The 120,507-nt window shown below is 39.7% G+C and overlaps 2 protein-coding genes across 2 annotated transcripts; one reads left to right on the top strand and one right to left on the bottom strand.

The window, feature by feature from the left end:
- Nucleotides 1-15,370: 15,370 nt before the first annotated feature.
- LOC116507338 (xanthine dehydrogenase/oxidase-like) lies at nt 15,371-70,431 on the top strand. The gene is made up of 36 exons (XM_032215409.1): nt 15,371-15,553; nt 21,956-22,013; nt 24,165-24,258; nt 25,969-26,077; nt 26,320-26,446; nt 26,783-26,844; nt 29,070-29,138; nt 31,055-31,141; nt 31,582-31,720; nt 32,591-32,683; nt 34,115-34,266; nt 35,867-35,960; nt 37,408-37,517; nt 45,191-45,375; nt 45,986-46,160; nt 46,366-46,455; nt 46,808-46,977; nt 47,555-47,678; nt 48,911-49,030; nt 50,078-50,174; nt 51,208-51,332; nt 53,381-53,514; nt 54,185-54,272; nt 54,779-54,865; nt 55,767-55,958; nt 56,647-56,792; nt 58,416-58,497; nt 59,454-59,549; nt 59,855-59,983; nt 60,695-60,769; nt 61,907-61,959; nt 62,830-62,944; nt 63,605-63,670; nt 65,914-66,102; nt 68,394-68,561; nt 69,278-70,431. The coding sequence occupies exons 1-36, from the start codon at nt 15,506-15,508 to the stop codon at nt 69,326-69,328; spliced, it is 3,999 nt and encodes a 1,332-aa protein (XP_032071300.1). The 5' UTR covers nt 15,371-15,505; the 3' UTR covers nt 69,329-70,431.
- A 10,907-nt stretch (nt 70,432-81,338) lies between these two features.
- On the bottom strand, nt 81,339-84,640 carry LOC116508322 (carbohydrate sulfotransferase 9-like). The gene is made up of 2 exons (XM_032216892.1): nt 84,446-84,640; nt 81,339-83,416 (listed from the first exon to the last, which is right to left on the bottom strand). The coding sequence occupies exons 1-2, from the start codon at nt 84,537-84,539 to the stop codon at nt 82,605-82,607; spliced, it is 906 nt and encodes a 301-aa protein (XP_032072783.1). The 5' UTR covers nt 84,540-84,640; the 3' UTR covers nt 81,339-82,604.
- Between the last annotated feature and the right edge of the window lie 35,867 nt (nt 84,641-120,507).

The following is a 120,507-nucleotide window of genomic DNA, read 5'->3' as shown; positions in this document are numbered from 1 at the left end:
TTTATGTTTATTTATGTTTATTTTACTTTATTTTTATTTTATTTTTCTGCTGTTTAATGATTAAGGCAGCTTATATCAGTTAAAAAATAGAAACTAACTAAAATTTGAAATGTCCAACAATACTATTACAATTAAAATTCAGATATAAATCAAATTTCACATTCTAATCACTTCCTAAAATTGTCTTTTAATCGTCTCAAACCTTTCAGAAACCTTAGAACAAACAAGTTTGAAAATAAGTTATCTTCATCTCTGAACAGCAACAACAAAAAATAAGTTTAAGAACTAAAAGAATTTGAAATAAATAACAAAAAGTTAAATAAGATTTTGATCTAATGATGTTATAAATTTGGAGTATTTTTTAGTATAATATTTTGGAATTAACTATAAAAAACAAACAGTTTCTTATGGGAAACAAGATTTATTTTGCCTATCCTTTCTGCTGCAAATCATAACAAAGAAAAGTGATGAATTTAAAGAATGGACGCTAAAGGGGACTAAAGATTCTAAGCAGAAGGGAAAAAAATACAAGGCGCTTCTTGATGTCAATTGATACTGAGACTAACATAATGACACAAGTCATTGGAAATATTAGAATCAGCAGTGTGCTGCAGTTGCAAAAAAAAAAAAAAAGCCAGCAGAGTCCTGAGTTGCATCAAGATCAAAGGAAGTGATACCACTGCTCTGTACTACACTGGTGAAAACTGACAGTGAGAGCTATTAAGCAGTGGAATAATTTGTTTCCGGAGGTGGTATTCAGCCAGTTCTGACAGGTTCTGGAGAACCGGTAGTGGAAAATTTGAGAATGGGGAGGGAATGGGGATTTTGCAGTATCCTTCCCCTACCATGCCCACAAAGCCACACACCCACAGAACTGGCGGTCATTTCCTGCAGTTGTGTATGCTCCCACACCAGAAGTTTTAAGGAAAAGATTGAAAAAAGATTTGTCTGAGATGATATGAAGACTCCTGTCTTGGGTTGTGACTATAGGACCTCCAATGTCCCTTCCAACCCTATGATTCTATGATCATTCAGAGAGTAATGCAGAACGAAGAAGTTCATCAATGTTCTGTATCTTCAGTTTATTCATCTTGCTTTTGATGCTAGAGAGTGAACATTATTTAACAGCCTGGCAACAGTTTGACAAACTTGCCCCAGTGTTCTAGTTGCATCTTTTCTGTCTTTGAAAGAAGAGTAGGTTTTACAATGGCAATGCTAGGAGTCCTGACCTTGCTTAGAAGCAGATGAATTTCCTATTTTGAACCTATATAATAATGCAGGGACATGCAGTCAGGGGAGGCAGGGCCTCACCACTGTCATCATGAAAAAGAAAAACAAATTTAAAAGGAAAAAGGCCGAGGTATTTGCTGCCAGAGTCACAGTGGATGTCTCTGCTTAGTGCTTAACTGCAGGAGGAGGCGAGAGAACCCCGTGCCTCCTTTAGACTATCTTTATGATCACTTGAGCACAGTTAAGCAAGGGTTAAAAGGCGAAAAATTCCTTATGCAAAGGAGACACGTGGTTCTCTCGCCTCCTGTAGAGGGCATTTTTAGAGACTTTTTAGAATTCTCTGGGAGCAACTAGCTCAGTCTGACCTCAGAGCTCTTGCCTTTCTCCTTTTACATTTTTTTTCTTTTCATGATGGCAGGCAAGAATAGAGTTGAAATCCTCTCTGAAACAGCTGGAAAAGATGCGTGTGTGGGAAGGGGGGAAGAATTCAAAAAGTTTGATTGCATGCAGAGCCACGTTGTCTTTTCAAACACACACACCACACACCACACACACATACACACACACAGCTGGATAAAAGTATATAAGCCCAGCTTGACTGATTATAAGTTTGAAAAGGCAACGTGGCTCCACCTGCAATCAAAGGCTCGGATCAGAAGGCAGGGGGGGTATGGCAGAGGAGCTGTGTGTGTGTGTGTGTGTGTTTGAAAAGGCAACGTGGCCTTTTCAAACACACACACGCATGCAGAGGAAAATACATCCAATCCAACTTCTGTGTTTGTGTTTGTTTGAGAGTGAGTGAGTGAGAGAGGGTTCCAACTTCTCTGTGTGCATGTGTCTATTTGAGAGAGGGGGAGGGAGGGAGAGAGGGAGGAAGTAAGGGGAGGGAGAAGAAAAAGAATGAAGGAAAACTTATTTTGCAAGGGGGAAAATGCTGTTGCTTTAAATCGGAACTGAGCATGCCTGGCTGTGGAATTCTGGGAGTTAAAGTCCACAAGTCTAAAATTTTTTGAAACCCCTGTGTCAGTGCCTCACCAGCTATAAAGCTCACCGCACGTCACTGTAATAATGGCAGTCTACTTGTTTTGAGCTATGATGATGTTGTCCATTCAGTGGTGTTCAATTCTGGGAGATTCTATGGGGCAGGTCTCTTCACATCTTCTGATCTTGCATTACTTCTTTGAGTTCTTCTATGCTCTGGTTGATGTCAGCTTTGTTGGTGGTTTTGAACAATGCTAATGGTTATTGCTGTCTGCACCCTTTGCTCTGCATTATTTTCACAACGTGCAAAAACAGGATTAAGGACAGAAGAAGGATATTATCTTTACGACCAGATTTTGTTCCTCCCTTCCCAACTTTTTGTGGCCCGTCATTTTCATAAGAGGCGTGCATCTTACGGTAGGCACTTTGATGTATTTTATTTTATGTGTTGATCTGAAAGGTCTTAGTGCCCAACCCAAATATAACCATTCTTATTATTAGATAAACACAGAGATATAAAGTAAACAGGTTTAGTCATGTTTGGCCTTTTCTTTCTTGTCTTTATACCAATAAATTGAGCCTTTTGTAGCCTGTGAAAAAACAGTTACACTCTAGCTCAGAGTGTAAGACAGGTGTGCCTTTGAGGGCCGCATCAGGGTTGTGTTTGACCTCAGGGGGCTAGGGTGGACATGGCAAGAATGGGCATGGCCAACTCAATGTCATTTGTGCCAGGGGCACCTGTAGTGATTTGAATGCTCTGCCAGAGAAAATGGGCTTCCAAGCTGCATTTTGGCTGTGAAAGCCTACTGCAACTCTCTGCCGGCTAAAACAGAGCTCAGGAGGGCTGTCTGCAGCCCTCGTGAGCTCTATTTTCAGCAGTGACCACTTCATGCAACCGTCTGCCAGCACAAACAGGGTTCAGGAAAGTTAGGCTAGTGAACATTTTGAAGACTACTTAAATGCCAAAGAGCGATGAAAGCTCAAATCCTGCAATGCCACAGAAATGATCTAAAAATGAACTATAAAGTTGGACTATTTAACCAGGGATAAACTATTTGGCTGGCTACAGCACAGAAACCGCTTTGGTCGCATTGACCGATGATCTCTGGAGAGCCAGGGATGGAGGCCACGCCTCCATCCTGGTACTCCTTGACCTCTCTGAGGCTTTCGATACCATCGACCATGGTATCCTTCTGCGACAACTGCGGGAGGTGGGGGTGGGAGGCACTGTTTTACGGTGGTTCTCCTCTTACCTCTCGGACAGGTCGCCGTCGGTGTTAGTCGGAGGGCAGAGATCGACCCCCAGGCCCCTAACATATGGGGTGCCGCAGGGTTTGGTCCTGTCCCCCCTTCTTTTTAATATCTACATGAAACCGCTGGGCGAGATCATTCGACAGCACGGGATAAAATACCACCAGTATGCGGACGATACACAGTTGTATCTGTCCACCCCGTGCCAACTCAATGAAACGATGGACGTGATGAGCCAGGGCCTTGAAGCAGTTAGAGACTGGATGGGGGTTAACAAGCTTGTACTCAATCCAGATAAAACCGAGTGGCTGTTGTGCTTCCCTCCCACTAATTGGCCAAGTGTTCCATCTCTCAGGCTGGGGGGTCAAATACTATGCCCCTCAGATAGGGTCCGCAACTTGGGAGTCCTCTTGGATCCACAGCTGACCTTTGAACACCATTTGTCAGCTGTGACCAGGGGGGCATTTGCCCAGGTTTGCCTGGTGCACCAGTTGCGTCCCTACCTGAACTGGGAGGCTCTCACAACAGTCACTCTTGTGACCTCTAGGCTGGAATACTGCAATGTGCTCTACATGGGGCTGCCCTTGAAGAGTATTCAGCGACTTCAGCTGGTCCAGAATGCAGCCGCGCGAGCGATCGTGGGTGCACCTCGTTTCACCCACGTAACATCTATCCTCCGCGAGCTGCACTGGCTGCCTGTTGATCTCCTGGTGTGCTTCAAGGTGCTACTTGTCACCTACAAAGCCCTGCATGGTATTGGATCTGGGTACTTGAGAGACCGCCTACTGCCAATTACCTCCACTAGGCCAATAAGATCCCATAGATTAGGCCTCCTCCGAATTCCATCAGCCGGCCAATGTCGGCTGGCAACTACCCGGAGGAGAGCCTTCTCGGTGGCTGCTCCGACCCTCTGGAACGAACTCCCCATGGAGATTCGTACCCTCACCACCCTCCAGACCTTCCACATAGCCCTTAAGTCCTGGCTGTCCCGACAGGCCTGGGGCTAAAGATTTCAACCCCACTCGAATAGTATGACTGTTGTGCTCTTTTAATGATGTATTGTTTTCGTGTTTGTACCTTGTTTGTCCTCCCTCCCCCTGAATTGTGAGCCGCCCTGAGTCCCCTCAGGGAAAAGGGTGGCATACAAATAAAGTATCTATCTATCTATCTATCTATCTATCTATCTATCTATCTATCTATCTATCTATCTATCTATCTATCTATCATCTATCTATCTATCATCTATCTATCTATCTATCAATTTGTTTGATAGTTCTGCTTAATCTTAATGATTTTTTTTGCTGAAAAGATTATGATTTCTCAATTTCGTAAAAAGAAAAATTAGGCTATAGGGATTTTTTTTTCATTTGTGTCAAGTCCTCGGAGTTACAACCGGCATCAGGCAGAAAGGTCTGGGTCTGTTCTGATTGGCTGCAACGCACCTGTTTGCAAGCACAGAAATTGCAGCCCCCGGATTGGCTGCCCGCTTGACAGCAGTTATATAAATAGCTGTCAGGTGTTCCCTGTCAGTTGTTGTTGTTACCTGTGTTTGCCTAGTTAATAAAGCGTTCTACTGAATCTACCAGCGTCTGTCTTACCTCATTTACCAGAACTAAGCAATTTGTAACTTTAGAAGGGGATGGAAATTTACTATATTAGCATATAAATATTTAGGTTGAAGATTTAGACATGGACTAAGGAATGGAATGAAGTATTTGGTTGTGTTTTAGGAGATAGTAATAAGTTGTTAACGCTGACTGTATTTTCTTCTTCTTTTTTTCATTTTGTGTCTGTGACTTGACCTTTAGATCATTTCTGTGGAATTGCAGGAGTTGAGCTTTCAACATTCTTTGGCAATTAAGCAGTCTTCAAAATGTTCACTAGCCTAACTTTGTAAAGAGCCGAGGTGGCGCAGTGGTTAGGGTGCAGTACTGCAGGCCATTTCAGCTGACTGTTATCTGCAGTTCAGCGGTTCTAATCTCACCGGCTCAAGGTTGACTCAGCCTTCCATCCTTCCGAGGTGGGTGAAATGAGGACCCAGACTGTGGGGGTGATATGCTGACTCTATAAACCGCTTAGAGAGGGCTGAAAGCCCTATGAAGCGGTATATAAGTCTAACTGCTATTGCTATTGCTAAATCCCATAAAAATGCATCATCCCGAATTAATTGTTGTAGCTGTTCTATGTCCAATTGTCTTCTTGACTTATCTTTTGTATTTCCATTTTAGTAGTCTCAATTTTGTTGTCTTCTATGCTTTCAAACTCTAGAACATTTATGTCAGGTAAAGGTTGTTTTAAAAGATTTTGTCATCATGTTCTAAAGATTTATCCACTGCAATCAGAATACTTACTAAGATATTAGTTATCAATATCGCAATCCACATTTTAAAAAAACTAAGATAAGATGTAAGATAAGAAAAAGTTAGAGCGGACATTGCCATTTAAACTCTTTTCTGCCTGTATCTTTAGTTTTCTTCAGTGTCCGTTTTGCAACCTTCATCTAGATTCCTAATACAGATTTATTTCCCTTTCATTAATTTAAACAAATTACATAAATTATTTAATTATATTTGTTTTTCAAAACTTACAGTAAAATTAATCAACATTCCAAACCTCTCTCATCTCCCAATCCATTTAAAATGTTCTTAAATCAAAATCCATTATTTTTACTTTTTGTGAATTGTATTTTTACTTTTTGTGAATTGTATTTTTACTTTTTGTGAATTGTATTTTTACTTTTTGTGAATTGTATTTTAAACTCTTAAGTCTCTGTTTAAAATTTCTTAAATCCAAAGAAGGTAAACTCACCAAGGGTCAAATTAAGCCCACTGTTTTAAAGGTCTGTAACATCCATTAAGTGATTACATTAAACATTTCTGAAGGTGTTTCTGACAGTGTCTTTAAAAAAGGCCCCCCTACTGCTGAGACTGAAGGTGTTGTGGTTTATGGATTTTAAATCTGGAGGAGACTGCTGTTTTATGGTCTTCTTGTGGGAAGCTGTCATTCAGAGCATTCATGAAAGACATGAGAGATGTCATTTTCTCTTTTTCTCCAGAGAGAAGGCTGTCATCTCTACTCATTTGAAAGATGTCTTTGGCTAGCCCTGAACCAATGACATTGCTTTTGTTTGCTGCACTTATTTGGATACATCTGGATAATGAGCAGAGGACTACCACAACCCTGAATGCACTTTCCCTTTCTGTATATAATCAAGTTCAAAACCAAGCTGGGTGTACATCACTGCAATATAATGTGTTAGGGTGGACAAAGTACATCAGTATCAAGATTTAAATTAAGATAGTATTAATAATCTATTGGCCACTGTGCTGCTATTTTTAATGACCTTTTATTTTCTTTTGCTGTGTTTAAACAGGTATATAATAAGCATATTGTTTGGGTATTCTGATTGTCCAAATAGGATATTTCTGCTTTTTGAATTAAATACATTTATTTGAAAACCTACATATGAAAATCCTGGAATACAGCTAAAATCTTTCTCAAGGTTTTTCATTGTAGAGATAGAGCAGTATCTATATATCTATATATTTCTGTAAATTGTTTTCAGGCATTCAACTATACATTAGCCAAAATACTGGTCTACAGTCTCACTTACTTCACACATCTATTTTCACATCTGTCTTATCTTGATTAAACGTACAAGTTCAAAGTTTAAACCAAGTTTGATGAATGCCTTATCTTTCTAATTACTTCTGCTACTTCACTTTCGGTATTTCTGAAATCCTTGTTTGGACCCTCAGTCTTCATCTAAGTGCCAACTAGGCCGGACTCTGCTTAACTTCCAAACTCAGTCAGATGCTGGCAACTACTGAGACAAATAAAGAAATTTAAACAACTTATCCTGTTGTCGCACCTTCTATATTAAGGATCAGACTTATTCTACTGGTTTTTCATTTTCACAACAGCAGTCATTATCTCTGCTCATTTGTGGAGATGTTTTCATCCAGCCATTCCTCATACCAGAAGCCAAGCTTTAGCCTTTTTTCTATCCCTTCTTCGCAGTTTTGTGTCATCTGCAGATTTGATAGACATCCCTTCTATCTCCTTGCCTAAGTAATTCTAAAGTGCTGAAGATGAGTGAGCAGAGAACAAAACCAGAGGTGGGCTGCAGACCAGTTCGCCCATACCTGTAGTTCTGACCACTGGCTGGGCCTGCCCCCCCTGCCCCGCCCCAGTGCTATACTGTCCTATAGATCTCACTCTCTGGATCACTTGCCCCACCCATGCAGCCCAGCTAATTTCTATGCCTTGTCCACTCTACTCACCGAGGCTGCCCATGAAGGTCTGCTGGAAGGTGCACGCATGAAATTGCTGTGTGTTTGAAGCCGCACGCTCACATTATAAGACCAAGTGGCTGGTGTGTTTCTCTCCTACTAATTGACCAAGTTTTCCATCTCTCAGGCTGGGGGGTCAAACAGTACGCCCCTCAGACAGGGTTCGCAATTTGGGAGTCCTCCTGGATCCACAGCTGACTTTCGAACACCACTTGTCAGCTGTGACCAGGGGGGCATTTTCCCAGGTTTGCCTGGTGCACCAGTTGCGTCCCTACCTGAACTGGGAGGCCCTCACAACAGTCACTCGTGCCCTTGTGACCTCTAGACTGGACTACTGCAATGTGCTCTACATGGGGCAGCCCTTGAAGAGCATTCGGAGACTTCAGCTTGTCCAGAATGCAGCCGCGCGAGCGATCGTGGGTGCACCTCGGTTCACCCACGTAACACCTATCCTCCGCGAGCTGCACTGGCTACCTATTGGTATTCGGATACGCTTCAAGGCGCTAGTCGTCACTTATAAAGCCCTTCATGGTATTGGACCTGGGTACTTGAGAGACCGCCTGCTGCCAATTACCTCCAATAGACCGATTAGATCCCACAGATTGGGCCTCCTCCGAATTCCATCCGCCGGCCAATGCCGACTGGCGACTACCCGGAGGAGAGCCTTCTCTGTGGCTGCTCCGACCCTGTGGAACGAACTCCCCATGGAGATTCGAACCCTCACCACCCTCCAGCAAAGCCCTTAAAACCTGGCTATTCCGACAGGCTTGGGGCTAAAGAGCTGTTGCCCCCGTCTCAAATGGTATGACTGTTGTGTGTTTTAAATTATGTATTGTTATGTTTCGTCTTTTTATTTTCTGTCTGTACCCCCCTTCCCTGATTTGAATTGTGAGCCGCCCTGAGTCTCCTTGGGGAAAAGGGCGGCATATAAATGAAATGAAATCAAATCAAATCAAATCAAATTTTCAGTTCTGCACTAGGCGAATCAGTTGTTAAACCATAAGCTACCCTTTTTCTGTGCAGGCACAGGCCTATTTATCGTATTGCACATTTGGTGTGTGGCTCAGTCAAATGCAAATCCATCTGATAGTTGGGTTATCCATCCTCCACTGTTTCATTTCATCAAGAAGGAGGTTCTGGCCTTACTGAAGGTCATATTGGCAGTATTCTCTTGGTGGAATAGTTTAGTCTCTTTGATGCCGCCCCTCCCACCCCAACCCCCAATATTTTTCTGGCATGAATTATTTTTAACACAACTATGCTGGCTTGTAGTGATTAACTTGCTGCCTGGTTTTTTTTCCTAGGATTTTTCCAGGTATACAGTAAATGTCAAGTTGATTTGTATCTATCCTCTCCCCCTCCCCTCCTTTCCCTCTCAAAATTGGTAAAAGGCTACCTTTTGTCTATTCTTTTCCACTATTTCAGAAATTTTCAAAGATGATAATAAATAGTTCTCTGATCACATCTTCCAGTAACTGTAGCACCTGGGGAATGGGGATGTTATCCATCCAGTCTCAGCGACTTGAATATATTCAAAGCAAACAAGTTCTTTCTTACCACTTTCATGACTATTTTGACTTGCATTTCTCTTCAGTCCCCTGTTGTAGATATTCTGACAGATTGGAACACATTTTTCCTTTGCAAAAAGTCAGAACTAAAATAGGAATTAAGCAGTTCAACCTTCTTCCTGTTTTCTGTCACCATCTAGTTATCTTCTCCAGTCAGCAAATTGACCACCACATTGACGTTTTTCTTGTTCTACATCTATCTTAAAATACTATGGAATTTAGGGTTGGGGTTTTTTTGTATTCATTGCAAGCCTCAGTTCATTCTAAAAGCCTTAATTTTTTTCATTGCAAGCCTCAGTTCATTCTAAAAGCCTTAATTTTTTTCATTGCAAGCCTCAGTTCATTCTAAAAGCCTTAATTTTTTTTTTAAAAAAAAAATCCAAAGTCTTCTCAAATGGGCATGGACTGGTTTATTTGCTAAGCATGAGGTCCAATGTCTAATTTGATTCCTAGTTTTATGAGTTTACCTCATTTTAGGGAATATTATTAAATCATTAGCAAACCTAAACCAATTCTCAATTTGTATGCTTTCTCTACAATATATAGAGTCTTATTTTTTTTTAACAGTAGTAATTGGCCTTACAGACATATCTCAGTTTTAGTCTTCATTTCTTACACACAAAATGACTAGCAGGCTTTAAGTGACTTTGGAGCTCTTATCTGGCCAGGCAAGAAGGAAAAGTTTTAAAAATATTAAACTATCATCTAATAAGTCTATTCATTAATCCATCATGCCTAGTGGTTGGTCTGTGTCTCCATGTTTGAACATCTTCCTGTTCTTTTTCTTCTTCAGTCTGAGATGCATAGATTGAAAATAGACCAAGGATAAAACTGAAATATTTGGCTTGTAGAACATGTACTTTGTACTTGAATTTATATTGTTTGGGATCATTAAAAAGGCAGGGATAAATAATGTAGAGGCCATTTGGCTACAGTGATCTTGGGCAACCCAGTGGGTTAGTAGGAAGTTCAGATGAGAAAATGTTCTACTTTCCCTTTCATCATTAAGTAGAGCGAGTAAATGTTTAAGTATTTTTAATCTCTCTAGCTTTCTTCCACCAATCTCAACATTGCCAACAGGCGATGTTCAGGCAATTCATCATTCAGGTAGTAAACATACCCAAGTCTGATAAATTTGAGATTGCTGCACTGTGTGCTTTTAAAGACATGACCTAAAATATGGTTGAAATCTAATTAAAGTTTGTGTGACATTACAAATATTTCAGGGTTTATATTTTGCTGAGCTACACAGTACTGTATCAAAAATACTAAGAAGTATGATATTTGAAACTCAACCAGCTTGTTATGAACATGGATAATATCAACTTCCAACTTGCTTAATCAATTATTTGAGAATTATTTATGCAAATACATGCAGAGTATTTGGATATATTTGAGTTTTGGAATACTGCTTCATCAAATATATGGAAAAGGATTTTGAAATGCATCTGTGATAATGAAAGTCTAATTCGTCATATACATAAACATTAATTTAAATACAGTATGTGTTAAATGCATGTAGATGCATGTTTCAAATCACTCTACTAAAAGCTGAGGAATGTAGCTATGTGTTACATGATACTCCTTTTAAAAATGAAGCCTACTAATTATTATTAGCAACATTAAGAATTGCAGTGGGATTATCATAAGGGTCTCAGGAAGTGTTGTACTGATCATCAATTTAAACAGGATTTTTCTTACCGGTATACTTATATTTTACTTAGAAAGAAGATGAGAACACAAATAAATTATAATCAGGTCATGCTTGATTTGATGCTGACTACTTAATGCTAATCTCTTCAAAATTAAGTGACAGATGCTAAAGCTGTTTTTTGAGAGCTATGAAAGAAAAGCATTTTTAAGCTGAATAAACCCTTTGTAAATTGATTGAAGAATTATTTTTTCACAAGAGAACTACTGGACAGTAGTGCCTACCACAGTTAAGACTCATCCAATAGAAGCATAATTCTTCTGCTTGAGTGAAATTCCCTGAGGATGGGTTCTAGTGTGAGTCCAAAAGCTCTGAAGACTAAACCTCTGGTTATTCAAGACTGGGAAAGGACGTAATTGACCGACTCAGATTGTATCCTGCAAAAGCATAATTGGCAATATGGATGCATTCATTTATTTAACGAACATTGTACTTACGAGGATTTGAGAATTACAAAATCAATTGGATCAGTAGTGGGTTGCCATTTTTTTACTACTGGTTTGGGCACGTGTGCAACGCTTCTGCACATGCGCAGAAGCGTCTGGGCGGGTGGGTGGAACTTCCCACCACCATTATTACTGGTTCACCCAAATCCGGGCCGAACTGGGAGCAACCCACCTCTGAATGGGATGAATATATCTAAATTGTGTTTTAAGTTACGTTGGTACAGTCTTAACTTAAATGCAAATCCTTTTGCAAATATAAACTTAAACTAATGATATAATTTATAAGCACAGATTTCTCAGGTTCGAGCAGCTTTTTAAAAGTGAAAGTTGAGAGAACTAACAAAGTTATTGTTAGTTTTGGTGATATGACACATTTGTTCTAAACTTGCATTTATTACCCCAATGGATAATCTGAGCATTTCAAATGAAGCAATTTGCAATTGGCTCTTTGTGTGTCAAGAATCCAGTCTGTAAATAAAAAAAACTTAAAAATCTTTTACATTATGCTCAGCCTCCCATCATTCTTAAAGTTTAAACAGTGTGAATCATTCCATTTATATTTTGTCATCGTCCCTTACTTCTTAAAAATCTTTTGCATTATGCTCAGCCTCCCATCATTCTTAAAATTTAATCAGTGTGAATCATTCCATTTTTATTTTGTCTTCGTCCCTTACTTCTTTGATATTTACCCCCATCTTCCTGTAAATTCTCCAAAAAAACCCTTTCTTAACCTTATATTCAAATATTAGTTTATACAAAAATCAATTTATCTTCAAATACAGAGCAATCTAGTCATACTTTCGCTACTCATCTTCCTACCCTTCATTTCACATCTCCATTCCACCCAAACCGAAATTACATATGATTAGGATCTCGCTCTTCACTTTAAAATCCTAAGCTTTTTATGTTATACTTCAAGCATGTAAATCCGTAAAATGTGTACCCAAAATCCATACCAGTTCATTCAATCCCAAGATCCCTTCATCAATATCCCATTCCACCTTCCTTTCTGCCACACTCTTCCCCCCTCCATTCCTCCCAAGCCACAATTCATGCGCAGTTTGGATTAAGATTCAAGTAAATCTTATAAAAGTCCCGTATAATGTCTGTCTGGAATAAGCAATAAGCGATTCCTCATCAATGCACAGCTTTACCATTTACCAAACAGAAATAATCAGTCCAAAAGCTTAGAAGGTATTTTAAGAACATCGCTGGGTCTATGTTCCTTACTCTTCTGCCCTTCGGAAAGAGAAGGCTACCCTCTCCCTTGTAACCACATGTCCCACTGCTTTGAAAATATGACTGAATCCTCAGTTTCCGCTCTTCTGTCTCTCCAATAGGGGGAGAACACCTCCCTCCTTCTTGTAACCAAGTAACTTGCTGCTTGTCTTTCCTTCACCTTGTCCTTCCGCGTTTCCGAATGAGTCAGGAAGCCCCGCCTTCAGAGTTTTATAATAAAAATCCCAGGCTTCCGAAACAGAATTGATGCGAAATCTTTGATTTTCAAATGTAACTGTGATTCCAACTGGGGCCTCCCACCTATACTTTATTTGACGATTTCTGAGTTCTTGGGTTAAAAAAGTGTAGCCTTTCCTTGCTTGCAGCATCCGGAGCGGAATTTCTTTAAAGACGAACAAATCATGGCCATCGATTCGAAGCCTGCTATTATGAAACTTTTGTGAGATCGCATCTCTGGATTCTTTTGTGAAAAAGTATATAATTATGTCTCTTGGAAGCTGTCGTTGCTCTGCTATATGCGAATTTTGGCGATAGATTTTTCGAATATTCCAATCAAAATTGAGTCCCGGACCTCCCACCGCTTGGCTGAAAGCTTCTACAAAAGTCTGTTTCAGGTTTTCTCCTTTCTTTTCAGGCAGTCCTCTGACTCTTATTGCAGACGCCTTTCTATTATAATTTATCATTGTAAGTTGTGTTTGAGTGTCCATAATCTCTTGTTGTAAGGCTTGGATATTAGAAGTCAATTTAAAATTAGCCCCCTCCAAAGTTTCCAATTTAGTCTCCATTTCTTCAATATAATCTGTCAAAATAGACGTGGTTTCAAACATATCCGCATTTATTTGGGCAATTTTGGTCTGTATTTTATCGCATAAATCCAGCACAAATTCTTTGATCTCTTTCTTAAAGTCATTAATTATTTGAAAAAAAAGCTCCTGTGTCAAAGAATCTCCAGTAGGTGGCGTAGGAGACAAAGGCAACGATTTACTAACAAGTTCTTTAAGCACAATCGGGGAGGATTTTTTTGCCTGTTTAGACCTGGGAGACATTATAGATAAAATCTGAGAATAGACAGATAAACAGTGTCTTCAGCTGGTCAGTTCTCACTAAATTATTTGTAGATTTTGCTTGTTAATGAGTAGCAGTCTCCGGGGAAATAAAGCCAGTTAATTACGTCATCAATCACCAACACAGTAAAAACGCCATTTTGTATCCCAATTGCGCAGAGACGTTCAAAGAAAAAACAAGGCTGGTGTTTAGATAGTTATAAAAAAAAACCTCACAGGAGTAAGACCCGCTCGTATTATCTTAAAAACAATTTATCATTGTCCTGAGTGAGGGAGTCGGCTGTCTAGGGCTGCAAAAAGGCAGCTGCGAAGAACTGGCTGGAGATAAGAGCTCAGTTACGCTAGAACTCTTCTTCATTCACAGCCCAAAAAAAAGGAAAAAGGGCTGTGAACTACGAATAAATCCTAACACCTGAGCTTCTGCCTGTCCCTTTCTGCCAGAAAGGGATGATATCTATTGATCTTAATTAGATATACAGACCAGAACTCTAAGAGGGGCTTCGTTGAGCTCCTCGGCGACAGGCTCCTCCCACAGTTTTTAAGTTTTTTTTATTTACTTACTTTTTCGTTGTTTTTTTTTTTTCTTTTTCTTTTTTTCTTTTTCGGAGTGTTCTTTTTATTTTATTTTCATTATTATTGTTAATAAGATATTTTGAAGGTGAAGGGTACTGAACTGTGCCGGGTGTGGGACCTGGGAAGTCGGAGGGGGTTAGGGAGGGGGGTTCATTGGGGGTGGGTGGGTGGGTGAAGATATAGTTTCAATACATAGAACAAGAAGAATACACTTGTATACTGTTGATTTTTATATTTTCTTTTTATTTTTCTCTTTTTTTTTTCTTTTTGCTTTTTTCCTTTCTTTTTTCTTTTTAGCGTAACTGAATAGATTAAGGAATAGAATACACCATAGTGAGAAGTAGAGGAAAGGAAGAGGGAGAAGTAAGGAGGGAGGAAGAGGGGAATGTAAGGAGGATGAGAGGGGAAGGAGGCGAGAAAGGAAGATAGGAGGGGAAAGGGAAGTAGGAGGGGTGATTGTTGGAGGGAGAAAGGAAAGTTGGAGGGGGAGAAGAAGGGGTGTATGAAAGCGATAGGTCGGGTTTATGAGTTGTGTTTAGGTTGGGGTTTTTCTTTTCTTACTATTATATTTTTCAATATCCAGTATATAAGTGAATGTACAAAATTGAAAATGAAAATGAATAAAACATTTAAAGTAAAAAAAAAAAAAAAAAGAAGAATCCAGTCTGGGCTGCAGCTAGTGAAATAATAGAGTCTGGGCTCTTTTTAATGGAGGTAAGTACATTATTCGAGACTGGGAAAGGAAGTAATTGGGTCAAATAGTTTAAGAACCGTTACTCTAGAATAAGTTATGGCAAAGAACATAAAAGAGCATACATTAATTTTGAGCGATCTTGTACTGCCAAAGTTTGGCTGCCTGATCTATAGAAGACTGCATGGAATTTCATAACATTGAAAGGGGTGGAGACTACTTTTTTCCCTGTTATTCCTTTACTAACTTAATGAAGTCCTAGCCAAATGTAGCTGACACGCCTCTGGGTGGTTCTTTTATAACGTGAGCTCTTCTAATGCTGCAATATAAGATCAAAGATCCCTAAGAACTTCTCATACTGTCTGATTCCTCTGGAACTAAGGCTGTAGCTGTATTGGGCAACTTTAGAAAGTGTGATCCAGGAACTTATCCCTATTTTCCATTCAGAAGAAGTGCAAAATGATCCCAGAAAAGAATGAATTGGTCTTCTTTGTAAATGGCAAGAAGGTAGGACAAAACCTGTGTTTCTTATAACATTTCTTCTTGCATCTTAGTACAATACAATATAATATCAGAGTTGGAAGGGATCTTGGAGGTCTTCTAGTCCAACCCCCTGCCTAGGCAGGAAATTCCAGACAAATGGCTATCCAACATTTCTTAAAGACCTCCAGTGTTGGGGCATTCACAACTTCTGGAAGCAAGCTGTTCCACTGATTAATTGTTCTAACTGTCAGGAAATTTCTCCTCAGTTCTAAGTTGCTTTTTTCCTTGATTAGTTTCCACCCATTGCTTCTTGTTCTCCCCTCAGGTGTCTTGGAGAATAGTTTGACTCCCTCTTCTTTGTGGCAACCCCTGAGAGATTGGAACTCTGCTATTATGTCTCCCCTAGTCCTTCTTTTCATTAAACTAGACATACCCAGTTCCTGCAACTGTTCTTCATATGTTTTGTTTCTCCAGTCCTCTAATCATCTTTGTTGCTCTTTTCTGCACTCTTTCTAGAGTCTCCACATCTTTTCTACCTCGTGGCGACCAAAAGTGAATGCAGTATTCCAAATGTGGCCTTACCAAGGCATTATAAATTGGTATTAACACTTCACTTGATCTTGATTCTATCTCTATGTTTATGTAGCCTAGAACTGTGTTGGCTTTTTTGGTAGCTGCTGCAGAATGCTGGTTCATATTTAAATGGTTGTCCACTAGGTCAATGGTTGTCCAAGATCCCTCTCACAGTTACTACTATTGAGGAAGGTACCACCTATACTGTACCTGTGCATTTCATTTTTCTTGCCTAAATGTAGAACCTTACTCTTTTTACCATTGAATTTCATTTTATTAGATAGTGCCCAATGTTCAAGTTTGTTAAGATCCTTCTGTATCTTAAGCCTGTATTCTGGAGTGTTGGCTATTCCTGCCAGCTTGGTTTATTCCCTCATCCAAATCATTGATAAAGATGTTGAAGAGTACTGGGCCTAAAACAGAGCCTTGGGGTACTCCACTACATACTTCCCTCCATGAGATACAGTTCCATTGAGGACTAATGTTGAGTGTGGTTGGTCAGCCAGTTACGAATCCATCTGGTGGTGATGCTGTCTAACCCACATTCTTTTACTTTATCTAGTAATAGGTTCTGGTCTACCTTATCAAATGCCTTACTGAAGTCCAAGTAAACTGTATCGATGGCATTCCTTTGGTCCACTAATTTTGTCACTTTGTCAAAGAATGCAATAAGATTAGTCTGGGATGATCTGTTTTTGACAAACCCATGTTGGCTTTTGGCTATTACTTTGTTTGCGTCTAGGTGTTCGGTAATTCGTTGCTTGATTATCTTTTCCAGAATCTTTCCTGGCATTGAGGTCAGGCTGATAGGTCTATAGTTTCCTGGATCTATTTTTTTCCCCTTTTTGAAGATGGGAACCACGTCAGCTCTTTTCCAGTCCTCTGGCAGTTCCCTGGTGCTCCAGGATCTCTGAAAGATATAGTTCAGTGGTTCTGAGATCTCATCTGCCAGTTCCTTCAGAACCCTGGTGTGTAATCTGTCCAGTCCTGGTGATTTGAATTTATCTAGGGTAGACAGGTGCTCACTTACCATTTTCTTACCTATTTCAATTTGTGTTCCTAATCTGATTTTTGTGGTGCTGTTTTTGATAGGTTGGACGGTTTTATCCCTTTGTGTAAAGACAGATGCAAAAAATGAGTTAAATAGTTCTGCTTTCTCCCTGTTGCTTGTCACCTTCTTGCCACTTTCTCCCAGCAATGGACCAATTGTTTCCTTAACCTTTTTCTTGTTTTTAACATGTTGGAAGAAGCTTTTTCTTAGTTCATGGATTATTCCCACGACCCCTTTCTCTCTTTAGCAGATGGCAAAAGCATTTCTCAAAGAAGCAGCACTGGATTTAAGATATTTCTTTAAGATATTTACTGACTTCAATAAATGATAGAGGAATGAAGAAACGTGGATAGCTGATGAATAGCTGTCATTATGACCATTGGGGTGGTTGTTTTAGAAAACAAATCAAACTTTTTAATGGATTCAATGTTTCTTTTAATAAAAAAGGAGGAAGAAGCATAACACTTTTCTCTCTGTTTCTGTTCCATTTTTGCATTAATAAAGATTTTACTTAAGCCAGGGAACATCACTTTTATAAAAATGTCATTCATAAGTTAGTGCCGAGCAAATACTCAATAAACTAATAGAGCTGAATTAAAGAAAACTGTAGAAAACCACCAAAGTAAGACAATTAATGCAATCTCATCTGCTATGTGGTAAAGTATGTAATCAAATAGATAACATATATATTTCTTGGTTGCCTGTAGCTTTTCCTGATCCTGTCTTTGGTTGCTTTCTATTTAGCTTGTTAACATCCAAGATGAACTGAATTACAAAAGTATATCCCCTCCCAAAGCCCTATGTTTCTGTTTGACAGTGAGATTTAAAATTAGTAATTACCAATAACAAATGGGTTCCATGTTGTAGCTGGACGAACAGGTAGTTTATTCCATTCCTGATGAATTTTAGAGAAAAATGTACTGTGTATTGCAATGTCCTGGTTTGCTCCAGAAAATTTTACCCCCAGACTCTGCATACAATTTGCTCTGGCTGCCAGGATGTAGTTCATGAATTGAAAGTTAAAACCTCCCTTTTAACTCCATTATAAATAGCTTAGAATTAGATTAATCTCATTGAGCGTGGTCAAATTCTGCTTTTATGGCTGAGCATCTGACTGATGCTTGCCTTAAAAAAAGATACCCTCAGCAATCAATCTATCATAGGGCTGTGGAGGTGACGAATGGGTCACAGCCCAGGTTGAGATTATGTAACCTCATCAAGGAATACAAAGTCATTATTTTTACTTCCTTAAAAACACTGCGTTTTAAATCTCTGTAGCAACAGAGGTCTTTTCTTTTCCCTTGTCTTTTTCTAACTACGAGCTTCCTTGAAATAAAGAGAAAAGTGAAGTCCTGTTCCTACATCGTTTTGTTCTATCCCAATAGATCATTGCTCAGAAGACTGTATGCTTTGTGTATAGAAAAAACCAGCTCAGCCCATAGATCTTTAACTAAAAAAGCTTACCGGACATCTGGAAAAGATCCCCCCCCTTTTGAATTCTTCAACAACTGCTACCAGATCAAACAGAATAGGCAATATATTGATAGTTACAAGCATGCAACTCATCTAGATGCTTCTGGACACCTTCCTCTTCATGTAAACAATTCTGGCAGCATTCACAATGTACCTCTTTAGAATGTGCCCCATTGAAAATCACATTGAGTCTGGGGTGGAGGTGGACAGACTCCAAATCCCTATTAAGAATATACTTGATGATAGGTTAACAATTCATGGTACAAAATGTGCAAAAGTGTTTCTTCCAGACTTTTACGGATCTAAACATTAACTGAAACCCTTGCAAATCCTCTCCTTCCCCCCTCCCCCACATAGTAAGTTTTACCTCAGTCGTGTCTCTTCCATGAGTCAAAAATCCTCTGAAACGGTGCCAGTATTGATTTAGCAATCAACCTTGGGAAAAGGTTGGCAGATAATTTGGATTACTTGTTACATAAAATGAGTCTACCCTGTAAATAAAAGATGCCTGAGTTCTGTGATAGTCACCTTGACGTAAATGGGCTTTGTGGCGCAAGTTTGTCCAGATCCTTCAAAACCCACTGCAGCATGGAAAGATGATGAAATGCTACCAGAAGAAGAGATGGAGCATTTCAGCAAACTATGAGAATGAATTGATCGTGAGCTTGGGATAGAATGCAATATATGGGAGTTGATGAGAAAGGTTACCTTGTCTCTAGTTTTGGCAGCCTGATATGGTAAATAACTGGTATAGTTTTCTGCATGTGACTTCAAGGCTACCATGATGAGTGATTAGAGGGTTTGATAAGATGTAAAAAAACAGGCCAAAAATAATACAGGCAGTCCTCACACTTACAACAGTTCATTTAGTGACTGTACAGAATTATGACAGCACTGAAAAAAGTGACATGACTGTTTTTCAAACTTATGACCCTTGCGACATCCCCAAAGTTACATGATCAAGATTCAGACATTTGACAACTTCTTCATATTTATGACAGTTGCAGTGTTCTGAGGTCATGTGATCACCTTTTGTAACCCTCTGACAAGGAAAGTCAATGGAAAAAGCCAGATTCACTTAGCAATTGTTTTACTAACTTAACAAGTGCAGTGATTCAATTAACAACTGTGGTAAGAAAAAATGCAAAATTCATTTGCAACTATCTTGCTTAACAACAGAATTTTTGGGCTCAATTGTTGTCATAAGTCGAGGACTACCTATATTTAGTAATCTGGCTATCATTTGAAATTCATTAAGCATCTAATGTCTCAAATAGTCAAAATCATAGTATTTTTTCATTTCATTATAGCATGACTGTGTCATTTGTATTTGACTGAAATTTTTTGATTAGTATTGATTTTGTAAGAAGGTGATATAAAAAGAAAAAATAGCTACTTCAATCAAAGGAAGACCATGTGCATTTATTTTACCACTCCTTATACACTTAATGTCCCAATGATGTATTAGATGAGTGGCTTGACTTGACTTTATTTGAGTACATATGCATTAAATCAGCTTTCCCAAAACAGGTGGTCTATAGATGGTGGCTAGAAATTATGGGAGTTGCAGGCCCTACATATGTGGAAGGAACTAGGCTGGGAAAATTGAGGGGTTGGGGGCAAACCTTTTCCCTTCCACCTGATAGTCTTGGTGAAAAACTGATTTCCCATTAAATCAATGGCAGTAGCAACAAGTTTTTCCCCCTTAGATATGTAGCTTAGTCCTGATTCAGTTCTTACATGACAAGTAGTTCCTGTAAAATGATAACAAATTTACATGCAGGAGGAAATGGACTTTGAAATTATGATCTTGTTGTGTAACATGTATTATACTGAGTCTTGCTGGATCATCCCAAAGACTTATGCAATCTAGCGTACTGCTTCCACAGCAATTATTATTGAGTAGCACACTGCTACAAAAGATTATGGTTCTGTAAAGTCAGTATCAATTTCCTCAAACTCCTTTAAATAAGCTTCCTTAACTAATTGCCACATTTTATGGCAGTAAACCAAATCACGCCAAGAAATGTGCATTTACCTATCCTAAAATTCTTGCACGTCCAGGCAAAATGAATGTTAACGAACACTTAGTTTATATTTACAGCACCACCACCACAAATTAAAGCACACAGTAACCTTCTACACAAATGTAAGAAATGTGCTGAGATAATCTGTTAATTCAGATTAGTTCAGTACCTTGTCAGGAAGAGAAACAAGCACAGGTTTTTGGTTTTTTGACCTGGAATCAAAGTTTTCAACTGAAAAGCAGTTTTATAATTGATTCTAATCTGAAAAGCTAGCAATAAACTTTATTGTTAATAATTAAAACTAAGTTAGCTAGAGTTCAGAAGATTAAAATTTTCTCTTGCTCAAGATATCATCCCCTAGATATCACTTAAAGTAACTAAGGTAGAAAAACTGCATGTTTAGTGAGAAGCAATAGGGATCCAGCACCTTGAAACTGCTCAAATGGTCCAATTGTTGCAATTACTGCAATTAGGAAGGGAAGTATGTTAATATTGGCAGAACAGATAGTGCCATCCAAATCTTAGTACACTCTGCATGCTTGTGACTGAAAACTTATGCTTTAGTGCATAGAGCACCTAGTACGCTATGTTGGACCAGGGAGACAAAGTAATTTGTGATTTCTAGAGATACTTCTAGCCCTCAGTACATGACAGGAGATGCTTAGTACAAGTTTTTTTTGTCAAACTTAGCAGATTGAGTCTACAATTTCATTAAGAATATTGCCCATTTATTTAAGATGAAATTATTCTTTCTACTAAACAGTAAGACTATTAACACTTAAATCAAAACAAGGAAACATATAAGGAACCTGTTTAAAAATGAATAATTAAAGGCACCAAAATCTGTTTGAAAACCATGGGAAAAGAGCTTACGGTTATTCCTTGTGACAGCATAAACATATCCATATCCAAAATGTTAGCTTGGCAACAATGCAAATTGGTTTATTGTTTTCATCTTACACAATTTGTTTGACTTTCTATTGTCTTGCAACATATTGGTGTCTCCTATACAATATTGATCAGGTCTAAATCTGATTACCTCCAAAAGTAATTGTCATCTGCAATTTTATATTGTAAATGCTATGTAAGATATCAAGGACAGGAGTATTTCCTTTAAGAAATGGCACTTTGTCAAAGAGGCTGGATGGTTTGTGCAATTCATTCACAAATAGTAGAATGTGCTGACTTCTACAATGTAATCAGATCTTATCAGTTTGTTTGTTTCTGAAATTATCTGCAGCATACATATACATTTATAGTCACATGTATTTTAAGAAACTATTTTTTCTTTTTTCTTTTTAGATAGTGGAGAAGAATGTGGATCCAGAAACTACGTTGCTAACCTACCTTAGAAGGAAACGTATCTGAGCTCAAGAAATGTGCACTGTATGGAATTTAAAAGAGTCCATATATTTCCAGGTGGTCTAAGGATTCAGGAACAGACTAGAATACAGTAGAATAAGTTTTAAGATTTCTGAGGATTCCGTTCCTGCTAATTCTGTTATTTCCAATATTTCTAGTGTTGCCAGAATTAAACTGAATGGAAGCACATTCACAACTAATAGTACAATCTCTGTGTGAGAAGATGGATAACTTTCGTCTTTTGTCTTGCATTGGATTAGTACGAAAGAAGCTGAGCTACTTGATTCCTACGTTGGAAAATTAATGCCTAACCTGGAAAATAGCATGGCTTATTTCTAATCAAATCTGATTTCAAGATGAACAAGCAATGCCACATCAACCCCTCAACTTCTCTTATCTCCCACTTATCTGTTGATCCTTATTATTAAGTCCTAAGTTCTTCTAAATAGCCTCAGTTATCACCAGCTGAAATTACTGTTATGTCATGGTTACAGCTGGCCATTACTGGAGGATATGAAGGACCACTGCTCTCCCTCCAATATCTGTTGCCTGACAACAATAGCTTTCCTAAGGACTGGCATACTCTTTGCTAAAATACATTTCCCAGATAATGTAAGAAGGCTTCAATAAACTGCCAAACAAAGTGCCAGGTGTTACAAATATGTCTTTACCTTCCCTTTTCTCATTAATTAAATCCAGTTGTGGTCACATGACGCTCAAACACAAACTAACAACCACATTTAAATTGCACAAATCTATCTTAGGCAATAAATGTGGTTTTGGAGCTCAGAAATCTAGACTGAGTGAACCTAAATGAACCATTGGCACTTATGTTTAAAGAATGTATGTGGCCATTGCTGGGATCTGTCTTCTGTTGTAGGTAATGATTCAGTGCTTCTTTCCTGCAGTAACTGAACCAGGGAGTTCAGTTCGGATATCAGACGTTCAGGAGATGGAAAGGGTTAGGCTATTTAATTTAAGGGGAATAATTCACTGGTTTGGGTTAAATCTAAGCCTTCTCTCTTGTTTAAAATAAGTAGCATATTAATGCTTACATCATAGTTAATCTTAGATGCTGAAAGAGGGGCCAGGAAAGAAGAGCAGACAAATAGGGAAAGTTCATCCATTAGGGTCCAGTATATTTGTTCTTCATAAAAAGTTGAAGAGTTGCCATGGAAAAATAATTGCATAGTACTAATTACATTAAGAATGTTACCAAGTGGAACATCATATATTTTACTAGAAATATTTTACTTGAATTCTGTGCTAGAGAATTAATGCCTAATCTGTTTTTTTCTCAGTCATATGTGTAGAACAAATAAATATATCTAGTGCATGTAAATCAATTATTCCCTTTTTGCCAGCTGATCCTCTTCAGCAATTAAAAAAGGTAAAACTGTATTTATTTAAGGATCTATGCACAGTTGAAGTTGGACATATTAATCACAAACTATAAAAGAGGCATATTATGAGTTCCAGCTTTGTATGCAGTTTTATATACAACCCATTAAATTAACATAATTTCTCAAAGAACCATCAACCAAAAACATCGATTAGCAAAAAGCAGCTGAGAATTGATTGATATAAAGGTTTGCTTGAAGAACTGAAATGAGAAAACCATGTGCCATTATTGGCTGTGCTTCTTGACATACAAACCAAATAAGATAATAATTGGAGGCTGTACTCACATCACTTGCAAAAAAAACACCAGCCAAGGTTCCTCTGTGAGGGAGATGAATGGTTCCTAATATGACAATAAATACATTAAAATACGTGATTTATTTTAATCTTCATTATCTTTTGTGCCTTCATCATTTTGGTTAGTTTATGATTTGATATTCTATGAATCCAGTAATCAAGTTAAGCATGTTGTGTGAACATGGTTCAGGAGTCAATAGTCCAGTCTTGTTCAATAATTGTGTGATTTTTTAAAAATCATTTGATTAAACCCTATACTTAAAAATCAGTTTTCCCATCAGGGAATACATATGAATAAACCAAAATAGCTTTAAAAAAAAAGGCAGATTTTTTTAGCCTGTTCTTATGAACAGCAATGCAAGCTTGTTACCAGGACCACAGACTTTCAATGATAAAGAACTGTATGCGATTAGCCATGTTGGTACATTTTCCTTAAGCTCTACCCTCTTAGTGGGCTTGTGTGGAACCAAGCTCGGCTGTGGAGAAGGAGGCTGTGGTGCTTGCACAGTCATGATTTCCAAGCTTGACAACTCTCGAAACATCATGTATCCTTTGTACCCCATTCACTAAGATGGAAGAGGTCTTGAATTGCGGGACTGCAGAATTTCTGATAGACAGGACAGGTGCTGGATATCTGGAAACATGTGTTTGTCAAAATCAATCTGTCTCTCCTGAAACTCCTTTGCAGGTTGAGAAAAGATTGCATGCAAGAAATAACAAATATATCACAAAATCTTTGCTTACTGTCCCTTATACAGATATGTGTTAGAGCTATGTGAAAATACTGTTGTCCTGTGCAATAATTGTATGGATTATTAGTAGGAGTCTATGGAGATTTTCAGTCATCCAGGTCATAAACCTCCAAGTGGCCTCAATGGTTCTCTAAAAGAATGCAAATGATCAGCTGTTTGCAAGGAATATAAATCTTTCAATTCCCCACCATCCTGTCAGAGCTGAAGAAGCTTCTTGGATAAGAAGTGAAACATCTTCAAAGAAAAACAAGAAAGTCCAGTTGCCTCCTGAAAAAAGCACCTTTGGGGTGATTATTAGAAGAACTGACTTTCCCCAACATTTCTAATCAGCTACATTTCAGCTTGGATTAGAAGACTTCCAAGGTCCCGTCCAGCCTTTTGGTTTTGAAATCCTGAAGTTCAATTGGATTTAAAGTTTCAACATTCAAATTTTGTCTAACAATTTTACTAATATTTTAGTACTACAGAAGAATTGGATTGGATAGCATTTATTAAAATCACTGCACTTTTTCAGCTCTGGTCTCTTAGATTAATACTTGGCAGATTTCAGTGAATGACAGTGAATTATGATCATCTGAAGGAATGATAATATTATTGCCTTAATGCTAGTTTATTCGCTTACCCATTTACCTTCCACATCTTTATTTAATAATGGTGCTGGTAATCAGAAGCTACATCTTTTGGCCAATGTTTGCCTAGGATTTCAACTTTCATAGGTCCAATCAGCATAACCAATGGGGAGGCATCATCTTCCAAAACATTGGGATGATGCCCATGAATCTACCTCTGTTCCAGTTTCAATATGAGACAGTCTAATCCCGAACATGGGGCTGCCCTTGAAGAGCATCCGGCGACTTCAGCTAGTGCAGAACGCAGCCGCGCGAGTGATTGCGGGTGCACCCCGATTCACCCGCATTACACCTATCCTCCGCGAGCTGCGCTGGCTACCTGTCGATCTCCGGATGCGCTTCAAGGTGCTATTGACCACCCATAAAGCCCTACATGGCAGTGGATCGGGATACTTGAGAGACCGCCTTCTGCCAATTACCTCCCTACGGCCTATAAGATCTCATAGGTTAGGCCTCCTCCGCATCCCATCGGCCAGCCAATGTCGGCTGGCAACCACAAGGAGGAGGGCCTTCTCAGTAGCGGCCCCGACCCTTTGGAACGAGCTCCCCGTAGAGATTCGTACCCTCTCCACCGTCCAGGCCTTCCGCACAGCCTTGAAGAACTGGCTCGCCCGTCAGGCCTGGGGATAAGGACCATTACCCCGCCCGAATGTTGTATGCATGTTGTGTATCATTTTTATTATGTGTTGTTGTCTTAGTACTGTATTGTATTGTATTCCCCTCTCCCTGGTTTCTGTGAGCCGCCCTGAGTCCCCTCAGGGAAAAGGGCGGCCTACAAATAAAATCAATTCTAATTCTAATTCTAATTTATTGTACTTCTATAGAAAAATGAAGATTTTGTAAAACAAGCAATTTCCTTAATTCATTTCTCCAGACATTATTCTGCAAATGCATGTTTATTCCCTATCTGCGCTCTCCACCATGTAGCTGTAACCACTGTTGAAGGCATTGGAAGCACAAAGACAAGGTTGCACCCTGTACAGGTAAACTGGAGCGATGTGACTATGTGTTAACAAATGTTTAGGTTCACAAATTGAATTAAGCTATATGTAGGAACAATTGGCAGTTCATATACGTAATACACAAAACCCGAAGACCTATTATTTATATGTAATGTGATGTGTGAATCAGATCAGACATCATTGTGTTCACACCTGTCACTAAAAGCAAGTTGATTAGTTGATTTGTCATGGCATATTGTACGAACCAATTCTTCTTCTTCTAGGAGAGAATAGCCAAAAGCCATGGATCACAGTGTGGTTTCTGCACTCCTGGGATTGTCATGTCCATGTACACATTGCTTCGTAATCATCCTCAGCCTAGAATGGAAGAGATTGAAGATGCCTTTCAAGGTAAGATTGCCAGACACAATAGACCACAACTCCCATCCTTATTGGCACAATTACTTTTCATCATGGAATAAAGCAAGAAATCCATTTGAAAATGATTAGGTTGATCTCTCATGACTTGGTGAATTTGTTGTCATGTCTTTTGACGCTGGAATCTTGCCTTCTAAAGTTTTCAAAGCCCCAGAGACATTTATTTTTTTTCTCTATGGGCAGTTTCCTTTCTTGGAAATAAAAAAAAATGAATTTCTTCATGGTTGACAAAAGCAAAAACTAAAACAACCTTTTTCCTTTTATGTTCTACATGCCTGTTAATTTTTTCAACTTGATTTGGCAACGTAGGAAATCTCTGCCGCTGTACAGGATACAGACCGATCCTGGAGGGGTACAGAACATTTGCAAAGGTAAGGAACTAAAGATAAAATGTCTTGGTGATGGAATCAGGCTGACTTTTCCAAGTACCGTAAATGTGAAGATGAAATCTGCTTTGACTTCAGCTGAAGTAATGAATACTTCATAGCCATATCTATGTAGCTTACTTGACAATAGTACTGAACTAAATTATCTCCTACTGGGTTGGTTTTCAATTTCAATGTTGTCTCCATAGAACAGAGGTGGGTTTGTTATCATTATTAATCATTTATTTGACTATAGCTATTATTACTTCTATATATAGCACTCAAAATTTAACTATATTTAAATTTTGCTACTGTTGCTACTGGTTCGTACTGGTTCGGGCGAACCGGTAGTGGAAATTGTGACTGGGTCACCAAACTGGTAGAGTCAGAAGGCTTGTGACACCCTCGAACTGGTTCCTCGGTTGCCGTGGCATGTTTTTTGGGGGGCATTTTTAATCTTCTGCATATGTGCAGACCTATTTACAAGCAACTAGGCATGTGCACAGAGCAAATTGTGTGTGCACCGAACCAACAGCAATGCCAGCAGCAACCCACCTAGCCATAGAATCACTGGGATAATTGAGTTTTATAGGCCAATGATACACAATTTTGGTTTCATTATCATCCAATTCCAATAAAAGATTCTGGAACATTACTGAGGGTTTGGAAAATGGGCTCAAAGAGGGAATATGCTAAAATTATACTCAGGCAAGACAGAAACGCTGTTATCAAAAAACAAACAAACTGCATTTGGGGGTTGCAATAAAGCCTGTGGTTGCAATCTCCTTTAGGGAATGGTTTTTGTCATTCATTTGTGACTAGATTTGCAGGTGGTAAATTTGTGGTGAGGCGCATGGTTGCACCACTATAGATAGTACATCAACTGCAAGTCTTTCTGCAATATGGTGATAGTTATTCACATCTTGGTTCCAACTTATTGTGGCTACTGCTTTGCACTCTATGAGGGGTTACTTCTCAAGAATGTTCAGAAATCACAACTGCGGCAAAAATAAGTAGGAAGACTGCTAACTGATGAAAGGTATGGGGAACACCTGCCCATGTGGAATAATTTACAGTAATTGTCATTTGCCTGAGGGGCACAAGTTAAATATCGTTTAGGGCTTGATGATTTGAGGAACTACCTTCCCAAGTATCAACCTGTCAGGAGAGACGTTTTTGAAGATGCCCTGGCTGCTGATACATGGTGGAGGGGAGGGGTGAAATTCAGCAGGTTCTGACAGGTTCTGGTAATAGAAATTTTGAGTAGTTTTGAGTAGTTCAGAGAACTGGTAAATGCCACCTCTGGCTGGCCACAGGAATGGGGAGGGAATGGGGATTTTGCTGTATCCTTGCTCGGCCATTCCACCAAGCCACCCCCACAGAACCGGTAGTAAAAAAATCTTTGAATTTCACCACTGTTGGAGGGTCTTCTGTGTGGCTTTCAACCTATGAAATGCTTTTTTTGAGGAGATGAATTTGGTCATTGGTTTTCTCTTCCATTTAGAAAAATAAGGAACAGATATTAATTATCTGTTGTTTACTATATTAATTTTAATTTAGATTTAATATTTATTTACATCCTGCTTTTATTATTTTTATAAATAACTCAACGTGGTAAACATTCCTTATACTACTTCATCCTCCTATATTCCCCACAAGAATAAGCCTGTGAGGTGAATTTGGGGTGAGAGAGAGTGATTGCCCCAAAGTCACTCATCTGGCTTTCATGTCTAAAATGGGTCTGTCTCCTGGTTTCTAGGCCAACACCTTATCCACTAGACAAACTGACCCACAATTTTAATTTTTCATATTTTAATTGTATTGGTTTTATATTGCTTTTATAATTGTAAGCTGATTTGATTTCTTGTATAATAAAAAACAGGGTACAAAATAAACCAGTAACTGTCCAGCATGGGAAATGATAGTTCATTTATTGTTATTGTTGTTATTGCCAGTATAGCCTACCTTTTCTCTGAGAACTGAGAGTAACTAACAGTGGTATTCTCCTGATTTAATTCTTACCTTGAAAGTGGATTAGGGTGAAAGCAATAATTGGCTCAAAGTCATTTTATAGTTGAATGGGAACTTAAAGTTCAGTGTCTTCAGCTCAAACCCTATCTTTTATCCATGACATTTGAACATTTAAACACTCTTTAAATGTTTGCATGTTCTTTCATATGTGCTCCATAGTTTATTTGGAACTATTTCTATATCTTCCTATTTCTATCTAGGAAGGGGGATGCTGTGGAAAACTAGTAAAAGGAAAAGGTTGCTGTATGGCTGGAAAAGAAAGAAATGAGGTAAGTGGCATAAATCAGTTGGAAAAGAATACTAAGTATAGAAAAGAAAAAAAATGAAAAAGTGTCCTCCAACTTGCATTAATTTGTATATACCGGTAGCAGATTTCACTTCTAAGATTAATTATTTAATATTAAAATCTCTATTGTATTGTACTTGCTGTACAGATGTGTGTGAGAGAGAAAGAGCAAGAATGCAAGGAAAAAATAAGTAAATTTGTTTTAACATAGATTAAAATACCAAAAAAGAAAAAAAGAGAAAAAAAGAAGATTTAAAAAAAGAATTATTATTTTTCCGATTGCTGTCTTTTTAATATGTCTACTAATTTGCTATTTACTTTATCATGTCTTATATTTTTTTAAAGGTTCAGGGGTGCGATGATAAACAAGCCAATGGAAATAAACAGTTGGAGAAATTATCCCCAGTAGGATGTTTTATAAATGGATTAGGGTTACAGCTCCCAGAATTCATAAGTACAACTGTCACAGTATAATTACTAGTTTGTTTGCTTAGGAATTTTGAAAGTTGTAGGTTTAATAAATTAAGAACTATTGGATAGTAGGAAACTGACTTAAGAATTACTTGGTCATGTAGTACCTGAACAATTATTGTTACTTCTTGAAGGTTCTTACTGTTCCTAATTTTTTTTACAAATTCAGAAATTAAAAACATGAAAATAGTCTTTAATAGTATAATAGTAGAAAACCAAAAAAGAAAAGAAAAGACATCCATATACTATATTGTTTAATTTTGTACTACTAAAACTCTTTAGAACATAGAATAATAGTGTTGGAAGGGATCTTGGAGGTCTTCTAGTCCAACTGCCTGCTGAAGCAGGAGACCTTATACCATTTCTGACAATGGCTATCCTGCCTTTTCTTAAAAACCTCCAGTGATGGAGCATCCACAACTTCAGAAGGCAAGGCATTCCACAGGTTAATTGTACTCACCATTAAGAAATTTCTCCTTAGTTCTAGTATTCTTCTCTCTTTCTCTCCTTTTCTCTCTTGTGTCTGTAATGTTTAAGGAGGTGAATCAATGCATCATAGGGCAGCAAATTTTGAATCAAGGTGTCAGCCTCTGTTTTGCTGCTTGCTTTCGGCTGCCATTGAAATGGGGAGGGGGGGCATGGTATTTGGGTAGGGAAGTGTTCAGTGCAGGAGTGACTGTAAAAAGAGAGTTGTTCTCACCATCTACTGCGCATGTTGCAGATAGAGGATTTGCCGCCAAGGCCAACTGTCCGGCACACCAACCTGATGATGCTTTTTGAAGATGTCTCCCACAGGACACCTGTGGGATGTACGGATTGGGCTATGGGATGGGGTTACCAAGGGGAGGAGGTTGGGTCACATATTGATATCTATGATTATGCACGCTTTTGCCTCAGATCTTGCTTTGCCTACCTGCTATCTACTCATGACCAGTAAAAGTACTCTTAATTCTGCAAAATGGAGTTGAGTGGTTTCTTTCTTGGTTATTGAGGGAGGCCGCCATGACACAAGGTACATCAAGTGACCTAATTTATGGAATGTGTCCAAAATCTGGGACCCATGATGCCAGTGGAATTGAAATTTGGCAAATGTGTTGCCACAAATTTATATTCTACTTCTGCCCCCCCCTCCAATTTGGTAGACCGGTCTCAGCCAAGACTTCTGGAGGCTAGGTAGATTGATTCATCTTTTCAGCCACTGGAGATCAGGTAGAGCAGTCTCATCCTAGCTCTCTAGAAACCAGTAGACTGTGCCACCATTGACTGCTGTAGGTTAAGCTGGCAGGAAGTCAAAAGTCACTTCTACTCCCACTGCTTTTTTACCCCGATCATACTGTTTCTCTGTTTAGGTAAGGAAATATCTCTGAAAAAACGATCCACTGGATCTTGGGGTTATCTAATAATATATACATTGCCTTTCTTCTGCAGGGACTGATTACCACAACTCTGTTCAATACATCTGAGTTCCAGCCTTTAGACCCTACCCAGGAGCCTATATTCCCACCTGAGTTATTGGTGAGTTTTCTTTACCTCGCCAAGCGAATGGAATTTCCTTATGAAAGTTTTTGGTATTTTTCTTGATTTGCACACATGAACTAGGACATAAACAAGGCTTTGGTGCAGCCTTGCCAGACACTAGGGGGAAAGGATTTTGATAAACAAAAGCTAGTATTTCTCAAGCTGCGCTGCCTCAAGCTTTGTTGCAGATAGATCTTGGAGACCTCCTGCCCCCCCCTTACAAATACCCAGCTGAATAATGAGAGAGGATGTATTAACTTCATAGAATGGCTCCTGTGCTGCTCCTTGTTGCAAAGAATCCTGAAGCCTGTCACTCACTCGAAATAGTAGCTGTAGCTATAATGCAACCCTTCTCTTCTCCCTCATACCAAAATGAGATTGCTTGCTTTGTGATGCCATGTTATTACATGAAGTTAAATCTGGCCTTTTTTCTATAGATACAGAAAAAACCTGTTGAACAACTGTGTTTCAAAGGCGAGCGAGTGACGTGGTTGCAACCATCAACTCTCAAGGAACTTGTTTCTCTGAAAGCTCAGCATCCCGATGCCAAGCTTGTAGTAGGGAACACAGAAGTGGGTAAGAGGACCAACTCTGTTTCCTGTTGAACAATTGCACACAAACATAAACATAGCAGTATATAATTGACTGACCAGTCAAGATTTTACTTCTTTCTTCGTAATGCCAGATAAAGTCCCTTGCATCACCATTAATAATTAAGACCGCAATTTTATACACATTTAAAACAGAAATTCTGTTTTAAAGATAATTAATAACATTTATAATGAATTAATACTAGTGTCCCTGCTCCCCACAATTTGGGTTAACATGTATATTAGATCATAATGTGGTTATCAATACGAACCCAACCACTATCATTTGTAACAGTTAACTTATAACAGTTAACAAGTTGTATGAACTCAGCTAACATGCAGTTCATTTAGTAAATATGACTATTGTATGATGGCTATGCTTTACATCTAATTTAGGGGAAATTTTATATTGAATACTGGGCGTAAGGGCACTAAATGCCCTCTCATAATCCAGCAGGCTTCTTATGTCTGATCCCATAGCTGGAACCATTTATTTCCTCTGTAAAAATGCCTCAAAGCAATATATATATTCAAAATAGATTTTCAAGCACTTTTTGCCCCCATTAACAATTTTCTCCCTACTCCCTTGGAGACCCAATATTTGGGAATGTGTAAAGCAGAAGGGGAAATTCTTGGCTTTATACATTCATTACAAGTCAGTGCAAGTGTCTTCCCGTTTAGGCATGCAGGAATGGCTCTGGAGATTGCTTTAGGAAGGGAGTACTATCACCACTGAGATGAGAGCCACTGTTCTGGCAGTCTTTTATACGAGAGCTTCGTTGCTTCATTGGTAGATTTACTACTTCTGGTTGGCTGCCATGTCTGCACTGACCTCATTATATTTTGTTTTCTTCAGGTATTGAAATGAGATTAAAGAACATGCTGTATCCTGTGATTATAGCCCCAACTTGGATCCCAGAAATGAACTCTGTTCAGCACACAGAAGAGGGTAAGCAGTCTGCCTGTTGCCTCAAGGGATTGGCAAGAGGTGCTTGAAATGCACAAGGAAATATTTACAAGCCATGACAAAAAACAACAACAACAAACCCCTGGGTGGCAGATCTACTCCCCTTGCACTTATAACCTCTGTTCCTGGTATACTGATTCCTGGAAAAGGTTCTAACCAAATTGAGATTCAATTGACACTTTTGCAAGCCACAATTTCTGAACACATTTAGCTTCTGAAACAATAAGATTGGCTGGTAGAGTAATCTATCAAAAAATGCTGAGGAGGTACTAAGAATTGTACTGTTCAACAAGCAACAAAAGCCTGGATGGGCAGGGAATAGCACTATCAAGGGCATTTTTCTAGGACCTTCTGGGAAAATTGCAAGTACAGCACATGGCCAAATCAGATACAGCAAGTAGAGTCCAACCCAGCCCAAGACCACACTGAGGCAAGCCAGTTGCCTTAGAGCAATATTTTCCAATCATATTGCCTGGGAATTCCAGGGGCTACAATTCTAATGCAAATTACAGTGTGTCTGGTTGGGACAAGCTATCCCAGAGCAGATGGCCAAATTTCTGAATGAAGACTTGGGATCAGGTGGCACGTGGGACATTTGTCCAGAAGCCTCTGTTTTAGGTAAACAAACTGATTTGTTCTTCAGAAATTGATTGAAGACTTACATACACGTACACTCATCACACTCCAAATGATTTCTTTAGAAAAGGGAGGATATATTTGCATTGAACTAATAAAACATATATATTCACTTATTACAAAGTTTTATTACAAATGTAATAAAACTTTTTTAAAAGGGTGATTTGCTGCATAACCACGGGCTTATTCACTTTCTTGTAATGGTAGAACTGGTATGTATCATCTAAAATCTGGTAACTGCTGGAAAACCAACATCTTGGCATGCTGAGAATGCTTGCAACCTTTTTAACAGCAGTAATTTTGGATCTCTAACTTCTCCTGAAAGGAGTCAACCTGTAATCTCTACCCCCCTCCCACCCCACCCCACTTTTCAGAGTTGCTTTCAGGTTTGCTACTATGATTGCTGAAAGCCAGTGCCCCAATTTTTCCTGCTTTCAGGGGAGAAATACAACAAATCTGTAATGTACATTGGAAAATAAGCATGTCACAGTTTAAAAAGAATCCCCCAAACTGGATTTTCTATCCCAAAAACCAGCTGTCCCCACATGTATGTGATATACATAGCTCCATCTACCATGACCCTCAGATTCCTTCCTTGCTAAGTCAAGTATACATCCTTATAAGATATGCAGGAAACAAAACCTTTCCTGATTCTTAAAAAATAAACCACAGTAAAGGGAGGAGACTAAAGATTTAAAAATTCTTCAGTTCAGCTCCTGAGAACAATACCTTATGAAGGTTCATTTGGTCAAATAGCTCTTGTTTCTGGTTTTACAGGAATCAGATTTGGTGCCTCCTGCAGCCTGAGCTGTGTGGAAGAGGAACTCAGGGAGGCAGTGGCCCATCTTCCTTCTTACAAAGTAGAGGTCTTCCAAGCTGTCCTAGAACAACTGAGATGGTTTGCAGGGCCTCAGATCCGCAATGTTGCAGTAAGTGCTTGCAAATAGCTTGCAATAAAGGAAGGAGACAAGAAAAGCAGGTGGAATATACTGTTCCTTTTAAATCCCAAAGGTGCTTTGTGTGAGATGCTTGAATGAGAAGTTTAATGTCTTCAAAGAAAAAACAAGGAAGACCAGTTGCCTCCTGAAAAAGCACCTTTGGAACAACCATGACCTGGATAACAGAATCTTACAGTTCCTTTAAAATGTATCTCCCTTTGCACTTCTATATCCCAATTTATTTTATTATCCTTCACACAATACTTCCCCTAATACTGATGGCCAAGCTAGTCTACTGACTTTAATTTCAAAGTTACACAACGTCATCTGCTTCTGAATGTAAGTGTTTCTTAACCTTGACAACTTTTAAGTTGTGGAGTTGAGGTTGTTAAGATTGAGAAACACTGGCTGTGAAAATAGTTTGCACAGTCAGAATACCTACATGCATAAGTTGCTAGACATGCTGATGTTCCACAAGGTTCATGGTGGGCAACAATGAATGATCTCAGGGAGGTGTGTAGCAAATGATCCTGTAATCACCCTTTGTTGCAAAAGTATTTCCACTTCCTCTTCCAATTTTATGTCAAGTAGTGTGAGAATTAATAGCTGGATCCAAGCCATCCTGAGAATTTGTATGGCTAATTGTACACTAGAAATCAGATATTTTTGTTCCTAATAGAATAATTCCTGTACCGTGCATAAAGAGAACAAGCCTACAAGGCAATAGGATTTCTCATTATTTGGTAAATTCAAACTGATCAGTGAATCTGCTCTTGCATGGCTTAGTTTGAACAAATCTTCAGAGGAAATGTCAGCTTAGGAAAAGCATATCTTTTAATTTATACCAACCTTCAGGCCAGAGAGATATATTTTAGAGTGAAAATGAGTAATAGTGTTTGAACTGACAAATCAGATTTGCCTATATATTTTCTTTGCTAGGACATGTTAAATGCCCAGAAGTTTTACAGAAACAGTGAAATTAAATAATTTATCTAAATGTCTTTATATTCACCAACTCAAGTACAATTTAGAATAATGAATCAAAATGTAAATCATTTAAATCCACGAGTTGTTAATTTCATGAATTTTTTTTTTGCATGTTTAGATTTAGATATTTAGATACTTTATTTGTATGCCGCCCTTTTCCCTGAGGGGACTCAGGGTGGCTCACAATTCAGGGGGAGGGAGGACAAACAAGTTACAAACACGAAAACAATACATCATTAAAAGAGCACAACAGTCATACTATTCGAGTGGGGTTGAAATCTTTAGCCCCAGGCCTGTCGGGACAGCCAGGACTTAAGGGCTACGCGGAAGGTCTGGAGGGTGGTGAGGGTACGAATCTCCACGGGGAGTTCCATTCGTTCCATTTGTTCCATGTTGTGAAAACATGCACAGTAAATGATGAATTAACTCAAGTATTGCTTCCTTAACCTATTCTTGTTCTATTTGAGGACAAGAAAATCCCATTTTAATTTTAATGGCATAAAGTTAAAATATTCAGGATTTTCCTCACTTACTTTGATGAGTGATTTTAACAATGTCTGTTGACCTAATTTCTAAGATATGTCTGTGCTACATTTTCTTTCAGGCTATTGGTGGAAATATAATGACTGCAAGTCCAATATCTGACCTAAATCCAGTGTTGATGGCTAGTGGGAGCAAACTGAATTTGGTGTCAAATGGTAAGCAGTTTCTCAATTTTCCTTGTTGCAGATAAAAATTCTGTTATAGGGGTGAATGGAACAGTTCCCATGCCTCATTTTTCTTTCTGGGGCTAGTCAGGAAAAGTGTAGCCTATTATTTTTAAGAGCCACATTAAAGAATGCTGAGTATTTTCTTTGGTTATTCTTTCTTTTGCTTTTTAAAAGCTAATGCTGAATATTCCCCATAGCCCCACCTGCTTAGATAGTTTCAACATGGATTATTTAACTTTGATTTGGTTTTAATAATCTATGGAGATTCTCAGTCATCCAGGTCGTGATGGTTCCAAAGGTGCTTTTTCAGGAGGTAACTGGACTTTCTGGTTTTTTCTTTGAAGACATTTTGTTTGTCATCCAAGAAGCTTCTTCAGCTCTGACTGGATGGTGGGGAATGAAAGGATTTATATTCCTTGCAGATAGCTGGTCATCTGCACCCTTTTAGAGAGTCATTGAGACACTTGGAGGTTTATCTTTTTTTTTTTTTTTTTTGCAATTTTGGAGAAATCCATTCCAAATGGGTTTCCAAAAAAATTGCAGTCTATAGGAACCATTTGCACTACTCATGTGACCCTGAGGACACAGACAAACATCTGAGTGCCTCAACAACTCTCTAAAAGAATGCAAATGACAGCTGTCTGCAAGGAATATAAATCCTTCCATTCCCCACCATCCAGTTAGAACACAAGAAGCTTCTTGAATGTGAAACATCTTTAAGGAAAAAACAAGAAAGTCCAGTTGCCTCCTGAAAAAGGGAAGGTTTAGCTTTAATATTTCATAACTGAATATTGATAAGCTGTAGTATTTGATAGCTGTGTGATAGTGTACCACACCTTGGTGACATCTGTGGTTTTCAAATCTGTTAGAATGTTGAGCATTAAAGAGAATTTTTGGAAATGTTTTAGATGCCCTTTAATTTCTATTGGAGATAGAAGTGGATAAATACACTTTTCTGCTCAAGATATATGGTGAAACAAATGCCTATGTACAGAGAATGACTAGCAAAGACTAATAAATTGTTCTTTATCTGTAGGTTATAGCTAAGAAATTCAGAGTTCCCAGAAGGGTGGTCTAAACACCACAGATATAGATTTGGGCAACTTTTGATGGTTGATTCCACCCTGTCTGTTACTTGATAACATAGAACTTCAAAGACATGTTGATTTCATGTTGCCTGTGATTCTAATGTGATATGTGGGAGGTGACACAAAATACATATATGAAGGCCTAGATGTCTAGGGAGCACCAGGCTGGAACAGATAGCTAGGATATATTATTTCATTAGTGTAGTAATAATAATGTACATCAGAATCTTTCCTTGTGGAATTAATGACTAGATACCCTTCCAACAATAAATAGTTGCCAAGTTGTATTGAGAACCCACATGCCTACCCAACTCATGCTCTGTGTGATGTATCTTGCTTTCTTACAGAGGGCAGCCGGACAATAAGGATGGATGAACATTTTTTCACTGGGTATAGAAAAACTATACTGAAGCCTCAAGAAATACTGCTTTCAGTTGAGATTCCCTTCAGTAGGGAGGTGAGGTGATCTGAATATTTATTGTCATAGAAAAAAAGGCTGTGTAGTTTTATAAGGCATATGTAACACCTTAGAAAATAGGCTCAAGATGCAGAAGGGCCCTGACAGACTGGAACACTGGGCCCTATACAACAAAATGCTATTCAGTTGTGAGAAAAATAAGGTTTTGCACTTAGGCAAGAAAAACCAAATACATAGGGGTAGAATAGATGGTACCTAGCATAATATGAAAGAGATCTAGGAGTGAGTCTGCTGCAGCTGCCAAAAAGGCCAATGCAACCCAGGACTGCATCAACAGAGGGATAGTATTAAGAACATGTGAGGTGCCAGTGCTGATTTATATGCTCTTGTGAGATCAGCTTGTAATATTGCATCCAGGTTTTTTTATAAGGATTTTTTAAATTTTTTGAATAAACACAAACAGGCAAAACGCCCCCTCCCAAACCATCTTCCATTACAAATTGTAGAAATTGTGTCAATTGGTTAAAAAAACTTCCGTGCATCCCTTCCATAGTCATCACCTACAATTCATATCACATCATATATTTTAAATCAAATATATTTATATATATTATTATCATCATACCTCAACCTTCATTTGACTATAATTGTTTTTACGTCTTTTTATATAAAATATTCCAGATTTAAAGCAAAACCACAAAATGGCATTTCATTAGTTCTTTCTAATATCACCCAGTAACATTACATCTTTATAACATGTTCTAAATAAAAATTGGTTAATAAAAGAGTTTCTAAACCTCCTTTCGTAGTCACCATTTGCAATTTATATCAAATTTCCTCTTATCAAACGAATACATATATATGCATTATTATCATTATCAATCAATTATTTAACTGTATCCATTATCACTTCATTTTATACATACTGCTCTAAATTTAACTAAATTTGACTTACTTTTTTATTACAAGCTTTCATTACATCAACCTGTGTCTTTCCAGGAATAGTGCAGTCTTATGTCTCTTGCCATTTGTGGCATTAGTATTCTGGTTATTTCCTTAGTAAGTTTCGTATGGACTTCTCTTCGCAACTTATTGCTTACTGCATATCTTGTATAAGCTCAAAACCCTCCATCTGCTTCTTCGATCAGCTTTTCTATGGTTATCACTAGTGCTTCTGACAAAATTTCTCTCCTTAGTTCCATCAATTCTTCTCTCTTTCTTCTTCTATACTTTGAAATCTGGGGTAAAGCTCCAGTCCATCTATCTCCCCTTTCTATATTCCACTCTTTCCATTTCCAACCATGCTCAGTTCACTGTCAGTATCAACAATTTTCTTGTCTCTTTGTTTATTTTTTCCTTTAGTTTTAGAACTCTGACCTCCACTTTCTTCATTTGATGAACATCCTCAATTTTTCCATCAAATTGTACTGTTCTATGATCTTTGTTCTCCAATCTCTTCTCAATTTTCACTGTTACTTCTAATAATTTTTGAATTTCAAACAATCTTTTGCAATGTTAAGATTTCTTTTTCATGTTGCGCCATTCTTCCAACTTGTAAACACTGCCACTCTGGCATTCAAAACTTTTTATTAGATTTAAAGCAAGTTCATTTATAATCTTTCAACACAAGACTTTGTTTTCACTCCACTCTAGCTGCCAATAAAGTTCCCGAAGAGCACCTGTATAAACAACCCATGCTCTTCTCACTATCAATCTCTGTTAAAGCAAGCTGAGGAACCTTGAAATGTAAAGTCAAATGATCAAAGAGAAAAAAGAAAAGACCATATTTCCAAGCCTTCCAAGCCTCCATCCTCCAAGTGGCAGTGTTACTTCCTTTCCCCCTGTTATTACAGCCCTCTTTGTATTTCTTTTATATCTTCTTTATATTCCAGGCTTAAAGAAAACAAAATTCTTAAATGGAGCAAAAAAAACCCCCAAAACCGTACAATCCAGCATTATAAAAATAAGAAAAAAATATTTTAATCCATAGGTATAAAAAAGAATATAAAAAGTAGAAGAAGAAAAACTAATCCGTTCAATTTAAAGAATAGGAAACATTTGCAAAAGTTCCATCCGTAAAAGAAATTTTTTAAAAAAGGATAACACACTGTCTAATGTAGCTTAATTTCACTGCTTGTTCTCTTCTGCTTTCAAATTTAATTTAGCTTTAATTTTTTTGGGGGGGTAGTCTCTTTTATAATAATAAGATTTTCTCACCAGATGGACACACTTTCTCTTTCCGTTTTCCTCCCATTCCAGAGCTGTCCCAACTTCAGCAGCTTCAATAGCTGTGCTTCTGTTGCCGGCAAAAAGAGATTCTCAGGGATTTTGCGGTGTCCCTGAGATCAGCAGGACATACTCTTTCCTGTCACTGTCTCTTCCGGATAGTTTAGGTACAAAAGGACAGTCCAGCGACAAAAGTATCTACTGCAATCACATGTTGTGTCGTTGTGACATCAGCTCCTCCTCCTTGCACCCAGTTTTGATCACCATAAAAGAAAAATGATGTTGAGACCATAGAAAAAGTGCAGAGAAGAACAACAAAGATGATTAGGGGACTGGAGGCTAAAATATATGAAGAATAATTGTAAGAACTGGGAATGTCTAGTCCAGTAATGGCTAATCTTTTTGTTGAGGCATGCCAAAATCAGAGGGTGAAAAACTGCCCAACGTGCAAACCAGAATTTTGGGAATGGACTTGGGTCATTTTTCTCCCTCCGGAGACTTTAGGAGGCTTCAAAACAGTCCAATGCACAAACCAGAAGTCTGTTCCCGAAATTCTGGTTTGCACATTGGGCCATTTTTCGCCCTCTGGAGGCTTCAAAACAGCCCAACACGCAAAAAGGAAGCTCGTTCCTGAAAAAATGACTGAAAATCAAGGTTGAAAATCAGCTTGCCAGTGTGCACATGTGCACTGGAGCTGACAGGGCAATGCCTCACGTGCCCTCAGAAATGGCTCTGCATGCCACATGTGTACGCTTGCCATAGGTTTGCCATCATGGGTCTAGTCTAATAAAGAAAAGGACTGGGGTGACATGATAGTAATCTTCAATATTTAAGGGGCTATCACAAAGAAGAGGGGGTCAACCAATTCACCTGAAGTACCTGAAGGCAGGACAAGAAGTAACAGATGGAAACTTATTAAAGAGAGATCCAACTTAAAACTAAGGAGAAATTTCCTGACAGTGAAAATATCGGTGGAATGGCTTACCTTTAGAAATTGTGGGTGTTCCATCACTGAGGATTTCAAAGAAGAGTTTAGACAACCATTTGTTTGGAATGGTATTGAGTCTCCTGCTTGAGCAAGGGGTTGGAGTAAAAGACTTGTTCTGTAAGTTTACATGGCCATATTAATCAATAATGCAGATGCAATGCTCAAAGCCATGTTAAGTACGCTATGCGTCTTCTGAAACATAGAAAGTACTGGTAGTTTAGATACAGCAATCATCTCTCTCTCTCTCTCTCTCTCTCTCTCTCTCTCTCTCTCTCTCTCTCTCTCTCTCTCTCTCTCTCCCCTGTCCCCTCCCCTCCCCTCCCCTCCCCCTACCTCTCCCTCAATCTCTCTTCTGCTGAAAAATATCTAGTCCCTATGGCTGCCCATATGTGAATAAAAGTAAACTATGTTTCCTAAAATCGTATGAAGTAGAGCATTGTGTTTAAAAAGATTTCCACCTTGGGCACAACCTTAGTGCCATACAAAAACGTTTGCTACTTCCCATACCTAGCAAAATCGATTACATTATTATCAGTATAGTTTTTTACTACCACCTAAAAACTGAAATAAAAGTAGAAGTGAAATCATAAGAACAAAAAATATTCTAGCCAAAATTATTCAAAATCAGAGAAATTATACTAAGCTTAATTGTCCTTTGCATAGGGTAAAATGTTGACCTTGTTCTGTTCATACAAATCACTTATTGAATCATGCAAACGTATTTGTGCATGTAGACTCCTTAAACCAGAAAAATGATCTGCTTAATCTATATAAAACAAGTTAGTTTTTTTTCCTCACAAAGGGAATAAATTATTCAGGTTTAAATTAATTCTCCTTGTGTTGCACAAACTAGCTACAGTATCAGGTAGTTGATTCTGTTTTTACAGAATTTTTTAGCCAAAACATCCCTCCCATTGATTTATACTTATTTCATTTTGTATAAAATTTTAACTAGGAGTAAGGTGATAAAAATATAACATCTTTAAATATGTTTGTTGCATAGATGTTGAATTTAGGAATGAATATACTAGAAGAAAAAAATAAATAAAAGTTAAGAAGACAGGGAGTGGGAAAGGAAGCTACAATTTCTTAGCATGTTTGCTATGGCTAGGGAGAGCTACAAAAAGAAATCGCATGACCAGCATAGCCATTGTGGCTTTGTGCGTGTACTGCGCAAGAAACCAAGAAGGAGTTAATTCTAGCATAAAGTACTTCTTAGATAAAATGTAGAAAATTTAGTTTGGTCATGGAAGGTACAAAATGTTTCAATAAAGAAGAATATTTTTAGCTCAGGGTTGAAACGAGGGTATCTTGGTGCTCTCTGAGCTTGGTTGTTTTCATGAAGATGCTTCATTATGCAAACTCAGTAACATCATCACTGCTAGTAAGGAGTGGGCTTTGCACTAAATTTATATTCCAGTGGATTGCCCTGTCAGTGTTAATAGGAATGGTCTTGGTGTTTTTTTGGGTTGGATAGTTTACTATATTCGATTGTTTGGCTTGATTAGTATGAGTGGGTTTTTTTTGTTTGTTAACTTATGTTTCTAGTTTGCTACCAAACAACCTATACATACTGTGCAAAAGAGACAATCAACAAACCCAAAAGGGAAAATAAAACCAAAATACCTCCCTACCAGCAATCAGCACCCAGATGTATATAGATCAACAGAAAATTAACACCATGCTAACAATCAAGAAGTGAACAACATGTGAAATCAGTTTTGTAAGTTACCAGGCTAGAAGTTAGAAGACTGTGAGTTCTAGTCCCACCTTAGCCATGAAAATCAGCTGGGTGAGCTTGGGCCAGTCACTCACTCACAGTCCCACCCTCATTACAGGGTTGTTGTTGTAGGGACAATAAGAGGAGGAAAATGTGTTGGATACATTTCCTACTTTGAGTTTTGTAAAAAATAACAAGAGTGGGAAACAAGCAAAATAAACAAATAAATAAATACCGTATTTTTCAGAGTATAAGAGGATCTAGAGTATAAGAGGCTCTAGAGTATAAGAAACACATTAGTATTTGGGGAAGAAAGCAAGAAAAAAAATTCTGCCTCTGCCTCCTAGCATCCATCAGTATTCATCTGGCTAGCAGCCTTTCAGCAACAGCCTGGTCAGCTTCAGCATAATCGCAGACTGATTTAGCACGAACAACTGATTGGTGGTCGGTTCGGCCTCCCAGAATACCACCAATCAGACCAATGCAACCGCCAATCAGCTGTTCATGCTAAAAGGACAAGACTTCGGCAACATTTGCTGTATAAGACGCACTGCAATTTTTGCCTATTTTTTTGGGAGTGGGGAGTTAGGCTTAGGTTCTATTCTAACTACATTCTAATTCTAACTTACATTATATTACGCCAGTCTTTTTTTTTATCCCTGAAACAAGCAAAAATACTATACTCATGCAATCTATAGAAGGACTAAGGCAGGCAACAGTCCCCAACCTTTCTAGCTCCAGTAACCAGAAGAAAAATTGCCTTCCATATACTAGGTCGGAAGGAATGGATAGTTTTATGTGCAACTTTAATCCCACACATGTGCTGATTAAGCGTCATATGCTTGCCCACAGCTTGTGCGGACTGGTTCCTAAAAGTTCTAAGAATCTCATGATTTGCAGTATGGGAAACCCTTGGAAAAAATCCATCTGAATTGTGACATTGATTATGTTTGCTTCATCCAAGTTAGAGAGAAAACATTTATTTGACTGATGTATATGAAATGAAGAATGTAAAGGGGGAAGTTAATCTTGTTCCAAACTGGATCAATTCTGCACACATTCTGTTCTGTTTCTATATCAGCCAAGCATTTCTCCCTTAAAAATGTTCCTACTATTAACTTCGTTTTCTTAAATATCTCCTTCCAAATTCAATGCAACATTAACAGCAATGACAAAAATATACAATAGAACGAGGTCTACACAACAATATTTAAACAATAATTAGAAAAAATACTATAATTATAAGTCACAAAACTAGGGTAAAATAGTTAAAAAAGAGATTCTGTCTTAATCAATTAAATAACTTAACTTACAGAATTGAAGCTGAGAAATTTCAAGATTCTGCACTTACCACAGACATTAAAGATGGCCTTCCAAAATTTGTGTAGCTCTTGCTACCTTCCTCTTGCCCAGCTGCGTGGGGCTTAATTCTAGTGGTTCACCATGCAGCCAGAGCACCCTCTGCTGTGCATTAAGACATCCAAGTTCTAATTTCAAGATCTTTATCAATTATCTCTTTTGAAGCTGCCCTGTGAAAATCCAAAGGTTTTTCTTCATCCTTGCAAGTAGTGCTACCACCTATAGAAGGGCACCTGGTATGAGCACCTAAGAACTCTCCATCGTTTTCTCTAACTTATATGGATTACGTAAAAGCCATACAAATTGTAAACCAAGAAGATGTTTCCACCCATTCCAGTTTCAGAAGTTGGCATTCATGAGGGTTATAGCTTTTATTTATTTAGCAGGGCAAATTTTTAAAAGAAGAAATGAATTGATGTGCAGGTGGTTAGGATCAAATTTGTTGGAGAAATTGTAACATTGTTGTGCACACTGACAGTATGAAGAATACGGTGATAAGTCGACCAATGATCTGGCTTGGCATGGCATTTCTATATTCCTAAAGCAACATGATAGGTCTGTTTTGAGTGCTCAACCTTGACATTTTCTAGAAAGATTAATGAATCATGATTATTTGCAAAGGGGACTCAAGCAGAGGTGAGTTCCTACCGGTTTGGACCGGTTCAGCCAAACCGGTGGTGATATGCCGGCCTAGGTCGCAGAACCAGCAGTGACCCAGACTGGCCACACCTCTGGACTGGTTCCCGGGTTGCCACAGTCACCACCACCTTGGTTTAGAGTTCTACGCATGCGCAGAACAATTTCTATTGAACTGTGCATGCGCACGTAGTACATATCCAGCATGCGCATGAAGCGCACACATGAGTGAACTGGCAGTAACACCAATTAGAACCCACCCCTGGATTCAAGCATCTTGAATGGAAGGAAATAGAGAAATAACCTGATACTTCATGGTTATGAGCATGTTAACTGAGATTCTTAGAGATTCAAAACAAGAAAGCACCCCCCAAAACAATGTCTGCTGCCTCTATGTAAAGAAACAAACAAACACACCAACAAACCAAGATCCTGGACATAGACATGGCGCAGAAACACTTTGCAGCAAATATATGTCAGTTTCAGCATAATAATTAACACTTATTTATAAGCATAATCCTGCTTTGCTATTCTCAGAGATGAAAGTGAATTTCTCAATGTTAAGTTTTATTCAGACACATAGCAACATGAATTCTTTCATAGTTTGTCTGAAATTCTGTTATATTTTTCCAGGACGCATTCTTCCTTCATTTAGAAATTATTTCATAAAAGCTATTGCTCGTATTTTAGTACCATTGCCATCAATGGGCCGACTTTACTTCACACTCCCCCCAACTGAGATCAATGTGAAAAAGTCCACAGAACTTCCTTTTCCTCTCTTAGGGTGAATATTTCTCTGCCTTCAAGCAAGCTTCACGACGGGAGGATGACATTGCCATTGTGACCTGCGGAATGAGAGTTCAGTTTCAAAAGGGAACCAATCAAGTAGAAGAGATTAAACTGAGTTATGGGGGAATGGCTCCCACAACAGTCATGGCTATAAAAACCTGTCAGGAGCTGATTGGGAGGTAAATGAGTGAGACTCACATGTCGGGTGCAAAATTTTGTAACACTCTTAATTGGGAGATCAAAGTTTGTGATGTTATAATTTCAGCTTTAAAGAACCTGTGGGGGGGGGGGCATATATGATTATTTGCTGAATTGTGGGAGTTGAATGTTTTCATTCTGATTTTTTTTTATGACTTTGGGGAAACATTAAGAACATTTGGCTTCATTGTCATTCTTTAATACAAATGCATTAATATTTGAAAATTGGCAGTATAATGTGGAGATACTTGGAAAGCTGCAAAGTATGGACGTATGATTTTAGAGAAGCTCCCCTTGACCTTGAGGGCAGCTTCAAGGAGACTTTCTTATTGGGATGCTGCAATTATATCTCTGATGATTTCTGCCTCCCTCTGCAAAGAAAATAAGCAGAGTTTACATCACATCATCATGGCGACCATCTTGGCTTCTTTTCTGACCTTATCCTATGCTGTGGGGCCAGAAAAGGATCATTCTGGGAGATGAACTCCCAATATAGCTACAAGGCAGCCGAATGGGAATCCCTGGCTTAATATTTTTACTAAATTGACAAATAAAACAATTTTGTGTTAATTTATGATTCATTTTTAATAGAGAGTGGAACAAAGATCTCCTGGAGGAAGCTTGCCGTTTGCTGGCTGAGGAGATGAATCTTTCCCCTTCAGCCCCTGGTGGAATGGTGGATTTCCGTCGAACTCTCGTGCTCAGCTTTTTCTTTAAGTTCTACCTCACAGTGCTTCAGAAACGAAGTATAAAATTAAATGAGAATGTGAGTTCTTCTGTCTTCTTGATGGGATATAAGGGTTCAGCAGTTTCATATGGCTGCCTGTATGCACGTTCCATGTGGCTATTGGTAACTTTTTTCATTTTGATTGTAATGTTTTTGTGCCCATTAAGAGATGTATTAAAAATACATTTACCTTTGCATAAGAGAAATTAAAAATTAAAAGCAGATTTTTCCTATATTTTTTCAGAATAATTTGAGTTATTTGAGACCTTGCAAGGATGCTAGTGCCACTGAATTATTTAAAAAGGACCCTGTTAGCAACATCCAGTTTTTCCAAGTAAGTAAGAGCAAAAACCAGTTGTGTTTTGCATTTGTTGTATTGCCTCTTTTCTCAGTTCTAGGAAATGTACTTGCCTGGGCATTAGACCTTACCTTGAACTAGTCCTTATTCTGATTTTTGCTCTTTGTTGTTGTCTTTAAATTAATTAATTACAGGAGATGTCTGTCCTAATAAGACCTCTTCCTTTCAAGTAGAAGGAATAGTCCTGTGTTGAAATGCTAAATGCTGTTTCCCCAATTGCTTCATTGCAGCTAGTAGAATTTTAACTTGAGTGAAGCAATGTTTGTAGGGTTTTGACGCCAGGATTTAACCAGCAGTGAAAGTACACCTGTCTTTGCTTTTCTCATAGGAAGTGCCTAATGAGCAATCCATTGAAGATACGGTGGGACGACCCCTGATGCACTTGTCAGCTGCCAAGCAGGCAAGCGGAGAGGCAGTCTACTGTGATGACATCCCTTCTTACACAAATGAACTCTACCTAACACTGGTTACCAGCAGCAAAGCCCATGCTAAAGTTATGTAAGTCCTGTTTCCATGACATACACCTTTATTTATTAAATGGTACAGGCCATAACTATTATGATGTGGATGTGGTCTTTTGGGGCTCTTACTTTATAAAGGCCCCCAGGAAAATCTATAGTCCACCTCCTTTCAGTCATCCAGTATAATATGTACTGTAACTTGTTTGTTCCTCTGGAAGTTGTGTAATTCTTACAGCTGACAGCATGTTTGGAAAGTACAAACTATCAAGGTACATAAATTGTTACAAGATCTGTAGTAATCTGTAGTTGTGTGTATACACAGTTGAGCTTCAGAATGTTGATCACCTTTTCTTGGAGAGTTTTTGAGAACTGTATGTATAGGATATAATTTCTAGATTCCCAATCTAGAAAAAACTCTTGGTTGCCCTTCTTTGAATCTCTTCTTCTTTCAGCAAAGGATATTGCCGACACAATGCTCAAAAGGCGGGCTGTTCAATGCAGATACTGATTTTAGAAATTTTTGTTTTAAAAATTAATGCAGTCAAAAATTGTATTTGCAGACATACACCTAAATCTCATGGGAATAATCCTATTGTGCTACTCTTTCATTTCAGCTCCATTGATACCACAGAGGCTCAGAATGTACTCGGATTTGTGTGTTTTGTCTCTAATCAGGATGTTCCAGGGAGTAACATTTCTGGGATTTGTAATGATGAAACCATCTTTGCAAAAGACATTGTATGTAACTATTGCTTTTCATCTACAAAGTGTTCAATTAATCTCAAAGATACTAAAATGGAGTAATCAAGTCACTTGCATTATAGCTCAATTATCACTCCCCTCCCCCATGGTTCATTCCCTGAGGTGTTCTATACAGTTTATTCTCTTCACCTTGGCTTGAATTGGTGAGTGTTAGGGTGACAACTGGCAGATGTACCACCATCCCCTAAGAAAATCGAATCTGTATGTGCTCAGATACACAATCAAATGTGTATGCCAGGTGGAGTGACATACTAAATTATGAAATGTCCCCACTCATACATATGAACCCCTAAAATGCTCTTTTAAGAAGTTGGTGTATATAAAGGGGCATCTCACAGATTTGGCAACAAATGCAGATTAATGTGTATGGGAAGGAATACTTTATATCAACACCAATTGAACATAGTTCTCACTAAATTAACTGGGATCAAATATAATCACATGCAATTGTCTGTTCTCTATAATTTCTCGTTCAGTTTCATGAGAAAGAACTTGCTTTTAAAACTTTCAGAACAGAAGAATGTGATATTCTTGCTCTGATTTAGTTGCAAGGTGGCAAGGTATGTGTGGGAATATCCTGTGTTTCACTGTACAGTTTTCTCTTTCTCAGTACTCTGATGTCCTTGACTATCCACAGTTCAGTGAAATTCCAAGGAAAAATATTGTATTGGAACTTTTAAGTACTAGAAAAATCACCACTTCTAAAGGGAAGGTTTCCCCTGAAAAAAAAGTGTAGGAAGATCTCAATGGAGATTCTCAGTCATCCAGATCAATGACTCTCTAAAGGAATGTAAATGACCAGCTGTCTGCAAGGAGTATAAATCCTTCCATTCCCCACCATCCAATCAGAGTTGAAGAAGCTACTTAGATGAGAAACAAAACTTCTTCAAACAGAAAAAAAGGGAAACCCCAGTTGCCTCCTGAAAAAGCACCTTTGGAAAGTATAGGAATAGTTTTCTTCCTCTAGGGAAAATTGGAAAAATTGCCTGTTCAATTACTCTGTTCACAAATTTAATTGACAATTTTGAAAATCCGTTTTGCCCCAACTAACTGTTCCAACAGTATGTATACATTCAGAATGTTTGTTTGTCCTCTTTATGTAAAGATGGGGTTCAAAAATAAATATATTCAATTAATGTATTACTGAAAGTAAATCAGCTGAAATTTCCAAAGTTGCTGAATAAAATAAAGTATTTTTCCCCTCATAGGTGACATGTGTTGGGCACATTATTGGTGCAGTATTGGCAGATACACAGGAACATTCCCGAAGAGCTGCTAAAGCAGTGAAGGTCTCATATGAAGAGCTTACACCAATTATCACTATCCAGGTGAGATACTGCAAGAAAATGACATAGATCTTGATTTCAGAGTCCTATCTGAGTAAACTTAGTTTTTTCTTTATTTTTTAAAGAGAGATGGATTGGAGAGTAACTTCTCTGGTTTCTGTGACTGTGGTTCTGAGATGTATGCGTGAAAATAATCTGTACTTGTTTCTACACCTAATTGTTATGATAATTGATTTATGAATCAGGGCAATGGGCATCAGACCCCTTTTTTCTTTTGCAAACTAGTCAACTAAGAAATGGCCATGCAGACACTTCTTTTTATAGTGTACAGTAAATATTTGAAGTTTATAATTAGGGCTGAGCAAATATTTTTCAATTTAGAGTTGTATTTGCAAAGGAGTAATCATCATCAAGCCCCATGGTGGCACAGAGGTTAGAATGCCGTATTGCTGGCTAATTCTGATGACTACCAAGGATTCAGTTCTCTCCATCTCAAGGTTGACTCAGCTTTCTATCCTTCTGAGGTTGTTAAAATGAGGGCCGAGATTTCTGGGGGCAATATGCTGACTCTATAAAGCACTATGAAGTGGTATATAAATATAAGCGTTATTGCTATCATTGACTGTATAAACAAGGTGAAGAAATTAGTGATACCTAATCTCTGTCTCTTTGATATCCTCCTTTTTTACTTTCTACTCACTGCAATCCATCTCCCTGGACAGACTGCTTCTGAAATTGTTCTGAGGACCACATCAGGACCTCAGGTTTCAGATTTCTCAGCCTAGGACAAATGGAAAGAAAGTTGTTGAAGTCAGAGCATAGTAGAGAATAGGGAATTCTAATGAAATAGATAATGACAGGTACTATCTGGCAATGTTTTTTTTCTACATAAGGTGCAGAAACTCTGTCTTTAATTGTACCTTTTATTCAATGTATGATGCAGATTACCTAACAGTATACAAGGTGGTTCAACTTGGCTAAGCTACACAAAACAGAGCTGGTTGTTTTACGTGTGTATATATGTATATGTGAGCACAAATGTACATTTAATATGTGTGTATTTAATGGATTATCCTATAATTTGCACAGGAAGCCATTGAGAAAGAATCTTTCTTTAAGACTGATAGGAAGATTGAAAAAGGAAATATCCAGAAAGGATTTGAAGAGGCTGATCATATTGTGGAAGGTAAGCTTCCTCATTTCTTTTTGTTTCTTTTTGATTTGTATAACAAAGGTTTCTTTTAAAGCATTGACTGGATGAATAACACATTTGAATTGATCTTGGGGTTAGAAATGGGCAATCGTTTCAAGCTCCTCATTTTATCATTGATTTTTTGCTAGCTTCCCCATGTTGCCTGTCTATATTAGAGTAAAAATGGAAAGTTTCTTTGACACATATCTAGTACTCAGAGGCTGAGAACACACAAGAATCCTTTTTTGTAACTAACAGCATGATTGGGTATGGTGGAATCAGGGTAGGGTGAAATCTTGAACAAACTATAGTTCCTGGAGTCTGCACCTATAGTAACTAATGGGGTAAAGGGAGTAGGAAAAGGGAGAAAAAAATTATTTTTCCTTGTTAAGTGGAGCAAATAGGAGGCAAACTGATATTTGATAAGGTGCATAAAGATTGATTCCTCCTGAGTGATTGGAGTCTAAGAGCTCAATCAGTGAGGATCAGTGGTTGAACTCTGAACTCCATGAGTTTGAATCAGAGTCATTATTGTATAAATTCTCACATTACCCCGGAAAGCACTATCTTGAATTTATTTCATTTCATTTCATTTATTGAATTTCTAGGCCGCCCAATCCCGAAGGACTCCAGGCGGCTTGCAGAAATGAAAATTATTAAAAAATAATTAAAACAATGAGACACAACAAAGTTAAGAAAAAGCACAACATACACCCAATCAGAGAGGGGCCGGACCTCAATCAAGAGGTCAACGGCCCCAGGCCTGCCGGAAAAGCCAGGTTCTAATAGCTTTGCGGAAGGCCATGAGAATAGGTAGGGCCCGGATCTCTGGGGGCAGCTCATTCCATAGGGCCAGAGCGGCAACAGAGAAGGCCCTACTCTGCGGCGTCGCCAGCCGGCATTGTCCCGCTGAAGGCACCCGGAGAAGGCCCATCCTGTGTGATCTTATTGGTCTAAGGGAGGTATGTGCCAGAAGACGGTCTCGCAGGTATTTGATTTGGAAATCCTTTCTTTCCATCCTGCCTAGGGGAAATGCACATCGGTGGCCAGGAACATTTTTATCTGGAGACTCACTGCACAATTGCTGTGCCAAAAGGAGAAGATGGAGAAATGGAACTCTTTGTGTCTACCCAAAACTTAGCAAAGACACAGGTCAGCCAGTCTCTTGATAGCTTTGAACTTGATAGCTTTTGGAGAAAGTCAGTTTTGCCACCAAGAATAATATGATTTATTTCTTTTATTCATTAAATATAAAACTCAGTCAACTGAACATTCAAAAATGCATCACAAATACCATTGACTGGTATGGATGGTTGATACTGGTGGCTGCTAGTGTCCTAGGTATCAACCAAGTACCTTCTTAAAACATATGATGTTCCTAGTAGCGTAGTTTTTTGCAGTTCCACTGTTGTTATTGCAGGAAGCTGCAATTTCTTTATGTGTTTTGTAAAATTCTTGAACATGGTACCAAGTGCCCCGATGACAATGGATATCATTGTTTCATCCATAGCCATGTAGTTCCGATGGCCAGGTTGCAATATTTCATGATTTTTTCTAGTTCTTTTTCCTTGACTCTGGCATCTCTTGATACAGCAAGCATGATTTATTATTGTTATTTTTATTATTATTTGAATAGGGATGTTAATTAAGAGTTGAGGAGATATTTTCCTCTAGAGTGCAATAAGGAAGGAAATTGTTACATTCTCCATTCCTGTCCGGACTAGTCTGGTTCATGATAACCTTTTGTCCCCCTGTCTAATTAGTCCTGTTTTATTCTTCAATTTTAATAATCTGTTATTTCTGTCAATTTTGTGTACAATCAGTGGTGGGTTTCAAAAATTGTTCAAACCTACTCTGTGGGTGTGGTCTCCTTTGTGGGAGTGGCTTGCCACCCATGTGACCGGATGGGAGTGGCTTGCCACCCATGTGACCAGATATGAAGATGCCAACACTTGTCAGAACCACCTTAAATTACCTCACACACAGCACTGGCATTCATAAGAATATGATGTAAACTTGTTTTTTAAAAGGCATCTTTGGTTTGCATTAAAACAACTTCAACACATGCAATGTTCTGATTGCACCACAAACGCAGTAGTCATCCTTACATTTCACAGAGGCACTGAGTTTTATAAATATGAGCATGATAGTGTAGAATAATCATATCCAAGGACTAGTGGTGGGTTTCAAAATTTTTGGAACCTCTTGTGTAGGTGTGGCCTGCTTTCCAGGTCTACTGGTGGAACCTCTTCTAACCGGTTCGACAGATTTGACGAACTGGTTCTACCGAATAGGTGCGAACTGGTAGGAACCCACTTCTGGTACAAATAGTTTATGTCATAATGCTATGCATGATGTTGAAGAGATGCTTTTCTTTACTGAAACTTTAAGAGAAGACATCCACCATCAGTAAGAATGATGCTTCATACGTCAAAAAACCCAGTATGGTTTTTGTACATTTGCAGAAATCACATTCTTCAAAGATGACAAAGCAGATTAGTTTAACTGTACACAAGGCAAAGCACATTGCTAAGGACATGCAGGCAATCTTTGGCATCTGAGAACCAAGAAACTCAGTTTGAGTTTCTGATATTCCTTGATGCTCCTCATTTGCTCAGCTATAGAACTCTCATAAGTTGCTAAACTTACGTGTGGAATTATTAGTAAATTACCATAGCATGAAGTCATTTTTTTCTTTACTTGAAAGGAAAATGATTCTGATTTAACACATTAAAAAAAAAAGATTAGATAGGAAAAAGATTCTAAACCCAAACAAAAGTCTTGAATAGTCCTGCACATTTCTATTTTATCAGCAAAGATTGACTGCTGCAACTGAAACCAATCCTGGATACTTTATAATCTGAATGTCACTACATTGTATATGTATTTGCATTTATCTGCATCTATGCATATAAAATACTTTCTTATACACAAACTCTCTTCTAACATCTGCATGCAGGAATTCACACTCTCCCTTAAAGAAACTGAAAAATCTGACCCCAGGAAACATAAATCTATGCAGGCTATTGATAAGAAATCTCACTGAATTCAATATTTCTCCCTGCTTGCGAATATGTATAGGCTACCTCTATGCTGGGAATGGAGTTATTCAGCTTACTTTCTCTCTTTCTCTTTCCAGAAAGAGAACCATTTCAATGTAGGCTAATACATGGTTGAATTATTTTAAATTATTATTTTAGGATCATGTTGCTAACGCTTTAGGAGTTCCCGCTAATCGAATTCTGGTTCGGGTGAAGAGAATGGGAGGAGGATTTGGAGGGAAAGAATCCAGAAGCATTATCTTGTCTACAGTTGTTGCAGTTGCTGCTGCTAAGTAAGTTCTAATGAATGGCCCCCTCAGTATGGTTACTTCAGGTAGTAATGTGAAGTTACAGTTTCTCTTTCATATGGAGAATCAAGAAAATAGATTTATTTGTGCTCCAGAAACCACTATATGTCCTTTCCCAGGGTAATTGCTCTCCTCTATTTGTCACATAGAAATGCAAAATTCTGTTATAAATTGGAAACGGCTGCCACCTTCAACATCATGCTGGAGAGACTTTCTTTCATTGCCAATTTGTAGATTTTTATTACTGTATATTATACTGTTTGGTGCCTTTTAAAATTAGATTCATAAATCTAAAAGAACATCTTTTTCAATACCAAAAGAACATCTTTTTCAATGCCAGATCTGGAAAAAAGACTTTATTTTTTCCCCCCTTCCTGGTCTTTTCAATTATATGATGATTTCGTACATCTTTAGAACTCTCTCTTTTTCTCTGGTTTTTTTTTTATACTTAATGTGCTTTTAGAAAATATGGGTGGGACTTGTAGTAGCCTGGGGGGGGGGGCTCTATGTGTGCTCTATGGCTAAGGGAATGTCAGAATAAAAAAGGTTTATTCACAAATGAAACCACTGAGAAAAGAGCCTCCCGTGTTATTTTCTAATATAAATTGTTACCGTGACACCTTTGCAGTAGGTTCATTCTAGCCTAATTCTACAGGACTGGTTGCCCAGTAAGATGCATGCTTGATCGAGATGAAGATATGTTGATTTCTGGTGGAAGACACCCATTTTGGTCACGGTATAAGGTAAAGATATATTAATATGAGTATTAAAAAGATTACATTGTGATGAGTGAAACACTCATGATGAGTGAAACTGTGCACTGTTCAGTCCACATTCAGGAGCAAGTAATATAATATAAGACGGATGAATATATATCTCATTCTAAATGTATGTTTTATTTTATTTATTGATTTTTTATCCCTCTTTTTATATTTATAGAAAAATGCATACCTAGTATGCTCTCCTCCCATTTTTCCTACACAATAACTTTGTGTGAGAGAGCAACTGGCTCAAAGTCATAAAGCTAGCTTTCACACCTAAGGCAGGACTAGAACTTGTGGTATCCGAATCTCTAGCCTTGTGCCTTGATCATTAGACAGTTAGCTAGAAATGGTCTTTTTTGTGTAAAAATAGTCCTCTAATAGTAGCTTCCATGAAAACCTCTCCTTCAAAACAAAATGGCTAAGTTAAATGAATATCAGAATATCTGTGACTGGAATAATTGAATTCTACAACCTACTTTTCCCAGGTTGGCTTTAAGAAAAATGGAAGGATTACCAGCCTAGATGTGTCATATTACAGCAATGGAGGAAATTCTATTGATCTTTCTCATGGGGTAAGTGGAAATCACTGTCTACTCTGATTCATTTGAACCAACTTCAGGGTTTGTAGGAATGAACAAGTTTTTGAATTCGATGGAATTCTAGTTTTCTGGTAGAATAGGGAAATAGCAAGGATAGCTTAGATTAGAATGGCCACAATGATAACTATATAATGCAGACAAGGGCATAATGATACCAATGAGAAAGTCAGATGTTGAGATGTCTTGATCCCTAAATTGGGTCTGATGCAACATATCGAGAAAAGCTGAATATTATTCAGGTGTGTTAGGCTTCCAGCAATCAGTGATATCAGGAATCCATGTAGATTTTGGGAATCTAGGCTAGGCTGCTTGTGATGCAAACCAGTGGTGGAATTCAAATGTTTTTACTACTGGTTCTGTGGGCATGGCTTGGTGGGCGTGGCTTGGTGGGAAGGATACTATGAAATCTCTATTCCCACCCTACTCCAGGGGAAGGTTACTGCAAAATCCCCATTTCCTCCTGATCAGCTGGGCCCCGGGAAGCAGATAATAGATGGGGGTGGGGCCAGGCAGAGATGGTATTTACTGGTTCTCCGAAATATTCAAATTTTCCGCTACTGGTTCTTCAGAACTGATCAGAACCTGCTGAATACCAACTGATGCAAACCTCAAAAAGAATTTGAGATTCAAAAGTGAAGAGAGTGCTTGTGTTTAATAAAGGCTCACCAATAAAGTTATGATGAAATAATAAGTTTGATTTAACTTTGATGCTTTTTTTTGCCTACATAATACCATACATTTTCTACCATTTTATGTATAGTATGCAGAAAATATTCAGTTTATAATTATTTATGCAGGAATAACAGCAAGCAAAACAAGCAAACAAACAAACCCCACATGTAATTTATTAATTTGTTTAAATTGATTCCCCAAGGTTATGGACAGAGCTGTGCTTCACTTGGACAATTCCTACAACATCCCAAATATCAGAGGTATCGGTGTAGTCTGTAAAACAAATCTGGCCTCCAACACAGCCTTCCGTGGATTTGGGGGTCCCCAGGGAATGATGGTTGCTGAGTGCTGGATTAATGACATAGCCTTGGAGTGTGGGCTGCCAGCAGAAGAGGTATGTGCTCACCGAGATATAATTTTGCAGAAAGCAAGTTATAATACTCTCCTAATCACTTGTACTTATCAGAACTTTCACAGTTCCCTTTTATGTAAAAACAGTGGCCCATAATTTCTTTCTTGGAGTTGGTACTTCCTTTTGGCCTGAAAAAAAAAGGAACAAATTGGATATCATTTCCTCCTTGTCTATATCACCAGCATTCCTTTTTGGAAACTGCAAGTCTGGTGAAAGGCTGGTGCTGCATCTCTCCTTGATGTTCCTCTTTTTGAATTCCAAACCTTTGTTTTCTCTCCAGATCTTTCCAGTGTTCCTGGACTGAGGCTAGATCTCAGGCATTCTGTAGACACCATCTCCTTATCTTCTATCTATTATAACTTGGTTAGCATTATTTTCACCTGCCTTTCAAGGCATACATTCATGTAGTTCCACTGAATGCAATTTCATCACTGATGCTGATAATTGGATTGTTTCATTAGATGGATGTAAAAATCTTATTAGGCATCATAGCAATTATGTGTCCCATTACTTTATTCTACTGAATATTGATGGGGTGATGGACGTGTTTTGCTCAAGACAAGGATTAGTTTCTGATTAGAGTTCAATATGTTGCTAAAGCTCTGCTTGTTTAAAAAATCCCAGTTATTTCAGAACTGAAGTCTGTCTGTTTCTGTTTTGTTCTGAAAAGGTCCGAAAAATCAATCTGTATAATGAAGGTGATTTAACTCATTTCGATCAAAAACTTGAGGGGTTCACCTTGAAAAGATGTTGGGAAGAATGCTTTAGAAAATCAAACTATGATTCCAGAAGAAAAGACATTAAGGAGTTCAACGAGTGAGTATCTTATTTTTTACAATTTCTGATTTTACTGAATGTTGGAATTATCTGTTATGGATTATTTTCATTCTGAAGGTTGCTATGTAGCAACATTATACCCAGTTATCTGAAATAAATTATCTGCTAATTGAAATGAGTGGGTTTGGCGGAAAAATGCGTGGATCTCTGTCAAAGTTGTAATTCGGAACAAAAATATGGAGGAGCACAATATACTGCATTATCATATTGCATTAGATTGAGCCATTCAGAAAAATATATATTGATATATCATACCACAAAGACACCCCTTTCATTAACTGCTATAAACAGACTGGAGTAGCTGATGTCATAAAAATATTCCGATACAAAACAAAGGGAAGCCACAAGCAATAAATCTTACTTTAAGATAAGAGGTTTATTGTTTCATGAGCAATTTGGAACATGAATAGCCAACATAGCAATGCAATTGCACAAATTGCACAAACCTTACATTATTAAACCATTGCAATGGGTTCCAATGACAGACAGCAAGTCCTACAAGGACTGCTATTTGGCAAAGGACACCATTCTCATCTCAAGCCACGTTTCTTAAACCTTCTTTTTTACTGACCTACACATTCCATAATTTCACCTCCTTGTACTTTCTTACATTCTTACTGACTGTCACTCTCTGCAAACACCTGTGTACATTTGAAGCTCTCAGCTATTTGTTACTTTCACTTACTCATTTCCCACCATCTCATTCTTTCTGCTCTAAATATATACACACAATTACACACTTTGCAGAAAAAGCAGCACACAAGTCAGGACATTAGAAATATGTCTGGTACATTTTGCAATTATGTTAGTTTAAAACCTTGGTCCAGTGAGGCCTGCAAGCTCACTCCTAGACCTTATTACCTGCAACTTGCCAATGGATATATTTCTCTACTCACACTGTTAATGTGATTCCTAGAGAAAACTGTTTTTTCAATCATTTTTATTGTTTAAAGGATAAAGCTGGATTCATATGGATTCTTATGACCAGTAGGTGGAGACTGAAGAGGGAGGATTCAGAAGGCTAGCAAACTGGCACTAAGAAAGCAATGTACAACTACTGTAGAGAATTTCTTGTATTACTAGTGCTAGATCCCCTTGAATTTTGTCTTGTATTTAGGACTAAATAGAGTACAAATTATTCTTTCCCTCAAGCAGCTAGCTTTTATGAGTTTGATCATTAGTGAATCACACCTACTGTGGGCTTAAAATAAAATATCATATATCAAATGAGATACGCTGCATTGGTTTATTACTCCAGTTCCCTATGAAATGCTGACAAAAGCTTTCAAAACTTCAAAGATAAAAAGAAAAATAAATCAAGTTCAAATGCAAAGGAAAAAAAGGGGGAAAACACCCTGTGGTATAAATGTGGTATAAATTTATATATTTAGATTTGTATACTGTCAGGTTTAAACTTTAGATGAATCCTTTTGAACATTATATTCAGTATTACAAGGCTGCCATCGGCAATCATGTTTCTTATTTATAAAATTTACTGACTGGATGCTAGATTTGGTTTGCATACAATCTTGGAAAATAATGCCTTGCTTAGGGAGAATGCGTTTGGGAAGGCATGCCAATTTGATACTCTTGTTTTCCCAGGCAGAATCGCTGGAAGAAGAGGGGCATAGCCATTATTCCTACCAAGTTTGGGATCAGCTTCACCGTTCCTTTTTTGAATCAGGTTGGCAAGCATCTTATATTTTTTACTGAGACAGCCTATGGGCCGCTGGTGGGCTTCGTCATATAAAAATAGAATTCCCATACTTCATATATTTGCAAACTTTTGAAATAGTTTTTTTAATAGAGATTGCACCAAATGTATATAGTTATATTAGAACAGATTATATCTGAACTTCAAAATGACTGGATGTCAGCTGAGGGCAGCAACTATCTTTATGAGCTCATTTTCCAAAGTGCTGGACCAAAACATTTAGTTTTCTGGTTGAAGCAAAAGATACTGCTACCTGTCTCAGATGGCACTAAGTCAGCACTAATGTAAAGACAGCATGTTCCATCATACCTGAAAGCAGCAGACTAGAGGCATGATATTCACACTTCTGTCTGCCAATACTTTGCTGCTGTTCCCTGCCCAGCCTTCTGCTGCTATATCTACTAGCTAAAGGAACTGGCCACTTTGTCTGCTCATAAATCATAAACTAATAGCATGTTTATTTGTGTAAAAAACCTTTTCTTTAGCTTTAGTTGAATATGAAACACCTTTTGTCAGTAACCCGGCTGCATTAATACATTCTTTATTTATATAGTCCCATCTCGCTATACATTGTGGTCCAAGTTCAATAATCAGGTGCCTAGTTATTCATGAGTGCAACCTATAGATTAAATTTCACATAGGTTTCAGCCCTGATGCTCTATAAATAAAATATGGTTCTATGTCTTTTTTGTATCTATGCTTCTTCTACATATGTTTATATGGTCTGGATGAAGGTAGAGTTGAATATTGGATGTGCTACATATGATTAAATTCCATGGAGCTTCTAATGTTAGTAATTTGGTATCAGTTAGATTGATTCCTAATGAAAGCATATGAAAGGAGGAAGCCTATAGTTAAAAATGTGCCTAGAGACAATAGTATTTCAAGTAGATCTTAACAGTTCATTTCTCTAATTTTTGTGATAGGCTGGTGCATTGGTGCATGTTTACACGGATGGTTCAGTGTTGGTCACACATGGTGGGACTGAGATGGGTCAAGGTCTGCACACCAAGATGATTCAGGTAAATTAGGAATATGTTTATAAAAGCTCTGTGCTATTTTAATCTATACATCATTTGTTCAGCTACATCTATTTATAATAACAGCTTCTGAAATCCTGCAAATATCGTGACATGTAAATACCTATTAAAATCTAGATTCCACCCCCTTTATTTCCCTTGCTGTGTTATAACTTATATTTGATATCTGATGGGAGCCAGAGTGCCTTGCTTTTATTTTTAAGAAAAGAAAGAAATAGCTTTTTATAAAGTTCAGTTTCTTTGGGTTGTGGCCAGTCTAACATTTAATAATGAACCTCTCTTTGTAGGTTGCCAGCAAGACTCTGGGAATCCCTACCTCTAACATCCATATAAGTGAGACAAGCACCAATACGGTGCCAAATACATCACCAACAGCTGCTTCTGTCAGTGCTGATATCAATGGGATGGCTGTTTCTGTAAGGGATATTGCTTATACACAATTTTGTAACTATCAATTTGTAGCAGGGCATTATTCCAAATGACTTGGCTGCATTTCCCCCATCCCCAAAAGGTGGTACATTAATACAAGTTTAATATAAAAGAAAATTGTTAAATAAGTGATGGAGTGCCATTATCTATATGTTGGTGTCTTAGACCCTGTAATTCTATTGCTGATCAAAATAGCAACATTTGGATTGATAATATCTGGCCATTAAGCTTTAACTGATGTTTAATTTGAGATAAACAAAGATACAATAATAGATGACTCTTAGGTATCTCTGTGGTATCTTTCCACAACATATTATCCTCCAGATGTGTTGGATCAAATTCTACTTTTTAGCTTCCATGGCCAAAGTTTGCAATTCTGAGATCATATCTATGATGTACAGTCCCATAAAAGTTAGAAAAGTTGACTGTTGCTGTTAGTCTGGCTTGCGAGTTCAAGAAACAATTTATTTAGTTTGCACTGTAAAAATGAGCATTCTAATTTTGTTTTAAGTATATGTGTACTTGCTGCTTTAAAAGTACCTGACTTGGCAATTTTAAATATAAATTAGATCATTACATTATTCTTCCTTTGAGGGCATTTTCAGACAAATAAAGCTATGTAGACATAATTGCAATCTGCAGGCACAATAGAGATTATATTTGTAACAAATTTTTCTTTGATTCTGATTATTTCTTAGAATGCTTGCAAGACCATCTTAGAACGATTGGAGCCATTCAGATGTGCTAACCCAAAAGGATCATGGAAAGATTGGGTATGTTTTTATTGAGTGCAAGTTGAAGTTTAAATAAAATAAATGTTCTACCTGTATACTGTGTGCTAGCTAATATATTCTTTTCATTCATTCTGAGCAGCTTTCTCTTAATTGCTACCTATAGCATTGTATTGTTGTCATATCTCATCTTGATTCTGTATTAATGTAATTTGGCAGCCTTCCCCAATCTGGGGCTTTTTCCAGATGAGTACAATTTTGTGGGAGGCAACTACTACAATTTTCTAGCTCTTATGCTGATAACTCATGTCATTGTGGTCTATACAAGATGTGCCCTATTCAAGGAATGCTGATGATAAAAGTGTCTTGTCCTGTATTTCTACCTGTTACAGCATGGTAAGGTTGCCTTCTAACCAGGCTTGATTCCTGATGATACATCCATGCAGATTCCTTGATGTGATATGGAAACAGTTTCCCCACCACTTTTCAATTGCAGTGATATGGGTGGCAAACAAAATTTAAAAATAAATAAATAAATCCCCCCAGCTAGCCTATAACTCTGGACTTTACAAATGGTCCCCTATCCATGTGTTGATAAAAGACAATGCAACTTAGATTTTATATCAACCATGGTTAGTCTGATGTTGCCATCTATTTGGTCTAAAAGCATGTAAAAATATCAATGCAGAATAATGTTGCCCATGGCTTTGAGTTGGCAGCTATAAAAGCACAATTAAAACCCACTTTAATATTTAGCAATGCACTCCTGTACATTTCTATTCAGAAGGAAATTGCATTTAGTTCTGTGGGACACCCTTCTAGGTAAAAAGAAATCAGATGCTGTTGAATTATAGTTCCCAGCATTTTCCCACATTCACTGCAGCTATTTGGAATTGGAGATGAGCAATAACTGGAGGATAATTGTGTACAACCCTCAGAATATCAGATTCACTTTCACGTAGAGCACTCTTTGCTCTATGCTGATCTTGGGCAAAGGTCTGTTATGTTTTTTAAAGTTGAACTTTACTAGAGAAGAAGTTTTTTTTAAAGTTTTTGTTCATAATGTTTTGCTTATGAATACTTGTGTTACTCAATGAAACACTTCCATTCTCCCCAGGATATTACAGCTATTCCAGTTTGAGAAAAGCTTAACACGATTTTATATGCTTTTTTCACTAGGTGTTAGCAGCCTATTTTGATTGTGTGAGTTTATCAGCTACAGGATTTTATAGGTGAGTGAAACTATCAGAGAGAAGATCTGCAGAATGTCATAAAGTTTGGCATTTGGGTATTATTTCTGATGTTGGGGATTTAGGTAGTTAATTTTATAAAATGGCTTATAATAAAGAAGATGAGACAGAGTTGTCTCTTATCCGCATTCTACTAACATAATAAGCTTGTTAACTCCACTTGTTCTTGAAATCCAAAGCTGCAGTCTTGACTTGAGTCACAATATTTGCATGCTCTAAATAATACATAAGAATTAGAGAGAACAGCTAAATGTTTTTGTGGCTGAGAGCCAGAGAGAGAGGAGGAAGAATGCTGTAACAAAGAAATGGAATAAGTGCGGCTTATTTCATGGAATAACTGAAACAATGCCGGCCCTCAATGTGACCTCCAGAGTTTGGGGATCAGGTTGGAAGTGCAAACATCTTCCTTGATAATATTGATGAATAAGTATAATGATTGGATCTTCAGGGTCCACCTGTATTGGTTTAGTCTAGTAATTTTTCAGATATTCTGACATAACAACATTGGACTAAATCACAATTAGTGATTTTCCTGCAATAATAATAAAATCTGTACATGCATACAAACACATCCTTAATGCTCTTTTCTTTTGGGGTAAGCAACAGTGTAAATAATATCAATAAGAAGAAATTGTAGGCCAAAGAGATCAAAGCTATCATGAGCAAAAGAAAATGAAATGTAGACAATCTAGTTTACTCCCAGCTGTTCGCTATATTTCTCCATCTTTTTTTATTCTTGCAAACCAACCTTGCATTGACTACGTCCATACATTGATTCATACATTGCCTTTGGTACCTTATAATCTCTCTGATGATTTTATATTTTCCTCCTTTTGTTCCCTTTCTGTTAAGAATTCCTAATACTGGGTATGATTTCTCAAAGAATGAAGGAAAGCCTTTCCATTATTTCTCCTATGGTGTTTCTTGTTCTGAGGTTGAGATAGATTGTCTGATCGGTGACCATAAGGTAAGCAGGCTTACTAACCAGCTAAAAGCACTTCTTCATTTTGATGTATGGAGTGACATTCTACAATAATTAGGAATAAATTTAATGGATAAGTTATTTTTGTCTTTAGATTGTGTGAACTTTAGTAAATCTTTTGCTCTGTGCTTATTTTTTTAAAAACTAGGGTTAGATAGTTGTTGTTTTTAAAAATCACTTGGAATATTTTGCTTTTGGTGGATTCATCTGGATGTGAAATTGGTAAAAACATTTCCAAATTTGTAGTGGAACTTTACAATCTATTTCTTTAATTTTGTTTTAATCATTAATTTCGGAGTGATGATGAATTTCTACAAATGTGAAGGCCATCCTGACATTTAACTCCAAAGGGCTGCATCTCTCAGCAATGAATTCTATAATCAGGATAACTTTTTAAATCATCGTATTGTGTTGCATTACACTGCACTGCATTGAGATTGGGATCTTAAAGTCACACTAAGAGTTATCTTGTCAACATCAACATCTATGCTGAATTTTGACCTGATTAGATCCAGCTCAGATGAAAACTTTGTTCTTTCATGGAACAAACAAATAAAAAACATCAAGTCAAAGGATATGCATATCTAGCTAATAGTATGTGATTAGCCTTGTGGTTACTCAGACTTTACTTGTTTCAATATTTAGAATCTTCGCACTGATATTGTGATGGATGTTGGTACCAGCCTGAATCCAGCTATAGATATAGGGCAGGTAAGCAGTGCAAGTTGTCTGTACTCTGTGAAGCTAAAATAAATGTGTATACAAACAGACAGATTACATTGGTTAATAATCAACAAAAGGCAGCAGTACTATGAACTCTTTTAACACAGGAAACTGTTAACTGCTAATTTGTTATCAGTTTGTGTTAGCCTTCAAGTGTTTTGCACATGATGCATATCTTTATGCCAGCTGGAAAAAGGAAAATGGTTTGTTCATTACAGTGTAGATTCATTTCAGAAAATGCTCACATGTTTTGGAGAAACTGAACTTTCTATTTTAACCTGTGTTGCAATTCACCTAAATTACTGAATTCAGATATGTAGCCAACTATGAGGCTTCCTGTACTACCAACCAAATATAGCAATAGCAGTTAGCAGTTAGACTTATATACCGCTTCATAGGGCTTTCAGCCCTCTCTAAGTGGTTTACAGAGTCAGCATATCGCCCCCACAGTCTGGGTCCTCATTTCACCCACCTCAGAAGGATGGAAGGCTGAGTCAACCTTGAGCCGGTGAGATTAGAACTGCTGAACTGCAGATAAGAGTCAGCTGAAGTGGCCTGCAGTACTGCACCCTAACCACTGCGCCACCATATCATGCCGCAAACCAATTATTCTGACATAACAGCCAGGGGGTCCTCCACCCCCTGGCTGTGGCCCATTACTGGGCTTCATCCCTTTTGGAATGGGGCTGTGCAGGTTCGGGGGGGGGGGTATTGAGCATGCAAACACACACACAGCTTCACTTTCATAACTTAGAGGCGCTCACACTCGCTCATGTGTAAAGTTCTGTTTGCTCAAGAGTGGTGGGTGCGCATGCCTGCTGCTCACATGGAAGCAATCCATCTCACCTCCCTCCCTGGTTCACTACAATGGAAAGGTTAGGGATCACTGCTTTAGACATATAATCTAGTTGAAGCTAACACTTGAGCTGGCAAATCTTCAATATATGGTAATATTAAAACTGGTACTGATTAACACTTAACTTGGTTACATTTATTATATTGGGTACACTCCAAACCTCACCTGCAAATGTTTTTCTTATAGATAAGCATTGTTCACAAGGACTTTTACATTTATGTTTCTTCTTCTTAACTACTCATTATCATTGCTTCTTTTCATCTACACTATGACATAAACCATTTTTGGGTCTAATATTAGCAAGGTCTTAGCATGAGCCTCTGGCTCCTCATGAACTTCACCTGTCTCTACAAGGTATGACAGGTATTGATGCATATTATCTATGATTTTGGCAAACAAGCCACGTTCAAAATTTAGGAAACCTGACAGTTTTCTAAATAACTACAATAGAATTACTCAAAATAGCTACATTTTGAAGTTTGGAAACAAGCCCCATTCAGGTGTCACTTGAATTGAATAATTCCCCATGCATGTCATCTAATAAATCATCTTTTCTGCTAATCTTACTCAAATAACAAGTTTCCTTGTAATAGTCACACGTTCATTGTTAATGTCTGTAGGATAAATGTATATGCCTGTAAGACAAAATGTGTTTGAGTCAGGATCTTGCAAACATTTACTTTGCATGTGCAAAAGCTTCCAACAAAACAGACTTCCTTGGAGCATTTAGATACCTGGACAGAGGCCAATTTTACCATAATAAAGGGCCCAAAGAAGAGGGGAGGGGGTTATCTGAATACCTTACTGAAAAAGCACTTCAGATTCACCATCTGAACGAGACCAATTGGATCTTCCTTTCATGGCCATACCTGAACAGAGAACCACCGATATTTGGCTTTTATTGCTAATGCAATTCAGTATAATGTCCAAATGCATTAGCAAGCATACATTTTAAACCATGGCTTACAACAGATGGTAAAGCAATATATTCATTATAATTTTAATCGTTGCTTTGCCACTCATTTAAGCAACGATCATGTAATGCGATTTATATAATTGTCTGCAAACAATGTTTTTCTTAATTGCTAAATAATTGCAGTCTGGCTCTGAAATCTTCGAACTGAGCAGTTTTCTTAATTTGATGATAAGGTTTACACACAGTCTTAATGAACCCAGTGGGGCTTATTTCCAAAATGGGACTGGGATTGCAGTCATAATTAAGCATTTAGGAAGCTGGCCTAAGCATGTCTGCAGAAACCTGTGCAATATTTGGGTGTTAAATCTCTAAACGCATTTGATATTTTAATTGTTACCAAAAAGATGGGGAAAAGAAAGGAAGAAAAAACAAATTTGGACTTGATTTATTTATTTTTAGATTGAAGGAGCATTTGTCCAAGGAATTGGGCTGTTTACCATGGAGGAGCTACGCTATTCCCCTGAAGGCAACTTGTATACACGAGGGCCTGGAATGTACAAGATCCCTGCATTTGGTGACATTCCATCAGAGTTCCATGTTTCTCTTCTCCGGGATTGTCCAAACAGCAAAGCCATTTATTCATCTAAGGTAAATATCTCATTGGGAAATACATTTCTCCATTTGTTAATTAACATGTTAATTTATTAAGCATATATGCAAGGCAGAACACTGTTCTCATATCTCCTGTACTCCAGATATTTCATAACAATTAGCAACATGGGATCTTGTTTTGATTGTTTCAGTAAGTAACCAGAATACAATCAAATATACTTTAGGTAATGAATACCATTGGATTAATTCTATGTTCTTTTGAAGAATATCTTTTTTCTCCCTTTCCTTTTATAATTCCCCCCCCCACTTATTTTTTCTTTCCATCCACCATTCTAAAACAGTCTAGTATTTATAGGACAGGTCAAAGCTAAGTCAGAACTTATTAGCTGGAGCATCAGAGCATAATGATTTTTGTACTATTACACTGAGGAATATAAATATTATGTTTTAACAACTCTATTTATCTCTTCTATATTATACTGCCTTACTTTAAAACATTTTAATGACCTTACTGTAGGATGATCTGGAATTGCTCATTTTGTTTACTTGGGTTACTGGCTGTAGAAACTTTAGTATATAGTAAATGTTTCTCCGCTAATTAAGTACTCTTTGGCTGAATGCACAGACCACTTTAAATCCTAAATGCAGCTTAACACAATACTGTAAACAGCAGCTAAACAATACTATGGCTCAATATGATCAGGGTCAAATAACATGCTGAATCACATACAATTCCATTTGAGCTTAGCTTAGCCTAATGTGTTTTACAAATCTAATTTTTCTAATTAAACCAGGGGTGTCAAACTTGTGGCTTGCAGGCTGGATGTATCACACACTGGCCACGCTCACCCTGGTTTAGTGAAGGGTCACTAATCATAAGTGATACGTCACATGACGATGATGTGATGATGCGAGTTTGACACCCTGAATTAAACAAGATCAAAAATGTCACTGCTTATTGGTCCTGGAGGTACACAGTGTTATTCCCTAACAGATAGATATATCTGTCTTCTTCCTACACAATTGGGAGTCTGTAAAAGTGAAAGTGGACTCATTTTCCCCTCCATCATATTGCAGTTATTCGATTGTGTTGATTCATTATGTGTTGTGAAAAAAATCTTGAAAGCAGAGAATTTGCTATAGTAGTCTATGTTCCCAGGAAATGTAGCTCCATGAATAATCAGAATATGAGTCTATATGTGTAAAGCAGACTTTCTTCTTCAGACACATACCTCCCAATATATACAGTATAACATATGGATGGAAGACATTAGATTCAGACTATAGCATTGTCATGGGAGGGGAATGAATTGATGATTATTTATTCTCACATGACTCTTCTTACGACATGAACAAAAACTTGAACAGGACTAATGTTCAGCACTAAACCCTGGGTGAAAGGAAAAGAATCGAAAGAAGGAAGTGCTGCCTTGAGTCCTACTCCTTCAATACCATTTTCTTCACCAAATCCACACTACTAGATTGTGCTTATTAGTTGACTATAAAAAGAATATATCCACAAGTTAGATGATGATGTCATATTGTTGTAGCCCACCAATGGCCAGCTAAGTTGGCAGCAGATTTGAATAGTGAGGAGGTTGGGGAGGAATATGGGCCAGTCCTGGAGTCTGGGAAAGGCTCTGATGAGAGTTCTGTGTCGGAGACAGAAGGGGGCCAGAGCCATATGCTACTTAACAGCTGCCTTCAGAGTCAGACATCAGTGAGGCAGATGAACAGCTGGTGCCTGTTCCCAGTGTGTGCATGCACAGAGTTGACAGATGAAGGGGAACAGCTAAAGAACAGGGGTCGAGTTGGGAGTAAGGCCACAGGTAGATGATGAATGGTCCCTCCCAGAGGTAATAAAAGAGAAGCGAAAGGGAAGTGGAATTTGCAGGAGACAATTAGTTTGCTTAATTGGTTCGTGACTCTCTGAGACTCCTTGCCAAGTTTTGCAGATATTGGCCTGTCAGCTCTCCAAGCCAGATAAGGTCTATGACTGTAAATCTTCCCTCGAAAGATGTTGCTGATTGTGAATGAGCAGAATTCACAGCAAATGAATAAAAGGAGTTTTTGTCAGGACAAGGAGTTTACTTCATGCTCTTGGGAAGCTAGGTGAGAACACATATAAGAGAGCATAATGGGGAATACAACATACAAATTATGCATAAATGATACATTTTTCTATTACCATACCTAGTAATTCCACAGTATGTGGTCCCGTGAAATTGTGACTCAGTCCATGATATGTGATATGTGTATCTTATTATATGCTGAGAATACTTTTTTGATGGAAGATTGCATGGCCTTTTGCTCTTTCATCTCCACAGGCTGTGGGTGAACCTCCGTTGTTCTTAGCAGCCTCTGTATTTTATGCTATCAAAGATGCAATTATCTCTGCAAGGGAAGAATGTGGATTGAAAGGAACATTCAGATTAGATAGTCCAGCTACTCCAGAAAGAATACGCAATGCTTGTGTTGATTGCTTCACCAAATTGGTAAGTTAGTTTATCTACTATTCTCTTCTGCAAGTATAATTCATTAAGCATTAGATCAACACAAACCAGGACCCAGCTTTCCATTGGCAGAGGCTTTCCTGAGCACTTGGTAATCACAACATTTAGCAATTTTATGGTGCTTTTCAAGGATTTAAAATGTATAATCTTGAAATCTTCATGGCAAAATAGATCTCGTTGCAAGTTCATGGGAAAAGCAAGATTTGAACAAAGATTTGTGACTTGAACCTTAGTCTTTTAGTTAAATACACTAAAGTACACTTTTTCTAAAATAAGAGTCTTTCAGACCTTTGTTAATGCAATCAAGGACATTAAGAACATCAAAATACAGATATTAATGAATATAATGCACCACAATATATTTTATTACCAAAATTATTTGCAAAACTTTAAACATTGGTTACAATTGCAAACAAAGCTGCATATGTTTGGAGAAATGTATTCCTAAATTTATGCAATTGTTAGTCCAACCTTTTAAAAAAAGTTTCACCATTGATGAATTGAATTCAAGATAGCTGCAGAAATTATTAAGAGAAAACAAAATTAAAATCCTTAAAAATGACTCTTGACCCATGAAGTCCAGTATTATTGATTCAGGACTTCGGGACTTCAAGCAGAACCTATTTTCAGCCCTACCTGGAAATGCAAAAAATTGAAACATCTAGAATTTGTTCTCATCCCATTTTTTTTCTTTTTAGTGTCCACCTGCCAAACCAGGAACTTTCAAACCATGGTCTGTGAACGTGTGAATGAAGACATCTCTAGAAATTAGCTCCCCTTATCAAAGTGATTTTTCTCTCCAAGGACCAACCAAAGCAGTACCGCTAAGCTGAAATCAGAACTGTATTCCGTGTCTGCCTTATTGATTGAGAAAGCTTTATAATGTAATTATGGAAGCATCAGTTGAGCAAGGAAAATGTTATTGTTGATAAATTACTGCAGATGTTGTATACAACGAAGGGAGAGAGAGAAAGTGACTTTTCTTTTATGAACAGAAAATTTGCAATGGTTTCTTTAAGCTTGCAGTGAAAATCAGGAAAACACTATGTATATGTTCACTTTTCAAGTGCAATGATGACATCCAGCCTCCAAAATTCAGCTTTAGCTGATTTGATGCAACCAATTAATCATCATCACATCTAATTTCTTCTTAATCTTTTGGATGGATCACTGAAAATGGGAAGACAGTTGGGAGAGGCCACTGTTTCATTTTTCTTTTGTGTACCAAGGATGAGAGAGGTAGTGTAATGGTTAACAGAGGCACTTTTGGCCTCTGTTTTCAGCTTCCTGGTCTTTCAAATTTGATAGAGTAAAATCAGTATTAGTCTGACCCTTAGTCAGAGTGAGACAATCACCCCAGGGAGGAGATAAGAAGCATATAATCATCCAATACCAAAAATCTATGATCCATTGAACTCAAGGGGATTTACTTCTGAATTGACATATACAGGATATCAGTAACCTCTATGTGGACATATCACAGAAAGCTGTTTTTTCTCATAATTTAGGGAATATTATCTTCAGTTTAATTTTGTCAAAAAATGGATAGGTTAAATTGAGGATTGTGGAATTGCACAAAAGCACAATTTGTGGAGGCTTATTCGGGTCTTCCTATATTTTGACCTATAGTATTTGTTGAGTGCAGTGTTTATTTAACCAAACACTCCGCTACATGGATATTGATTTTTTTCCTTTTATCAAGTCTATGCTATGATACTTTTGTGTGTAGGCTAGGATTATTATTATTGAATTCTGTACTCATGATGAATATGTCCCAAATCCATAAATTTTAAAACAAATTACAAAAATATGAAACACATTGTACAATAAACATATTTTCTACAGATAAGAACTTAAGGAACCCTAAAATATTAGAGAAATGGGAAGAATCCTGTACAAGTTGATCGTATTAGTTCCATTTCAGGAGGAGAAATATATAGGTGAACTGACTGGACCGTCTTCCTGAAGATGAATTAATTCGTAATATACCTGAAATGTTCTCACACATCAAATCCCATTGTACTCTTTGTGCTATATAGCTCCTTACATTCTGTTAGGATCTTAGAATCCTAAATTTTAGAATCAATGTCAGATAGTATAAATTCATTTCCAAATGTTCAGAAACCAGGTAATGGTGTCATTCAAAGATCCTGACTTTGCCTTGGGCTCTTGGGATGTGGATTCTGGTTGATACCAAGAAAATTGTATAAAACCAATATGTACGTTCCTAGAATAGAAAAACAACATACCACATTTTAGTGCTTTCTAACAAAAGAAATGAATCACTCAAAAGTGAATAGGTACATAAGCACTGGCAATCCAAATCTTGAATGGACCAAATATAGTCACATTATTTTCATGTAATTTAATTCCCAGTGATTTCAATGGATGTGCTCTAAGTATGACTAAATTGTAATCAGATATGTTGTTTTTACAAGTGGTTGCTGAGTAGAGCAATATAGTACAACCATCCTGTATATTAAATGTCCTTGTTATGTAAGCTCCCCATTGGGAGAGCGAGTGCATTCAGAGAAGCGTTGTGAGAGTTGTGTTGGAGAACACACCAACCAGCATACAGAGACACTGTAGTTTAAATAGGTTTTTACTTTTGTGGAAATAGAGGTATCAGAGTCCATCAAACAGTCCAAGCCATACACAGATAATTCAGTCAGTCATCAATGTCTTTCAGTTAAGGGACAATCCAAATAACATAGTCCAGTAATCATATAATCAGTCTGGTACACAAAGTTTGCTAGCAGTTGCAAAAACTTACAATAGCTCATGGCACTCAGATCAGATGAGCCTAGCATCTAACAAACAGAGACAGAGCTAACAGTCCTTCTGGCTCCCTCTTATGGTTGATTGAGAAAAACAGCAACCAATCACATTTTACAGTATGATTTAAAGACACAGTTACAACATTGTTACATGATTTATATATTGCCAACCCAATCGTTAGAATTATATTCCTAATATTCTTCCCTTTGGATTGGACAATATATAAATCTTACAATCTTAATCCGTATTCCTCGCAACAACGTTTATGCTTTATATTACCTTGGGCCTTGGTAAAGTGGTCTGCAATGTTGTCCTCAGACATACAATACTCCAGTGAAACTAATTTACTATTCACACTTTGCCGTACATTCAGATATTTTATATCTGTGTGTTTTGACCTAGTTTTTACAGCAAGATTGGATGCCATCTGAATTGCTGCTTGATTGTCCTCATAAACAACTATAGGCTTTTGTATATTAATTCCCATATCCAGTAGGAGTTGTTTGTAACAAACTACATCTGTACATAATAATGACAGACATGAGTACTCAGCCTCCATAGTCGATAAACTAAAATGTTTTTGTCTAATAGACCACCATCCAATTAGTGCCTTTCCCAGGAATACAACAAACCCTGATGTTGATTTCCGTGTAAACACATCTGTAGCAAAACTTGCATCAGCAATAGCAATAGCAATAGCAGTAGACTTATATACCGCTTCATAGGACTTTCAGCCCTCTCTAAGCGGTTTACAGAGAGTCAGCATATTGCCCCCAACAATCCGGGTCCTCATTTTACCCACCTCGGAAGGATGGAAGGCTGAGTCAACCCTGAGCCGGTGAGATTTGAACCGCTGAACTGCTGATCTAGCAGTAGCCTGCAGTGCTGCATTTAACCACTGCACCACCTCGGCTCTATGCAGTTAACTTAACTGCATATGCAGTTAAGTTCAGATCATCTCTAGGTTCAAAATACAATGCGTAATGCATTGTTTGCTTAAGATATCTTAATATCCTCTTAGCAGCTTGCCATTGCCTTTCAGTAGGTTCAGCATTAAACCTGGCTAATTGATTTACACTATATGCAATATTGGGTCTATACCAATTACTCATTTACGATAAACTACCAATTAATGATTGATAAATACTTTTATCAAACATAGGGCTTTTTGCATCATCATGGCTAAACTCCTGACCCATTAGAGTTTTAGCTGGTTTACACAGAACGTTCTGAGTAGCTGGTTAATCTTCTCAGTTTGTGAGATTTTGTATCCTCCCCTAGTTTTATCTATCTTTAAACCAAGATAATGCTAATCTCACCGAGATATTTTATACTGAACTTCGTTTTCAACAGTGTAATAATCTCAGTAGCTTCTTGCTCAGTTTTAGTGATTAATGCTATGTCATCAGTGAACAATAGAAACAATGAAATCACACCATCACTTACTTTTTTAAACAAACATGGATCAGCTATGCCAACTTTAAAACCCATCTTAGTTACGTAATTCCTTCACTATGCATTGATTCAATTCATAGCCTGATTGCTTTAAGCCATAAAGACTCTTTTTAAACTTCCAGCAATCAGTGTTATTACCAGTGTTTAACCCTAAAGGCTTCTTTAAATATACAGTATGTTGCAATGGTGCATGGAGATATGCCGTCTCAACATCTAAATGATTCACTACATATCCATGCCTAGCTGCCCAAACTAATGATGCACGTAATGTTGTAACCTTTAGACTAGGTGCAAATATCTCATCATAGTCATTGGATGACTGATCAAACCCTTGTGCTACCAATCTGGCTTTATGGGTAACAGTCCCACCTACACTTGTTTTAATCTTGTAGATCCAGTTACATCCTATGGCATGTTTACTTGGGGGTAACCTTACATTTTCATACACCTCTTGCTTTTGTAAGGATTTTAGTTCCTTTTTCATTGCTGTTTTCCAAACTTTCTGTTCCTCCTTAGGATACAGGGTTAATTCATGATACGTAGCAGGAACTTTATCTACTTGACATGCTATAGTAGCTTGATATCTGTCAGGTGATCATGTTACACGGGTTGAAAGTCTAGGTATTTCAGGCTCACCAGTGGACTCTCCTGTTTCACCTGCTCCCGTTCTTCTAGTTCCTCCTGTACCTGCACTTCCTGTTTAATTTCTGGTTTTACTATTTCATCACTGGGGACTACCTGGGTGTCGATAATTACATCGTCAGTTGGTTCTAATTTATTCCACCCCATGTGTTCTCTAAACTTAGCACTAGCGCTACAGTAAAACTTAGTTGTGCCCTTCTCCCAAAATCTAAACAATCTATGGTTGGCCTCGTAACCTACGAAAAATAACTGTCGAGTTCTTTTCTGCTCTTTCAGTCGCACTTGTGATGGTATATGCACCTATGCTGGGGCTCTGAATGTATGTAGGTAATTCAAATTTGGTTTTCTGCCATGCCACCTAGTGAATGGTAATTCACCGGATGTTGTATTCACCACATTATCTAAAACATGGTTACTACACATCATAGCTTAACCCCAAGTATTTCCGGCAAACCTGAATCAGCTATCATAGTTCGAGCCATGGCCTGTAATGTTTGCCCCCTTCGTTCTACAAACCAGTTATGTTGTGGCCTATAAGGAGCAGAATGTTTGTGCTCGATTCCAGCTGTTCTTAACATAGTTTGGAATTTATAGTTGGTAAACTCCATCCCATTGTCAGTAACTAAAGTAATGACCTTGGCTTTCATCTTTCCCTCCACAAACCTCAGCCAATTAAAGAAATGTTGAAATGTTTCTGTTTTGTTTTTCATTAAATAACAGAAACCGTATCGGGAATAATAATCTATGATACTCAAAACATAACAAGCACCTCCCAAACTGGGTTTTTTAGGTCCAATTATATCAGCAAAAACAGTTTCCAAAGGTTCCTTTGTTTTAAAATCATTCAGTCTGTTTGCTGGAGTAACTTTGCTTTTCTCTTGATTGCAAACATTGCAGTTTAAATATTTACTGCATGGTTTTAGTTTTATTCCCTCTGCCAACTTAACAGTTTGTTGCAGCATCTTGATCTACCAGGTTTAGCCTGGCTAACCTGACCCTGCTCAACCTTAGGAGAGGGAGAAGAACTACTCTCCGGCACGGAGTCCACTAACTTCTCTCTGGATTCAGAGGGCTTAAGACTGGAAAGCTACTGTTTGTCAATACCGGACCCTTATCCCTTGCCCTCTCCGTTTACAGCCACTTTGCACACTATTGACTCTGGACCCGTGGCCTTGGAAGTTTCTCTGGGGCACAGAGGAGGGGAGAAGAGCAGAGCAGCTTGCCCTCCATCTGCACATCGTTGTCTTACATCACACTAGCGCAGTGCTCCGCGAATTTTTTAGGAATGTAGTGTGAATGGTATGCTTGGCTGATGTTTGTACCCACTTTTTTTAACGTCATATTGTTGTATTTTTTGTGTTTAACTTATACCCGTGGGGAATGCATGGGTGAGTGGCTGTGTGTGTATGAGAGAATTGAGAGTACCGCCTGGTGCCTCCTCCACTGAGTGCTATTGCAGAAGTGGTAGGGGGCCCAGGCCTATCTCCCGTCCTAGAATGAGTGATAAGAATTGCCTGCTGGATGGTGCGGAGGCTGTGGGAGGGGTTATGGGGTCTATGGTAGCAGGGGTGGGCCGGAGCATTACGGTCACTATGGGGAGGGGCAGGTACAACGGGAACTTCAGGGCTAGCCATTACCGGGGAAGGAGGGTTCGCTACATCACAAAGATCCCTCCTTCCTGCCCTGTTAGTTCCACTCCAGGGCCAGGTGGCGAGAACTGTCAGGGCCCTGGTCTCAGGCTGTTGTTGCTAAATGCCAGGTCTGTGGTTTACAAAGCTCCCCTTGTCCGGGACCTAATTTTAGACGAGGGGGCAGACCTGGCATGTATTACTGAAACCTGGCTGGGCCCAGAAGGAGGAGTCCCCCTCACCGAAATGTGCCCAGAGGGATTTCAGGTGCTTCATCAGCCATGACCCCAGAGAAGGGGTGGGGGAGTGGCTGTCATCATCCGAAGGTCTTTAGTTCCTCGTAGGATCCCTGCTCCGGAGCTTGTCGGGTGTGAGTCCCTGTTGATGAAGTTGGACCTTGGTGGTCAAGTGGGTTTGTTGCTAACGTACCTACCTCCCAACAGCGTTGCAACAGCCCTCCCCTCGCTCCTCGAGTCAGTAGCCGAGTTGGCGATAGAGTTCCCCAGGCTTATGGTTCTGGGGGATTTCAACCTGCCTACACTTGGTGAACGCTCTGATGGGGCTCAGGTGTTCATGGCTTCCATGACAGCCATGGACTTGACCCAAGTAATACGGGGTTCGACTCATTCAGCTGGCCACACACTTGACCTCGTATTTCTTTCGGAGCAGTGGAGATGTGATCTAGAGTTGAAGGGCATTAAAACCTTGCCCTTGTCATGGTCTGATCACTTCCTACTGAGGCTTGACTTTTGGAAGCCAATCCCCCACTGTAGGGAGAGGGAACTGATTAGGTGTTTCCGCCCCAGGCACCTGATGGACCCTATGAGATTTCAGACGGCGCTTGGAGAAATACCTGACACTATCATCCACAATCCGGTGGAGTCCTTAGTCGCTGCTTGGAATACAGCGGCGGCGGGGGCTCTAAACCGGATTGCGCCTTTGCGACCTCTCCGAGGCAGCGGATCCAGGAGGGGCCCTTGGTTTACCGAGGAACTCTGGAAGATGAAGCGCCAAAAGAGACGCCTAGAGCGCCGCTGGAGGGCCAGTTTATTTGAGTCAGACCGAGCACTGATGAGAGCCTTTATTAGAGCCTATCTCGTGGCAATACGGGCGGCGAAATGTTCGCATTTTGCCGCCCTTATTGCATCCGCTGAATTGTGCCCAGCCACCTTGTTTAGAATAACCCGCTCCCTCTTGAAAGGGAGGGATACGGATGACCCTTTACAAGGAAGAGCTGAGGAATTTGTTCAGTATTTAACAGATAAAATCGCTCGGATTCGGACAGAGCTGGACTCCAATTGCACGATACCAGCCAAGGTACCGGGGGAAGGTCTTGAGCATACTTTATGGATTGAGTTTCAACGTGCTTCTCCTGAGGAAGTGGACAAGGCCATGGGAGCGGTGAGTGCCTCCACTTGTATACTGGACCCGTGTTCTTCCTGGATGGTCTCGACCAGCAGGGAAGTGACACGCAGCTGGATCCAGACGATTGTTAACACCTCTCTCCAGGAGGGAATCTTCCCGCCCCTCCTAAAGGATGCGGTGGTGAGACCCCTCCTGAAGAAACCGTCTCTGGACCCAGCCATTTTGAGCAACTATCGCCCAGTCTCCAACCTTCCCTTTGTTGGGAAGGTTGTTGAGAAAGTGGTGGCCTCTCAACTCCGACGGTCCTTGGATGAAGCCGATTATCTGGACTCCTTTCAGTCAGGCTTCAGGCCTGGCTACAGCACGGAAACTGCTTTAGTCGCGCTGATCGATGATCTCTGGCGGGTCAGGGATAGGGGCCACCCCTCTATCCTTGTGCTCCTTGACCTCTCAGCGGCCTTTGATACCATCGACCATGGTATCCTTCTGCGACGGTTGCGAGAGGTGGGAGTGGGAGGCACCGTTCTTCGGTGGTTCTCCTCCTACCTCTCGGACAGGTCACAGTCGGTGTTGGTTGGAGGGCAGAGATTGACCCCAAGGCCCCTCAATTACGGGGTGCCACAGGGTTCGGTCCTGTCCCCCCTCCTATTTAACATCTACATGAAGCCGCTGGGTGAGATCATACGCCGGCACGGGATTAAGTACCATCAATACGCAGATGATATGCAGTTGTATCTGTCTGCCCCGTGCCAACTCAGCAAAGCAGTAGAAGTGATGTGCCAGTGCCTGGAGGCTCTTAGGGTCTGGATGAGAGCAAACAAGTTGGCACTCAATCCAGACAAGACCGAGTGGCTTCTGATGTTCCCTCCCAAAGATTGGCCAATTATTCCATCTCTCAGGCTGGGAGGTGAAATTGTACGCCCCTCAGAGAGGGTTCGCAATTTGGGAGTCCTCCTGGATCCCCAGCTGACTTTAGAACACCACCTGTCGGCTGTGACCAGGGGGACCTTTGCCCAGGTTCACCTGGTGCACCAATTACGACCCTACCTGGATCAGGAGGCCCTTCAGACAGTCACTCACGCCCTTGTGACCTCAAGACTGGATTATTGTAATGCGCTCTACATGGGGCTGCCCTTGAAGAGTGTTCAAAGACTCCAGTTAGTCCAGAATGCAGCCTCGCAAGCGATTGTGGGTGCACCCAGTTACACCCACGTCACACCTATCCTCTGCGAGGTGCACTGGGTGCTGGTTGCTACCTATAAAGCCCTACATGGCATTGGACCTGGGTACCTGAGAGACCGCCTCCTGCCGATTACCTCCCTCAGACCAATTAGATCTCACAGGTTAGATCTCCTCCAGATTCCATCTGCCAGCCAATGTCGGCTGGCGACCCCCTGGGGGAGATCCTTCTCTGTTGCAGCTCCAGCCCTCTGGAATGATCTCCCTGTCGAGATCCGGACCCTTACTACCCTCCCGGCCTTCCGCAAAGCCATCAAGTCCTGGCTGCTCCAGCTGGCCGGGGGGCCTGTGAAATATCCAGCCCCACGGAAATTGTGAATGTTGTGGTTTTGTTTTAAAGTGTTGTCTTTGTCTAGTTTTCCCCCTTTCCCTTGTCTATTGTGAACCGCCCGGAGTCCTTTGGGAGTGGGCGGCATACAAGACAAATCAAATCAAATCAAATCTTGAAATTAATGTGCCCCATGCATCTTTGTAGTAAATGTATGCATGCATCATGGGGTTTAACATTATAATAAGCTGTGTTAGCCATCTGGCCATCCGGTATAACATACAAACTGTTTTTTAAAGTAGCAGTAACCCTGTTACCCACCTTTTCAATAATACAGCGATCTCCCTAAAGGTTACCACATAGCCAATGCTAACTAGAGCCCTTACTGATAATAAATTAAATTTCAGTTTAGGTACATATAACATTGGTAACTTCTCCTTTAGGAATGAACAACATGCATTACCTTCACCAGCTGCCTTCACCTTCCATCCATTTGCCAAACATACATGTTCCTTGCTCCTGGTCATTTGTACAAACCTTTTTTCTATCTCTAGCAATACACTGTGATGCTCCACTATCAACAACCTATGAATCATGGTCTATTGGTGCATTGCTAGACATAGCCAAAGTAGATCTACCTAAGTTGAGATTCGCATTTTTTCTAGCTCTTCCAGCATTCTGTTGTTTTGCCTTTTTACAGAACTGAGCTATATGTCCCTTAGCCCCACAAGAAAAACATTTTCTAACAGTATAGGCAGTAGAAAGTGACTCCTCATGTTGTGAAGGTTTCTCTCTCAGTTGTTCCCTCTCTATCCTTCTTCTTGACTCTTCCAACAGTCGTGCAGTAATGTCAGTCAATGTTAGTTCATTTTGGGTTAGGACTTCAAGAGAGACACAAAACATCATAACTCTCATCCAGTGAGGAGAGTATGATATAAACTTGATGTAGCTCAGAAAAGATTAATTCTTTTTCATGTGGCTCCTGAAAAACCCCTTTCATGAAGTTTAAATGAGCTAACATATCTCCACCTCTCAGAAGATGTGCCCTAAACAGTTTGCGTGTAAGATGTATGTGTGCACCTACAGTGTCACGTACATAAATCCTCTTCAAATTCTCCCAACATCTTGCAGCAGAATTTTCTCCACTAATATATATTAATTGTTGGTCATTCAGTGTTAGACCAATAATACACAACACCCGTTTGTTGCATTGCTGAAAATCTGCTATCTTCTTGGCATCATCATCATTATCTGGGTTCCAAGCAGTTACATCCAGTGGATTCTGTACAGCATCCCATAAACCTTCCCTACACAGGAGTAGACTGCATTTCATAGACCAGGAAACATAGTTTGTTCCATCCAACCGGGTTATCATCGATAGGCTTGTTGATGGTCGCTTGCCATCTTCTCCAGGATAGTACAATCACTAAATAAACAGCTGTCTGTATGTGGTATTACGTATCAACACCAACTCTCCTTTAGCTATGTCTGGTACACTCTGGCCCATACCAGTGTTAGGTAAGCTCGAGTTAGGTAAGAGCGAGTACGTCAGCGAAGCTTTGTGAGAATTGTGTTGAAGAACACACAAACCAGCATACAGAGACACTGTAGTTTAAATAGGTTTTTACTTTTGTGGAAATAGAGGTATCAGAGTTCATCAAAAAGTCCAAATCATACATGGATAATTCAGTCAGTCATCAATGTCTTTCAGTTAACATAGTCCAGTAATCATATAATCAGCTGGTACACAAAGTTTACTAGCAGTTGCAAAAACTTACAATAGCTCATGGCACTCAGATCAGATCAACCCAGCATCTAACAAACAGAGAGAGAGCTAACAGTCCTTGTGGCTCCCTCTTATGGCTGATTGAGGAAAACAGCAACCAATCACATTTTACAGTATGATTTAAAGACACAGTTACAACATTGTTACATGATTTATATATTGCCAACCCAACCGTTAGAATTATATTCCTAACAGTCCTCATGTACTACAAGATCATAAAAAATGAGTTATGGTACTGTTTTATAATAAGGTGAAATAAATCAGTTACAACTCTTGTTTGTCATTTATTAAACAATACTTTGCATTTGATGTTGATAGCTACTATTTTGTGTTTTGACAGAAGAAATAGAAGAAATTGTTCCATAGGGCTGTCAATGTCTTGATATCTCTACTTTATTGAGCTCTAATATTGATACATGAGATGGGCAAATCAAAGTGCATTACTAGGCCAGTGACCAGTTCTGCCTTCATTTTTTGGGGGGCAAACAAGATTCATCAAGATTCTGGGCTTAATCATGGTTGATTCTGCATTACAATTTAGGATGAGATAATGTCAGTGTTCCAAATATCATGCAGAATTAAGTCAGAGCGCAAGACATAACTTTCATCAAAGTTCCAATTTAATAAGATAGACATGTTGACACATCTGTGGAATCCCGAATCTGAAAGCTTCCTTGGATTCCCATCCAGTTGAAAGTTCAAAACCTTGCCCCACAACCATAAATCCATCACATGGTCCAATTTCTGCCATGCTGGCATTTACACCCATCTAGTTCTGGTCAGGTGCAGAGGTGCAGAGACAAAAGATGACCTTGGGCTTCTAGAAAGGAATGTGCTATTATGACAACAACACATTCTACAATTCTACTCCTTCCTATTCCCCATCCCAATTACTACACTAATGAAACAGCATAGTAAAATAATAGAGAGTGTGGCAGGCCAAACATCCTAAAAGGAATATAACTGCAGGCCTGGCAGATGTTCCTTTTTACCTGCAGCTGCAATTCACCACAATTAGGCATTTTGCATCATAGAAACAACACTATTCCTCAGGCATTTGATGTTACTGTGATGATCACCTCTGAAGCATCCAGGGCCTGAGTTCATGACAAAAACTCTTCTCATCATTGAAAATTTTGGATGAAGTTGTTGGAATGATGTGAAGGAAAATAATGCAGATGTATCATTTCAATCTTAATAAGTGGTTTGTGTAACTTCATGAGCCATATCTAATATCTTGTTGAAGAAAAAGATCATCCTGAAACCCTACTTTTTGGTTTTTTATTCACTTGATTCATTGGAAAAACCCATTCCCTAGCTGATCTCTAGTTTCAGAAAGAAATTGTTTTTTTAATCACTGGCCTCTTTTAAAAGCTAACAAAATCTGTGATATAAAATATGCCCATAAAATGTGATGTTAAACAAGAATTCAAATTCACTGTATCTGCTCCGTGGTATTTGCAAAAGAAGGGATAGATATCAATAACATCTTGTTATTAATGATTCTTCATAAGAAAGCTACTTTTCCAGGAAGCATGCAGATTAATTTTACCTGCATAAGTTACAGACATTTCTAAATGATCTTACTCTTTTATGATCAATCTGGATGTCTGTGCTAAATGTAACGTTTTGAAAAATAAACATGTATTTAAATGCTTTTGTTGTTTTTACATAATGTTATGATGACTCAGGAGACACACAACTTCTCTCCCTCCTGGATGTTTGCCAGGAACAACTATGCTTTGAACAGAAGGTTTTCTCCTTTTCTCCATTTGGCCGCCAAATGCAGCACATTAGTCCCTCCCCATGGCCATCATCAAAGATGAACATCATTCTCATTTATGGGAGAAGATATTTCACAAAATATATGTGGGGGAAGCTAGATTTGCCTAGATTACAGTCACTGGGAATCAAATGTTGTATTCTCTACACAATTCAAATCTGGATTTTATTTCTTAGATGTGGCCAAAATGTATAAATCAATATGGACCATTAATTTTATACAGAATAGAATACAGAATAAGAGAGGTAGAAGAGACCTTGGAGATCTTCCAATCACCTGCTCAAGGGTCCAATCTCTTCTTAAAAACCAATATACCACCATTGAATCATGCAGCCATACGTGGGTAATTTCCATGAACTGTAAAGAGCCACAAAGGTCATCAGAGGTGATGATATATTGGTCTATACTGAAAGCTGTTCTGTCACAACAGTTATTTTGATAGCTTCAAAAGTAAAATTCAAAGTGGTTCTGATTTTTATGTCACCTATATTTCAGGCAGGAATGTGTGAGAATAACTCCATTTTGCAGTAAGTAAAAGAATAACATGGAAAATACAGAATTCAAAGGGTAGGCATTCAAAAGATTAAATGGGAAAAGGTGCAACATACCAGAAGTACATCATTCCTTTTATTCAAAACCTCTATCAAACAATTAAAATCTAGAGCCTCTGGTGGATGCTTCTTGTCTTCAGTTATGCAACCTGAAAAAGAAATTGTGAAATGATTCTTGAGATGTTGAGTCACAAATATGTTGTTTGTTTCACCAAATTAGTTCTCCTTGAATGAAATGCCATTAATAACAGTAGTACAAATGTGCTACTGTTTTCCAAAAGTTCTGTATCCAGACAATGCTTTTGATTATTTGCAGATTATTAAGGAGCATACAATAAAAATGGACTACAATTCCAGAATATTTGGGACCAATAAAAGGAAGTGTTTCTTTTCAAAGCAGGTAATTACATTATGGAATTTGCTTCTACGAGATGTCAAGGTTACCAATGTAGGTCCCCATTCTATAAGAATCTGAGATTTCACTTCATCAGTTCAGTTCTGGGCATTCTTCTTTGATGTCTTTGATAATCCTAGCTGTTTCCAGAAACACATATGAGGTCCCAGAGCAAACTTCTGGGAAAGGCAAATGCAGCAAAGTCAAATCGAAAAAAATGGCAAAGCCTTTTCTTCTGCACAAGGGATAATTCACCGAACATCTCTTCTTCTAGCCAGTTATATGTCCGCTGGATCTTGGAGTCCGTGAATTTGGGCATCTGGATGTTATCAGGAAATCCATTCCGGAGCATCAAATGGTGCACTTCATTGCCAAGAAACCCAAACATTATTATATAGTCATATTGAACAAGACATGGATGACACAGCTTAACTAAGGGTGTCCATTCAACACTGGCATTCTTCAATCCACTGTACATGATGTAGTCAATGAACTCTCTGAAGGTTAGATTGTCTGCCATCCAATGCATGTAAGCAGAAACGAGTCTGTGGAAAGGATCCCTAATGAAAACCACTTTTGTGTAGGCTTTAAGCAGAGCTTCCATTAATGTCAAGTTATATTTACTCAAGGCCATTTTGTCACCAAAGTCCTGGTGATAGTGGACAGGCACCTCCAATGTGACATTTTTGTTCTCCAATATTACTTCCAATAGCTGCTCCCACTCTTCCACCCCAGTGCCTGGTATTTTGCAATACAGGAAATTCAGTTTGTGATTCACTGCAATAGAAGAGAGTAGTTGGGAAGCTTCCTTTTGGGTAGCTGGAAGTTTAGTGAGTTTGCTCTTTTTCTTGCAAAAAGACCGCAATGTCTTTTTTCTGACCTGCTGAATATGTAGAAGAGAATCAAATGTGAGGGGTACATCAATCTCCTCTTCGATGGTCAAATGGTCTGTAAACATAGGATGGTAAAAGCTATTCAAGGATGTGAATCATCAACTGCTTGATAACATTTGTCCCTTTAGTTCTAAATAGCCGATAACCCAGCATTGCCTGGGCATTTATTTATGGGGGGAAATGTCCGGATCAAATGTAATTTCTACTGTTGTATTTTCTCCCTTCACAGAGGGAGTCCATTGTGGAGTACTGTGAAGCCATTACTATGGCAACTCTACTGCGCTGTACAGTAGAACCCAGTATGGCACAACAGGCTGTATCTTAACAGAACACACACACCGAGGGGTGTTAGGGGTGTCTTACCCTCACAGTATTTTTCTCCAGAGACTAAGTCATCTGTGTATCAAATTTAGTTGAAATTGTTAAAGGCGTTCCAGAGCTATGCTGGAACACCCACACCCACCCACACCCACACGTGTGTGTGTGTGTGTGTGTGTGTTCCCCACTTTTTTTGTCTCCGCCAGTTGTGCCACTGAGTAACCAGCAACTTTGTTCCCTGGCTTTTTTTCTCCTACTACAAATTGCTGATCAAATAATGAACACTTGAAATAAATACCATATTCATTTTACTGCTATACTATATCAATGAAGTTACTTTTTTATATTATTAAGATACTTTTTTGAAAAGGAAGAGGAGGAAACAACTAAGCATAAGTTACTCTAGTACTATTATTTGCTTGTTATGTGTTACCAGGTCACCAAAATTAGTCCTCTGCTATGGAGCCAGGATTCATGGGCAATGTTAATAAAATGTAACAGATATATATGTCTGTATAAAAAAAGAAAGAGAATATGGCAGATTTGAAGGAGTGTTTCTCCAATTAAGCCATACGTGTTAGGGACAGTTGATTTTTGTTTTAATAAATTTATTAAAATTTCCTTGGCCTCTATTGCAAGAGACCTATTAAATGTCTTGATTCTAGGAACATGGGAAAGTGCCTTCCACTGCCTACATTGCCTCAACACACGTCGAGGCAAACTTAGTGTTGCTTTCAGATCAGGGATGGGGGGGGGGGTATCTTACCTTGCTGCTGAGGGGTAGAGAGATGATGGTGCCACCATAACAGGGAAATAAAACCTATGCAAGTAAAGATGATGGCTCGAGGGAGAAAACGCATTGTCTTGTCTGTCTTACCCAAGGGAGAACAGCTAAGGAAAACAGAAAGCAATCATATGAAGCCCTGTCCACAGAAACACTCTTGGATGTTTATTCTGGGCAGCAGTAATAAGGCTAAAGTACTGTTTGAACATGCCTGGACTTTCCTTGCTGATATAACTGTGACAAACAAAAGGGGGAAAAATCTATTTCATGTTACACTGTTGTATTTCTGAACATGATTATGAAAAACTCACAACTACATTCAGCTTTAACCCTACCTCCCACCAAAATCTTTTCTTAAATATTTTTTTAAACTCTAGCAATCACCAATGTAATTGAATGTTGATAAAACTAGTAAGAGGGGTCATATATTTAACAAATGAATCCAGGGAATAGAGTTTTCTCTGTAAATGGACAGAAGCAAGAAGTGGTGTCTTTCTTCTAGAGACGTCACTGTCTCCTGAATAGGCTCTTTATGGGTCTTTGCTACAAAGTGATGCTATGTGATCAAAGAGCTAATGGCTTCCCTAAGGTGCAATAGCACTTAGACTCACAATGCTTTTACGGCCCTCTCTGAGCAGTTTACAGAGTCAGCATATTATCCCCAACAATCTGGGTCTTCATTTTACTCACCTTGGAAGGATGGAAGGCTGAGACAATCTTGAGCTGGTGAGATTCGAACTGCCAAACTGCAGCTAGCAGTCAGCTGAAGTAGCCTGCAATACTGCACTCTAACCAATGCACCACTTTAGTTCTTACTAAAAGTAAAGGTTTCATAGAAATTTTCCCCAGCAGACACTTCTCAAATATGATAGATTGCAATTCTCATTGCCATCAGCTAGAATGACTAGGCCACTAGAGCAACTGGGAGATATTGTACAGTGCATCTGGAGAGCCCCCCCCCAAAAAAGAAAAGATTGAACTTTTTGATAACAAGTCCTTCGGAGAAATAACTATCTTTCTTTAAGCAACTATCTTCAGAAACTTTTTTAGGGGCAGTCTGTTAATCCCTTTATGAAAATACAAACTTTCTGTATAAACTCACCCAATACTAAAGACTGAAAAAAGACAATAAGAAACAAAAATATCTTAATTACTTGTTTTTAGAATAGATGTATCAAACTAAAAAGTTCAATTAATCATTACTTTCTTAAATTGCCTTAATTTTACTGAGACTATGAGTGAGAATTCAATTAATATTTTATATGCACAGTACTTAGCATTAAAACTGGAACCTTATACACTAGTAGGACTGAGTTGACATTTTTATATCTCCCCTCCCGCCATTAATACATTTAACTATCTATATAATGAGCATAACTTGTGGCAAGTCTCATCCAACAGAGCCTCTCTGGATACAGAGAGGATGAGAAATCATCTACTTGCACTCAAGACACCTACTCCTCATGAGAAGGCCAAAGGACATTGATTAACTCATGAGTTTGCCCATCAGGAGATGAGGAGATCCATCAAGCTCTCAAGCCCAGCAGAGCTGATATGAACAACAGGTTCATAAAAAAACATTTTAAAAGAATAAACCAATTTAATGAATGCAAATAAAAAATAGGAAGCTAGATAAGAATTTTAAATAGTTGGAAACAAAGTAAGAGACCAGACAAATGTGAATTATTTGATTTCATATTTGGAATTTTATGACTTTTACTTTTATGATTTTTGAAATAATTAAAAACAAAATAATATCCTCGTGGAAATATAAATTGTTTGGTTTTTCAGGGAAAAATGATTAGTTGATTAAAAAAAAGAAGCTAAAGAAATTTGAGGCAGGCTATGTGATTCCGTGTGCCTTTGGTGTTTAGTCATGCCAGCCACATGACCACGGAGATGTCTTTGGACATTGCTGGCTCTTCAGCTTTGAAATGGAGATAAGCACCACCCCCTAGACTCGGGAATGACTAGCACAGTGATGGCAAACCTTTTTTGGCTGCTGTGCCAAAAGCGGGGGGGGGGGAGCACAGGGGGGGTTGTGCGCTGGTGTACCACACCCATAGTGCTATGCACACACCACTCCGGTGTGCGTGCATGTGGACGATCAGTGACACCCCCCACTTTTGCCATTTTTTTGCCTTGCCCAGGCTTTCCAAGAGCCCGGGGAGGGCAAAAACATCCCCCCGCTGCCCCCGGACGCCCTCTGGAGGCCTCAGGAGCTTCCCTGAAGCTTCTGGAGGGCAGAAAATGAACCTATGGGGAACCTGGAAGTTTGGGAATGGTGACTTCCAGTTTGTCCGTAGGGCCGATTTTTGACCTCCGGAGCCTTCAGGAGGCTTCCCCACAGGCTCCGGAGGGCGAAAAATGGACCTGTGGGCAAACTGGAAGTCACTTCCGGTTTGCTCATAGGGGTAGTTTTTCACCCTTTGGGGGCTTCAGGGAAGTCTCCAGACGGCAAAAAATGGCCTCAAAAGAAGGCCAAAGTCAGCTGGCCAGCTGAGAGGGCATTTCCTTGTGTGCCCTGACAAATGGCTCCGCATGCCACCTGTGGCACGTGTGCCATAGGTTCGCCATCATGGGTCTAGCACATATGTGTGGGGGAATCTTTACCTTTACCTTATGTGATTTCACAAAGGAGACACTAGATGTTGCTAAAGATTCCAGTTAGAGAAAAAGAAAAGTCTGTTTTCGATCCTTTTGAATTTGATAACCAGGAATGAAACTTACAAAGATGACGGATAAAAGTATTACACTGGGGACCTTTCAAAGGCTTTTTTTTTGAAGAAATATGAAATAGGCTTGCAGCTACAATAACAACAACAATATTTGCTCATGAAAAGGCACCATTTAAAAAAGATCTTGAAGAAGAAATGAAAGATGCAAGGGAGAATATCTTGGAAGAATTTACAGATTGCCAGAATGAAGAAATAAAACAAAACCCAGCATATGCGAAAATACCAGAAAATAAAATAGAAGTTTTGAACTGTAAAATAGAGATGAAAACTAAAGTGAAAATACAAATGATAACCCAAGGGATGAAAAACAACCTGAATAATGGCTCATTACTGGATTTACAAAAGAGGGTGGTTAAAGCTATAACGCCCCCTCCCCGACTGAAAAAAGAAAACCAAGATTGTGCTAATTTAAGGATAAATGAAATATATGTCAAAGTTAATGATGTCTTTATAAAACAGTTTTCCTCTTTCCTCTACTGATTGGGCATATATTGATATTTCTTTCCTTAAGAACTCTAAAAAAATTAAGACCCTCTTAAGTTGCCAGTTTTTCTAACAGCATGGCTATAAGAGAAAATATAATATTCGCATTAATACTATAATGGACCACTACAAAGATAAAATTGCAATGTCACAGTTCCAAGGAAGAAAAGGAAATTTTAGTTATGATTTATCTGATCCTGTTGGTTTGCATAATGGATTAAAACACATATAATAATTCTGTAATAAAGAACACCAGTCTGTCTTCCAAGAGCTTAACACTGCTACCACATGGGGCATTCCTTGTCTTATTCTGAAAGCACATAAAAATATAAATGACTATGGCACTTTAAAACAAAACTTACAAAGAAAAGAAAATCCCTTCGACCACCCTGTTTGATGTAATTATTTTTCCTCTTTTCTTTTTAATCTTATTATTTATTTACAGAATGTAGAGGCTGCACCAGCCAGAAGCTGTTAATGCTAAGAAAATGTTTCTCAGAATCAATTTTTCAATCAGGAAGTGAGATATAGCTTATTCAACATTGATGTAGAAGATAGGAAATGGCCAATAAGATTGAGGCTCAGCAAAGTTGAATTTGGCCAATACTTTGGTAGCAGACCACCAGGAAATCTTAGGGCTATAGGCTAGATTGGAAAGTCAGAAAACATCCCAGAAGGGAAAAGGTAATGGCAAATTGAGGTTTGAGGTTTATTTTATTCATATGCCGCCCTATTCCCTGAGGGACTCAGGGCGGCTCACAAACCCAAGGGGGGGGAGGTAAACACAAGAAACTACAACAGAAAGGTACAAGGGAATTTAAAAGACAACCAACAGTCACACGATTCGAGAGGGGAAGGGAACTCATCAACCCCAGGCATGCCGACACAGCCAGGTTTTAACGGCTTTTTGGAAAGCCTGGAGAGAGGTGAGGGTCCGAATCTCTGCGGGGAGCTTGTTCTAAAGGGCCGGAGCAGCCACAGAGAAGGCCCTCCTCCGGGTAGTAGCCAGATGACATTGGCCAGTAGATGGAACCCGGAGGAGGCCTAATCTGTGGGATCTAATGGGCCTTTGGGAGGTAATTGGCAGCAGGCGGTCTCTCAAGTACCCAGGTCCAATACCATGAAAGGATTGAAAGAGAATATTTGTAGTTCAGGGTTAAACTGTGGGTCCTTGGTGCTCTCTGAGCTTGGTTATTTTCTTGCAGACTTTTCATTACCCAACTAGATAATATCATCAGTCTGGAGAACACCAAGGTCCCCATGCTAATAGCAAATGATTCCATACTATTGTTACGAAAACTTTATCGTTGTGTTTATGGGTTATGGAAAATTCTTTCCCTCATACTAAGGAGGAATAATTTGTAACAATTTATTTATATATTGCAGATGTGTGTGTGTAAAAGAGAGCACAAAGTTGCTGTTGTAGAAAAGAAATGCGAAGAGGGAGTCTATGTAATCTATCGTGAGCTCTTAAATGAGATGTGGGGGGAAAAAAAGATAAAAGTGGCTTCATGATTTGACCTTCTTAACTCCCACCTTTCCTTCAATAAACCTAATAGGGAAAGAGATGAAAAGGAAAGAACAAGTTAAGCTGCTAAGTAAATAAGAAGTAGCTCAGCTATTGTTGAGTGACTCAGGTGTTTGTGCATCATGCTGCTGCTCTGCCACTGAAAGGAACCAGTTGCCTTCAATGGAAGGTGCTATTCATTTACTTGTACTGAAGAAAGTAATAAAAAGTAAAAGGGATGCTCAGTGGCTAAGACACTGAGCTTGTCAATCAGAAAGGTGGGCAGTTCGGCATTTCCTAGCGTTGTGTAATGGAGTGAGCTCCCATTACTTGTCTCAGCTTCTGCTAACCTAGCAGTTCGAAAGCATGTAAAAATGCAAGTAGAAAAAATAGGAACCACCTTTGGTGGGAAGGTAACAGCCTTCCATGCGCCTACAGCATTTAGTCATGCCAGCCACATGGCCATAGAGATGTCTTTGGACAGTGCGGGCTCTTTGGCTTTGAAACAGAGATGAGCACTGCCCCTAGAGCCAGTTTTCACGACTAAGATGAGACTAGAATCCACAGTCTCCTGGTTTGTAATCAGGTGCCTTAAACACTAGATCAAACTGATTCTTAATATGTTGTATCCATATGTTGTCTTTTGTAGTAACACTTTATGGACTTTTACTGACATCCTGACTGAATTGACAAGGATTTCAGGGTATGGTTTATAGATACAAGAAGGGATATGGGAAGAATTGACCATTTGTTGCATTTTAAACAAAGCTGATATATTACTAAAATTGTTTATACTTCTTGTGAAGGGAAAACTAATTTCTTTATATATTTTTCCCCCCTCTTTACTATATTCTTATTTTTCTTTTTTATCAGACCTTCTCCTTTTTCTTTATTAAAGGTTTGTATTAAATTTTATTGTTTCAATTTAATTTTTAATAAAATTACTATTTTAAAAAAAGAAAGTTTCGAAAAACAGCCTATTCAGGAAGTAGTTAAAGCAGCCCATGAGTCACTTAACCAGACAGAATATAAAAAATGATCTAGTGTGTCACTATTTTAAACATGCAGTAGCATATGGGCTTCCCAGCATATGACTCCTTGTCTGGTAGTGACTACATATGCTTCACAAGGCTTTCTTTAAAAATATATTTCCTTATCTCTCTGTTTTTTTCTCTCACACAAGTAGATATATTTTATTTTCCTAAGATTATGTGCTAGAACTCTTCAGTTTTCCTGAGGAGGTGAAACTGTCCAGGCTTTTGAAGCCATACTACCATTTCATTTCAACAGATTAAGTTGTCAGTTTTTCTCTGTCTCCAAATAGTTCATATAATACAAGCTCTTATTCAGAACCAAACTGGAAAAAACGTTGGTTGTGTTAATTGGCTGCATGTTTTTTTTTAAGAATTAGCCAATGCTGGGAAATAAATAGGATGGCCTGAATAATATGGGTTCTTCCAGTTCCTGCTTCTGTCCAATCTAGTCTGAAACAATTATGAGGCAACAAATGGACAGAACGTATCATGTTTACTTCTGCTAAAGAGTATGGGGGAAGGTTTTGTTGCACGATCCTTATCAATATTTAACCCTACTCATCTTTTTCAACATCTAACAAAATAAACTGCATTTGTGTACAACCCAACGTTAAACACACTCTGAGAAATAATTTACATTCAAATAAAAGTTCAAATGGATATGTTAAAGATTGTGAGTCTTAATATATGTTCAAGCCCCTCCTCCAAGTCCTCCACAAAGATGCTTAAATTTTTAACTCAGTTTCATGCTATTAGACATGCACTTGGCTGTCCCCAGGTCAAAAACACATTGCCTAATATGTGTACAGACCAATGTCAGCAAACATTGGTAAAAAGGATGGCTCATCCCTCAGCAAACTGATGCTATTGTTTCAGGCAGCAGATACTAGAATATCTCTCCACCACTCTTGAAATTAGCTAACTTGCCCAGGCAGGTTTCACAAGAGTCTTCTGAATAGTTCTCTTCCTTATTCTGCAAACAATAACTGAAAGACCTCCATATTTATGTAAAACTTTCAATCTATAGAGGGATCATCTTGGCTTCATGGTGTTTACTCTGGTATTTATAATCTGAAGAATTGTCTGCTGTTTACAGGTGTTTAGCCTGTCTTTGTGCCTTCATATAAGCATAACAGCAATACCAGAAGCAATAGTATTTTGGGGTTGACTCTTGCTCTTTAGCCCTATTGGTAATACGGCTAAAGAAGACTTGACTTGGATCTAGAAATGTTAAGTTTTACATCTAGTGGTAATACATTGCATAAGGCAGTGACGTGAGGTGAAGCTTCTGCCTGGTGAGGCAAAAAGAAAGAAAGCAGCTCCCCCCCCCCACGCAGCAGGCTGGAGCAAGAGCCGTGGTCTCCCAGCCAGCAGCCCCAGGAGGAAAGGGCGAAGAGGGGTGGGGGAGGATGTTCCAAGAAGCCCCGTCCCCTTTTTGGCACTCCGCAAGGCCTGCCGGAGCTCTGGAAGAAAGTGGCGGGAGCGGAATGCTGTCATCTATTGGAAAGTCCGGCGGGGGAAGCAGGGCTCGTGGAGACTCGCTAGCAGCCGGCTTCTCTGGAGCGGAGGGGGGGGGCGATAGAAGCGGAGCGGATCGCAGCAGCAAGAGGATCCGCTCCGCTTCTATCGCATTCCCTCTGCTCCAGAGAAGCCAGCTGCTAGCAAGTCTCCACGAGCCCTGCTTCCCCCGCCGGACTTTCCGGCAATAGTTGACAGCATTCCGCTCCCGCTGCTTTCTCCCAGAGCTCCAGCAGGCCTTGCGGAGTGCCAAAAAGGGGAGGGGGCTTCTTGGAACACCCCACCCCACCCCTCTTCGCCCTTTCCTCCTGGGGCTGCTGGCTGGGAGATGGCACCAGGGCTGAAAACACCCTCCCCACCCCTCTTCGCCTTTCGCCTCTGCAGTTCCTCCTCGCCCCCACCTCCTCCATCCCCAAGTCTGTGTCCGCCAGGCGTCTCACATTTATGCCAACGCAAGACGCCTGGCGGACACAGCGGGGGATGGAGGAGGCGGAGGGGGGCAAGGTGGCAGCCGGCGAAGAAAGGGGAGAGGAGGAGGAGGAAAGAAAGAGGGGAGCAGGATGGGGGGGAGAGGGCTGCCCCTCTCTTCTCAAACAAACAAGGCTCCCCTCCCTGCATCTGCTCCTTCCCTCTCTTCTCAAGCAAACTCTCTCTCAAATTGAGAGAGAGTTTGTTTGAGTGAAGTTAAGAAACACACACACACACACACACACACAATAAAAACAAATGACAATTACTTAAATTACAAATAAATTTAATTCCTCCCCCCTTCCCCCTCCCTGTGACCAACATACCTTCCAGCTATGCCAAAATTCCAGATTCGGTCTAGCTAGGCTCCAGGGCCAGGCAGGCTAGGATAGTGGCTCCTAGAGCCACCACGTGCCCTCTGCAGGAAGAGGCCCGAGAACTATGGGCCTCATTTGCATACTAATTTTTTTGCTTTTAACACTTGGTTAACCGTTAAAAGGCAAAAAAACCCTTATGCAAAGGAGGCCCCGAGTTCTCTGGCCTCCTCCTATACTTAAACACTATGTACACTTCGAATCACTGTGAGTTGAAGTCTGGTAGCAACTAGCTTGGCCTTAATTATTTTAGAAAAAATCTTTAAAATTCCTTCCTTTTCCTGAGGAGACTGGTGAGGCCCTGCCTCCCCTGCCTCTAGTGAGTGCACGTCCCTGGCATAAGGTAATCTGGAGTGGAAGAAGAGGTACGCATCTAAAATAGACTGTAAAAATGAATAAATGAATTCTCATGCAATCAGGCAAGCATATTTCATCTTTGCTCAGTTGACTTCTTTTCAGTTTCAAAATCTTTAGGAATATTGAAATGTCGGTCTCTTCTCCTAAGGTGACCAGACGTCCCGCTTTTGGCGGGACACCCCCGCTTTCCAATGCATTTTCCCGCGTCCCGCACGCTTTTTAAAAAAGCACGCTTTTTTTGGCGCTCGCAGCTCCCGCCCATCAGCTGCTAGCTTGCTGGGCTGGCTCATCGTTCTGTTCTCTATCCTACCAGATGAGCCAGCCCAGCAAGCTAGCAGCTGATGGGCGGGAGCGGTGAGCGCCATAAAAAGCGTGCTTTTAGCCTTTTACCTACAAATTTAAGCCAGCCCAGCCTCCCGCTCACTAATTGGATTGGCCTGGACTCCAGCCAATCAGTGAGCTGGCTGGGATGGGAAATTTTCAGCACGCCTGCGTGAGTCTCCATTTCCTTTCGCCAAAAGAAGAAAGAGGTTGCAGCTGCGCTGACTGGTGAGTAATCTAATTCTAATCGAATTTTTCGCTCGCCGCGGCAGGAGGACAGGGTGGGGGCAGCTGCAGCCACCCGCAGAGAAGTTCCTCTCGCTTCCGGGGCTCCCGCTGCCCGGCGGAAGCCCCTGAAGCACGTGGAAGTTCTCTGCGGGCGGCTGCAGCTGCCCCCACGCTCTCGGAGGCGGCGATCCCATTCACGAAGAGGCAGGAGGAGAGGTGGGGAACGCGGAGTCTGTTCGTGAATCAAAATGGATCGCCGCGGCAGGAGGAGAGGTTGGAGCGCTGCCAGCCGCCCGCAGACAACTTCCAAGCGGTTCCGGGGCTCCCGCTGCCCGGCAGAAGCCCCTGAACCGCTTGGAAGTTGTCTGTGGGTGGCTGGCAGCGCCCCAACCTCTCCTCCTGCCGCAGAATCCGTTCGTGAATCAATATGGATCCGCGCGGCAGGAGGAGAGGTTGGAGCGCTGGCAGCTGCCCACAGACAATTTTCTCTCGCTTCTGGGGCTCCCGCCACCCGGCAGAAGCCCCTGAACCGCGTGGAGGTTATCTGCGGGCAGCGTCCATTCGTGATTGGGATCGATCGCCGGGGCAGCCTCTCGCTTCCGGGGCTTCCTCTCGCTTCCGGGGGTCCCGCCACCCGGCAGAAGCCCCTGAACCACGTGGAAGTTGTCTGCGGGCGGCTGGCAGCGCCCCAACCTCTCCTCCTGCCGCGGAATCCGTTCGTGAATCAAAATGGATCCGCGCGGCAGGAGGAGAGGTTGGGGCGCTGCCAGCCGCCCGCAGACAATTTCCTCTCGCTTCCGGGGGTCCCGCTGCCCGGCAGAAGCCCCTGAACCGTGTGGAAGTTATCTGCGGGCGGCGTCCATTCGTGATTGGGATCCATCGCCGCCTCCGAGAGGGTATACAGAACACTATTTACCTAAATGTGCATATATACAGTTTAGTATTTTAGCATTTATTTTTGAAAAAAATCAAACTCCTAAATCATGGTGTATAGCTTATTGCTCCTATCTTGGACATATTTTTTCTGATCAAACATTTGTGTTTACTGGGGTGGTGCATAAATCTGAAAAGAGTTATTGTTTGTAATTTTTCTACATTATTTTGCTGTGAAAGAAGAGTTTTCTTCTTGGGGATAGATATTGATGGAGATTTCTTGTGCCATTAGGAATTGTTGCAAAGAAAAGATAAAGAATCTTATGGTGTGATATTGGTGAATTTTTTAAAAAAATAGTCTTTGTTGTCTTTCTGTCCCAAATAGTTAAATATAATTTCATTATGAACATCTGCAGGGTTTATGGGATTCCCATAATATGGGAGAGTCATGCCTTTCTAGATCATATTTGCCCATTTGTGGTTTTCTGTCTCATCTGTGAAATTCACAACCTTTTATTTGTTATGTTCTGAATTTTTCTCTTTTTAGAAAGTGATAAGAAATCTACCTGCAATTTAATCTTGACCAGGCATCCTGACTTTTAAGAAGTCACTGACATGCCAGTTTTAAAATTGTTTTTTTTCTTGATAGTTAAGGTCAAAAATTTAAACTTGCTGTCACAACTTTGAGCAGGGTGTGAGATTGTTGATGTCCATTTTACTGTCTTTCAATAACTTCTGTATAATGTTCCAATCAAGCCTCAAATTAAGATGTTACCAACTAGTATGTGAACTACTGGAAAGATTGTGTGCCTATAGTCTGAGTTAAGAGTAAGAGTTTCATTTCATGCATCAGAAGGCTGTATAGTGTAGAGAGAAAAATATGTTCAAAACATTACAGTTGTATGTGTTAGCCGCCTGAATCTTGGCTGAGTTTTTAAATTAATAATAAATATTATAGCAATAAAATTGCAGGTTCATGTAGAATGCCTACTTAGCACTCTATTGAACTATTGTTCAAGATAATTTGATAGAAAAAAATGTGCGTAGCTTAGGGTTGAACTGGGTGGTCTTGCTGCCCTCTGAAAACAGCCAATCACAGAGAATATCAAGGACCCACAAATTCCGTATCTCTGGATTAAAGAACCAAGCCAAAAAGAGGAACTTCTGAAACAAATACAATCTATTGTATTCTATATTACTGTCTTTGTTTTAAAAAATTTCTTTCAGGATCCCAAAATGGTGTTTGTTTGTATGGGTTATATTTATCAATATGTATTGCATTAAATATTGAAATCTAAGTATTCACTGCTACTGTGGATTCTCACAATTGTTTGATGGGATTTCAACATAGGCTGGCAAATTTGAATTTTGAGTACCCTTGATTGGGTCTGACCCTCTGGACTCCAAGGAGAGATTTTAAGAAACACTGATTTCTTTTGCCAGGTAATATGTAATAGGTTGCCACTGCAAGTGTATTTGAAAAAGATAGCTTACTCTAGGGTGTTGTTTTTTTTATTTTTATACTGGAATTCTTCATGAAAAAATCCAAAAGGATTTACAAAAGAATAATAAAATATCTCTTCAAGAAAACAATAAAACTAACAGTGTCAGTGAAGATAATATAGAAAAAGCAAGGCATAATTCATTTTTAAAAAGCAGTCTAAGAGGGAGGTTGTCCTGAAGCACATGTTACTCTAGAATTGCCTTGGGTGAACAGGCTTGATTTCAGCTGTTCAAACAAACCAATGTGTAGAAAACAGTTACACATTTCCTAATTTATTATTAAATAATTTGTATTCTATCAGGGGCTTTCAGCAGTTTACAGCAACAAAAATGCCAAATAAAATTATATTATTATAAAATCATTGTAACAATTCCACAAAAACAATAAAAAGAAAATCCAGTGATAAAACCATATTAAATCCCAATGGCTCTAGATTCTAGAAGACAGAATAATTTGTACAGCCTTCCTGAATGGACAGCAGGTTAGGGCTCCCTGCTCTGGAGGAGGTTTCCAAAGGATGGGCACCAGCTGAGACCTTCCTCCTGAGAAAGCCCTACCTTTGTCATGAATGGGATTACTAGCAGGGCCTCCCCAGAAGATATTTAAAGCTCTGGTAAGATAGCTTTGAGGGGGGTGGTCTTTAAATATTTGGACTTTAAGCTGATTTTGGAAAATCTGTAAATTTGAAAGCACAAAAAATGCTATTGGCTTGTTTCCAGATGAGTCATTTACTGTAAGGAGTATAGGCTCAATGTATTTTAAAATAATATTTTATTTATTGTGCATATGATTTTTTAAAATAGTGGTATTCTGTGTTGATTCTTTTTTTAAATTGTCTTAGACTATTTAAAAAAAGATTCTATCCAAAATAAATTGAAACAAGCCATTTTAAAAATTTCAATGCACAATACTTTGAAATGGACTCAGGAGTCATGATTGACACTGAGTGAATTTGCACTTTTAATAATCAGGAAGATACAATGGCATTGAAAAAAGTGACTGATGACCATTTTTCACACTTAGCGACCATTTTCACACTTAGCGACCGTTGTGGCATCCTCATGGTTACGCGATCAAAATGTTGATGTTTGGCAACAGATTCGTATTTCTGATGGTCGCTAAGTGAGGAGTCTCGAGGAGGGGGAAAACATTTAGTGACCAAAGTTACAATGGCATTGGAAAAAGTGACTGATGACCATTTTTCACACTTAGCGACCGTTGCAGCATCCTCATGGTCACGTGATCAAAATTTTGTTTGGCAACAGATTCGTATTTATGCTGGTCTCAGTGTCCTGGGGTGACCTTTTGACAAAAATTTTTTTTTTTAAACAACCCCCCCCCCCCCCCCCCCGGTCAAGGGCGTCCCTCTTTTCCAATCTGAAAATCTGGTCACCTTAATTCTCCGTGTTTTCTACAATGCAATCTGTATTGAGTAATGTTTGTTTTTGAGATAGTGAGCATTTCTTACTTACTCATTTAACTGTTTTATATATTTCTCAAACTGTAAGTTATCAACCTTTCAATCTATCGGGTATTCATGTAATGCATCCACATTTTTCTTACTTCTGTCATATCAGGTCCCACGTGTGCCTAATCATAACCCAAGTAATACCTTGGCAGCATTTTTTTCTTATTGTGAATGACACAGGTCAAAGTCATCTTTATAGTGCTGGCATTAAAGTAATTTTCTCTACCTTATTTCTGACATCATCTAAGAGGAATCTTTAGATCAGTGTTTCTCAGTCTTGGCTGGGGAATTCTGGGGACTGAAGAGCATGCATCTTAATGGTGCGATGGTCAAGAAACAGTGCTCTAGATAAAATCTACTAAGCTTTGTCATTTGTCATTTGTTACTTTGGAAGGTGATTGGCAATGACCAGGAACAAGACCAGAAAAAGCAAATTTCATTCCAATATAATTTTCTGCCAACTCAAATATATGTACACACCAATAACACTTGATATAGTGGGAAAATGCCTTCAACCAATATATGTAGAGTTTTAAATAAAAATTTAGATGAAGTATCTAGTGAGAATTAATTGGGTCTTTTTGCATTGTGAAAGGATTTAAAGATACCTTACTTCATGCAATATCTGGAACTTGTTTTACTATTTTTAAATTCATTATTTTAGTGGCCAGTAAATGACATATTGTGAGCTATGATCCCTAGTTAATTGTTACTATTGAATAGGTTAACATTTAACTTATTTTTTTTCAATCTCTTTTTCATTGCCAACAAACTTTATAGCAGTAGACTTATATACCGCTTCATAGGCCTTTCAGGCCTCTCTAAGCGGTTTACAGAGAGTCAGCATATTGCCCCCAACAATCTGGGTCCTCATTTTACCCACCTCGGAAGGATGGAAGGCTGAGTCAACCCTGAGCCGGTGAGATTTGAACCGCTGACCTGCTGATCTAGCAGTAGCCTGCAGTGCTGCATTTAACCACTGCGCCACCTTGGCAACTTTCTTTCTATAAGTGGCTACCTTTAGACAGCAATAGTCAGAATTGTGCTCACTGAGGCTTGAAGCATTACACTTTCTAGAAGCTTGGTGTATTGTTTTGCTCCTAATTTTTTGTAAGTGGCAAAAGGAAGAAAGGCACCATTAGAAAGTTGGCAGATTATCCTCACTTAATAACCTCAAATTAGAACAGGAACCCCACCACTAAATACTGTGATTATTTAATGAACCATATATGATTGCCGCTTACAATTTTACTACTTCATTCTTCATTAACTCTGCTTGTTGCAAGCTGTTTGGGAATGGTGTTCATGCAAGCAGAGGATACTGCAACAATTATAAATATGAAGATTGTCTGAAAAGCTGGTTTTTAAAATCTTACTATACCTTTGATGGGTCTCTAAACAATACAGCCTGTAGGGGAGGACTACCTGTCCTTGTTGCCAAATATATAGGGATATGATCTGAGGGCTGGGCTGGGTTATGGGATGCCAAACAGGTGCTACAAGCCATATAGTCTTTGGCCCATGGATTGTCCATCCCTATCCCTGTGTCATCTAGATGCACCCCTCTTTCCAGCACTCTGGGACCAATCTGTAAATGGACAACCAGCTCTTTTCACAGGCCTTCCAGGGTCCTAATAATGTGTTAAAAGTAGGTGAAAAGATAAAGCCAATTCCTCACACTATCATAGTATTTCTATTTTCTTAAAACTCTGGTTCTCTAAGGTGAAACCTAGCAATTAAAAATTGCTAAGGAAATGGCTGAGTTCCAAAAGATTCTGAATCAGAATTTACCACCCCACTTGTAAACCTATACATTATTGTTTAATGGGATGTAAGAACTCAAGTACTGATATCAACAGAGAAGGGTGCACATAGAATACAGGAGATGAATCAAGGTGTATGTGTGTCTGTATGCTGCATATTTATTTATAGTATATCTGTCTGTCTGTCTGTCTACCCATCCATCCATCCATCCATCCATCCATCCATCCATCCATCCCTCTACCACTACCTCTACCTCTACCTCTACCTCTACCTCTACCTCTATATCTATATGAGTTAATCCTCATCTTACAACCATTTGTTTAGCTTGAACTTCCAAAGGTACTGAAAAAAGTGAACCCTTGGACTTATGACTGTTGCAGCATCCCCATGATCACATGATCAAAGTTTTGGTAACTGGCATTATTTACAATGGTTACAATTTCCCAGGGTCAAGTGATCACCACCTGCAACCTTCCAAACGAGTGTCAGACAAGCAAAATCAAAGGGGGAAGCTGGATTCACTTAATGTTCACATGATTCCCTTGATAATTGCAGTGATTCATTTAATAACTAAGGTGACCAGATTTTCAGATTGGTAAAGAGGGACACCAGTGACGGGGGGGGGGGGGGAGGAGGAAGGCTTGATTAAAAATTTTATATTTTGTCAAAAGGTCACCCCAGGACACTGAAACCAGCATAAATACGAACCTGTTGCCAAACATAATTTTGATCACGTGACCATGAGGATGCTGTAACGGTCGCTAAGTGTGAAAAATGGTCGCAACCATTGACTTATAAATAGACTAATGTTCTGAAAACTTGACCTAAATTACTATATATTTTAAATAGCTGTAAAGCTATGCTGAAAAAGTTGTTCTCGAGGTATTGTGATAAATTCAATAAAAAGAAGGGAATTCTTCATGAACTTAAGGAGAAATGAGAGTATTGGATAGTAAATGGGCAAATAAAATTACCAATCAAAGAGAATATTTGCACCTCAGGGTTGAAATGAGATGTTCTCTCCTACTCTTTCCTCTTCCTCTCTTCTCTCTCTGTCTCTCTCATCCTCTTTCTCTTTGTCTCTCTTCTCTTTCTCCTTCTTTTCCATTCTTCCTTCACTTATTCTTTCTTTCTCCCTTCTCTCTCCTCTTTGTCTCTTTCTTTCTCTCTCTTACCCTCTTTCTCTTTTTCTTTCTTTCTCTCTCCTTCTTTCCCACTCTTCTGTCACTTTCTCTCTCCTTCTCTGTCTCTTTCTGTCTCTCTCCCCTCTTTTTTCTTCCTCTCTCCCACTCTTTTATCACTTTCTCTCTACCACCCAACCTGTCCTCATACTTATCTTCGACTGATCATGTTTGCAATAATTTACCTTTTCTAAATAGGCGCAGTTCCCTTACCGGATCCCTCGCTCAATCAAACACACACACACACACACACACACACACACACACACACACACACACATATTTTTCTCCAAACTTTGGTCACAGTATGGTTCTGACTTCGGCTGGTAGGAACAGCTTTCCCTTTCCCCATCCAGTTTGGCAGCAAGTCTAGCGGGGAGCTGTCCCCATCCCCGGTGAACGGGGCGGAGCATGGGTAGCGAGAAGGCAGGCTCGGCTCTTCTTGGCTTCTGCCTCTCCTTGCAGCATACAAGAAACCCTGCGATCTCTGGTCTCTCTTGATACGGAAACTAAGCCCGGCGCCTGATAGAGATGTCACAAAGGAAATGGCCAATAGGAACGGCTCGTGGTCACAGATCAAAAGAGGAGATCGCGATGGAGAAAGAGCATCCATTAGCGCTGCCCTCCCTCCCTTCCCTACTTCTGCGCATCTCGAGACCACCGCGTAAACAGAATTTGCCCCGAAGTTTTTCCCGCAGACAATGAGATCTTCAGCAGCCCGGATTAGTTTCCCCTCCTGCCTTGGAGGCGCCCTGCTCACCATCTGCCGGTGGGCGTCTCCGGCGATCCCCCACTGATGGCGAAAAAAAGGCCCAACACCACGTGGAGGGTGGAGAAGAGCAGCGCCATCGTCGCCTTCACTCTTTCTCCTGCCTTTCCCTCTCGTTGGCCGCCAGCTGGAAGAGGTGGAACCGGGGCAGGAGACGCCACCGGCAGATGGTGAGCAGGGCGCCTCCACAGAAAGGAGGCTGGGAAAGCTGTGCCGGACGGCTTTCTCGCACACAGGACGGGCACAACCTGGGAGACAAAGGGAAAGGTGCCCGCTCACCAGCCCGCCCACCCACCCTTGGGCTCCGGGGGCAGCACCTCCCCAGTGCCGCCGCTGCTGCACTGCTTCCTTCACGCCCTGCGGAGTTTCTCGCACACAGGACGGGTGCAACTTGGGAGACACAAGAAAACTCCGCAGGGCGCGAAGGAAGCAGCACGGCAGTGGCAGCGCTGGAAAGGTGCTGCCCCCGGAGCCCAAGGGTGGGCGGGCTGTCGAGCGGGCACCTTTCTCGCACACAGGGAAGGGGAGGAGGGCGGCAGCGGTTGTTTCACTAACCCCGCACAGGTTACTAAAGGCCCTCAGCAGCAGCCGCCACCGCCGCCAACCTCACATGGCAGTCCTTGCAGGTACTGCGGAAGCCCTGCCAAAGCGCCCCTTTCCCGGCTCGGAGCGGGATGAGCAGCGAGCAGAGCCTCGTTTAAAATGACAGCCGTGGCCACTCGTTTGCTCCGCCGCTCTTGCGTGGAGGTCTGAGGAGGCAGAGGGGTGGGAGGGGTGTGAAGGAACCAGCGCAGCGGCGCTGGGAAGGTGCTGCCCCTGGAGCCCAAGGGTGGGCGGGCTGGCAAGCAGGCGCCTTTCTCACACACAGGGAAGGGGAGGAGAGCGGCGGTGGCTGTTTCACTAACCTCGCGCAGGTTACTAATTCCCGGTTACTCACCAGTGAAGCAGCAAAACAAAGCAAACGGCCATGAAGCGGCGAAGGCGAAAAGAAATGGAGACTCCTGCGACTCATGCGGCGTGCTAAGCGGACTCCAGCCAATCAGTGAGCTGGCTGGGATGGAAAACTTTGAGCACGCCGCGGCGTGCTTAAAGTTTTCCATCCCAGCCAGCTCACTGATTGGCTGGAGTCCAGGCCAATCAGTGAGCAGCAGCCTGGGCTGGCTTAGATTTTTAGAAATAGATGGGGGAACTAACGAGCGAGCTAGTGGCAGCTGATGGGCGGGGGAGTGAGTGAGCCCCAAAATAAAGCGGGGTTTTTCTAGAATGGCCCGGGACGTGGGAAAAATTATGAAAAGGCGTGCCTGTCCCGCCAAATGCGGGACGTCTGGTCACCCTATTAATAACTGTGTCAAACAATATGATAAACTTGGAGCAACTCCCTTAATCTTGCTTAGGAATGGAAATTCTGGTCCTAATTGTGGTTGCAAGTTGAGGACTAGCTATATAAGGATATATAAACCTATATAAGGATATATAAATATATATTTTCAAATATAAGGAACTTCTCAGGCTTACTGTAATGTAAAAACAACCCACCAATATCTTTAAAAGGACTATCAGGACATAGAGAAGTTACATTACATGATTAGACTAAAGAACTGGATATACAGAACATTAGGCTTGCCTTGTGGTGGTTTAATTCTAATTCAAAATCTAATATTCTCAGAAACTCAGATGTGATGTAAGACCTGATAGCAATTGTCTTATAATTATTTATTCCTCCATTGCTATAATTTCTTCAGATATGGTAGCTCTTATTTATTGAATCAATAGTAATATTTCCTATTTTTACTCTCTATACTGTTAAAATATTCATGACTGGAAGAGACAGGGGAACAAGGTCAGCCAATGAATAGGCATAGCAACTAAATCAGCCAATGGGAGCTTAAACAGATCTGAGTCTGTGCAGAGAATTGAAACAGAAAGAAAGCAGTCTGCTGCTCTGAGAAGTAAACTAGCAGCCTGTCTGGGCTTGTCTGCTGATATGAAACTAACTGCATGTGTTTGCCTGTAATTCTCCTGCCTTGTGTTTACTTGGAAGAACCACCTGTTGATATTGTACATTTATTCATCTATTCTTATGTATATAAAGAAGTTAATGAATCCAGCTGAATCAGTTATCTGTGTCTTTCTGGATTTTTCTGCAACAAACTCTAACATATACTGAATATTTATACTATTTTGAATTTGCTTTCTGCCTATCATGATGGCTTAGTAGTATCTCTGTCCACGAAGTTTTAAAAATAACTGATTTAGCAGAAATCACAAAAAGTTTAAACTGACACAGGGAAACGAGAGTAGAATATAGAAATATAGGCATAGACAGAAGAGGGAAGAATATATGATTGCTCTGGTTACAAATACAGAATATACTATACTTGAAGAATATATATTTCAAATCTTTAGATATCACTGCCAATTTCTAAGCATCAGGCTTAAAGTAGCAATAGCATAGCAATAGCAGTTAGACTTACATACCGCTTCATAGGGCTTTCAGCCCTCTCTAAGCGGTTTACAGAGTTAGCATATCGCCCCCATAGTCTGGGTCCTCATTTCACCCACCTCGGAAGGATGGAAGGCTGAGTCAACCTTGAGCCGGTGAGATTTGAACCGCCGAACTGCAGATAGCAGTCAGCTGAAGTGGCCTGCAGTACTGCACTCTAACCACTGCGCCACCTCAGCTCTTCTGGAATGCCATCAACTCTCTCATCCAATATTTTCTGAAGTATCCTCCATATTTGAAAATGTTACGTAGTAAACCTGGAGTGTGATATTTCTCAGAGCCTCTGTGCACAAAAATTCCTTTTCTATGCAAACGTTAATAAACGCGATTGAAAATTTAATACAGATCCCACCAACAACACTTCTTTTGATACATGACTATATGCAGGGCCAAGAGTGCAGGAATACAGAATGACTTTCCTCCATATATGAAATCATTGCAATTTATATCCCAATACTATTGTCAACATTCTGGAAGCTTCTTATGCTAGGACAGATTAAAATGGATTTTGGGGGTAAAGGGCAGTGGTGCAATTCAGTTAGTTCTATCTGGTTCGGGTGAATCAGTAGTGGTGGTGGTGGTAGGCTCTTCCCACCTGCCCAGACGTCATCACTTCCTGTTTTTGATGTTCTGCGCATGCATGGAAGGTCCTGCATGGAGGCGCGCACACTCACATTTGTGAACCAGTAGTGAAGGTAAGTTGATTTCACCCCTGGTGAAGGGCATCTAATCAACCTTTGCCATCTTATTGGAAGGATATTTAAGAACATTTTCAGTAGGCAAAACAATAAAAAGGAGTAATTAACATATCTTTACATAAGTGCTAAAAGTTTTAACTTGTCCTAAAATGTGAAAACTTGAAACACAGTTTTCATAGATATGCACATGCCCTTTTATCAATGGAAGTGGATGGTGTTTCTGTATCTGTCATAAAATCAGCTTGGAATGAGCCTATCTACAACTGGTGTTTGGGGCATTCACCATATTATTTGTTTCACACTGGAAGACATTATTGTGACTTCCATTGCAGAGGAGGTATGGGTTGGCCAGAACCATTTCCTTCAAGGAGGAGGTGTCTTCCAGGAAGTTCAAATCCCTCTGGATAGATCCCATGCCGTATTCCGAGTCAAGGCTGATCAAGGATTGGTTCTTGTCCATGAAGACGACTTTTATTGGGCCTGGCATGGCCAAGAGGGGGTTGGTCACTTCTGCCAAGGTATGTTGCCTCTTCCACCACAAGATCCTTGCAACGCCTCGAAGGCCTGGGCAGGATCCATTTTGGATTTCCCTTCCATTTCGATCCCTTCATCGATGAATGTTTCCATCATGCTGGTTTGCACTTCATAGTTCATCCTATAATTTATGAATAAACCAGTTATATTAGGATATGATTCATGGATCAGAGAGTCATTTTGTGGGTGGATATTGCATTTATGGGCCAGTGTTACAGAAATGGTGTTCTGGAAATATAACAACCAATGAAAGGAGAGGAAGGGGTTACAAGAGAGTAGGCAGACAGACAATAGTGAACACACATCTAAATGAATGCACTGTCACCAATAGCCATGACTATGCTCACCAGATCAGAGATCCAGGAACCTGGTAGGAAAACAGTTGACATATTCCCCCTTGTCGGCCTGCTTATTCTCTTGCAATCCCTTTGTCAGGCCTGCATTGGTTCCTTTAAGAATCTTTGGCCTGCCACACTCTCTCTTCTAGCTGCATCTTTAAAATGTGTATTCATTTAGGGGGGGTAGAATGTGTTATTTTCAAAATAAAAAAATCCTTCCTAGAAGCTCAAGGTTATTCTTTGTCTTGCACCTTGGCACCTGACCAGAACCAGCTGGGTGGAGATGCCAGCGTGGAAAGAGAAGATTGGACCATGTGATGGATTTGTGAGTGTGGGATAAGATCATAAACTTTTAACTGGGTGCACTCCCAGGAAGTTCTTCAGAATTGGGATTCCATAGTACGATGCCAATTAAATTCATGCAATATAAAAGTTATCACAAGTTACTTGGAAGTATTACTATAATCATTCTTAGGGCGGGGTCCATTTGAGGACTCGGCCATTCTTTCTGTAAAAGCCCCTGATTACTTAATTTAGAGCTACTTACATGGTTAAACACTGAGAAGTGACTCACTAGTCAGATAATATTTGCACATGATGGATCAGTTCTTTGGAATAAAAAACACATGATCAGACAGGTTTCCTCTGTAATTCCAGAGAAATGTAATTCCATTTCTCTGCAATGAGAAAAATTTTCATATTATGGATTTAACAGTAAATGAAATATAGAATATGCCTCAAAAGAATGTTTTGCTTATCAGTTATTGTTTCCTTATATAATACCCATTAAATTAATGATACGATTAATGAAGGTTGGTCTTTAGCTGAATATGCTGCATTGCTGTAATTTATTTCCAACTAAAGGCAAGAAATAATATCATCTAACATTCTGAAATATATTCAATAGGCACTGAAAAGCCAAACTTATTCAGAAAATATTTGAAAAATTAAACTGCATAACAGGTATAATCAAAAATGTTAAGTGTCCATTGTCTTTAGCCTGATAATAGGCACTTTTTAAAATATTATGTTTTCTCCAATTTGTTTTATTAATAAATTGGAAAAATAAAACATAGAAATTATCTCTGCTAGGTTAGAACCACACATGCTTTAATAAAGGCTAATCCTTTTCAGTATATGTTATATAACTATTTTGATATGTATCATTTAGAAGCATTAGGCTGAATGAAAACAAATGAGTGCACTTAGTTAAGTAATTCACCTTGATTAGCAGAGTGTGCAAACTGACACAAAAGTAAACCATTTATTTTATTCATTAGCTGAAAATAACACCTAGAATAACTTTTTATTAGAAAACAACAGTGCCCTCGTTCAAGTTTACAAAATAAAAGGCATGACACAAAAGAAAAAGGAGTTGGACAGAGGATGTAAATAGAAGATACTTTCTATTTACAAAGTCTTCAAATTTTTGATTTGATAAAATCATTTTTCATGATTTTACACTTCAGTAAAGAAGGAATATGTTTCACTTTGGTTCTTGTTTTTTTTAAATAGCAAAAATGCTTTCCAATTGGTGACCTCAGCATTTTTGTTTCAGCTATAAGATGTTCACAAAAAACAACAAAACCTAGATTTCAAAAAATGATCACCAAAATGCTTTATAAAGTATATTTTACAGCGAACAAATTTATTATTTAATTATTTGTGTTTTTATTACTTTATTGGATCAATAAGGGTGTGGACTATTCGCTGAAGGCAGCTTTCTAAATGATTAATAACAGAAACACAAATACACACACACACACACACACACAAACAAATGACAATTTTCAAGCAGTTAAAAGGGATAATGCTCGCAATCAGCAGGCTTGAGTAGTTAAGCAAGCAAAGGGGAAGCAAGTTGTCCTTAGTCCACTTTTGTAGCTCTGAACAGTCCTACTTTTGAGAACTTTTTTTTAGTAAACTGACTGAGATGCCTAATCTGGAGCATAAACCCAGGACAATTCTAGTCCACTTTAGGCATAAAAGTACAGTATAGTTTCTCTGCCATGCTTCCATTACATGTCATTTACATTAGACTCTGCTTTATTCTGAAATGCCTTTTAACATATTATGTAATTCTTTCTTATGAAGAGATTGCACATGTTTTCTGCTTTACCTGTGACATGGCAAGATACAGACTGCTTCACCAACATGACAATTGGATTTTCTTTTGTGATTGATGGACAAACAGATGGAAAAAAATCATGGAACTTTGTTTTTGTGGATGATGACTGCACCGCGATTATTTGTATGCATAAAGATGGGAAGACTCAGCGCTACCACAATGGAGGAATGGTTGGTCAAGATGATAGAACTGGGTGAGGGGGGTAAATTAATTTTATTGATAAGAGAAAACACAATATTGGTATTTACATCTATTGCTGAGTGGAAACCCCTTTTAATGACTGGAGGGGATAGATTATAAAAAGAAGACAGTTAGATTGAAATAATAGAATAAGAGATAAAGTTATAACTGTTCTCATAAATTTGTTTTTTCTTGCTTTTGTATTTTTTTTACCCCCCCTCTTCTGCACTTTTAGCTTTTTCTTTGATTTCTTTCTTATTTTATTTCAGTGTGGACTAGTCTTTATATTTCTTTAAAAAACTTTGATAAAATTATATATAAAATACTGGTATAATGAATAATTTGGAAAACATTCAAAAATGTGGAATAGCTAATAAAATCCAGGGCTTTTTTTTGGGGGGGGGGGTGTCCATGGGTATATCAATAGACTTTAGCTAAGAGGATCAGCCCTCTTACTCTGCGTTGTTCAAATCTGTGCTGGAAGTCCCCAGTGTTCAGATTTGCGAACAGATGTGGGAATGGAAAAAAAGGGAGAAAGGAGAGAGATGTTGTGTGGGCTGGGCTGTAAGGAGAAAGAAGCATCCATTCACCAATGGAGCTTATTCTTATGACAGGTGGCCATGGCTGATTGTAAAGCTTCAGGAAAATGAGATGTATATGCAAGTTTTAGAAAGGACACATACTGAATTATTGACTTGTCTTCTTTAATGTATGAAATTCCTTGAAAGGCAACAGCTCTTATGCTATTTATATTCAGAAAAGAAAGGTGATTGAGTGAAGTCTTGCATCACTGCAACCCATGTTGAATATGTATACATAATATAGAAATCAACACATTTGAAAGCTAATTCAAGCCAAAAAAAGCAATCTGAAATATTAAGCTAAATAAATACTTGTCCTTCACATTTTGTCGCCCCATTTCAAAGACGAGAGATGACAGGCTGTTTAGAAATGTCAAAAGAAATACTCAGTGGTTGGCCAAATCATAAGAATGTCAGGTGCTGCTTTGATCAAAGTAACTGAAATGGCTTTTCAAACTGGGGACATAATTTAATTATATTTCTCCAGTCAGTGTAAGTTTTAAAACTATTTCTCAGAAATTTGGATAATTAGCTTTATTGCTATTTTCCAAGAATTTTTTTCCTATACCACTAAAATGCCTGGTGTTTGCTCAACATTTTAGGTTGATAACCAGGCTCCCATTTTGCATCTTGTTGTTCTGTGGATATTAAATATTGTGGAGACTATTAAGAGAAAATTTGGATTGTCCCAGGCTAGGTGGAGAATTTGGGGAGTTTAAATCCATCTAGAAGGTCTGCAGGTTGTGAAAGTTTGACCTTCGCAACTGCCTATAGCAGTTTCTGTAGAATTTAAGTCTGTCCATATATTTTGTTATTATAATATAATAACATAATATACCATAATATTATTATTATGGTTTGTCTTGCCGTCAATCAAATGTTCAGACTGGATTTGGCATTTTTATCCACATATTTTATTCACCTATCTATTCTTTCCCAAAGATCTGGGATAAGCAGATGTTGTGTTGGCGGTATCATTGCAGCATATAAACTATTCCAAGTAAACCTATCTTTTGCAATTATTATGATGGTGAATTATTAAAGTGGCCTTTTAAGCAATATTAGCCCCCAATATTAGATAAGATTGTTAACCCTAACCCTGCCAGATCAATTCAAGATCCATATTGCCAGAACTACTTATTGTTTTTTTTAATCCAGAAGCTCAGATATCTAGAAACAAATGCAGGCTTACATCGTCCTCTCTTCACTTTTAAACAAACATCTCTGCTCATTCACACACATATGTGTATATTCTCAATTCATAGTCTAGCTGACCAGATTATATCTACAGCATGTATCCCAAAGTTTCAGGATGGATACCTACGTTTAATATTTGTTCTGTGTTAAGGTTTCCAAGGACTACAGATCCCATACATTTTCATACCTTCCAACAAAGCTTGGCCATCTCATCAAAGCTTGACCAATGCCAACCTTGGCATACTACTTGGTACTTTTCCTCTAGAATGTCATTCAACCATAGGGAGCAATTTGTTGCTTTGAGAACCATCTTTTGTTATGTCTTCTTCAGACTCTTCATTTTAGTACTTTTCCACATGAAGTCTTTTTAGCCTGAATTGAATGAGTTTTCCATATTCAGTTTTTCATTTATGTCCATTCAAATAAATATGTGGAATAAAGCCACCACTATTGTTTTTCCACAGCATTACATAAGGCTGACATTACATGACAATTGAAATGTGCTGGCATTAGTAACTAATACATGGATCGTTAATTCAGGTGTTCATGCATAATACATTCTAATAGAGTGCTCATGTGCATATATTATACAATATTCAGTCTGGAGATATAGCTATTATGAATGGGGTGGGAGAGAAAGGTTTTAAGCCAGTATCTTTAGGACAATATGGTGTTGCTACGAGTGGAACTGGTGGCAGACTCAGAAAATGAGGAGATTGGGGAGGAACCTGGGCCAGTTCTGGAGACTGGGGAAGGCTCTCATGGATGCTCTATGTCAGACACAGAGATAGAGCCAGGGCCGTCTGAGATTTCCCAGCCACCAGAGAGGCAGCTGTCTTTGGAGTCTGATATGAATGAGGAAGAAGAACAGTGGGAATCTGTTCCAGATACACATAGGGACAAAGCAGTTAGGAGAGGTGAACAACAGAGGACAAGGAGCTGAATGCCCCCTCTCTGGCTGGGGAATAAAAAGAAGGAAAGGGGAGTGGTTGTCGTAGGAGACAACAGTTCGTATTTCTGAAGAAATAATATTTGCTATTGTGTTTTGTGCCGCAAAGACTACTTTCCAGAACTTAATTTGCAGCCTTTTGCTTGCGAGCTCACAGCCTTGCAATTATCACAAAGAACTGATAAGGTCTGTATATTGCAGTTAACTCCTTGGACTATTGCCTCAACTTTTTGGTGGGTGAATGCAATTAATTCACAAGAGGTAAATAAAAAGAGGGTTTTTGTGACAAGGAGTCTGTTTCTTGCTTCTGCTAAGGCTGGGTCAGAACATATGGGGACACAATAGTTCAGCAGTTAAAAGGGGATGAGTTTGTCAATTGGAAAGCTGACAGCCCAGATTCAATACCCAAGCAATTCATGATGGGGTAAGCTCCTTTACTTGCCCCAGCTCCTACCAACCTAACAGTTTGAAAGCATGCAACGGTGAGTAGATAAATAACTTTGGTGGGAAGGTAACAACATTTCATGCACTTTGGCATATAGTCATGCTGGCCATATTGCTACAAAAGTGTCTTTGGACAATGCTTGTTAGCTAAGAAACAAAGAGGAGCCTCGAGTTGAATATGATTGGACATGGGAAACTTTTACCTTTACCTTTAGAGCATGGAGTAATTTTAGGGCAATCCACCTGTAGTTGTGGATAACAGAAAAAATGGATAATCAATAAAAAATGCTTCAAAATTATTCTCTGGCATTTATATAATTAAGCAATAGTTGAGATGGACTTCATACAATTGGTAGATTGCAGTTGGCAGATTGCTCACAGACATTGTCCCCTGACTCTTCTTAGTACATTTTCTTCAGCTGGTTAATTTCTGGGCACTGAGATATCTCTGGGTGTTCATACTTGTACGTGCGATTGTGCTCATATTTGTATAGAATCTTTTTTTTTCATTATGTTGGAAAGAAGTGACAAGAGTCTGCCTCCTTTCCCCCCTGCCCACACCCAAAAAATCAACATTTATAGCATGTGCTGGATTTCTATTAAAAATACAGACGCATTCCGGTGGCATGAGTGTGACCCACAGCGTCATCTGTTTATCCTTCATGATTTGGAAGGGAAAAACAAAACCATAAACAGAGGAGGAAGTAAAAAGAGGAGAATCATGATGTAATTATACCTGCTGTAAAGACTCTCAAAAGCCACGTTGTATCTTTATTTCCTTTATTATTATTTTTTCTTTTACTTCTTTGCCTTATTTGCATTTTAGCTTTCTTTTTTTCTCCTTTACTTAGTATTAGGTTGTGTTAGTTGTTTACCCTCCTTTTAAAAAGTTTTAATAGAAGTTTTTTATATATATCTATATAAAAGCAGAGGAGGAATTGCCTTTTTGTATGTGTGCAAAGCGTGTGTCATTTTTTGGATGATCCGACAGTTCCTTTCAGGTAAATCATGTGACCAGCAAAACGTCAAAAACCTCTACTATTACAACACCTCCTTCACTTAGAACCCAGCTTTTGAACAGGCATCTTCCCTGAACTTGGTGAGTAGTCTTAGGCTTACATACATAGAAGAATATGGTATATGCATATCATAATTGTTTAAATAAGGTATTGTTCTAGTATCACAAAATTGACCACAAAATTTACAAGGCTTCTCTTCCACGATTTAGTTTGGACAAGATAAGTTATTTGGACAAGGTAAGTCTTTTACGGTATAGACAAAAGTCACCCTGTTAAAATAATAGAGCTTCATTGGTTTTGCCAGCTAAGGTTTTACTATAAAAGGCATTGTGAATTAAATGAAGTGATTTTTAAACTTACAACCAATTTTACTTAATTTTAAAATTTAATTATACTACAGTTAAACTCTACTTTAACTATGGGAATTGAAGTCCCATATTGTGCTATGATGAAGTGGTAGAAATATATATATATTTCCTGTGGCAAGATTAGCTTCATTACTTGTCAAGCCTGGTGACTGCCTCCTTGTCTCACATTTTGTTTTTATAAAATGGTGGAGAATCTTGACTAGATCTTTTATCTCTTTACATTTGGCAAATAACCATGGTCGGCTTATGGATATGATCAGAGTTAGGCAATAGCACTGGAGAAGAAACAACATTTTCTTCCCCGTGAAAAACATTCCTACCAATTCGTCATTGTTTCAAAAAATATAGATTTACAGGTTGCATGAAACCACATTTTCTAAAATAGGAAAATAGGTTTAAAAGGGAGAGTGACTTTTCAGTAGAAATATATCTGGAATTCTGAGATCTGGTAATGGATAATGCCTTTCATACATTGTTCATTAGGCCAATAAATTAGTACATTGCTAGGAATCCTGAATTTTGAAACACCAAGGATTAGTAAGGAAAATTATATTATTCATCGTATTTCACTGGCCTCTTTTTAGCTGATTTTATTCTCAAAATAACTTCTAAGAATGTATGCCCATATAACCTATTCCTTCCAAAATACTACATGCTCTTATGAATGTTCCTATTAAGAGATTTTGCTGTTTTTGTTACTGTTTATGTTTATTTTTGAAAAACATCTGATTATTTTTACAAGTGACATGATTTATTATTTATTTATTTTATTTATTTAAAACTTTTATATGCTGCCCAATCCCAAAGGACTCCAGGCGGCTTACAAACGAAATACAAAAAACATAAAAAACAATACAATTTAAAACAACAATCATCCATCAAATTCATTCTAGTCAGGGCCAGTGAGGTCAACAGCCCCAGGCCTGCAGGAACAGCCAGGTTTTTACGGCTTTTCCGAAGGCCATCAGAGTGGGTATGGTCCGGATTTCCGGGGGGAGCTGGTTCCAAAGAGTCGGAGCAGCCACCGAGAAGGCTCTCCTCCGAGGGCCTGCCAGCCGACATTGTATGGCTGACAGCACCTGAAGGTGGCCCAATCTATGGGATCTTACTGGTCGCTGGGAGGTATGCGTCAGCAGGCGGTCTCGAAGGTATCCTGGCCCTAAGCCATGTAGGGCTTTAAAGGTGATAACCAACACCTTGAATTGAGTCCGGAGACCAATAGGCAGCCAGTGCAGCTCAAGGAGGATAAGTGTAACGTGGGTGTACCTCGCCCGCGCAGCCGCATTCTGAACTAACTGCAGTCTCTGAACGCTTTTCAAGGGTAGCCCCATGTAGAGCGTGTTACAATAATCCAGCCTCGAGGTGACAAGGGCATGAGTGACCGTTAGAAGCGCATCCCGATCCAAATAGGGCCACAATTGGTACACTAGGCGAACTTGGGCAAAAGCCCCGCTGGTCAGAGCCGACAGATGATGTTCCAATTTCAGCTGCGAATCCAGGAGGACTCCCAAATTGCGAGCCCTCTCTGATGGGCGTAAATTTTCTCCCCTCAGGGTTAAGGATGGACTGTCCAACAGACCTTCAGGGACAACATCCAAAGCCACTCAGTTTTATCGGGATTGAGCACAAGTTTGTTTGCCCCCACCCAGACCCTAACAGCCTCCAGACATCGGCACATCATGTCCACCGCTTCACTGAGCTGGCAAGGGGCAGAAAGATATAATTGAGTATCATCAGCATATTGATGATACTTTACCCCATGCTGTCGCATGATCTCACCCAGCGGCTTTATGTAGATGTTAAATAGGAAGGGGGACAGGACCAAACCCTGCAGCACACCACACTTGAGGAGCCTAGGGGTCGACCTCTGCCCCCCGACCAACACCGACTGTGACCTGTCAGAGAGGTAAGAAGAGAACCACAGTAATACGGTCTCTCTCACTCCCACCTCCCCCAGGTGTCGCAGAAGGATACCATGGTCGATGGTATCGAAAGCCGCTGAGAGGTCAAGAAGCACCAGGATAGAGGAATGTACCTCATAGGATCCCTGCTCTGGAGCTTGTCGGGTGTGAGTCCCTACTGGTGACGCTGGACCTCAAGGGTCAAGTGGGTTTGCTGCTTACGTACCTGCCTCCCAACTGCGTTGCAGCAGCCCTCCCCTCGCTCCTCGAGTCAGTAGCCGAGCTGGCAGTTGAGTTCCCTAGGCTTATGGTTCTGGGGGACTTCAATTTGCCTTCGCTCGGTGAACACTCTGATGGAGCGCAGGAGTTCATGGCTTCCATGACAGCCATGGGCTTGACCCAGGTAATTCGAGGCCCAACCCACTCAGCGGGTCACACGCTCGACCTCGTATTCCTCTCGGAGCAGTGGAGTTATGATCTTGGTCTGAGGGGAAATGAGATCATTCCCCTGTCGTGGTCAGACCACTGCCTACTGAGGCTAGACTTCCGGAGGCCAAACCCCCACCGTAGGGAGGAGGAACTGACCAGGTGGTTCCGCCCCAGGCGACTTATGGACCCAGTAAGGTTCCAGACGGAGCTTGGGGTTATTCCAGATGCTCTCGCCCACAGTTCGGCAGAGACTCTTGCTGCTGCCTGGCACTCGGCAGCATCAGAGTCTCTGGACCGGATTGCGCCACTACGGCCCTTCCGGGTCAGCGGCCCACGGAGGCCTCCTTGGTTCACCGAGGAGCTCCGTGAGATAAAGCACCGGAGGAGACGCCTAGAGCACCTGTGGAGGTCCGATAGGTCCGAGTCGAGCCGGGCACTGTTGACAGCTTGCACCAAGGAGTATATTCGGGCTCTAAGAACAGCCAAAAGATCACACATTGCCTCCTTGGTAGCATCCGCCGAGTCCCGCCCAGCCGCCCTGTTTAGGATAACCCGCTCCCTCCTAAATAGGAGGGAGACGGAGAACCCCTTACAGGGTAAGGCTGAGGAGTATGTACAGTTCTTGGCGGACAAAGTTGCTCGGTTTTGATCGGACCTTGGCCTTGAGGCCGTTATGGACTGGATGAGAGCTAACAAACTGGTGCTCAACCCGGAAAAGACCGAGTGGCTGTTGTGTTTTCCTCCCAATAATTTGGCTAATGTTCCATCAATCAGGCTGGGGGGACAAAATTTATACCCCTCAGACAGGGTCCGCAACTTGGGAGTCCTCCTGGACCCACAGCTGAGTTTCGACCATCATTTGTCAGCTGTGACCAGGGGGGCATTTGCTCAGGTTCGCCTGATGCGCCAGTTGCGGCCCTACCTGAATCGGGAGGCACTCACAACAGTCACTCGAGCCCTTGTGATCTCCAGGCTGGAATACTGCAACGTGCTCTACATGGGGCTGCCCTTGAAGAGCATCCGGCGACTTCAGCTAGTCCAGAATGCGGCCGCGCGAGTGATCGTGGGCGCACCACAGTTCGCCCACATAACACCAATCCTCCGTGAGCTGCGCTGGCTACCTGTTGATCTCCGGGTGCACTTCAAGGTCCTACTTACCACTCACAAAGCGCTCCATGGTAGTGGATCTGGCTATTTGAGAGACCGCCTTCTGCCAATTACCTCCCTGCGTCCCATCAGATCGCACAGGGTAGGCCTCCTCCGAATTCCATCCGCCAGTCAGTGCCGACTGGCGACTACGCGGAGGAGAGCCTTCTCAGTTGCAGCTCCGACGCTATGGAACAATCTCCCCGTGGAGATCCGCACCCTCACCACCGCCCAGGCCTTCCGCACGGCCCTTAAGATCTGGCTATCCCGTCAGGCCTGGGGATAAAAAATCTTAGTTCGTCCCCTCCCGAATGATGAATGAATGTTGTGCTCTATTTTTAATATTATGTATTGTCTTATGTTTTTTTGTCTTTGTACCCCCTTCCCCATGTTTTGTAAGCCGCCCTGAGTCCCCTCAGGGAAAAGGGCGGCCTATAAATTATAATAAACATTCTAAACATTCTAAACATCCCTAGCCCGCCAGAGATCATCGATCAGGGCGACCAAAGCAGTTTCTGTGCTGTATCCAGGCCTGAAACCAGACTGACAGGAGTCTAGATAATCCTTTTCTTTCAAGGTCCGTCTGAGTTGAAGCGCCACCACCTTTTCAACAATCTTCCCTAAAAAAGGAAGGTTGGAGACGGGACGATAGTTTTTCAAAACAGCTGGGTCCAGGGAAGGCTTCTTGAGGAGGGGGTCTCACCACTGCTTCCTTTAATGGTTGCGGGAAAAACCCTTCCTGCAAAGATGCGTTGATAATCGCCTGGAGCCAGCCTCGTGTCACCTCTCTGCTGGTTGAAATCAGCCAGGAGGGGCACGGGTCTAATAAACAGGTGGAGGCACTCATTGCTCCCATGGCCTTGTCCACTTCCTCTGTGGTGACAAATTCAAACTCATCCCAAAAAATCTGATTAAGACTAGCCCTCGGCATCTCGGCTGGCATTGCCCAAACGGAGTCCAGGTCTGTCCAAATCTGAGTGATTTTATCCGACAGAAACTGAACAAATTCCTCAGCTCTTCCCTGCAAGGGTTCCCCCACCTCCTCACCTTTCAGGAGGGAGCTGGTCACCCTAAACAGGATGGCTGGGTGAGATTCTGTGGACGCAATAAGAGCGGAAAAATGTGCACATTTTGCTGCCCATATCACCACTAGATAAGTCCTAATAAAGGCTCTTAGTAGTAATCATTCAGACTCAGAGTTACTAGCCCTCCAACGTCACTCTAGGCGCCTCTTTTGGCACTTCATCTCCCAGAGTTCCTCGGTAAACCAAGGTGCCCTCCTGGAGCCGCTGCCGTGGAGAGGCCTCAAACGCGCAATCCGATCCAATGCTCCAGCTGCCACACTATTCCAGGCAGTGACCAAAGACTCAGCCAGATTGCGGACAAGGGAGTCAGGTATCTCTCCAAACTTTCCCTGAAACCCCTCAGGGTCCATCAGGCACCTGGGGCTCCACCTCCCTGGAGTGGGGGGGGTAGTGTCCTAAAGTCAAGCTTCAGCAAGGAGTGATCTGACCATGCAAGGGCAAGGTCTCTATTCCCCTTAAATCAAGATCATATCTCCACTGCCCCGAGAGAAATACAAGGTTAAGCGTGTGTCCCGCCCTATGAGTCGGACCCTGAACTACCTGGGTCAGGTCTATGGTTGTCATGGAAGCCATGAACTCCTGTGCCCCATCAGAGCATTCACAGAGAGATGGCAGATTAAAGTCCCCCAATACCATAAGTCTGGGGAACTCCACCGCCAACCTGGCTACTGCCTCTCATAGCACAGGCAGGGCTGTCATGACACAGCTGGGAGGCAGGTACATCAACAGCAAGCCCAATTGAACCCTTAGGTCCAACTTCAAGAGGAGAGACTCACACCCCACAATCTCTGGGGCAGGGATCCTGCGAGAAACTAATGACATTCGGACGATAACTGCTACTCCCCCACCCCTTTACTGGTGTCGTGGTTGGTGGAACACCTGAAACCCATCTGGGCACATTTCTGAGAGGGGAACACCTCCCTCTTGGCCCAGCCAGGTTTTGGTTATACATGCCAGGTCTGCCTCCTCGTCCAGTATTAAATCTCGGACGAGGGGAGCTTTGTTCACAACTGACCTGGCATTTAGCAACAACAACCTCAGACCAGGGCCCTGAACTCCTTTGACACCAGATCCTTGAGTTGAGCCTGAAGGGCCGGAACAAGCAATTGCTGTAATGTAGCGAGTCCTTGTTCCCCAATAATGGCTAGCCCAACAGCTCTCACCATATCTGCCCCTCCCAGTCATGACCAGGATGCTCCGACTTCCCCCTATCTCCATAGACCCCCTCCCCTCTCCCACGGCCCCCTTTCTTCCTGGCAGGTCATATATTCCATTCACACCTGGCCGGGAGGTGGGTCTGGTCAGATTTTAACTACAAAATATAATGTGCATAATTTTGTTGGTTTAAAACCAAGCCAACCATTTGATTTGTATGTTTTCCCTTCATTAATTCTGATTTAATTAATAATTCCTGACAATTAAGACATAATGCAATGTTCTTTTCTCCATTCTGTTCCATCATTTTTCTAATATCCCATTGTAGACAATGAGTTTTATAATTTATAAATTAAAGTGATGACTGTACCCAAAGCAAGTTTTTGACTACATGTTTAAGAGGATTTTTCACATTGCTTTGGATTTATAGCAAAAGGTCCAGGTCATCCTTTTCTCTTCTTGTGTGGCCAGTCAGTACTTGTTCAAAAGGAATTTTGTTAGTTCACTGCATTTTGTAGACAGTGATATCTTAATACAGTTAACAATAATCTTCCACTGACAAAGAAATATTTCCACATTAATATTATAATTTATGGATGATATTGGGTATCATTCTAATATCTATTTTGTTGTCGTTTCTCTGGCAGAACCTAACATGCTCTCTTTTCTTTAAATGACACAGTAATTCGAGTGGCTTTAATGAAATATTCTATTGATTCAGTAGAGTTTGAAAGTTCTAGCTTACGCAGGGTGAAGCAGCAGTTTATTTTGATTAGTGGCTATATCCAGCAAATGCAAATATTCTCAGCTCATTCATCCATCTAGCTCTCTAGTAATGTAATTTATAGTTATCTTGTTTTTACAAATAAGGGATACAATTTCTTTTAAAAACCATTTGGTTTTATTCATTAGACATATTGAAAACTTAATGCAAATCTATCCTACAGAATGTAACTGAGATCTATGTGAATACATATACTTGGAGCAGTCAACAAAGTGGGTCTAATTTTACGAGGTCTTCAGAAGTCCCCTGGGAGTAGATTTCTGTCAAGAAAGTGATGTGCCCTTCTGGCACTTCTATAAGCATGGAGAAAGAAGAAGAGAAAAAGAAAATCAGGTGTAATGCTTATCAGAGTTGAAAATACTTTGGAATAGATACTTATAGGCTCAGTGTGAACTGAGCAAAACTTCAGCACTTGAGTGCAGGACAAGAAACAATGGAAGGAAACTAATCAAGGAGAGAAGCAAGATAGAATTAAGGATATATTTTCTTATAGTTAGAACAATTAATCAGTGGAACACCTTGCCTTCAGAGGTTGTGGGTGCTCCAATACTGAAGATTTTAAAGAAGAGATTGGACGCCACTTGTCTGAAATGGCATAGGGTTTCCTGCTTGCGCAGGAGGTTGGATTAGAAGACCTCCAAAGTCCCTTCCAATTCTGCTATTCGGAATTAGAAGTTTCTGTTTGCTTCCAACACTGTTGGAACATTTTAAGATGAAAAATGAGAAAGAAATCCATACAACTTTTCTTACTGCACATGTTTGTTACTATACCTAGAGAAAAAGAGAATTGTATCATGCCACACCACCAGCAACTTAGAATATTGGATACACAGGTGACTTAACTAATATGTGTTACTGTCAGTGTTGTGACCTATTTGAGTCTTTGGCCAAATAGCTCAATTGTGGCACTTTGCACAGATTCATCTTGCATGCTGGTTACACCCTTTCCAGGAACAGGAGTACTTGCTCATTGTCACTCATGTCCTGGACACTTCCTGGCTAGATTACTGCAACAGAGTATACATGAGCTGCACTTGAAGACCATCTAAACCTTACTATTAGTCCACAATGCAGCAGTACACATATTTCTGGGCGCTCCATAGTCTGCTCCTATTATACTGTTGCTGTACGAGCTGTAATAGCTTTCGCTTTCTTTCCAAGTGCAATTCAAAATGCTGATTATTACCTTTAAAGCCCTGAATGGCCAGGTTATATGAGGGATGGGCTCTGCTTTTGGATATTTGGCCATGCCACAAGATCAGATAGGATAGTCAAGCCTCAGGTCTCTTCCCTGTTGCTTGCTCTGTGGAATACCTTTCCTCTTGCAATCTGGCAATCTGGCAATCTGGCAGGCACTTTTTCATGGTCTGGAATGCCTTGAAGAGCTGGCTATTCACCCTCTAGCTTCACCCTCTCCAAACACTGGAAGGGGTGAGGCTAGAGCCCAGTCAATCGAATGGGGATGTATTGGAGGGGAGGGTTAGGATCAGGGACGTGCAGTCAGGGGAGGCAGGGCTTCACCACTGTCATCATGAAAAGAAAAAAAATGTAAAAGGAAAAAGGCTGAGGTAGTTGCTGCCAGAGTCACAGTGGATGACTCTGCTTAGTGCTTAACTATTTAAAAAACCCTATAAAAAATTACAGGAGGTGGCGGGAGAACCACGTGCCTCATTTAGTCTATCTTTATGATCACTCAAGCAGAGTTAAGCAAGGATTAAAAGCCGAAAAATTCCTTATGTAGATACGGCACGTGGTTCTCTCGCCTCCTCCTGTAGAGGGCACTTTTTTGAGGCTCTTTAAAATAGTTAAGCAGAGTCATCCATTGGAGACTCTGGCAGCAGCTAACCCAGCCTGACCTCAGCAGCTCTTGCCTTTTTCCTTTTACATTTTTACATTTTCATCATGGCAGACAAGAGCAGAGTTGAAATGCTCTGTGAAACAGCTGGAAAAGGTATGTGGGGAGGAGGGAGGAGGAAGAATTCAAAATTAAGGTAATTTGTAAGTAATTGTATTATTGT

The sequence above is a fragment of the Thamnophis elegans genome, chromosome 4 (assembly GCF_009769535.1).
Source record: "Thamnophis elegans isolate rThaEle1 chromosome 4, rThaEle1.pri, whole genome shotgun sequence".
Classification (NCBI taxonomy): Eukaryota; Metazoa; Chordata; class Lepidosauria; order Squamata; family Colubridae; genus Thamnophis; species Thamnophis elegans.
This window is presented reverse-complemented; position numbering and strand designations above follow the sequence as displayed.

Excerpts from the sequence above, each read along its gene's own strand:
- LOC116507338 (XM_032215409.1), top strand. The coding sequence starts at position 15,506 with ATGATCCCAGAAAAGAATGAATTGGTCTTCTTTGTAAATGGCAAGAAG. Across the intron at positions 24,259-25,968 it reads GACAACTCTCGAAACATCAT|ACATTATTCTGCAAATGCAT; the intron begins GTATCCTTTGTA and ends TCATTTCTCCAG. Across the intron at positions 49,031-50,077 it reads CACCAATTATCACTATCCAG|GAAGCCATTGAGAAAGAATC; the intron begins GTGAGATACTGC and ends TAATTTGCACAG.
- LOC116508322 (XM_032216892.1), bottom strand. The coding sequence starts at position 84,539 with ATGCGTTTTCTCCCTCGAGCCATCATCTTTACTTGCATAGGTTTTATT. Across the intron at positions 83,417-84,445 it reads CTCTACCCCTCAGCAGCAAG|ACCATTTGACCATCGAAGAG; the intron begins GTAAGATACCCC and ends CTATGTTTACAG.